Source organism: Marmota monax, unplaced genomic scaffold (assembly GCF_021218885.2).
Source record: "Marmota monax isolate L192 unplaced genomic scaffold, Marmota_monax_Labrador192_F-V1.1 WCK01_AAM20220418_F8-fsc00014, whole genome shotgun sequence".
In the NCBI taxonomy this organism is placed as follows: Eukaryota; Metazoa; Chordata; class Mammalia; order Rodentia; family Sciuridae; genus Marmota; species Marmota monax.
Window position 1 is genome coordinate 15,629,271 of NW_026695222.1, and position 144,179 is coordinate 15,773,449.

General features: G+C 39.6%; 3 protein-coding genes across 15 annotated transcripts in view; 1 reads left to right on the forward strand and 2 right to left on the reverse strand.

Moving 5' to 3' along the window:
- Window positions 1-11,332: 11,332 nt before the first annotated feature.
- Tp53inp2 (tumor protein p53 inducible nuclear protein 2) lies at window positions 11,333-19,678 on the forward strand. 2 transcript variants are annotated; one of them, XM_046433921.1, is made up of 4 exons: window positions 11,333-11,561; window positions 15,019-15,192; window positions 15,610-15,898; window positions 16,268-19,678. In XM_046433921.1, exons 2-4 carry the CDS (start codon window positions 15,069-15,071, stop codon window positions 16,518-16,520), a joined length of 666 nt encoding a protein of 221 aa, XP_046289877.1. In that variant the 5' UTR covers window positions 11,333-11,561; window positions 15,019-15,068; the 3' UTR covers window positions 16,521-19,678. The 2 variants fall into 2 exon arrangements, with proteins under 2 accessions (XP_046289877.1, XP_046289878.1); XM_046433922.1 differs by having other exon boundaries at window positions 15,730-15,898.
- Window positions 19,679-20,987: 1,309 nt separating this feature from the next.
- Window positions 20,988-111,593, reverse strand: Ncoa6 (nuclear receptor coactivator 6). Of its 10 annotated transcripts, none has more exons than XM_058575586.1 (18): window positions 111,426-111,593; window positions 93,022-93,091; window positions 92,236-92,401; window positions 84,959-85,064; window positions 81,901-81,976; window positions 79,835-80,116; window positions 76,797-76,952; window positions 66,283-66,405; window positions 58,050-58,178; window positions 56,151-57,029; window positions 53,933-54,043; window positions 49,648-50,761; window positions 45,843-45,964; window positions 39,368-42,355; window positions 35,844-35,912; window positions 32,803-32,839; window positions 28,750-28,898; window positions 20,988-21,525 (listed from the first exon to the last, which is right to left on the reverse strand). In XM_058575586.1, the coding sequence occupies exons 4-18, from the start codon at window positions 84,983-84,985 to the stop codon at window positions 21,482-21,484; spliced, it is 6,306 nt and encodes a 2,101-aa protein (XP_058431569.1). In that variant the 5' UTR covers window positions 84,986-85,064; window positions 92,236-92,401; window positions 93,022-93,091; window positions 111,426-111,593; the 3' UTR covers window positions 20,988-21,481. The 10 variants fall into 10 exon arrangements, with proteins under 10 accessions (XP_058431569.1, XP_058431568.1, XP_058431567.1 ...); XM_058575585.1 differs by having other exon boundaries at window positions 53,933-54,046; XM_058575584.1 differs by having other exon boundaries at window positions 28,750-28,895; window positions 53,933-54,079.
- A 15,454-nt stretch (window positions 111,594-127,047) lies between these two features.
- Ggt7 (gamma-glutamyltransferase 7) overlaps window positions 127,048-144,179 on the reverse strand; it is a 24,336-nt gene continuing 7,204 nt past the window's right edge. The window contains exons 2-15 of one of the 3 annotated variants that reach the window (XM_046433743.2): window positions 144,127-144,179; window positions 143,462-143,613; window positions 141,916-142,033; window positions 140,758-140,825; window positions 140,473-140,546; window positions 139,994-140,190; window positions 137,421-137,508; window positions 135,517-135,644; window positions 135,256-135,344; window positions 133,774-133,923; window positions 133,536-133,653; window positions 132,629-132,766; window positions 131,334-131,433; window positions 127,049-127,681 (exon numbers count right to left, since the gene is read on the reverse strand). The exon at window positions 144,127-144,179 is cut by the window's right edge and continues 183 nt beyond it. In XM_046433743.2, coding sequence (XP_046289699.1) covers window positions 127,518-127,681; window positions 131,334-131,433; window positions 132,629-132,766; window positions 133,536-133,653; window positions 133,774-133,923; window positions 135,256-135,344; window positions 135,517-135,644; window positions 137,421-137,508; window positions 139,994-140,190; window positions 140,473-140,546; window positions 140,758-140,825; window positions 141,916-142,033; window positions 143,462-143,613; window positions 144,127-144,179 — 1,637 coding nt within the window. In that variant the 3' untranslated portion in view covers window positions 127,049-127,517. Of the gene's footprint in view, window positions 127,682-131,333; window positions 131,434-132,628; window positions 132,767-133,535; window positions 133,654-133,773; window positions 133,924-135,255; window positions 135,345-135,516; window positions 135,645-137,420; window positions 137,509-139,993; window positions 140,191-140,472; window positions 140,547-140,757; window positions 140,826-141,915; window positions 142,034-143,461; window positions 143,614-144,126 lie in introns of all 3 variants that reach the window. The other 2 variants (XM_058575501.1, XM_046433744.2) reach the window with 2 other exon arrangements.

The window sequence follows — 144,179 nt, forward strand, 5'->3', positions numbered from 1 at the left end:
CAATGGCGAACCTATAATCCTAATTACTCAGGAGATTGAGGCAGGAGGATCACTTGAATCCAGGAGTTTGGCCATTCTGGGCAACATAGTCAGATCCCATCTCAAAAGAAAGAGGGAGGGAAGAAAGAGAGAGTTAAGAGAGGAAGGGAGAGAGACAGATAGGGAGGAAGGAGGGAGAGAGAGAGGAAGTGAAACAAAGTCAGTGTTGCTATAAAGGCAAAAAGGAGGATTAAAGACACAGCAATGGCTTGATCTATGGTAACTGCAGATTTTTTCACTAGCAAACAAACTATAATAAAAATTTAAAACAAACAGAAACTCAGATTGGTGTGTGTGTAGAAGATAGTAGAATGTAAGAAAAGATCATTAAAAGATCCTTGAGATGGAAAAAGTAGGAAGGGCCTGATCTAGTCAAATGTTCAGTCCCTTCCTACTGGTGAGGCCCGCTGGGAGACCCACAACCAGCTCCCGCCTCAACCCTCCACCTAGGTATTATAAGGGCCCAAAAGGAACCAGGAATCAGGACTTGCATAATGTCCTGAGGACAGGTTTGTGAGACCCAGTGTCCCCGGCTCTATCAATTTCCTTCCTGTCCCCTACCCACAAATGCCCACAATTGCAAAAGCCATCCTGTTAGGAAAACCAGACCAAGACCTAAGCTAGGCCTAAAACCCAAAGACTGTAAAATTGGCACCCCAACCCCCAAACTCTTTTCTCTGAGCCCCTCTCCCTTCCCAGGAACTATACTCCCCATAAGTATGCATCTAAGCCCCTCATGACCTAACCTCAAATATATATACACTCCTCTGGGAAAAAGACAGGTATAGTGGACTTTGTTGATTCCTTGTATTCATTCTCCTTTCTCCTTTCCAAACAAAATCCTAGCCACATGATTTGAGTGGGGTTGACCTCAACCTCATTCCAGGAATGGGCCTTAAATAACTGAAACTAACCAAATGTATACCAAACCCCTGTGATCGTGCTTGATTGAGGGATGAGCATATAACTCAAATTGGGTCCATCGGGGACGACAAAATTCAATTGCAGGATTTTGGACTAAGCCATTTGGAGAAATGGGCTTAATTCTCTTCTGCTGGTTTTGAGCTTGGAAGCACCTCTCCCCAGGAGCAGCTAGCAGCCATTCCTCAAGCTTATGCATAAAAGACAAGGCTAAGCTTGACTGGTTTGTGTTAAAAAGATGCAATAAGCCACCTTTCAATGTAAACAGTTTGTTATGTCCTTGTGATCCTGTCCACACACCAAAAAGAATGGCAGAAACCCCAAAGCACCTTACAATTGCAATACAGGTTGCCGGGCTACCAAAGAGTTAATTCTAGACTGCAGCTAAAACTTGCATGTTCTCCAGCTGCATCCTGAATAGGGTGGAGCAGAAAAACCTGTGCCTCATCATAACCTGGGAAGCACTAAAACTCTGTCATGTCAGCCTCCCAGGGGAGATGGGAGGCAAATGGGAGATGCCCTCCCTGCCTGACAAGCCTCCTGTCCTCTCCTGTTCTGGGAGGGTCGCAAGGCATTCTGCCAAGATCTCAAATCTTAAAAGCTCCTAGACTCACCAAAGATCTTAGTTCCAACTCTTAAACTTTATGTAAGCCCAAGATTTTGTTCCCCAAATGTCTGTTAAAGTCCAAGTAGTTGCAGATGGCGTTGTGCATTTAAAAAGATTTGTTTTTATTTCCAGCATTTCCATGTGTTACATAGCAGGAAATTCAGATATTTTCAGAAAAGGAAGTCCAACTCAATACTTGGTAGACTCAATTGTCATTGTTTACTTGTCTATTTTCTCTGTGAGTATCAAGTTCTAAGAGGGCAGGGACGGAGGCTGACTCATTTCTGGGACAAGACACCAAGCCCAAGACCTGGCGCAGAATGAATTTTTAGTGTATTTGTTGATACTTAACCCCCACTTGGATACTTCTGGTGATAGGAAACCCACTCTCTCCTGGGTAGCCTTTTGCTTTACTGAGGGTTGTTACCTTAATGATTGCCTGGCTGGTGGGGACAGCATGCTCTTCCTGTGTGAGCATCCTTCCCAACTCAGCTTCTCCACCCAGGTCTGGACATACACCTAAGGCTCTGATATTTCACTGATGAAGCCTAAAGTGGAACAATATTTTGGAAGAGTGATATGGCAGCATCTGCTAAATTTGAAATCTGTATTTTCAATCTTATAATTCACTCCTCTGAACCTATTCAATACAAAGATAGTCACTGTGGCAGCAAGATATTGTAAACCACCAAAATTTTCATCGATAAAGAATTAAAATCTAAAGTCATTCAGTGGAAATCTGTGAGGCAGTTTGTTGTTGTTGTTGTTATTGTTTTTACTTTGATTTTTTTTAATGAGGTGATCTATGTGTATTGACATAGGTTGAGCTCCAATACAAATTGCTGACTGAAAAGTATGAGTTTATAGTACAGAGTATATAATATGATGTATTTAGGTAAAAACAAACAAACAAACCTGTAAGCAATATAAATTGGCACATCATAAAGGCTGTTAAAATCTTCAACAATTAAAATGCGTTTAAAAACTTTTAAATACCTCAACTGACTAATCCCCACTAATAGATATTTATTTTACAAATACATATGTAAGATAGTAAATACAAATGTGAATCAAACTATTAGTAATAACAAACTATTAGAAGCAACCTTTCTTTCCATGGAGGATTGGATAAATATAATATATCCATATGATGGAATACTATGCATGCATAAAATAAAACTGTTTCTCCATACTGATAAGGAAGCATCTAAAAAATTGTGTGAAGTGAAAAAAAGTAAGATATAAAACATAATCTCTGTTTGTATGAAACAAACATATGTGTATATATGCATTGGCTTTTTTTTTTTTTTTTTGTACTGGGATTGAGCTACACCCCCAGCCCTTTTATTTTATATTTTGAGACAGGGTCTTACTTAGCCAGCCAAGTTGTTGTGATTATGGGCCACACACCACTGTGCCTGGCTGCATTGGTTTTTTGTTTTTATTTTTTAGAACACCCCTGGGATCGAACCCAGGGGTGTTTAACATCCCCAGCCCATTTTGAGATGTGGTCTCACTAAATTGCTTAGGGGCTCACTAAATTGCTAAAGTTGGCCTTAAAGTTGTGTGCCACCAAGCCTGGCATATATATATTAGTTTTTTTAACGTGGACACAATATCTCTATTTTTTAATTTTATTTTTATGTGGTGCTGAAGATCAAACCTAGTGCTAGGTGAGCACTCAGCACTACTGAGCCACACCTCCAGCTTCTGCATTGGCTTTTAAATGCATGGAATTCCTCTGAAAGGACTTACAGGAAACTGGCATTGGTGTTTGCCCCCATGAAGGAGACCCCTGATGGGGAACAGGGGAAGAATGGACACCTGCTTTTCACTGAATTCCCTATTGAAATTTTGAACCATGTCCTTTTAATTAAATGAATAATTTTAAGCCATAATTCTAAAACTAGAAGCAATACAAGCCCTACAAAAAATACTTTATATATATATACACACACACACATGTTGTGCAGTGAAGGGAAAGAAGGATACACTTCAAACTGTTGGCAGTAGCAGAAGGTCTCTGGGATTAAACAAGGGTAGTCAAGGGTGATCTTGACTTTATCTCGATTGTTTGAATTTTATATTTCTAATTTTAGAAAGTCATAGTGTGTTTGGCATGATGATTTGCACCTATAATCTCAGCTACTCAGGAGCCTGAGACAGGAGGATCAAGACTTTGAGGCCAGCCTGAGCAATATATCAAGACCCTTTCTCAAAAAACAAAGCAAAAGGGCTGGGATTGTGGCTCAGTGGTAGAGTGCTCCCCTAGCGCGGGTGGGACCTGGGTTCGATCCTCAGCACCACATAAAAAATAAAGGCAGGACTGGGGATGTGGTTTAAGCGGTAGCATGCTTGCCTGGCATGCGTGCAGCCCGGGTTCGATCCTCAGCACCACATACAAACAAAGATGTTGTGTCCGCCAAAAACTAAAAAATAAATGTTAAAATTCTCTCTCAAAAAATAAAATAAAATAAAATAATAAATAAAGGCATTGTGTTGTGTCCATCTACACCTAAAAAAATAAATATTAAAAAAAGCAAAAATAGGGGCTGGGGTTGTGGCTTAGTGGTAAGAGCACTTGCCTAGCATGTGTGAGGCCCTGGGTTCGATTCTCAGCACCACATACAAATACATGAATAAAATAAAGGTCCATAACATCTATAAAAAAATTTTAAAAAAAGCAAAAATAAATAAATATAAAGTTTGCATTTTTTATAATATTTATGTAATTTGTTACATTGTTTAAAACCCATTTTAATTTTTAAAAATAGATCTCAGGTGTCCTTATGATTTGGATATAAGGTATCCCCCAAAAGTGCCTGCATTAATGCAGTACTATTCAGAGGTAAAGTGACTGGATTGTGAGAGCCATAACCTAATCCACTCCTTCTAGTTTAAATGACTGGGTTGTAACTGTAGACAGGTGAGGCATGATTGAAGAGGTGGGTCACTGGGGGCATGCCCTGGATGGGTGCATCTTCTCTGTGGCTCCTTCTCTCCTCTCTCTCTTTCTGCTTCTTGACCCTCTGTCTTGAGCTGAGTAGCTTTCCTCTTCTGGGCCCTTCTCTAATGATGTGCTGCCTCATCAAGGGCCCAGAATAAGGGCATCAGCGATCCATAGACTGAGATCTCTGACACCTTGAGCCTTAAATAAACATTTCCTACTCTAAGTTTCCTTGTCAAATATTTTGGTCACAGCAATGCAAAAGCAGTCTGAAACAGGTGGAGGAATGAGGCTGATTCTCCTTCTGAGGAAAGGTTTCATGTTGTGCCTTTGTCACATCTGCCTTCCCCATGGACAGCCTGACCAAGGTACCTGGACTATTATACTACCAGCATCATTCCAAACAGCCTCTCCTGTCACCTCTCACCCACTTGGCTCCCTGTCATCAGGGTTCTGGGCTGAGAACCAGAGCCAACCGAATATATGGTGGTATTTCTAGAGGGTCCTATCAATGGAAGATTGGGCAAAGCCAGCCTAGGAAAAAGGGGCCATCTGGCTCTGACCTCTTTAGTTTTTTTTCCTTTGATGTCCTACCATCTCACCCCCTCCCCAATGTATATTTCTTCCTGAGTCCATTTAGGGGAGAAGGCATCAAGAAAGACCATTTGACTATATGTGTAGGAATTTAGAATTGTCCTCTTTGACTAGTTGTATTTTGGAGGAATCTAAAGAGGACAGTGCAGGCCAGGGGTATAGTTCAGTGCTCTAGAGTACTTGCCTAGCATGTGTGGGCATCTGAATTCCATCCCCAGCACCTCAAAAAACAAACAGAGAGAGCAATGTTCAATTATGAAATTATTTGAGAGGACATTCCCAGTGGCTCAGGAGGCTGAGATAGGAGGATAGGGAGTTCAAAGCCAGCCTCAGGGGATTGGCACAATGATAGAGTGCTTGCCTAGTACATGTGAGGCAATGGGTTCAATCCTCAGCACCACATAAAAATAAATAAATAAAAATAAAATATTTCATCTACACTAAAAATATATTTTTTTAAAAAAAAGCCAGCCTCAGCAATGGTGAAGTGCTAAGCAACTCAGTGAGACCCTGTCTCACAAAAAAGGGCTGGGGATGTGGCTCAGTGGCCCAGTGCCCCTGGGTTCAATCCCTGGTACCCCCTAAAAGAATTATGAAAGAGGACATAATAGTGGTGGCAGGATTTCTAACACCTGTGAATAAGGGATCTGGAGGCAAAAAAGGTTTTGCTATCACTCCTAAGTCACACTGATAGGCAATGTCACAGAGATTGTGGATTCTGGAGCTAGATTGGCTGGATTCATGTGTCAGTCTGTCACTTAGCAGTTGTTGGAAAACTTGAGCAAATTCCTTACCCTCTGTGTCTCAGTTTCCAAATCTGCATCAAAGTGGCTTCCTCACAGGATTATTGTGAGGCTGTAATAGAATATTACATGAAAGTCTTTAGAACACCTCCTGAACCAGAGAAAACAAATTATTGAGACCCCTATCTCAAAATGGAATTTTTAAAGAAAGGGCTGGGTATGGTAGCTCAGCTGTAGAATGCTTGCTTAGAATACATGAAGGTTTTGGGTTTGATTCCCAACACCATAAAAGAAAAAAAAAAAAAAAGGTCTTAAAAACAGTAGAGAGAACTTTCCCCAAGGTGTCTTCTCCCCTACTCTACTTCTTTCCTGTCCTGTTTCCATTCTCTGTCACCCTGTTATCTTAGTGCTATCTCAAAAGTCTAGAAAGACAAATTTCTCCTTAGAAAGTTCTGGGCAGAAAGAAAAAATGAGTAAGCAAAGGAATTCTCATCATGTCTCCATTGTATAGCTAGAAAAATGGAGACCCAGGGAGGGACAAAGTCCCTCAAGGTCATGGAGCAAATTAGAAGCAGAGCCAAGTCAAACAAGGGTGTAGGGCTCCTGATTTGAAATTTTATTCCAGGACTTTCAACCCATTTGCCCCAAAGCAAGCTCCTTCTGACCGTCAAAGCCTGGCTGATATCTTCTCTTCCATGGGAGTCTTCTTTGAATACCCTTTTGTTGGATTCTCTTAGCACCTTGTCCTACCCACTGTCCTAGCTCTTATCTCCCTGAATTATAATGTTTCTGTTTATGTTTCTATTTATACTGAATGGGAATCTTAAATATAGAAAAAGCATCTGTCTCCCAGAAAGGAACTCAGCATTCCTGGGTGTGTGGTGAATTCAAAGTGTGCAGTGCTGGAAGAGACAGGCCATAGGTTTTAGGAGCTCTAAGGAGAAAGGGCACTTCCTTCCTCCCAGAGAGATTCTGGAGAGCTTCCTGGAAGAAGTACCAGTTTGCTTATATCTACCCTGGAGTCAGTGGTATCCTACACATTCAAATTACTCAATTTCAACTATATGACTTTGGCAAAAGAAAAAGAAAAAAAAATTTTTCTCCCAGTTGCAACTCTATTTATTAGGAATATCACAAAAATATTTTCACTAAAACAAAATGTACTAGAGTAAGATTAGTAAGTCTTGGGGCTGGGGATGTGGCTCAAGCGGTAGGTGCTTGTCCACACTCACTCTGTCCCAGAAACCACCCCACCCTCATACCCCAGGGATAGATGGATAAAACTAAGCTACTTCCCCCACCCCCCCGCTTCCCCTCTCTGAAAAATGAATGCTGTCCTGACCAGAAAAACCTCTTTTTGAGTAAAAGTTCTTGGGATATAGCCCCTTGTTAAAGTATTGGCCATTTGTTGGAGGAAATGTGGGGACTATGTCTGCCCTGGCTGAATTTACACATTAATAGTTTCTCTCCTGCCAGGCATGGGTGGAGGTATGCACCCATAGTTCTGGCTACTCTGAAACAGATTACTGAGCCCAGGAGTTTGGGGCCAGCCAGGGTAATATGAGACTTGTCTTTAAAAAAAAAATCTATCTAAAAAATTTTCAGTTTATTCACCAGTAACATGGGAGGAATGTATGATCTACATCTGAAGGCTTCCTCTCAACCTCACCCTCTGTCTTAAGGAAAGGTGGATAAGGCAAGGAGGGAGGGGAGTGGCAAGCAGTTTCTCCAGCCAAGCATACAGACTGGTTCATACCTGTGAGTACACACAAGGTCCCATGAGCATCACACCCAGGCTGACACATCTCCTGCCCTTTGAAGTGAGGTGGGGGAAGCCAACAGGGAATCCCCAGGGCATGGTGAGGGCAGGCCCATGGCCTAGACAGGAATAGAAGGGTGGCCTCTTGACCTCCAATTCTGGAGTTCATAAAATTGGGCAGGTGCTCACATCTGGGCATGGATTAGATGGGCGTGGGCAACTTTTATCCCCATGGGTGTGAGCTCATGTGCACATAGGTGTTTATTTCTACATGGAGGCCTTCATGTGTATGCATGGATGGCCACGTGTGTGTACACAGGAATGGTACCTCATATCCAATTGGAAATGAAACTTCAGGATTACTTTCATTGTGATGCCTATTCTCTCTCTCTCTCTCTCTCTCTCTCTCTCTCTCTCTCTCTCTCTCTCTCTTCTTGTTTATTTCCATTGCATCTTTTTATGGCCCCTGGCCCAAGTTAGGGTCCTCAGCTACCATATGATTCTAAGAAGTTTTTTTTTTTCCCTCTCTCTCTGGGCTTCAGTTTCCCCACCTATAAAATGAGGGGTTTGGGTAAGTTGAGATCTGAAGTCTCTTTCATCTCTGAAAGAGATGAAAGAGACTCCTCTCTCCTTTTTTCTTTTTCTGATAATCTCTTCAGTGGAGAGGAGGGATGGGTGCCAAGGGTTTTAAGAGGCAAATCCACTGGGCTCCAGCCCCCCGACTTTTCATGAATACTCCTGACTCTACAGAGAAATGAAAGACTGGAATCTGCCTAGCTGACTGTACATGGGGTTCATTTAATACTGGAAATAGAATCCAGGTCATTTAGGGCACCAGAGTGTATGCCAAGAGCCCTCTTCTCTGGGCTTGTGGAACAGGAACCTGGTGCTGAACCGAACGCTGCCTGTAACAGCATAGAGGGTCCAGGTATAGAATCCTATGCCAACCATCCTTCATGAGCTTCAGTCTGCAACACTGAGCCTTGAATTCAAGTCCACTCTGTGCCAGACCCATCGCAGACTGAGTGGGGAAGTGAACGGAAAATGATTCTGCCCTTGGGATCCCATCATCCCCTCAGGAAGACACATACACATTCAGGTATCATCACTTGCATATTTATCTTTTATTAAATTTTTATTTATTTATTTTTCTTCCATATTCTCATCTTATTATTATTTTTTTATTTTATTATTAGTTGTTCAAAACATTACAAAGCTCTTGACATATCATATTTCATACATTTGATTCAAGCAGATAATGAACTCCCATTTTTACCCCGTATACATATTGCAGATTCACATTTAGGGCACCAGAGTGTATGACAAGAGCCCTCTTCTCTGGGCTTGTGGAACAGGAACCTGGTGCTGAACCGAACTCTGCCTGTAACAGCATAGAGGGTCCATGTATAGAATCCTATGCCAACCATCCTTCATGAGCTTCAGTCTGCAACACTGAGCCTTACAAATTAAGGGACAGGGTCTTGGTATGCTGCCCAGGTTGGCCCGAAACTCTTGGGCTCAAACAATTCTTCTGCCTCTGCTGGGTCTATAGTATGTCAGCACTCCTGGTTACTTACTGTTTTTACTGAATAAACAAATGCCTGTGCATCAAGGTGGCCATTGACACATGAGTAGATCAAGGAAGACTACCTAGAAAAAGGAATGAGTAGAATCTGGAAGACAAGACAGATATGGATTTCAGAAAGGCATGCCAGGAGGTGAGAATGCTAAAGAGACAATGAGGAGTTTAACCTCAGCACAAAGTACATGGATGAGAATAAGGGGGGAATGAAGCAGGAGAGAACTAGGTCTGGGTCATAGAGGGCCATGAAGGCTGTATTAGGAGTGTGGGGCTTATGAACCACATAAGGTTCTATATAGATTAAACAAGTGTGATATGAAAGAACAGGTGTGTTAGGGATTATTTAGTTTGCCAGCAAAGAGGTCAACGTAGGGTATAAAGTTAGCAGGAAGTGGGTGTGACAGGTAGAGGTTCAGCACTGCAGGAATGTGGACACTTTAGGGACATCATTCTAAAAAATAGGATGCTACTTCCTCCCCCACCGAAAGTCTCCTGGTATTATATCCTGGATCCTCTGAGTTACTAGGGCTGAGTCCTCACTTGGGGGTTGCATATTAGGTTGAGTCAGGGTTTTATTAGCAGAACATGAACCCCTGGACTAGCTCCTACTGGCCAGGTGAGTATTTCCCAGTCTCACGCACCAGTTCTGCTCTCTACTGAGAGAAGACAGAACCTTTGGCTCTGGAGATTCTGAGAATATGTATTTGTGGTCTCTACCTACAGGATATTGGGAGAACTGGGGCCTAGAGTTTGAGATTGGCAGAATCCTGAGGGTAGAGAATTAGAGAGAATTTTACAATGTCAGCTCAGAAAATTTGAATATGTTAAGTATGACAGATAAAGCAATTGAGGTCCAAGAGGTAACATGACTTGTTTTAGGTTACACAGCAAGTTTGGGGCATAGACAGGACTGAAGCCAGGTTTCCCTTGGGAGGCTGAAGCACCCTGAGGTGCAGATGAAGAGTGGAGAGCATCAGGGCTAGAAGCTAAAGGATTAACTCCTGGCTCTGCCATTGACCTTAGCTTAACTGCCTCAGGAAGTTACTTGGGCTCTCTGGGTCTGTCTTTTTTTTTTTTTTGAGAGAGAGAGAGAGAGAGAGAGAGAGAGAGAGAGAGAGAGAGAGAGAGAGAGAGAGAGAGAGAGAGAGGAGCGAGGAGAGAGAATGAATTTCTTTTTTTAATATTTATTTTTTAGTTTTCGGTGGACACAACATCTTTATTTTTATGTGGTGCTGAGGATGGAACGCAGCGCCCCGCGCATGCCAGGCGAGCGCGCTACCGCTTAAGCCACATCCCCAGCCCTGGGTCTGACTCCTTAACTAAAATAATATATTTGGTGTTGTGAAGATCAAAAAACGATACCACAGTGACTGGCACACAATTAAGTGCTCTATAAATATCAACTATTTGTCTGGCAGTGGCAATAGTGCCTATTTTTTTTAAATGTGTGTGTTTAGTGCATTAGTGGATATGAATTCATACACTAACAATGATATTTGTGAGCCTCAATTTCTCCATACCTAAATCGGGATTTATAATCCCTGTCCCTGTCACTCTTGTGTCCAGTTCCGGTAGCAACCGTGGATTCAACTGGGCGTGTAAACTTTCCAGGACAGAGCGGTACTAGCTCAATGTTTATTCAGCCCAGAGCAATTCCTCTCCAAGTCCGACTCTTTGCACAAGTTCACGTCAGCTTCACCAACTTCCCCTCACTTGCTGGTGCCCCCCCCCCCCTTAACCTGGGAGAGAGCTGAGGAAAAATGGGGTGGGAAAACAGACAAGGTGTCCGGAACGAGATACACACAGATCAGGGAAATTGGGCATAGTATGCAGGAGAAAGGATACAGGAGCAGTGGGAGGGGTAAGTGCGCTGGGAGAAAGCCGGGAGAGGAGGATTCCCCAGGAAGGAATGGGGATCGCCTTCATTGAGAGGTCTGCAAGTGGCAGGGAGTAGAGATTTAACCCTCTGGCATTCGCCTCTCCAGGCGGCACCCGGAGGCTCTAAGTGCGGCTTCTGAACTGGAGTCACTAGCCAACAAACCGTGGAGGGGCGGGGAGTGGGGAATCCGCAGCCTGGGATTGGATACCTCTTCGGCGGCCAGTGACGCGCGGCGGGCGGGCCCCTTTGTGATGTCACAATCAGCTGTTTGGACGTTCCAATTTGTGCCGTGAGCCCCGCCGCAGCGGCTGCACAGACTCAAAGCCCCGCGGGTGAGTGCAGCAGCTCCGAGCACCCCACCGCTATCCCCGCGCCTCCCCATCCAGTCCCCGCGATGCGGCCGGGTCTGTGAACAGCCTGCTACCCTGGGACGCCCCGCTGTACAACTACCTCAGCATCACCCCGCCTACCGCGTCGCTCCGGGTCCCAGGTGAGTCCCCGCCAGCTTGGGCCCCGGAGCTCCCTGAGCCCGGGGACACGCCCTGCGCCCCCTGTGCCGGGGCCTTTGTCTATCTCCGCGGCCGGCCGCTGGGGCTGCGTTCCGGGCTTCCTATTGGTTGCCGCGCGCCGGTAGACCTTGACGTCGCACTATTTGCATATGACATTGAGACGTCACCAAGGCCAGCACCGCCCCCCAGGCTCGGGTCGCTTGTCCTCCCGTGACCCGGTGGGAGCCGTGTTGGGCGGGACCAAGGGTGAGAGACGCTGAAAGGCTAGCGGGGCCCTAGAGGGCTCTGCGGTTTCCTGGGCTAATCTCGGGGTTGGGGTCAAGGCTCTGATACCCTTTCTCCTTGCGACTTGAGGGTCTGACGACACAACCATGTCCAGGTCTGGAGATCAAGGAGGCCTTCCTATTCCAGGTCTTTTGGAGTAGCACCAGATGGTGGAGGAATCCCCTCTCTTGCTACAGGCTCCGCCCCCCGGGGACTAACACAATAACATCCTCCTAATCCCTGACATGTGTGCAGCGCCTTAGTTGATGTCATTCCTAGCCTCCACATGAGGTGTCTTAGACCCCATTTCAGAGAAGGAAGCACTGAGACCCAGAGAAGGGAGGTAGCTTACTCGAGGACACAGTCAACTAACTAGTCATGTTAATTGAGTGACAGATGAATGGCATTAGTGCCAGGCATGTACAGAGTTAGGAGTTCAATAAAAGTTACACATCCTTCTCCCCTGAGGACCGTGTCTTGGACTCAGCACCATCCCAATTAGATCTCTTCATTCTTTGCCCTTATTCTAGGAGATCTTTGGGGATCTAGGTCCCCTTTGGTTGCCCTGACCCCTCTGCTCTCTTCCTTCCAATCCAATAAAATCTCTGCCAACTTTTGATCACAGAAAAGTGAGCTATCAACTGCCTCATGGTATCTCCAGGGCTGATTTGGTTAAGATAGATGGTGAGATGAGAGTTCCCTCTATGATTGCTCACCACCTCCCCAACTCTGGCTTGTCAGCTAGGAGGGTATGTGACCTGGCCTAGTACTAGTGATTATAGAGGGTTGTACTGCCCCCTCTCCTTGCTCAGATAAGGGTAGGGGAAAGGGGATGAGAGATTCTGGACTTTCCAAGTGCATGGGTCTAGAGGCTGGACCTGGAGCCCCATCCCAGGCTGGAGTTTGCTCAGGGATGGGCTGGACTAGAGGTGGCTTAGGTCTCGAATGCTATTCTGGGCACAGCTGCTGTAGTTATTAAAGGGAATGCTCTTCCTGGAGCAGAGCTGGGAATTTGAGAACCAGGAAGTTGGCAGGGCTGGGAAAGAAATTCAAGAGGCTCCCCCGGTGATCAAGAGAGGGGGCGGGCACTGGCTGTCTAGTGCTGCTTGTCACACTTTGTGACCTCTGAGCCTCTCTTACCTCAATCTGTAACTGAGGAGGTCTGCTGCAGGTTCTGGTACATAGTGAATGCTCTGGTAAAGGCATGCTGAATCCTGATGCCGGGAACTCCGGTCTTTCTGTGGCTGGACAGAGGGGCAGTGACTGGATCAAGGTCCCTGTCTGACCTCCCTGCCTCCTATGCATCTTTATATTCTTGGAGATTATCTGTTGAGACTTCCTGACTTTGGACTGAATGCTCCACCACTATCTAGCTGTGTGTTTTGGATGCATTTATAGTCTCCCTCTGAACCCCAGATTGTAAAATGAGCCAAGAGCAGATCTATAGTCACTACTTTGTTGTCTCTATTTCTGCAAGAGGGGATTTCTTTCACATCTTCACCCAGGCTAAGAGCTTGGGTCCTGGTCCAACTTTCAGTGTTCATCCTAAGGGGTCCTGGGATTTGATAGGTCCCACCCTCTGTCATCACCTTCTACAAACCTGCTGCCTCATTGGAGCAAGCAACCTGATCTTCCTCCTAGTCAAGGATGCTGCCCTTGAGCAGGAGCCTGGGAAAAGGAGGTTAGAGTGGGTAGGGCCTGTGGGCATAGAATCTTCACACCTCATCTGACAGACACATCTGAGGCTTGCCCAATAACATGGCAAGATAGTAGCAGTTCTGTGGCATTTCTGCTAGCTAGAACTTTTCAAATTACACAGTCTCCTTAGTCTCTAGGATCAAAGATGCTGTTGAGGAAATGATGAAAACCAAGACCCCCCCTTTTTTTTTTCCTCAGAAAAATACCCAGAGACCATGACCCCAGTCACCAAGTTAAAAATACTTAATCCAGAAAGACACCCAGCAAAGGCAGTGGGCTCTAATGATCATGGGTACTGCACGGATTCAAATCCCACCTTTTACTAGCTATAATACTTTGGGCAAGTTGAGTTACTTCTCTAAGCCTCACCTTACTTCTATTTTCTTTACATGTAAAATAAGAGTAATTATGCCCACTTTCCACATTTTGGTATAAGGATTGCAAGAGGTAATATAGATGAAGCTGTTTAGTATTGTGCCTGGTACATGAATGTTATATAATTATGATGATAATAAACAATCACAATATGGGGAATTTGTTCCATGCCTGGAGAATTTCTGTTTACTCTTCAAGGACCAGATTGGATGTGTGATCCTCTGGAGAATTTCCCTGACAGAGCCTGTAATACATATCATATCACTCCATATCCCTAAAGCACCTTGTGATAACGATGAGTTTGTTACTTTATTGAGTGCTTACTATGTGCCCAGAATTGTTTTAAGTACTTTATAAATGTTTAGCTCTTTGTATGTGTGTATGTGTGTGTGGGGTTATTGGGGACTGAACCAGAACCAATAAGCTACATCGTCAGCCTTTAAAAAAAAAACTTTTTTTTTTCAGTTGTAGATGGACACAATACCTTTATTTTGTTTATTTTTATGTGGTGCTGAGGATTGACCCCGGTGCCTCACATGCTAGCACTCTACCATTGAGCTACAAGCCCAGCCCTCATCTCCAGCGTTTTTATTTTTTTGTTTTGAGACAGGATCTTGCTAAGTTGCTGAGGCTGACCTAGAACTTGCAATCTTCCTGCCTTATCTTCTCAAATTGCTGGATACAGGTGTGGGCCATTATGCTGCATTTAGCTTATTTAATTCTCATTAAAGTCCAGAGGAGGGTACAATGATGTTCTTTTTTTTTTTTTTTTTTTTTTGGTGGAGACTGAACCTAGGACTTCAAGCATATTAAGCTTATTTCTGCCACTGAGCTACACCTCAGCCCAGTTCATTTAATTTTTATAAAGGCTAAGAAAAAAGGGATATCATTGTTATTTGATAAATCAGAATAAGGCACAAATAAATATCCTAAATTCCTAACAGAAGACTTTCAGAAAAGCCTGGACTTGAATGCAGAAAGCTCACACCTCAAAAGCTTCCCCACACATCTCACCTGTACTCTTATCTCTGCTCTGGGGAATAGGGGTGATACCAGGTGGTGGATTTCAGTCAGTGACTGACTTCTCTTTATGAACCCCAGGTTTTGCACTGCCATAGGGCGCCTCCTTGAGGCCGCTTCACTGCCCTACAATGTTCCAGCGCCTCACCAGCCTCTTCTTCAGTACTCCCTCCCCCCCAGAAGACTCCGACTGTCCCCACGCCTTTGTCTCGCAGGAAGATGAAGTGGATGGCTGGCTTATCATTGACCTGCCGGGTGAGACTTGAGTCGGGGGCCACAACTCAAACTCCTGAGCCTGTGAAGTCATTGGAAAGGGCCGACAGGACAGCAGTGGAGGGGAAAGGAGTTGTTTGGGGATTTGAGAGTTCCCCCAAACCTACTGGTCAAACGAGCTGAGGCAGTGGCCTTGGAGGTGGGGTAACATGGTCCCTTACCCTGCAAGCCTGAGCTGTCTCCAGGCGGCTCAGTGTTGGGGCCACACATCAGGGTAGCAGGGCGAGCCTCCTGGTCTGAGGGTGTTCCGTGGGCATGGCGGGCAGGGCTGCGGATCTGACTAACGTTGCCCTTTCTCTCCCCGCCCCTTGTGTCCGGTATGTGTGTGTGTGTGTGTGTGTGTCCCTTCTCCCCGCCGTTTTCCCTCCTCCGCATGGCTCCCTCTCCTGCGCCCCGTAGACAGCTACGAGTCTTCCCCCAGCCCTGGGGCCGCCTCTGCCCCCGCGGGTCGCCCTCCGCCCGCGCCCTCCTTGATGGACGAGAGCTGGTTTGTTACCCCTCCCGCCTGTTTTACTGCAGAGGGGCCCGGCCTCGGACCCACCCGCCTCCAGAGCAGCCCCCTGGAGGACCTCCTCATCGAGCACCCCAGTATGTCCGTTTACGTCACCGGCAGCACCATAGTGCTGGAGCCTGGGCCCCCTTCCCCGCACCCAGACGCTGCCCTGCCGGATGGCGACCTCGGAGAAGGGTGAGTGAGCAGAAGGCGGGGCCTGGAGCCTAGGAGTCTTGTAGGAGCCTTCGGAAGTGAGGCGTGTATGGAGACAAGGGGCGGGGCCTATGGGCTGGGCTTTCAGATGGGAGGTGTGGCTTCGTGGCCAGGCGGAGCTTAGGAGCGACGTGGCTGAGATTCTTGGGCTGGGTTGAGAGGCTTGGGCCGGGTTTGAATCCTTGAGGAGGGAGGCCTTGGGGCCGAGGGGGTGGGGCTGCTGGGGGCAATACAGATTGGGGCAGACACCACAGTGCGCCAAGAAAAGGGAACTGGGGACAGCGGAGCGAGATGCCAGTCCCCCAACCCCTCCATGTGCCACTCTGACCGAGACCCGCTTTGTCCCTGCAGGGAGTTGGCAACCGCCCGCCTCGAGCCCCGGGTCCTGCACCACGCCGCGGCTCCTCTGCCCGCGCGGGCGGTGCTGCTGGAGAAGGCTGGCCAGGTACGACGACTGCAGCGGGCCCGGCAGCGGGCTGAGCGCCATGCGCTGAGCGCCAAGGCGGTGCAACGGCAGAACCGCGCCCGTGAGAGCCGTCCGCGCCGGCCTAAGCACCAGGGTAGCTTCATCTACCAGCCTTGCCAGCGCCAGTTCAACTACTGAGTGTCCGCCAGCTGCGCCACTAATCCCTCGCGGTTCCCGGATCCCCGTCAGTCCCCTCCGTGGCAGCCTGTATGTTGCTGGAGGGGCGGAGGGCGCCGCTTCAGGCTGCACCACAACTCCCTTCCTCTTTAGAGTATGTGAGGTGGGGTGATGGCCCTTCCTTCCCCATCTCTGATCCTCTAATCCACTTCTGAATCCTTTTAGCCCCTTTCACCCTCCCCAGCATCTTATCCTCCATCCTCCCCACTCTGGACCTTTCATGCTTCGGAATTCTCTGGCCCTCCATCCCTGTCCCTCCCTTTCACTTTTGCCCTCTTGGCCCACCCCCTATTTCTGAGAGACTCTTCCACCCTGATCTGGCTCATTCCCCATCTTCAACTTGCACCTTACACTACTCACCCTTTCATGTTTGGCATTACACTTACTCCTGGCTCCCTTATTATTCATTCCCTCACAATATGGATAAAGGGAGGGAACTCTGAGCCCAACTCTGACCAGGTACAACTGGTGGGGCCTGGGCCACTATTCTTTCCCTCCAGTAAGGGGTCAGGCTCAGGGTTTTGCTTTTAGTTTCTCCCTTCTCTCTGCCTGGGGAAGGAGGGAGTGGAGGGCTGGGCTCCTTGAAGCTGTTTAGACCTGGAAAGGTAATGTATGTGAAAGAGGACAGTGAGGTGTGAGTTAGAGGGAGGAGGTGGAGGGAATCAAGGGAAAGAAACAGCCTATTGGAGAAGTACAGAGGACAGACAAGTTGAGAAGTTATAGGGAGCAGGGTACCATGGGAGCTGGCACTGTGCTTGCTCAGAGAGGCCATGCCCTGCTCTCTTGCTGTAGCTTGGAGTCTGCCCCCACTTTCTCTTTCCTATAATCTCACTTCCAAATCTTTTTCTGAAATCTACCCTCTGCAGGCCCCTGAGTCTGAGGGGCTTAGTACCTTGCCACCCTACCTTGATATGCTCCCCCAGGAGTAGAAGCTGGGCAAGGCCTGCCATCCTGGTCAACTATTCACATGCCCAAGGTGCTAGAACTAGCTTAGGAGAGACACAGGCCAGAGGGGTTCTAGGCAGGGAAAGGGCACACACACCCCAAAGTAAGAATGCTAAAGAGGACAAGCCTTGGGGTGAAGCCAGCTCAGCCTTTCATCTTGCCTCTGGCCTTGTATTTCACACCCTGCTCACTATGGCTAATAAACACTCCTGGGTTGGAGGTCAGCAGCCCACTGTCCAATTCCCCAAAATTCCCTATCCAGGTTCAGGGCCTTCAGGGGCCTCTTTCTTTCCCACAGGGCTCTTCCTTTCTAGGCTGCTGGGGAGAAATGGGTGCCCTACGGTCCCCCTCCCCTTCTTCTCCAGTACTACCTGGAGGAAAGAACCTGAATCCCTGAGTGAGACACAGGGGACAGGGGCAGCCAGCTTTCCCTTTCTTGTGGTGGGATTGAATTTTGGGCTCAGACACCAGCAACAGCCTCTTGGGATGCCCTGAGTTGCTTCCCATTCTCTTTCTAGCTGTCTTTTTCTAGTGTGTGCTCTTTTTTCCTTGAAACTTTTAAGATTTCCTGTTACATACTAACATAGGTCTTCCCCTTCACCCCAATTTCAGGTTTCCAGGCCTCACAGCCAAGCTGGGGTTGGAGAAAACTCTGCATTCCCATGAGGGCAAAGGCAGCTGCTCTCCCTGACCCTACAGCCCCAGACCTCCCATGGCACATGTAGAGTTGGAAGGGAGTATCCCCGTGGATGCTGGGATGGGGATAGAGGAAGCCCTGTTGGGGTCTCCTATCCCAAGGTATAACAGACACTACAAGCAGATCAAAGTCCCTATGCCAGCCCACTAGGGCTCTCACATTTGACAACCTTGCTCCTTTCCCAAAGTTCTTCAGTTACAACCTATCGACTTTTATTCTTCCAGTTTATCCCTTGGTCACTTCACAGCCAGCTTAGGGTCTTCAGCACTTCAAGAGCTGAATCCCTCCAACCTTCTTGCCTACATGACACCAGCTGGGGCCAAGGCTCAGTTCTGGGCAGCGCCCATGATCTTGCTGGTGGGGGAAGAGTTTGAGTGATAGAACATTAGGCCTAAATTTCAAAAGGCCCTGCCCTTTACCTATATTTATGGAGGCTCCTGTAGTTCTAGAACCATCCAATCTATCACCTAGCTGGTTGCAAGGCTCATTATAAATTTTTGTTTGTACTTTCCTATAGATTCTGTAGCATTTGAGTGTGGCAATATTTTAATCATGTATAGATTTCTAAGAACCAACACTACTCAGTCTCCTACTAGTCTGACTCCTGAAGCATCAGACCTTGTCATACTGTATTGACTGTGTATGTGCCTTTCACCTTGAGCATGCTTCAGGATTTTTTTTCTTAAACTACAGAACTTGAACACATGAGGGAACCAGAATTCACAAAGTCCTATGCAACCTTAGATAGGAGAGTGGGTAGAGAGTCTGTCTTGACTGATGTTTTCATTGATCCTGGAGAAGTTTGTACCAGTTTGTAAGTATTAATGTTGATATTACCAGCACTTTGCCAAAACTAAGGATGTCAGAGGGACCCATTTCTAGAGTGAGTCCCAATTACATCAAAGGGTGACTTCCAGTTTTTCCCGATAAGTCTTGAGTGGTTCCCTTGAGCTGGGTGTCAATTTTTAACCTTTGTCAGTCTAGCCCCAGCAGGGCACCATGTGTGTATGAGTGCAGTTTGGTGCTGTTTTGGAGTATGCCTGCCCCTCAGCCCCTTGAGTGGAACCCTGTGATGAATCTGCTGTGACCCATAATGTCTTAGGTGTAACAAGCACCCCACAAAGTTCTTGGATGCCTCTCCAGATCCATGCAGCTTTGTGTGAAGAGAGTGAATGCAGACACACCATAACCCACTTTTAATATCTTCCCTTTTACCCTGCCACCTAATCCCAGATGGAACCAACATATTAAGTACATCCCTGTTGGGTGTTTTGTGTTGAGACTGGCTGAAACAAGGAGACTTTGGTTGACTGTGTTGTGATGTGTCGACAGACTCAAGGACACAACCACCTCGACCTGGTCATGTGGCATGCCTGTGTATGTGTGTAACAGGATTCTGTTAGACTGTAATGCTATTCCTCTAAGGGAGAAAAAAAATAATATAAAGAAAAACAAATAAAAAAATTTATTTAAAGCACATTATGCTTTCTGCCTGAGTTGAGCTAAAGAATGAGAAGCACTCTCTATTCTCAAGCACAGCTGAGGCATAGGGTATTATTATTAAGCTGGCTGTGTGTGTGTTATATAGGAGATGAAAAGGGTGGATAAACTTGCTGGGAATGGAGGCACATAATGTGGGGTCTGACTCATAAAAACTATTTTAGAGGATCCCTATAATAAAAGACACACATATATTAAGAGTTGAAACAGAGATGAAAATAAGTGCAAGACAGAGTAGAGTCACCGACTCTTTTGGTCTTGGGCACTCAATTATGGCAAGGGCCAGGAGCCACTGGAGGGAAAGTCTGTTCCTAGGAGGAAAAAGCAAAAAGGCTGAAGGCCACACGAGACATGGACAGGGCCCCAAGTCCTGGAGTTCCCTGAAGGCTGGGAGGAGGGCTGGAGCAAAAGCAGATGGCTTTAGAGAATATGCAAATTTTAAAGAATTCAGTCAAAAAGGGAAAAATTGGGTATGTTGATGACAAGTCATTCTTAGGCTTCATACAGATAAGATATAGGGTAACTAAAGAGTGGGGTGTGGTAGACATCTCTAATAAAATATACAACAGAAAATGACCCCTTTAACTTAGGAGTTGCTCAAGTAACTACAGAATTGGACTAAAGGTGGAAACCTGACCTAAAGTGGGATAATTTCCTTAAAATTTTTTTTTTTTTTTTAGTTGTAGATGGACACAATACCTTTGTTTTATTTATTTATTTTTATGTGGTGCTGAGGATCAAACTCAGTGCCTCACAGGTGCTAAATAGGTGCTCTACCACTGAGCCACAACCCCAGCCCCTAGTGGGATAAATTCTTGATGCTGGTACAAAGAATGTTGGTGATCAGACTAGGCTTACCCTCCGAATGGAGGAGATGTGAACATAGTTGTTTGGGGCAATCTGTCACACGCATGGAGGAGAAGCAGATATATGAGGTGGAGAGAAAGTGCCATTTGAATTGCTAAGTTTCCTATCTCTAGAAAATTTTGGGTGGCCTTTGATCCTAAGCTGATTGTTATTTTACAACACAAAGAAATTTGACCAATATATATCAAAGTACCTGGTATAGGGCTGAACAGGGCTGGTTTCTTTAAAGCCAAGGAATTGAGTGAGCAAGCATATGCATTTCCTAAACTTGCCAGGTGGGCATTTCATGTGGATGTTTTAATTTTAATTCACAAAGAAGGCTATGTCTACTCATTTATGATCCAAGGAAAGCTTGCTCTCCCAATGATCCCTTTACCTTTATGTTCTATGACAATGACATTTATTTAGCACATTCAATATTTCACATTGTACAAACCCTTAGATTCTCTTTATTCACTGGTCCATTTCTACAACAAATACATCCAAAACACTATATAATAAAATTATTTACAACATTTCCAAATGACAAGATTGCTTTTGCCCCTGCTACGGCTATTCACACACAGTACTTCCACAGCACAATACATCATTAGAGGACCTAAAAATGCTCACCCTGTACTCTAGGCTGCTTAGGAAATGTGAAAACTAATAACATTTATAATGGCATTAGCTCCTCTCAATACATGGCAACATTTTAAAAATCTTGAACTTCATCTTGCAACACCAAAAGGGCTCAACAACCCTGCTTTTTCCCCATTGCACTTTACAAAAACAGGTTGCAGGGACTAGGAAAAGGGCCACATTATTAAAATGACTAACTGTACAGAAATAGATTTAAAAAAGTCACAGCTCAAAATTGCTCTTTGTAAAATTCACACACATTTACAAGTATCAAGTCACCGTCCAGCTTGTTTTACTTGGATTTTCTTCGCTTCGATTGCACTGCACTGGTTATGTCTGTGGGGAAAAGGAAGGACACATTCAGCTGAGACAGCTCTTCACCACTCAGCCCGTTAGGCAGTCCACAACAACCAGGGCTGACCAAAGTGCAGCTCCAAAGTGCGGTCTAGTGTACCTGAGTACAAATCAGTCAAAGGGGCATTCAGTATGGAGAAAGTCATGGCTTTACCTGATGACTTATGTGGAAAGAACATGTGGACCTCATACCAGGGCCTGGCAACTGGGGAAATGTGATACAGGTGGTGGGAAATGAAATACTCACCCTGCTGGAAAAAGTGGCAGGGCGAGGAGAGAGCCCTTTTAACTGGGCAATTACCCCACAATCTCCCTAACCAGTTGCCACCACTCAATAAAGTATGGATAGACTGACAGTGCTTTTGGTACAGAGTCAATAAGTGATGCCACAGCAAGTAAATAAATTGTGCTAGAAATCAGACTTTGGATCCCTTTTGGAACCAAGCTACTATTTTGCAGTAAGGGACTCTTCAGAATAAGCAACAGCCTTCTCTGAGCCCATGTAAGCTTGAAGGCTATATGGAAGAGATGGGAACTTAGTAACATATACAGGTTAACAGTGACATAAAAGGGAATGACTTATGTTTTAATTCCTTTAACTTCTCTTGTATCAGTGTCTTAAATCAATTAAAAAATTTTAAAATTATAGATGGACACAATGCTTTTATTTATTTTTATGTGGTGCTGAGGATTGAACTCAGTGCCTCACAAGTGCTTGGCAAATGCTCTCCTACTGAGCCACAACCCCAGCTCTCTTAGATCAATCTTATCTCAGATTTTAACCATTTTCTCAAAAACTTATCCATACAAAGTTCTTCTATGGCAGAGTATGATGACTAGCTTAAAGCTCTCCAAATATAAACATTATTTAAAAAAAATTTTTTTAGTTATAGATGGACATAATATCTTTATTTTGTTTATTTTTATATAGCAATGAGGATCCAACCCAGTGCCTCACATGTGTGAGGCAAGTGCTTTGCCACTGAGCCACTCCAGCCCTCCAAATTTTTAAAAAATCTTGTTAATTGACTAAAAAAGTCACTTATTTTTCATGCTGCTCCATTGTAGATATTTTTGTTTTAATATAAAAATATTTTAAATGCTTCTCATCAAAGGGAACAAATGCTTCTAACAGATAAATATTTAAAAAAAATTTTTTTTTTGTATGTGTGTGGTACTGCAGATTGAACCCAGGGGCACTCTACCACTGATCTATACTCCAGACCTTTTTATTTTTTGAGACAGGGTCTCACCAAGTGGTTCAGGCTGGCCTTGAACTTGTGATCCTCCTGTCTCAGCCTTCTGAGTAGCTGATGAATCAGATTTATCCATTTCTGGAAACTAGGCTAAATTTTCTGATGTTGCATGTTAGGTTTGGTGTTCCTAAGCAATTTTTCTCTTGTCTTTTGTAACATAATTTTTAAAAAAATATTTTTTGTTGGAGATGGACATAATAATTTTATTTTTTAAATTTTTATGTGGTGCTGAGGCTTGAACCCAGTGCCTCACACGTGCTAGGCAAGCACTCTACCACTGAGCCCCAGCCCCAGCCCTGTATCATAGTATTTTGAGAACACAGACTCCCATATATATGTAAACACATTTTTTTTTTCTGCTGTTAGCTATGGTAATTGCTAAGAAATGAGACCTACATAACTTTCCAAGAGGTGCCTGTGCAATATTTTCATTCTTCCATTGGTGAATATTTCCATATGTAAGCCATGTGCCAGGTGGTACACACCTGTAATCCTAGGGACTCCGCAGGCTGAGGCAGGAGAATGGCAAAAACATAAAATGGCCAGCCTCAGCAACTTAGTGAGATACTGTTTCAAAATAAAAAACAAAAAGGGCTGGGTTATGGGGCTGGGGATGTGGCTCAAGTGGTAGCGCTCTTGCCTGGCATGCAAGCGGCCCGGGTTCGATCCTCAGCACCACATACAAACAAAGATGTTATGTCCGCTGAGAACTAAAAAATAAATATTAAAAAATTCCCTCTCTCTCTCTCTCCAAAAAAAAAAAGGGCTGGGTTAATTACTCCTGGATTCTATCCCCACTGCCCCAACCCTCATTTTTTTTTTTCCCCAATATGATGAGTATTTTCTTACTTGGGAGATCATGTTGCTTGTCTCATGTGGTAGAATCAGTCTCTCTGATTTACTTATTAGTCTTTACTAATCAGAGGACAATTCATCTGACAGGATATTGATAATGTTGTTTTGTTGTTGTTGCAGTACTGGGGATTAAATCCAGGGCCCTAGGAAAGCTAGGCAAGCACTTTACCACAGAGGTACATGCCCATCCCTTTTTATTTTCTATTTTGAAATAGGGTCTCACACTAAGTTGCTTTGAACTTGAGATTCTCCTGTCTCAGTCTCCTGAATCACTGGGATTACAACCATGAGCCACCTAACATGGCTCAAGGCTGTTTTTTAAATGATGCTACAAAAGAGACCAGTTTTAGGCAGTCATTCAGGGTTTTCTCCCACAAGATGTATCTATTATGCTCATTGCATTTTGGCAATAAACGTCTGCTTTAATTAATCAAATCTGTATATTTGAAAAGTTTCTTATTTATTTATTTATTTTTTAAGATGTTGCTTCTCAAGTTACTGGCTGTGGGAGGATTAGGGTAATCACCTACTGTGTTGTCACAGGCACCTTAGGTTGTCTCAGGAACATCACAGCTGCTGCTATTTATAGATTGCTCTTAATTTCCATAACATTAACATATTTTCCCTGTTTCAAACTTATGTTTTGATTTCATGTTTTTACTGATCCATTTTCTGAATATAACACAAATTATCATAAATAGAAGAGTAAATAAATAATGAGAAAGGAAACTAGAAAAACCATTTCTGTGTTCATATGAATTGATGTAAGTAAAACTATTCATTTGCATGTTTGTGAACATTATACAATTTTAAAAGAAAGTTCACTGATTTGTGGAAGCCAATTTTTGTGTTTGTAATTAAAAGTGGAAAAGAAAATTCAACAACCAAAACCAAAAACAACAGATCAGAGAGTGACAAGCCAACCATGTGGACCTCCTTGGACTTGTTCAGAAATCATCCATCCCACCTGCTCATGCCTGGCAGTCTATCAGGCCTTGGCCAGCATATCAACATAAGCAAACTCTGCTCTCACAGCAAGAGCAGGACCAATGTTACTGGTTCCTCACAAAATTAACACTTTTTATTAGAAACTGTTCACTATATTTTTCAGCCTTTAAGATTTTCTTAAGAAACAGAATGAGGCCAGGCGTGGTGGCTCACACCTGTAATCCTGGTGGCTCAGGAGGCTGAGGTAGGATTGCAAGTTCAAGGCCAGCCTCAGCAACATAGCGAGGCACTGCCTCTAAATAAAATTTTAAGGGCTGGAGATGTGGCTCAGTTGTTAAGCGCCCTGGGTTCCATCTCCATAATAAACAAACAAACAAATAAACAAAGAACCCCAAAGAAACACAGAATGTTTATGATTTTGTGTGTGCATATATGACCAAAATCATTTAAGTGCAAAAAGGACAAATCTTTTTTTCCCCTCTCTAAAATTGGGAAAAATCACAGATTCTGCAGGAAGATAATTTGTATTTCAGATAGGCAACATTATATGTGTCTCCAAATTTGAGATGTGTACATTTTAGAAAACAGCTTGATATTTTGTGATCAATTTCTGGGTATGGGTTGAAATTCAATCATAGGAAGTTATCTTATGGCTTGGTTCACATTTTTGGACACAACACAGCAGGCCAAAAATATGCATATTATTAAATTAAACAATCCTTTAATTTGGATTCAGGACCTATTTTTTTTCTCTTAAAAACCCCAAAGAATTATGGTACTCATATCTAATTTAAAAGGTAATTCTGGGACAGTGAAAGAGTAAAGCCTCGGGGCTTGAGGCTGATGTGGAGATCTATACACGGTCGTGACTCTTGGGGCTAGCTGGAATTCTGCCATCCTCTAGAGAGACACTTACTCATACCCCTCCAAAAAGATCACAAAGCCTGGGAGGGTCATTATGGCTTCTTCTAGGCCAGTTGTTAAGCCTCAATGTTTAGGCACTTGAAAATAACTATGACCACCCTGGAACCATAACCAGTTTAAGTATATAGGCCTACTTCCTACCTCCCAACCCCCCAACCAGCAGAAAAGCTGGAAAGATGGTTCTAGCTTTCCAGCTCTTCTTGGCTGGCAGTTCTCTGCAGAGTGGTTCTAATTTGAGCATCTGTCCAGCTGTTTCTGAGATTAATTCTTTCTGGTGCACTGTAAATTACTTTATTAGTACCTTGAGGCTCTGGGCTCAGGCCAAGTTTTCAAAACTCTGGTGTGTGACATCTTTTATTTTATTTTTATTTTGAGACAGTCTTTCACTAAATTGCTTATTTAGGGCCTTGCTAAATTGCTGAGGCTGGCTTTGAACTTGCAATCCTCCTGCTTTGGTATCCCGAGCTGCTGAGATTATAGGTGTGCACACCATGCCTGGCTGCTTGTTTAAAAGTAATTAAATATAGACCATACTCAATTGCTTAGAAGATGTTAATTCTTTAGGAAAGTGAAAGGCTATAAGGACATGCAGAACTGAGGGGAGGTGGATTTTCCTATGGAACTCCATACACCTTTCCTTTCATGTTTCAAGTTCAATGCTTTGTTATGTCAAAAGGCATGCTCTTTCCAAAGAAGTTTCTGATTAGGAGGAGAAAGAAAGTTTTTGGCTTCATTTCTGTATCTAAAGTGAGGATATGTAAGAGGACCCTGCCTGTGGTGTACATAGTATGACTGGAAGGAAAGAAGGCTCTGTAACTTCTCCCCTTACTCTCCAGCAGGCCGAAGTGAGGTGGTATTATTATTTTAAATATCTTTGTTTTACCTATATATGACCTGTAGACTTGTGGCTTACTTCCAGGGGCACTTTTGAGGCATTACAACATTCTTGCCCATAAACATGACCTGCCAACAACAGCTGAGTCCTCAGGTCAGTTTTTGATGTCTAGTGTTGGTATGCTAGGATCTGTATGTACCAAATGGTACTTGGCCATTTCTCAGCAGTCCTGCTGATAGCAGGTACTCGGCCAGGATTCCAGCTCTTCTACAAACTAGTCAAGCTCAGCACATTTCCTGAGAGCATGAAGTAGCAGACCCTCTCTCAGATCTGGGCCTTTGCACCTGCTAGATCTTTTGCCTAGAATACTCCACTGAATACACACAGATTTTCAGTCTTTAGGTTTCAGCTAAACATTCGTTTCTCCAAAAAAGTCTTCTCTCACCTTGTAGAGAAGCAAGGATCCTACCCATGTGCTCTTATAGTACCATGTGATTTTGCCATCATAGTATCTAACACTTAACACCCTGTATTAAAATTTATCTTTCAATGTGGTGAAATACAAAAAATGTCTTTTCACTATTATACCCCTGGGTCTGGAATCTAGTAAATTCTTTTTTTTTTATACTTTATTAGTTGTTGTTGGACCTTTAGTTATTTATATGTGGTGCTGAGAATCGAACCCAGTGCCTCACACATGCTAGGCAAGCGCTCAACCACTGAGCCACAACCCCAGCCCTAGTAAATTCTTAATATATATTTGATAGATAATTATTCATTTAATAATTACTGATTGACACTTTTCTGATTAGGCACTAGACATGCAGTGGTGAACAAACAGTGGTGATCATCAGCAGACATGATCTCCTGCTCTAATAATAATTACCTATTACACAAACAGGTATAAAATTATATCTGTGTTGTCACAACAGTAACAACTGAGCTAAGGTAAGTGGGAAGAGTGGGACATTAAGGAAAAGAAGAGAGGTAGGAAGAGCACTTCCTGCAACAGCTATAACATATGCACAGGCCTTGTGATGAGAGGGATGAGGACAGCATGTCCTAGTTGCTGAGGAGGTGAGATAACACTGAGGGGGTATGACAGGGGCTAGACTGCCCAGGACCTTTGTGAATCATGATGAGGCTTTTAGACTTTAATCCTAATTACAATGGTGAATCATTGAAAGGTTTTATGATAGTGGGCAGCAATGGAGTTGGAAAAAAGTATCTGGATTTGGGTCACCCGAGATAAAATTTTTTTTTGGATTGAATCTGATGTGAGGGTGAGAGAGAGAGGGCTCTCAGGGAAGTCTTGCTTAATGGATACTCATTGGTTGCATTCACTGAGATGGGGAATAGTATAAGAGGACCTGACATCAGAGGTAAAAATCACAAGTGTCTAAGATCTCTAGGAGATCTTAGAAATACATTTACATGTACTAGAAATACATTTTTTTCTTTTTTGTGATACTGGGGATTGAATCCAGCAGTGTTCTACCACTGAGCTATATCCCCAGTCCTTCTTATTTTTATTTTGAGATAGGATCTCACTAAGTTGCCAAGGCTAGCCTTGAACTTGAGCTCCTCCTGTCTCAGCCTCCTGAGTTGCTGGGATTAGAGGTGGGTACAACCATGCCCAGCTAGCAACATAAATTTTAGACTCATCTGTAAAAGGTTGTAACTAAAGGAGGAAGGTATAAAGACCAATTGGGGGAAAATATTCATTAAAGAGAAAAGGAGACTTAGGATCAAAGTTTGAGGTAAGTCAACATCTACTAGCTGGATATGGAGAAAGATAAGGAGCAGCCAGAGAAGAAGCAGAAGTGATTGAGAGTTCTGGGTCACAGAAGCGAAAAGAAGAGTTAATTAAAAAATTAGACAGTAGTCAATGGAGAAGAGGATGTTGTTAGTGTAAGTTTCCTGAGGTCACAAAAGATAGGATCAATGGCACAGGTGGAGGAATTGGCCTTGGCCAGCTACTCTATCGTGGTAGGAACAAAGAAGGCTGCTAGTAAATTAATGTCTTAGTAGTGGGAAGTTGAAAGTTCCATTTTCTCAGTGAAGTAATTAATAAGAGAACTGATCACAGAATTGTAGAAAGATGGCTGGGCCATATGTAAGACCTATCTGAAGTGAGTGACCATGAATTTAAAGTGAGGTCAAACTGCCCTGTTTGTTTTTCTAGCAGTGTTTGTTGCTCTTGTGCACACACACACAAAACATTTAGTTAAATGAATAAACAAAGAAAGGATCAAACAAGTAGTAGAAATCAAAATAACCTGACAAATTTAAGGGATAAGAGTGAAGAAGGACAAAGTCCTCTGCTGCTGTGATAGAGACCCTCCTCCTCTATGTGACCCATGCATCGTACCACAGTCCACTGCTAACCTTTAGTCGAGCTGGAGGCTGAAGCAGGTCGGGAGGATCGCTTACGATGTCCATTTTCCACATTTTCAGAAGCCACAGTTGGCTCTTCAGTTCGGGAGTTTCTTCGGCTTGGGGTTTTGGACTTTTCAACAATCTCTTTTGGCTCACTGCTGACAAAGGGAAGCACAAAGTTTCCAAGGAGGTGAAGGAAACAAGTCACACTAAAAGTGACTCTTCAGAGTGTTTCATTCATAAGGTAGGAGATTATCTCGTTCTGGAGAGAAAATATTCTGCCACTGGGACAATAAGCATGAACTTCTCTACTATTGAGAATTTAGTTGGTCTAGCTTGCTACATTAGAGAAAATAAATACTAAAGCACATGCTGGTGAAATTCTTCAAAAACAGGTAACAGACTTAAGAATTAAGGACAAACCTCCCCCAAAACTTCCTCATCCCTCTTCCTAAAGTAATAATACTTCCCTTTACAAACTAAGATTTTGGATTTTGTGATTTTTTTTGAGTCATTAAACAATTTTTGTGTTTAATAAGTTGTTTGAAAACTGCTAATAACTTAAACAGCATCCAAAATCTAGGACACTGCAAACTATATTGGCATTTACTATGAGTCTGTTATAGTCAGACAATGGTACAAGTCACATTATGGAAATATATTCACAATACATTGCTACCTAGGTAGTATTAATTGTCCCAATCTCAAGCCTCCTTTTTTAGTATGTGAAGATCTATTATTATTGAGGATAGAGGGAAAAAATATTTTCATACATTCCTGATGGAGTATAAACTCAATAGTTCTCAACTTTGCCTCTTAGGGGACATTTCACAATGTCTAGAGACATATATATATATTTTTTCTTAATAGAACTGGATACTCAACCCAGGTCTTTATGCATGGTAGGTGAGTGCTCTACCACTGAGCTACATGTACAGACCTCTGGAAATATTTGATTGACATGACTTGGGAGAAGTGCTACTAACATCATTTGCATGGGGGCCAGGGATACTGCTATAACCCTACATGCATAAGACAGTCCCCTACAAGAAAGAGTTATCTGGTCCAGAATGTAAATTATGTTGAGGTTGAGAAAAACGGACATAAATCCTTTGTCTCAGAAATTACGTTTCGATTTTGCCTTAGGAAACAAATCTTTTTTTTAAAGCATTTTTAACTGTAGATAGACACAATACCTTTATTTAATTTATTTTTATGTGATGCTGGGGATTGAACCCAGTGCCTCACACATGCTAGGCAAGCGCTCTACCACTGAGCCACAACCCCAGCCCAGGAAACAAATCTTTTTACAGAGCTCTAATTACACACAAAGATATTAAAATGCTTTATTTGTACTAGTGGAAACAGAATACCTAAATGCCTAACAATAATAGATTAACTAAATCATGGCACATCCATATGCAATCATGAAAAATCATGTTGTGTAAGATGATTTTATGATAAACTTAAATCATTATTTGTGTCTGTGAGCATTCATATTGGGGACTGAACCCAGTGATGCTCTACCATTGAGCTACATCACCAGCCCTTTTTAATTTTTATTTTGAGACAGGGTCTCATGATACATTATTATGTGGGGGAAAAAGTTACCAATATTATGAATAATAAAATTCTATTTTCATTACTATATATTGAGTATATAGGTGTCTACATATGAATGAATGAATAAGAAATATATATATATATATACACACACACACACACACACACATATATTTGGCATAATATATCTGTATGTATGGTCTGTGAAGAGGACTAGAAAACGGTGAACTTAAATACATACAGTGAATATTATTGAATTATAGGAACACTGGTTTCCTGGTAAGTTATTTTCTTTGTAATTCTATGATCTGAATTTGATGTCTTTTTTTTTTTTTTTCTTAATTTTATTTATTTATTTTTATGTGGTGCTGAGAATCGAACCTAGGGCTCATACGTGCTAGGCAAGTGCTCTACCACTGAGCTACAACCCCACCCTATGATTTGAATTTGAAACTTTCTTAATAAACTATTACTATTTCATAGTTCAAAAAATGCATACTAAAACCAGAAAACAAAAAAGAAGTTAATTAAATATTATTGGAACTGAAAAGGCATAGAATTGGAGAAAAAATAATATAACAAAAGTGGTCAAAGACTACCTCTTCTGGGAAATCTTTTATGCTTCACTTCCCAAGCGGAGTTATCTCCGAGTTCACAGTCTGTATCTGGTATTCTTTAGCTCCCATCAGATTATATAGCACATATTTTAATGTCTTGGGTGCTCTATTAGATTTTGGGATACTTAAGGGCACAAACTGGTGATTACCAGTTATCTATTCCCCTTCACTGTTCACTCCTACCAGAAGACCCTTCATAGTAGCACCACAGGTAGGAACTAGGCTACACTGTTTACTACCCTGCTTTAAGTACAAGAACCACTTCACACCCAAACACAAGCTGAAGCAAGTCAAAGACAGGCTAGACTGGAGCTGGGGTGGAATTACAAGTCAAGAGGATTAACACCTCCTTTTAGAGGTTGTAAGGATGCCTTTCTGGCTGGGATTCCAAAAGACAAACATTCTGAGGAAGGAAGATTCTATATGGGGGGGCCTCTTTCTGCTGGTAAAACAAAAGCCAAAGTAATAATGCCCTTATGTTTATATGGTTAATGCTCAGACAGCTCTGAAACAAATACCCATAAGGTATTTTTTGTCTGATTAGTTTCTTTCTCTAGACAAATAGTTGGTGTATGTTTGAGAAATGCAAATGAATTCAAACACTGGCTCAGTCCAAATGAAACCTGACAAGGCAGAGTGATAAAGCCGGAATAGCATTGAATTTGGAATCAGATGACCAGGGGTCAAGTTGGAAAGATACTTTTATCAGCTATGATATTTAATTCTCTCTATGCATCAGACTCTAGATCTGTAAATCCATATTTTTTTTTCCTGCTATAATACAGAGATTAAAGGCGAGGGCTCTGGAGTCAGAAAGACTGTATTTGAATCTTAGCTTCATCCTTTACTAAATCCGTGAATTGGACAATTCAGTTAACCTCTCTGAGCTTTAGATTCCTCTTCTATTAGAATTTATTTTTCCTAATAGACACTGTAAAAATCAAGTGAGATAATACATTTAGGGAGCTTGTAGCCCAGAGTATGACAAGAAATAAAATTCAAATAAATGTTGGCTATTATTGCCTCCTTATGTGGCTGATATGAAGATTAAATGAGAAAATGACTGTAAAGGAGTTTTATAAACTAAGTTGCTGTATAAATATGAGATATTCTTTAAAATTTATCTAGTTCCTTCCCAGATGAAAAAGGGATGACTAGCCAGGCATGGTGGTGCACACTTGTAATCCCAGTTACTCGGGAGGCTGAAGTAGGAGGAACAAAGTATAAGGCTAGCAACTTAGTAAGACTGTATCAAAATGAAAAATAAAAAGGGCTGGGGATATAGCTCAGTGGTAGAGTGCTTTTCTAACATGCATGAGGTCCCAGGTTTAATCCCCAGTACCATACTTTTACACACAGAAAAAAGAATGATATTTGGAAGACATTTCTCTCCATGGGGCTAATGAGGTTGAAGACACAAATGTGCTTCATTTTGTTAAATTATGTGGGGCTGAATAATTAACAGAACAAACCATGTATGGGGTCAGACCCTACCTGGCTTTCTCTCTCTTTTCCTTGAGGATCCAACAGATATACTTCATATGGTAGAATGCAAGAATTCTTAGTGACACTTAGGACAACAGCTCCCATACATTGAACACTTACTATTTATTTTCCATGTTGAATGCTAAACATGTTATTCAGTTTTCAGAACAACCACAAATGGTAGAGAGACTGACTCTGCCACCTAATTTTATCAAGAAAAATGTTACCTCTGAAGGGTTAGGACTCATAGCAGCTCTCTACATGAGCAGTAAAACAGACTGCTACAAGAGTGCAGGAAAAGGACAAGGTGAAAATAGGTTTAAAGACTACAAAAGCTGACACCCTTCAAAGAGGCTTACGCTATGGTCATGCTAATCTGCAGAAATGATCATCTTACCTTTGTCCAGAGACTATGGCAGCATTTGCCTCGAGTTCTGTCAAAAATACAAAGGACAGACATGAGACGTGTAAGATGCTGGTCTAAATGTCCACAGGGAGATGCTAGGTGTCTATGACAATTCTGAATGTCCTAATTAGGCTAATGGGTCTCTATGCCCAGGGTTTCACCCTAAATGGTACGGAGACAAAAGCTGGCATGAACCCAATTTGGTTTGTTGGGAATATAAGATACTTACTTGGTCTATTTTTATTTCTACTTCATACTGTGAAATAATCCTGTTTGGATCAACAGAACTAAATTTCACAGTGCCTAGTTCATATTTCACCCAGCTACAACTAAGTTAGTAAAATAAGTCTCTTCCTTTCATATAGAAAAGACTGTTTTCATTCTTAAAATATCATCACCCTCATGCACTTTTTAAAAAAAGATAGCAATCTTCAAACATGTCTTGAACATCTATTATGGATGCATTTTTCTCCAAACAACTTCCTCATTGAGCTGTGGAGGGCAGAGTGCCTTGCTTTGAGATACCACCCACAGACTCCATCACATCCCTTTTTTTCAACCTTCCAGCAATGCCCTCCAAGAAAAGACAGTCTCAATGATTTGTCTAGCAGAGTTTTATGTCAATGAGTACCCCGAGTTTATTAAACACTTCTCAACAGCAGAAGAAAACGTCTGCTTCCTTTAGTATATGAGTTTAGGTAGCTTCATCTTCCACAAAAGCCCCTCCCTGATGGCACCAGATGGCAGTGATCTGTACTGCCTCTGGCCTGCCATGGCCCTGCACCTGTTTTTCCATTTAGGAAATTCAAGTACCTCATACTTGGTGTACGTATCTAAGTTGCTTTACTGAGTACATGGTAACCTTCTTGAAGGCAGTGAAGTCAGAGTGCCTGGTTTGAAGCCAATCCTAAAAAACCAAAGGCCAAATGCTCTCTCTGATATGTGGAAGCTAACACACAATGATGTGGCTGGGGAGAACAGAAGTTCATTGGATTAGACAAAGGGAAAATAAAGGAAAGGGAAGGGGGATGGGAGTAGGAAAGACAGCAGAATGAACCAGACATAACTTTCCTATGTTCATATATGAATACATGATCAGTGTAACTCCACATCATGTAGAGCCACTAGAATGGGAAGTTATACTCCATGTATGTATACTATGCCAAAATACATTATATTGTTATGTATAACTAAAAAGAATAAAAATAAATATTTATATAACTGATAACTGATATAACTAGAGGGCTCTGAGGATATTTTAAGGAGATTTATATTTTATTTTTAGTACTGGGAATTGACCTCAAAGGTTCTTTACCATTGAGCTACGTTCCCCAGCTCTTTTAATTTTTTTATTTTGAGACAGGATCTCATTAAGTTGCTGAGGCTGTCCTTGAACTTTAGGTCTTCCTGTTTTAGCCTCCTGGTTGCTGGGATTATAGGTGTGTGCCACCACATCTGGCTTAAGGAGATTCATTTAAGACAAACTTTAAAAAGGAACAGAGTTTTTCAGCTAATTATTCTGAGAGAAAGAAAAAAATGATAATAGCAAAGCTCATTTTCTGGAGTAAAGAGGTGGGGCAAGAAATGGAATTCCCTTTCCTTTTTTAATGTCTTATTCTTTTTTTTAAATATTTTTTTTAGTTGTAGGTGAACACAATACCTTTATTTATTTCTTTATTTTTATGTGGTGCTGAGGATCAAACCTGGTGCCTCACATGTTCAAGGCAAGCTCTCTGCCACTGGGCCACAGCCCCAGCCCCAATCTCTTATTCTTATGAAAAAAAGTTTTACCATTTAATCCCTTTTCTGAATAAATTATTATTTTTTTAGTTGTTGACGGACCTTTCATTTATTTATTTTTATGTGGTGCTGAGGATTGAACCCAGTGCCTCACATGTGCTAGGCAAGCGCTTTACCATTGAGTAACAACCCCAGCCAGTCCTTTTCTGAATAATTTGTTCTGTTTCTACTCTTTTCAAAATTTTCACCATAATGCCAGTTATCATGTAGGCAGCTGGCAGCACAGAAAAGAATCTGAGTAAATGAAATGTTTTTTGCTCATACATTCTGTCCAGAGGTCTGATTCTTTCTAGTGTGTGCGGGTGGAAGTCCTATCCATCATACAGGTTATAGCACCCTGAAGCAAGTTTTAAAATAACTTTCTATTTCTATTGGCTACTACTCATAGAATTGAATATGGTTATGATGCCTTTTCTTACTAATTTTGTTAAGTGTATACCTTCCATGATATTCTAATCTCTTTGTGGGAACCACACATTTTTTCCCCTCCTCCTATCCCTCAGCCAACCTCCAGTGACAGAGGCAAGACTAAACTGTACCACCTATGATACTCATCTGCTTCTGCAGTCTAACCCATGAATGCAGAACAAGTGCTACTATTGTCAATCAAGATCCTCATGTCTTCAGAGCTGACCCAGCATCCCATAGCAATCATCTGTCAGATTACCATGGACTCTTCCTTTCAGAAACATCATCCCTAGGGCTATTTACAATATCTTGGTCATGGGGAGAAACTAAGCCATCTAGAGATGATTGAAATGACTGCCTCCCCAGAGGAATGACTACCTCACTGCGGCAGAGGCTCTTTGAATAGGCCTCCACTGATTTCAGGATGATGCAATCATTATTTTGGTGTATTATTTGGTGCTTGCCACCCCAGTAAATCACTTTATGCCATATAGTCAGATGTCAGCTGTAGGTGCCTGGGTCAGGGAACAGGGCCAACTCTGCAGTGGGAACCACTCATGACTGGGTGGGAGACTGACAATGAGCACAGAGATGCCCTTCTTGATGTTGATATTACAAATGTGTAAGAGAGCAAGCTGTTGGGAAAAATAACCTCAAAATATACTGCAGAAGTTCTGCCATTAAATGGAAGTCTGCCTGAAAGCAAACAAATAAGACATGTCCAGCCATTTTCTGGTATAAGAACATGTGACACTGAGGACAAAAGTAGTTCCTTCATATGTGACCCATTCCATTCCAAGAAGTTTTTCCTACATATGTCTTACCTGATCTGGCAACAGGCCCCTGCAGTGCTGTGGCTGGAGTATCCTTTGGAACTAAATTCTGTGAAGGGGCTAGGGCAAGAAAAAAAAATTACAGACCTTTCACTTTTTTTTTTTTTTTTTAAATAAAACAAAAAGCATTAACTGAATCAAGGACCTATTTGCTTAAACACTGTACTCTTAGAGTGAGTACTTGACAATGACCTTGAAATTACAAGTAAAATTTATTTAACAAATCAACTAGTATACCACTAAGTAACAAACAGTATCACTTAAGAATGTTTTTCCTCTTTATGTATGTAAAGATCAAGGAAGGAAATGGCCATGAAAAGATTTGCACTCACATTTTTTGCTTCCTTTTTTTTGTACTGAGGATTGAACCTAGGGGCGCTCAACCACTGAATCACATTCCCAGCCCTTTTTATTTTATATTTTAAGACAGGGTCTCACTAAATTGATCAGAGCCTCACTAAGTTGTTGAGGCTAGCTTTGAACTCGTGTTCCTCCTGCCTCAGGCTCCTGAGTGGCTGGGATTATAGGTGTGTTCCACCACGCTTGACATACTTTTTGCCTTTTGAGGGAAAGCATGTCTTACTAGAAAATCCAAGTCATTTTTAGATTATACCATTCACCTTAGCTTTTTAAAATTTCTGCCTTACCCTTCCTCAGACTATATTCCTTGAGAACTAAAACTATCATATAATTTTGTACTTTCATATAGCACCTAACAAGAGTGATGGGCATAAAGCAAGTATGCAATCCATACTTACTGAGTAAGTCAACCTGATATTATTTACCTGTGTAACAAATAGTTACAAAGAACTTTTGTCTAGGGCCCAGGTACTGTACCACAAACACTTAGAGACCAAATTACATCGTTCATATCAAGAACCCAGTTTGGTATTAATAATAAATACATGTGATACACTAGAGTGCACTGTGATGTCACATGACAATTATACATAAAGTGCCATGGGAGTCCAAAGTAATGGAGTTCAATTCTAGGTTGAGATATCTGAAGGCATATTAAGGGAAAAATGTCAGAATTAGCCTTTGAAGAACAGAAAGAGCTCAGGCCTTGAGGAATGGAATGGAATAAATGACACACTCTAGAACAGAAACTTTCTGGATCATATGGTAAAGATTAAAGGTACAGATATGCCATAGTCATTCAAGGGTGTGTCCTCCCATCTTGATACTTGAATCCTAAGTAAACACTACAACAGTAGGTTCCCTCTTATGGAAACTGAATTTTGTAGATTTCTTCTCCTGCTTAATCAAGCAGTCAATAATATACTTGGTTAAGAATTTATCATTGATGCTTATCTGATAAAGCTTAAAACTATACCTTAACTTCTACTTTTAACTTCAGTATTGTTTTCTCACATTTTCAAGGTAAAAGCACAGAAGTCCCTTGAAAAAGAATAGAAACAATCACTATAAGCAAAGTGGGTGGCCATAACTAAAACTGAGAATTTTTTCCCACTGCTGGTTCATCTCCTCAAAATTTATGTATTTCTCTTATTTTTATATAACCCAAATAAAAATATTTTCTAATTACTTCTCATCATTCTTTTCGTACCAGAGGGAGAAGTTCCCTGAAAAAAGAAATAAAAATATTTAATAAAAGAGAATACTTAAGTCATACCAGGTTTCTTTTTAATTCTTATGGTCACCAACATCATCAAAACTTGAAAAAGAAACAAAAGAGTGCTCATCCTGTAAAATCTTTGTCTTCTACTGAGGCAGCAAAATCCAAAAAACCTTTGTTTCTCCCTGTACCTTTTAACACTGAGGTAAAGAGGCAGATGAGGGGAATTAGCTTTTCTAGAGTTCTACATGAGATAGCATTCTGGTCACAGGACGTTAAAAACTTTTATTGAATCTTTGTATAAATTCAGAGAGGTAGGAATTACAATCTCTGTTTTACAGATAAAGTACAAGGAACTTACCTGACTGTAACCAGTGGAACTAAAATTTGAACTCTGATTATACCCTGAAACTTGTGTTCTTTCTGCCCCTACTCCTGAGTGCTTATCATTGAGTGGTAGGCACTCAAAGCATTTTAGCTGCATAAATAAGACAGGTACTATTAGCTGGCTTTGGATATTGCAGAGGCCCTCCCAGCTCTTGAGAATGTGGGACTGATTAGTCTCTGGGGAAATGGAGCTTCTGCATCTTATGCCTCTAGGAAGGAAGAAGAGGAGGAAGCAAGGGTGGGAAACCAGACAGGAAGGAGAGGGGCTATAAGGATACCTATGCTTTCATTATTAGCTCATCTTAACACTACATAGGAAATATCCTGAACTAGATTATCTATGAATGGAATGGAAAAATTTACAAAGAGATTATATTAAAAGAAAACTGTGGGTCTGGGATTTGTGGCTCAGTGGTAGAGTACTTGCCTAGCATGTGTGAGGCATTCAGTTCAATTCTCAGCACTGCATATAAATGAATGAATAAAATAAAGATCCATTAACTAAAAAAAAAATTTTTAAAAAAACTGGAAATCACTTTTTTTTTTCACCATTTACTAATCAATCATTATATTGTTTTTGTGGGGATCAAACCCACGTGTGCTTTACCACTGAGCTACATCCTTGGCCTGTTTATTTTTAAATTGAGATGGGGTCTTGCTAAGTTGCTTAAGTATTCACTAGGTTGCTGGGGCTGGCCTTGAATTTGTGTTCTTCCTGTCTCTGGGATTACAGGCATGCAGCACCATACTTGGCCCAACTGTTATATTCTAAGCCTAGTATTCAGCTTGTTATATGAATTACTTCACTGAAATCTTACAACTACTATTTTCCCCATAATTCAAAGAAGGAAACTTATAGTTAGTAGTGGTCAAGTAACTTGCCCTACTCCATCTGGCTGTAAATGCTGGTGCTATGTTATCAACCCAAACCTATCTGACAATTTGCCACTTTGATCCTTCCACATCTGTTAACATGGAGCCCAATTTTCTCAAAAGCTCTTCTCTGGGGGTAGCCCAGACAGAAAGAGAATATTCCCTGAGGTGGAGTACAATGAGAACAGGGCTATAGAACCTGCTCTGATAAAGCTGCGAGCAAGTCTTCCTCATGGTAAGGGGAACCTGCAGAAGCTGTCATTTATGTTTAAGAGAAACTGCCAGGCTGGAGACTCACAGTATAGACAGAACAAATATTAATCTTCTTAGAGCTTCAATCTTCTCATCCATACAATTGGGTAAGACAACCTAACATGGTTGATATGAAAATGATGTGATAATGTATATAAAAACACTCCCTTGTAAACTGAGAAACTTTATATATATATATAAACAAAATGTGTTGTTTTAGGAGCTGAGAACCATATCCATGAGCGTAAACATAACATGTGATTTAAAAGCATATTTTCCAGTGTATTTTCAATAAATAAAATTATCACTATTGGCATTTAGCCCATTCTTCCTCCAAGTAGAAAAGGAATCATGCTTTTCCTCTTATGGGATAGGTCATCAAAAAACTCTGACATTATGAGTGATGCCAAGGCCAAGTACATACCTATGCTGGGTAGAAGCTCTGGATGGGATCCCACCTTCTCCTCCACTAGGCCACCCACAAGTGGCTCCGATGCTATGCCACCATGATTGCTTTTTGTGGTCGGAGTCGTGGAGATGAGCTCAGAGGATACCAGAGTGGGTACTATTGAGCGTATACTGGTGGGGAGAGCACCGCCAGGCAAGCTGGGTCCTGCTGAGGCAGAGCCCAGGCCCACTGGACTAGAGGTCATTTTTAGCAGAGTAGGTGCTGGGGGTGTTGGGGTTTTACTGTCCAGCTCTGTGGATAACTGCTCTGTTCCCACAAGTCCAGGAGCTGTGGTCTCCAGCCCTTGGCCTTCAGTCTCTCCATCTGCACCATATTGCTCTTCCCCTTTTTCAAGAGAGCCTGTAACTTTCTTACATGCCTTGGTCAACAAAATCTGGCCAATTTTGTCCACTTTTCCTTTGCCCTTACTAGATGAGACCGGGCTTCGTCGGTTGACAGAGGAGCCTGGACTATTGGTCAGAAGGGGAGAAACCATTGTGGTTGACTGTGACGAGGGGAGAGTGCTCTGATCTGCTGAGGTGCTCACCTGAGGACTGGCCTCATCTGGATTCAATTCTTTCACTTGCTGGATAGGGACATGAGGAGAGACAACTGGAGAAGATGTACAAGGAGGTGAAGGAAGCTGAACAGGAGTGGCTCGTGAGTTAAGAACCAAGGGTCGACTTGCCTGTATGTTGGAAGCAGGACTACTGGAGGGGACATTAGGTGGTACAGGAGCTGAAGAAAATTTTATGTTCTGAGGTATGTGTAAAGGACCAACAACTGCAACAGAGGGAGGCATCAGGCCAGAGTTGGTTGTCAGTGGGGCCGCAGGAATTGTGCTTGGCTGTGATCCTTTCATAACCTGAATTATTGAGGATGAATTGATAAAGACAGGTGTAATGAATTGAGGCCGGGCATTAGACTGAGCAGCTGACTGTCCCTCAGAAACCATAACCTTGCTACCCACATTGGGCATCGTGACAACTGTTGACATCAATGCAGACTGCAAATGAGTTGGCAGGGCTGCTGATGTGTTAGCTGAAGTGGTTATGGGATTGGAAGTGACAAAAACAGTTATTTGATTTGGGGGCAAGGGAGTGGAAATGGAGGAAGAACTGACAGGTCTTGACATTACTGGAGGGATGCTTGGTGCAACATTGGAACTGACCTCACTCATTTCTGGATGCACAAGGGTTGAACACGGCTCATTACTGTGAGGTAAGTTTAGGGAATTAGAGGGCTCTTTAGAAGACGGATCCTGCAGTGTGGGAATGACAGGTGCTTTTTTGAGGTCCTCCCCTGAAACTAATGGAGGTGTTACTTCCAGATCTGTAAGCCCAGGGGGTTTAATGGTCACATTAGGAGCTCCAGAGTTGTCAAGAAGTTGACTTAACGATGTTGGTGCTTCCCTCATGGCAGGAGACACCAAAGTTTTGTTCTCTTCAACACTGGAAAGTTTGTTAGGATCCGAAGGCTGCCCATCCTTTTTGGATTGATCTTCAGGGACAACCATTTTAACTTCTTGGGCAGGGACTACTTTTAGCTCAACATTTACCTGTTCCTTCCTACCCTGGGAATTCTGGCAATCACTGTCCTGAGGCATATTCAAGCTCTCCTTGTTATCCTCGAGAACAGCCCCCACTGCAGCCACAGGCACGGTGGGATTCTGAGGATTCAGCCCACTGTTGTTAGGAAAGCTCCCAGGTACAGGGGGATTGGCCAGAGGAGTGGGACTGACCAACACATTTCTTGGTAACTCCACATTTTGCAACAGGGCTGCATTTGTTTGAGATGCCAGAGTAAGTTTAGGGGCTTTTGAATTTTGCCTCCCAGGACTTGGGGTAGTTTTCCTACTGGACCCAGGACTAGACCTGCGACTGTTGCTTGGACTAGCTCGTTTTGTTGCTCCAGAATTAGACTGCTTTCCAGAATTCACCACCACAGAATCTAATTTGTGAGTTTGTGGGGCTGCAAAATTGGAAGGATTATTCATGGGAAGATTTGAAGGTGCTTGCCCAATGGCCTTCAGAGTTGTTGGATTTAGGCCCTGTTGATCAAAGCCCCTATTTAAATTTGGCCTAGGAGGTAAAGGAATATTAATCTGTGGAGGAAAGAGTCCTGCTATGGAGGCATTGAGTCTTTCTGGTGACAGACTGATTTCTGAAGGTTCTGTGCTAGGAGGGCGGTTGTTGGGTGTCTGAGGATAATAGGGTCTGGGGCTGGCTCTGTTTGGTGTTTTAGGCCTAGATGTCTGGGTTGGAGCAGCCACATTTGGAAAGTGGTGGCCATGGGAGCTGGGAAGGGAATTTACAGGGGGTTGCTGGGGAGTTGCACCTTGAGTTGCTGAAAGGGGTGATGGTCCAGGTTTGGGCCCTGTCATCAGTAACTGGTTCTGGGAAACTACTAAGTGCGAAGGCATGTTATTTGGGCCTCCTGAGACCGATGGAACTTCACTGCCACTTGATTCAGGAAGTGAAGACATCTCTCCCAGAGGTGAGCTAGAAGGATTCTGTGGGTTCTCCTGGTATACCATTTTCCTTGAATTACTTCCCAAAGGAGTATTTACAGGCATTGGCATTCTTTGTTTATCAGGTGATGGTGGCACAGAGGCAGGTCCTTGCAAACTGACCATGACAGGTACATTGCCACTCTGCTGCATGGGCATTCTCTGAGAGTCTGGGTTCAGAGGTCCCCTTGGGGGATGGACATTTTGGGAGACTGGAAGTCTAACGGATTTGGGATCTTGCTGCATCATGAGCATCATCATCATTTGTTGTTGTTGCTGCTGTTGCTGTTGCTGCTGAGACTGTGGCTGACTAGGAGGTGGAGGCTGCTGTTGCTGCTGAGGCATTTGTGGCTGTGGCTGCTGTTGTGGTGGCTGTGGTGGGGGTGCCACATGCTGCATGAGTTGAGGAGGCATCTGCTGCAGTGGCCTCTGTTCAACTGGTTGAGTAGGATAACCTAAAACAAGCCCCCAAAATCAGGGAAGTTAGACTTTCAGCAAGAGAACTTTGCACCTTTAGAGTATAGCCAAGCAATACTCATCTAGGTGGCAGGCAGAATGTGCACAAACAGCTCAGGCATCCCTGCTCCTGGGGCAGGGGACAGCCCCTCATTATTTGACATGAGTAAAGAGGCACACTGCTTAAGGAAGCAAAAAGCAAAGCATTAGGAATGTGGAGCTCCTCAGTGTGCAGGGTCTGAATGAGGCATTAGTGTACTAAGACTGAGAGTACTCCATACTACTATGGCAGATGGTCCAAATATGAAAGAAGAAAACTACATCAACAGCAAGTGGCTGGCCACCAGCTTTCGGGTCTCATGTAGACATAATCAGAATTTCACTGTCTACGTGAATGATGTAAAGCCTTTAGGGTTCCCTTTTTCTGTTAGCAGAGAATTGTTTGTTTGTTTTTTTTAATTTTTTTTTAAGTTGTAGTTGGATATAATATCTCTATTTCATATGAGGTTTTTATGTGGTGCTGAGGATCGAACCCAGGGACCCGCACGTGGGAGGCAAGTGTTCTACGACTGAGCTACAACCCCAGCCCCACCCCAGAATTGCTTTTTTTAAGCTTTGAATTTGTTGAAAACAACAGCATTGAAGATAGCCTTTTTATTCTTTCAATAGAAGTAAAATGTAAAATTCTAGGATTCGTTCCTTAAGAAAGAAGGATTTAAAATTATTCTAGTCCATTGGCTCCGTACACTATGCTGCATCCTTCAGGCTCATTCTTTGAGGAAAACGGGTTGAACTGAACTGCCCCTTGGTGCACATCAGCATCAATAAGAACAATAAGGGCTGATATACGTTGTAAATAAAATGAGGGCACCGAAGTTTTTTGCATATTAATTTCCATTTACTTTCTTACATGTAAACCTCTATTTGGAGAAATGTTTTCTATGAATCCACAACTGGAGAATAAATAAGCCAGAAGCAGAACTCTCAGAAATAAAAATAATTTTGGAATAAGAACTCTGAGGAACAATGCCTTCCAGACTTGAAGAAGACAACATTTCAAATGATTACATCTTTTGAAAATCTGGTATTTTAGAATAAAAACCTTAAAAATCAGCAAAGAGGATAGAAAGATAATCAAATTAAACCAAAAGTAAGGTCATTCAGTGGGAAAAAGTAGGCATACGGCTGGGATACAGTTCCACAAACTGGATCATTCGACTGTTGCATGAAAAATATATGTGGAAGGTTTAACAGGGTACAATAATGTGAATGGTTGGCTCTGGCAGTTGGAAGAAATGCTGGCTCAAAATTTTCACAGAACAGTACCAAATACTGTGGGTCAGATTTCATACTTAGGAGCTAATTAATTTCTTCTTGTCAAAGATTTCCATAGTACCAATGGGTGCAATGTGCAGAATCCAGTTTTGAAGATTTTCATAAAAATTCTTTTGGTTTTAGGCCCAACTAACTTCTTGACCTTATAAAGCCGAAAGCATATGAGATTTTTACAGGTTTTTACAATGGGATTTTATTTTTTACATCTAGTCTGGGGTTCTCACATTAAGAAAATTATAATTTCTTCAAAAGTCCATTCGTGTCAGTTTTATTACACAGATGCCTTTCATCTTTAAAATCAGCTTACCAGACAGCACAGCAAATACCAAAGAGGGCAGCATAGAGTGGCCTCTTTAAAGTAACAGCCAAAGACATGGCTGCTATAAAGGGTCCAGAAACTGGAGGCAGCAGTCCAAAGTGCACTACTAGGAAAACAGATTGGGGTTGATGTGATAGAATGGTGGAGAGGGAAAGCCATGACACACACAGTGCCCATACACAATCAAAAAACAAATTTATTAGTCAAGGATGCAAACTCATCTGTCTTTAAGGGGCCAGGCATGTGGTAAAGAAAAGAAGTAGGCTAATATAAGACAGCAGGAGTCCTGTGGACACTGCCAAACTGCGGAGCAGATACCCTTTCTTAACAGCATTTAAATTCAGGTTTTTGCTTAAGACACAGCATGACAATTCAAACCCATTATAGGCCAAATTCAGCCTGCAGGCCCCTTTTGCAGAAAAAAGAAAATGATGTGTGTGAAGATCCTTGGAATGCATACAAGAGTTCAGATGTGCTTGGGGGAAGAGGGTACTTTAGGCTCACCATGCCTTCCGGACATATTTGCCAAAGACTGGCAATCCTCCTCCTTAACTGTGCTGCTGAGAACTGTATATTCCCCAGCAATTTGAAATAAATAACACAAAGTATTGACATCATAATACGTTTACTTAGTTTATCTCTAAAATAATACCTTTTTTTTTTTTAGGTATTTTTGTTATTATTGTTGTTTATGTGTTGGAGTTAGATCACAGGGTCTCATGCATTCTAGGCAAGCCTGCACTGAGTCACACCCCAAACCCTTAACATTACTTCCACTTATATGTCAAAAAGGAGGTAGAGTTACTAATGAGGAAGAAACAAAACAGCTCTTTATAATACACAGTAGACAGAACCCTGAGTATGAAGGGCTTGTGTATCTTCAATTGTGTCATAGGGGAATAAAGCTACAAATCACTGTTCAGACCAGGAGTAACAAGGTATAGAGATACTGTGGCAGCTGGCCTTGGTTCTATAATACCTGGGTTGGAATGAATGAATGAATTCTAGAAGCTTTTTTCCTTTCAGCATAATTTATCAACATTTAAAGGACAATATTTTATAATCAGAGTAAGGAATTTCAACAATATCATACTATTTGTTATAAATCATTAAGCTGGTGTTAGGCACATGGGTATGTTTTTTCTTTATATATTTTTGATGTTTTAAAGATTCAAAATAAAACTTCTATTAAAAAACATCACTTTCTTTTAATTCCCTGCTTTGAAAAAGCTCCAGGAAGAAAGGCTGCAGGAAAAGCAGGCAAGCAAGATCAGGTAAAAATATCTCTCCATTTAATCTTATTTGATTCTGATGCCAACTAGAACCTTACACTGATAAGAATAAAGAGGCATTTCACATCTCAGTTCTAATTTTTATAAAGACTTTAAGTAATAAAGACGATTGGAGTAGAATGTATGTGTTTGTGCCTTCAGAAGTTATATTTGAAATATTTACTTAACATCAAGGCAAAGCTTCCAAATACTAGACACATTAAAATGCTAAAGCAGACTAGTTAGTAGACAAAATACTTTTTTTTTTTTTTTTTTTTGGTACCAGGGATTGAACCCAGGGGCACTTGACCACTGAGCCACATCCCCAGCCCTTTTTTATATTTTATTTAGAAACAGGGTCTCACTAAGTTGTTTAAGGGCCTCACTAAGTTGCTGAGGCCGGCTTTGAACTTGTGATCCTCCTCCCTCAGCCTCCCCAGCTGCTGGGATTACAGGAGTGCACCACCGTGCTCGGCAACACTGTTTCCTTGAAGAAAAGGAAGCCTTGTAATTTTGCATATATGATGACAAGTATATAACCCTTAGCTAACATTTTATTACCTGGTGGCCGATTTGAAAATTCTGGCAGTTTAGGGCCCGTGCTGTCCAAGTTAATTCCTTGTTCTCCAGGCAATGATTGCTGATCGGCCTCCTCCAGACCAGCTGGACGAGCATCTGGGGTGCTAAAAAATAAGTAAGACATTTGAGAGTAAGATATCTAGAAAATACATGAAACTACCTCAACCTGTCCCCTATTACTAAAGAACTACAATCTATTTACATTATCATTCTTACTGTTATTTACAACTCTCTAGTCTGGATAAAATAGTCAATACTGGCATAAAAATAACCTGGCAAATTCATTAAATGTTAAAATCCACTTACTCTAATAGCACCGTATTTACTCAAAGTGCTTTTTCATGCAATCACCCATTCTCAGAAGGCCTGGACTTGGTTTGGGACTATCAATATTATTAGTCACTGTTCATGTGAAACCACAGTATCTTTAGTGTAGCTGAAGAATCTAGCTCCAGTAACTCATAACACCTTGCAACAACTTCTAAGTTAGCTGATGGAAATGGTATTTGGGGAACAAAGAAAGGTAGAGACTACAAGAAAGTTAACTGAATTTTGCTATAGATAAACACTGGCTTTAAGATATATTCATTTTTACAAACCTTAGCATTTTTAGTGGGGTGAGGAAAAATGTGAAGAAACTTAGTTACTAATACCCACATTTCCAAGGAATCAGAGTGCCCACATCCCTCATTTGGTTTATAATCTGACTCCCAGCTGTACCTTTCTTTCCTACTTTTAGTTTAGAAACAGGGTCTCATTAAGTTGTATATATAGACAACAGAGTTTTATTCAATTCAGTTTTATTTATGTCTTGATTGTGGTCACCCACTTTTAGATAGTATTTTGTCTCATACTCTGGATAGTTTAATAAGCCACCATAAATCTATCTTAAAAGCACCAGCATATGAAAATTTAGAACCTGAAGCAGATTTTTAGCACATCCAGATCCCTAGATCAGTTTGTTCCTTATATGACTTTCCTTTCACTTAAAGTTATGAGCAAGGATTCTATGATATCCTTTACTTTCAAAGAATTCTATAACTAAAACAAACAAACAAACTCAGATATTTTCTTCAGTTCCCTTATGTTACAGATGAAAAAACAAAGTTCCAGAGAGGTACAAGAGATAGGAAAAGGTTCCATGGTAAGCGGGTGATCTTCCTACCTAGGAGCCCTCATGCTGTATAAGGTCCTTTTCATAAAGTATAGAACCAAAAAGTAAGCCATCTTCTTCAGGGCTGTTGAGGACAGTAAAAATGCAAACTAACTAGCCTACTGGGAGAAATAAAACAATCATCCCCATAAAAATGTTATTCCAAAAGGCTAATAGATGAATTTAACTGAAGAGAATGGTGGTAACCAAGAATACAAACAATAATAAATTCTGGAGAAGATATAGAGAAAAAGGAACAGTTTAACATTGTTGGTGGGATTGTAAATTAGTACAATCACTATGGAAATCAGTATGGAATTCCCCCAAAAGAAGAGGCATGGAATCACCATATGACTCAGTAATACAACTCCTCAGCATTTATCCTAAAGAATTAAATTCAGCATACTACAGTGATACATGCATACTCATGTTTATAGCAGCACAACTCATAACAGCCAAACTATGAAATCAGCCTACGTGTCCATCAATAGATGAATTGATAAAGCAAATGTTGTATATATAGACAACAGAGTTTTATTCAACCAAAAAGAATAAATTTATATTATGTGAAGGAAAATGAATGGAACTTGAGAACATTATGTTGAATAAAACAAGTCAAACTCAGAAAGTCAAGGTTTGGATGTTTTTTGCTCCTTTGTTGAAGTTACAGAGGAAAAAGGAAAAGAAAGGTAGGAGATCTCATGAAAATCAAAGAGAGATCAGCAGAGTAGAGGAAAGGGAGGGGAGAGGGAAGAGATGGAAAGGGAAAATAATGGGGAATGATACTGGCCAAAGTATATTGTTATATTGTATATATACAAACATTTAACAATGAATCCCATCATCATATGTCACTATAAATCACCAATAAAAATATGAGAAAAGAATTTAACTGAGGAGGAGCTACTAGAAAAATCAGATAATTAAAGGCTTTAAGTTTGAATTCAGGAAAACATACTGATAATATACAGTGATTGGCTTTTAATGTATAAAATTCAAGAAACAGTATGATATAATTAGACTATGAAGAATGTTGTGGGAAGGCTGGGGTAAAGGTAGCTACTTTTGGTTTGAATATTTAAATAAACCTTATTTTTTTCTATAGTTCTACCAGTTTATTTCAATTAATCTGTTTTACATTCATTGGTTACTATTCCCTACTAGTAAATGTCTCTAAATTCCAGTTTTATAACTAAAGGCTGAAAATCTAGCTTAATTAATATTTATTCTAAAACTTTTTTTTAATCAAAATCAGAAACATTATTTAAATTAATACTTAGCTTCAGGAAATGAAGTATAAATTTTTAGTTGCCCTTTCTACTGTGATTTTGCAAAAGAGCTCACCTGGAGAAAGTTTACTGAAAGGGTAACTAATTAAAAGTTATAATCATCTTAGTATGGGGTTTAAGCTTCTAGGGATGATTGGGCCTTTAAAGAAAAGGTATCAGTGCGAAAGAACATTATTTTTTTGGTACCAGGGAATGAACCCGGGGGTGCTTTACCACTGAGTCACATCCCAGTCCTTATTTTTTATTTTGAGACAGGGTCTTGCTAAGTTGCTTAAAGCCTTGCTAAATTGCTAAGTTGGCATCAAACTTTTTAAATTTTTTTTTTCCTTTTTTAAATATTTTTTTTAGTTGTCAATAAACCTTATTTTACTTATTTATATGCAGTGCTGAGAATCGAACCCAAGGCCTCAGATATGTCAAGTGAGCACTCTACCACTGAGCCACAACCCCAACTTGGCATCGAATCTTTGATCCTCTGCCTCAGCCTCCAGAGCTGCTGGGATTACAGGGGGCACCAACATGCCCAGCTAGAAGAACATTTTTATTTTTGAGACAGAAGGGAGTCTCCATAAGCAGTTTTTATTCCCAGAACATATTTGGCCTCCCTGGCTCCCCAACATCCATAAGCCTAAAGCCAGTGGTTTGTGGAGCTGAAGTATGGTAGCACCAATTACTTTTCAGGTTCTGGGTACGACAACCCCCTGGGAAAGGGCAGAATTAAGACACATATCAGCCTACTGCAACATATCAACATCATTTGAACCCTTAAACAAGTGAACTGTAAGAAAAAAAACCTGAGATAATCAGAGATATGTGAGCACAGTTTGGATATGTGAGACTATTAAGGATGTATTAGCTTTCTAGATGTACTATGGTATTATTGTGTAGTCATATAAAATAACTGTCCTGCTAGGGACATAGTGGCACATGCCTTCAATCCCAGCTACTTGGAGGCCTGAGGCAGGAATATCACAAGTTCCAGGTCAGCCTCAACAACTTAGTAAGACCCTGTCTCAAAATAAAAAGGGATGGGAGCATAGCTCAGAGGTAGAGCACTTACCTAGCATGTGTGAGGCTCAGGGTTCAATCCTCTCAGTACCACCCAAAAAAGGAAAACTTTCCTTATTTTTGAGAGGTAGGCATTAAAATAGAGTATAATTGCTTCAAAAGAATCAAGAGAATAATGAAAGAAAATACAGATGAAGGCAAGATAGGCTACGATAACTGTTGAAGCAGAAAGATCTCATACTATTCTAATTTTATATATTCTAAAAAATTTTCACCAATGAAAGTGTCCACATAAAAACAAACAAATAAAATTTGAGGCAAAATTATCACAACCTACTTTAGATCTTGCTGACTATTTTTCTTCTTCCGAGGGGGTTTCTTCTTCTTAGGTTTATTTGCGTTGGTATTATTTTGCTTATTGTTTACCCCAAAATGACCTGCAGAGATGTCACTCTGCAATAAGTTGACCAACAATGGGCTTGTTAGCGTTACATCCTTATTGACAGGAAAGCCTGGATTCTGACCACAGGATATCTGATTTCCATTGGGTGCTCCACTGAAAGGTGCATTGAAAGGCATCCCATGGCCTGAGAAGTGGTTTCCCGAGGCACTGTTTCCCTGCATGGCCTGCACGTGGGGGGGGACCATGTTGGTTTGTTGCATGCTAACATCAGGCATCATCTGAGACAAGCTGACATCATTATTTGCTGTAGTTGCAGGATCACCATGCTGCTGAGCCATGTGTGGGTTGGGCCCTGGTGGCCTTAGGACCTGTCCCTGAATCCCCATAACCTGAGATGGACTGTTGTTCACAGGCCCTTGTTGGGGCAGCATCTGTCCTGACATCTGTCCCGTAAACTGTACCATGTTTCCTTGCATGTTCGGAGTTGGTCCCCTCATTATCTGTGCTGGTCCCGGCATGACACTGGATTGGTTCTGCGTGTTAAACTGCTGCTTATTCCCCTGCATCTGATTGGTCATGATCTGTTCTATCATTGGGTTCTGTTGGAGCAAAACTTGTCCCTGAGGCCCCATCATCTGGTTATGTGGTGCCATCATTTGTGGGCCCTGCTGGGACAGCATCTGCTTGGGTGGGGTCATCCTTTGAGGTGAAGGCCCAAGATTTTGGTTCTGAGGGTTCACCATCATCTGGCCCTGTGGCATAAGCTGGGCCCTTGAAAGGATCATAGGGTTCTGAGGGTTCAGAGTTCCTTGTTGCTGGACCATCTGGCCCTGGGAGGGCACAATCTGCTGGTGCATGCCCATCAGCTGAGAAGGTGGGCCCTGTTGGGGCTGGACTTGCATGTTGCCCAGGTTCACCTGTGGAACCCCAGAACTACCAGCCTGCTGGTTGTTCATGTTGCCATGAATTCCCATGAGGCTGGGCTGCATCATATTTGGTGGCCCGTGAGACACCTGCATCTGGTTTTGAGGACCAGCTCCTTGACCACCTTAAAGTAAAAAAAAGAAAAAAAATGCATAGTTTCAGAAAAATATTATTATCTTATTGGTATTGATACTCAAAACCTTACTTAGAAAAATACCCATCATCCATATATACACTGACCAACATAAATGAGCTGTTTGATATACTTTTTTTTTTTTGGTACCGGGGTGGAACCCAGGGGTGCTTAACCACTGAGCCATATCCCCAGCCTTTTTTTGTATTTTATTTTGAGACAGAGTCTCTCTGAGTTGCTTAGGGCCTCAGTAAATTCCTGAGGCTGGGCTGGGGATGCAGTTCAGTTGGTAGAGTGCTTGCCTCACTAAATTGCTGAGGCTGGCTTTGAACTTGCAATGCTCCTGCTTCAGCCTCCTCCCAAGTTGCTGGGATTACAGGTGTGAGCCACCACGCCTGGCTTAACATACTTTTTGTGAGTTTTTTAAACTACGGAGATGCAATATGGGATAATCGTTTACAATTTCCATGACTATGCAACAGAATTAAGAAAGAAGGAGATAGTTTCTTTATTCCTGAGTTCTGACTTAAAGTTAATATTTCAAAAATCAGAAAACTTTTCTTTTAGATTAAATAAAGAGGAAGGCAATATTTCACTGTTTTCAATGACTTGTGGCTACCTTATTATGAAGAAAACTAAACAACAACAACAACAAAACAACATTGTATATACTGAAGTAAACTCTGTTATAAGTGAGCCAGGGAAACCAAGAATGTGCCATGTTCTCTTAGGAAAACCCCAACAATGTTTCTTGGAAAACTATTACTCTCAAAGGCTAGTCATGCTATTTGCTGCACTTTAAAGAAGAGAATACCCAATACTTCCTAAGACAGGTCTCCTTTGCCCTGGTGTGGTAAAAATTGTTTAATCCTGACATAATGAGAGCCAACTGACCAGATGACCCATCTGGAAGTTGCAGTCAAAGGGATGCTAAAAAGTTCAGTGATTGTATATATACTTCTTGAGAGTCCCTAGTGAAAAACAAGGGACATGTTCTATTCTTCTAAGTTAGAGAAAAGGTGCTGCCTGGCCTACTGCAGTGTTTGTTTACTGTTGGGTCCTTGAGATTTTTCTGTAGCTACTTGAATTACCTACCCTCCCTTACCCTCCACCCCCTCCCCTTTTTTTAAGTCCTAGAAATGGAACCCAGAGCCTCATGCATGCTAGGCAAGTGCTTACCACTGAGCCTTATCTCCAGCCCTACTTATAGCTTATTTTATCTCTTTTATTTTTCACTTTTAAATGGGGACTAAAAAGTGGCTATAATGACGTTATGAAGCCAGTTCATGTTCCAGTCAGAGAGGCAGGGGACAAACTGTCCCTGGTTCACACTCTCCAGACTTTTCCTGAATCTCAAGGAAGACTCACTTCCTTGTCTCTGTGGAGTTTGGCTGGCAAGAGAGATAATACAAACAGTTGAGTATTTTTTCAGGAAGCAGTAAAAGCTAAATAAAATAGGACAACAGAAAATGACAGACAAAAGTAGAGCTACTTTAGAAAGGCTAAATGGGGAAATCAAAACAATAGGGGCATATGAGAAATACCATATAATGATGACCATCACATTCCACCATCCTTGCTAATCCCCTTCCCCCTCTCTCTTTCCCACCCCTCTTCCCTATCTAGAAATAATCTTCCTCCCATGTTCTCCCTCCCTACCCCACTTTATACAAAATACACGTATGAAGATTTGAATTTGATGTCAACATACCTTATATACGAACAGAGATATAAAAAATTATGGTACATAGTACATTAATAATTGTAATGCAAAAAAAAGAGTACATGTATAATTTGGTGTGAACATACTTTATATACAGAGTTACGAAAAATTGTGCTGTATATGTGTAATAAGGAGTATAATGCATTCCACTATTGTTGTGTATTTAAAAATAGGAAACCCCGATAAGCAGGACTAAGAATTATTGCACTTAAAAATTATTGATTTAAAAATAAAAAATGCATCTTAAAAAAAACAAGAAAAAAACCTACCATATAAAAATATGATAGCTGTTCTAGGGTGGAAAATTATGTTTAATTATGCTTTAAATAAAACTTCCTCTAAGCTTGTAATCCTAGTGGCTCAGAAAGTTGAGGCAGGAGTAACCTAGGCAACTAAGCAAGACCCTGTCTCAAAAAAGAGCTGGGGATGTGGCCCCCGTGTTCTAGTATAAATAAATAAGTAAATAGCTTCCTATAAAAACATTAATTAACATAAATCATGAACATAGTTTTGCACTGGCAGACAGGTAAAGTCCAGTAATTTGCTATCCCTTCAAGAGACAGTCTGAAATTTTTTTTATTAAGTTAGAATTTTTCCTCATTCCTCAGCAATTTACAATTAAAGTTGGAATCACATAATTAAATTAACTCTGGAATGGGCATGGCAGTTCTGAAAATATTTGATCTATGTCAATCCAAACTGTTTGAAAGGATAAATGGATTAGGCATGTTCCCTAAGTAACCAGAAACTCAGAAAAATGAATTTTGGGGCTTATAAAATACTGATTACAAATACTACTTTTTAGTCATTCCACTGTATCTTATTTCCTCTCCAAAATTTCTTCCTATATACACTTCACTTTTGGCATTAAATTGGTACGATTGTTTTTGAAAAATAACACAGTGTACATCAGAATTCAGACTTTGGCATAAACAAAGCTAACATGTATTACATATAGATTTTAAAAGTTGCAATCATCCCAACATGCCATATGCCTACATGCCTTTTTATCTTCAGTTTCCTCTGCCAGAAATGCCTTTTTCCTTTTACTACTTGAGCAAGCCCTAACTCAGAAGTCAGCAAACTCCTCCTGAGTGGGCCAAATTAGGCCCACTGCTGGTTTGTCAAGGTGAATTGAGTAGCTGCAAAAAACCCCCAAATAACCTAAAATATTTACTTTCTGGCTCTTTCCATGAAAAAAACAAAAAGCCTGACTCCTGCTCTAACTCAAGTTTCACTCCTTTTCTTAGATGTTTCTAGGCTCCTGAGACATTTTTGCCTATTTTCCACATATCAATTACTATTCTGAATGATTAATATGCATTTGAAATTAAGGGGAGAGACCAAGAATTATTAATCTATATATTCCTGTTGCCTACCAAGGCATCTCCCACATGATGCTCAATAAATGCTAGTTGAATAAATTATAGAAAACAAACCTGCATGCTGGACACTTTGATTTGCTTGCAGCTGAGGGGCTCCTGAATTCCCAGGGGTGGTTGCTGTGGTAGAAGGCACCTGACCTTGCATAAAGTTCGGATTGGCCTGTCCTGCTGAGAAGCCAGGTGGGAGGCGTTTAGGCATTCCTTAATAGAAAACAATGAGTAAGGCAGTTACCTAGCAAATTTATACTCTTGCTTAGATATGGAATGAATAAGGAAGGATGAGCTGCATGAAGTTTCCACTGGCTTAGCTCTCTCTGTCACACTGGTAGGATCTTTAATAATAAGGTTGGGAAAGATGGTTAAAAAAATCAACACAATCTCTTACATGAGCATTGTCAAAATGGAAAAGAAATACTAAAAAATTTACACTTAGAACATGCCAAGGAAAAGATGGCAATCTGCTCCCTAAATGTGATCTGAGGCCACGCCACAGCAAGGTTTGAGGGTTCACTTTTCTCTGTAATACAATGGACCCCAAAACTTCACATACTTTAACAAAGGCACCAAAGGAATATGTTAACTTCTCTCATATTCAAATAAATTGATATGAAATACTATAAAACAGAGAGCTGGGTCCCGATATTAAAGATAGATAGATGATTTTTTTCCTTTAAGGGAAATGGATGACAATCTCCTTTGCAGTAAATTTCCCCCTAATGTTGTGCCTGTCTCTTTGGAAGAGATCAGATATTAGAAACAGTTCACAGGAGCTCCAAAATGAGGCTATGTTAAACTTATCATTATGCCTTTCTCTCATAAGGTCTGCTGTGATTCTGACAGCTATGGCACCAAAAACCATGCTCTAATGGAATCTTACTCAAGTATTACTTCCTTTTACAAAGGCCTAATTTCAAAAAACAAATTTGTAACAAGGAGAATCTCAGACCCACTCATTGTTTATAACACAGGCCTTGATGTGGCCAGATCACCTAGGTGAGCATATCATCTGTTCTATGAAAGCATCAAGACCTAAAGCTTGCTTAAAATTTTCTTGCATTTCTCCATTTATTTTATTTTAAGGGCCAAATTTTCAATGCCCTGAAAAACTCTTTGTAGACAAATATGCACTTGTCCTTTCTTTAGCAGTGACAAGTCCCCACTTGCATGCTTCCATTGTAATTAAATCAGTAATCACATTTGCAGGAGGGACTACCCAGCTTCCACTGATCCAGGGCTAGATGCCCAGAACAGTGAAGTATGGAGTTGAAACATTCTTGCATTTTCTAAAAACGTCTTAGGATTCAAATATTAGAACCTGCATGTCAGCAAAATTAATTACAAGAGAGTGAGAAGACTGATGAGCAACTTAATTTCACCAGAAACCATGGGAACATGCCTTTGCTATATTGCACTAAAGATGTAAGGGTTTTTTTCTGGGTAGGCAATGGGTGTCTTTTGGTGGGGGATATGTTTATCAGATGACAGTATTACTGACACTCTCTATAACTTACTGAAAAGCTCCAAGCACATTCATGTGCACTAGATCAATGATTAATAAGAATAAATAATAAACATGGAGATGGATAAGTTTTACTGTAATCGTTTTACCTCTCACACATTAAGCTCCATTGCTTTTTCTTCATACAAGAGGCACCTTACAAAATAAATAAATAAATCTCCTTTAGGTATAACTAGTGGAATTCCCTCTCTGAGGAGCAGGCATTGGCATTATAAAACTATAAAAGTCAATGATTTCTGAACTTATTCCCCTTTAATACTTTAATCAAAGTTAACAAATACCATGCTTACTATTTTACTAACTAGGATTATCAAAATTGGTAACTAGAAGGGCATTTTCCCCAATAAGACCCTGTATTTATCTTTTCATTTTTGCTCTACTGCATAATCTTAATTTTTTCAGTAGCCAAGAAGTTTAAGTTGTTAATAAAATGCATGTTTCTTCTGGAAATTTTAATTTACTAGTATAAGATCAAGCAAAAAAAAAAAAATCTGAAAAACAAAATGAAATCTCTATATTGAATTTTACCTGCATTTTATCCAGAGATCTAGCTTATATTTAATCAATAAAATGCTGAACAACGTATCAAAATAATAATGCATCAAGTTAACTAAGTTATATTGTCACCACCATTTCACAAAAGCAAATAATTACATCCTTATTTCACTCCCTCCATTAACTCTAAAAACTTAAGTTCTATTCAGATCTATCTCCAGCAAATTTACCAACATAAATAGCTTCAGTATTCCTCACCTCCTAGGCCTGGATGTAAACTCTGTGGCCCCTGGTTTGGTGGTTGCTGCTGCATCACCATGAAGTTAGGTGGCACATTTCCCTGTTGAACCATAGGATTCCGACCCGGAGAGCTGACGGGCTGCTGAAATCCCTGGGGAAGTGGGTTATTTTGAGGTGGCCTTGGTCCCATCTGCTGCTGAGTTTGGTTAACCGTTGGGGAGGATGCAGGGGATCCCTGCTGGAAGGAGGAGGGTGAGGAGGCAGGAGACTTGTTGGTGAGGTGGGGCTGCTGCAGGGGGGTTGGGACCCTGGAGGGCCCCCCCTGTAAGCTCTTCATCTGAGGAGCTGTGAACTGGCCTGGGTTGCTCATCTGAGGAAAGTTTGCATGGGCTTGTGAGGCTTGCTGGCTGCCAAAGGGATATGGAGGGGGAGGGTGGGAAGGTGTCTGTACCGTGGCTAAGGATGGTCTTGCCTGGAGTTGCTGTTGCATTGGGCCAGGCAAGGGAGACTTCTTCCACCCTTGGTTTGCAGTCATTGTGCCCAGAGAACCCTGGGCTGGAGGAGGCTGAAGGGCTCCAGAAGGCAGCTGGTTCCAGCCTGGAGGAACAGGCACCTGAGTTGGGGCAGTAAACTGGGGTCGAATCCCCTGTGGCTGCTGCTGCTGCTGATGTTGCTGTGGGGGTCTTGCCTGCAATTGTTGCTGCTGCTGCTGCTGCTGCTGCTGCTGCTGCTGTTGTTGCTGTTGTTGTTGCTGTTGCTGCAGCTGGGGAAAATTAGCTGGGTTCATTTGTCTGTTCACAGGGACAGGCTGCATTGGGTGATGAGGAGGAGCTAAAGATCCTGAGGGATGACTCTGCTGTTGCATATGGAGCCCAGAGAGGAGTGGATCCATTGCATCTGTTAAAGACAGTCAACAAAACAATAATCAACCTACTGCAACCTAGATGCTTAATGCAGCCTGGTACCATTCATGTTACCATGTTTGCAAGCACCTTCTTTATACAAAGCAACATACCAACATTCAAGAAAGTGAAAGGTATAAAGAATTTCTATGGTATCTACCTTTTATTTATTTTTATTTATTTATTTATTTATTTATTTTGAGAGAGAGAGAGAGAGAGAGAGAGAGAGAGAGAGAGAGAGAGAGAGAATTTTTTTTAGTATTTTATTTTTTTTTAGTTTTCAGTGGAATACAACACCTTTGTATGTGGTGCTGAGGATTGAACCCGGAACGCATGCATGCCAGGTGAGCGCGCCACCGCTTGAGACACATCCCCAGCCCCCAGTATCTACCTTTTAAAAATGTAAAACCTTTGCTCCCTCTCCTCCCAGTACATATATAGATATGTCAGAAAACCTTCACTACTTCTTGCTTTAAAGAGTTTATGGTTCAACAGTGGATATAAGAGCCACTGTTGAATATATATAAATGCGGATAGCAGTAATTTCCAAATCACATACTAGGGAACTGTGTTAATCACTGTTATAAGAAAACAAAACAAAATTGTCAATCAGGTTTGGGAAATATTGAATCTAACATCGTTAGACAAGTTTGTTTTTTTATAGTAGGATGTAAGCATCTCCAATATGTTAATACTGAATTTCAAATAGGCAGTGTAAAGTAGGATGCATTTACCAAATTTACTTGACTACAGAATTCTGTCATGAAATATCTTGCAATACTAAGTAGGCCCAGGCATGCTTTTTAGAAATGATGGGGTATTATTAATTGATAACAATGAGAAATTCTGAGAAGGAAATGATGACGTTTAGCTTGAAGATATCAGAGCAAAATTGGTAAAGAAGGTAACATTTAAGCTGGACAGTTAGGAATACAGTATAAGAAATAGGTGGAATTTTATAATCATCTCTATAGAAGTTCCAGGTTCTTCAATCCTCAAAGATTGGTATCATTACCTGACTGAGAAGCAGGGCGAGGGGTCCTGGGCTGCAGCTCTGGATTGGGGCCTGGTGCCATCATGGAAGATGACACATTTCCACTCTGGGGTATCATAACAGTGGCAGGACTGGCCATTCTCATTAATCCTAGGGGGAAAAAATAAAGATCCCTAAAACAGAGTATTGGAATAGGCACAATTTTTGTTTTTGATGATATATTTCAAGAAAGAGAAAAGGTATAAAGAATTTCTATGGTATCTACCTATTAAAAATGTAAAACCTTTGCTCCCTCTCCTCCCAGTACATATATAGATATGTCAGAAACCCTACACTACTTCTATTTCATTTCCTTCCTCTTACTATAATTGGTGTTAAAAGTTCCATGTGGGGCTGGGGCTGTAGCACAGTAGTAAAGTGCTTGCCTCACATGTGTGAGGCACTGGGTTTGATCCTCAGCACCACATAAAAATAAAGATACTGTGTGTTCATCTACAAATAAATAGTAAAAAAAAAAAAAAATTCCATGAATGTTTCTGCATTTGTAGGTAAGCTGCACAGCATTTTTGTATGCTTTTAATCTTTGTATAAGTGGTACCACACTATATATATTCTTCAGTTTCCATTTTCACTTAATATTATTTTTTGAGACTCATCCCTCTTGAAAGGGATGTATATAGAGCCATATATCTGCCCTCTGCTAATAAACACTAAGGTTTAATTTTTTCTAACCCTTTATTCTTTTTTTTTTTCTAAAAATGTTTTTTTTCACTGTAGTTTTTTTTATTAGTTGTTCAAAACATTACAAAGCTCTTGACATATTATATTTCATACATTTGATTCAAGTGGGTCATGAACTCCCATTTTTACCCAGTATACAGATTGCAGAATCACATCAGTTATACATCCACATTTATACATAATGCCATACTAGTGTCTGTTGTATTTTGCTACCTTTCCTATCCCCTACTATCCCCCCTCCCCTCCCCTCCCCTCCTCTCCCATCTTCTCTCTCTACCCCATCTAAAAATGTTTTTATTCATTCTCTTCAGATAAAGAAAATGTCAACTATCCATACCAAATAATAAGAAGAAGTACATGAAATCACTATGATAATTCAGGTTGACCTGCAGGAGCTGCAGTTTCAGGTCCCTCCCCAGATACTAAAGCTCTTGGACGTTTAAGTCCCTTTTATAAAGTGGCATAGTATTTGCACATAACCTATGCACATCGTCTCATATACTCAAAATAATCTCTAGATGACTTATAATACTAATACAATGTAAAATTTATGTAAATAGTTATTATACTGTTATTTAGGGAATAATAACAAAAAAGTCTGTACATATTCAGTTACAGATACAACACATAGGCCCAACTATGTATGTATGTATATATGTATGTATGTATGTATGTATGTGTGTGTATGTATCCATGCCTACTTCAGTAAATTCTCCCTGGCTAACATCAAGATAATCTCCATAAAGGTTGGCAAATCCAGTTTCAGAAGAGATAGGAACGGATATTCTAACCTTTAATTCTTATAATTCTGCAAAGTAATGTATTTGTTAAGAATTCTTTTTTTTTTTTTTAGTTGTTGAGGACCTTTATTTTTATTTATTTATATGTGGTGCTGAGACTTGAACTCAGTGCCGCACACATGCTAGGCAAGCACTCTACCACTTAGCCACAAGCCCAATCCTGTTATGAATTCTTATGGACATGTGGGAGTATATTTAGATTATTTTAAAAGACTTAGAATTACTAGGTTGCAAGTCTTAACATCTTCAGTTTTATTAATTATTGGCAAACTGCTCTTAAAAGTGTTTATAATACGGCTGGGATTGTAGCTTAGTGGTAGAGTGCCTGCCTAGCAAGTGTGAGGCACTGGGTTCGATCCTCAGTACAACATAAAAATTAATAAAATAAAGGTGATGTGTCCATCTACAACTAAAAATAACATTGTTTAAAAAAAGTGTTTATATCAACTCATTAAACAACAGTCTGAGAAATCCTCTTTTTCACATTTTTGTAATTTCAGACACTATTAGGTTTTTTAGGATTTAGTATTTATGGTCATCAGTGAGACTAGCTTATAATTATCTTCTTCTGTCCTTTGATTTTCAGCATCAAGATTATACTAATCTTAAAATTAGTTCAAAAACATCTTTCCTCTTTTTCTGTGCTCTGGGAAAATGTGGGTATTTGTCCTTTACCTGTAAAACCATCTGGGCCTAAACAGATTTTTAAATTATTTTCTTATATGGTTATGGATTTTTCAAGTTTTTTAATGTCCTACTAAGTTAGTTCAGCTAAATTACAATTTTGTTAATGCTTTGAAGTTTGCCAGTATGAAGTTATTTATGTGATAACCTTTTGTTCTACTCTTTTTAAAAAATTGAGATATAATTCACATACTATAAAAACCTACCCTTTTAAGGGTATATTTGCTCATTCTTTACATTGTTTGTGCCTTCTCTTTTTTTCTTTAGCAGTCTTAACCACAGTTATCAGTTTAAATTGTCCTTTCAAAGAAAGTTTTTTGGTTTTGCTGCTCTGTTTTATGATTTTTCCCAAGTCTTACTATATCTCTGCTTTCCTTTTTATTATTCCCTTTCTAACATATTACTCTGTTTTTTTTTTTTCCATTCTTAAGTCAGATACTTTGCTTTTCAACTTGTAGTTGATGTTCTTATATTGGAGGGCTTAAAAATTCTTCTATATGGGTAATGGCTACTTTCCAAAAATTCTGATATGTACATTCTTTTAAAAAATATTTTTTTAGTTTTACATGGATATAATATCTTTGTTTATTTTTATGTGGTGCTGAGGATTGAACCCTGGGCCCCACATGTGCAAGGCAAGTGCTCTGCCACTGAGCCACAACCCCAGTCCTTATATGTACTATTCTTATAAATCCATTCTGATCATAATTACCTTTTAAAATTATTAGGTATTTAGAATATATTTCTAAATTTCCAAAAATATGAGATTTTTGTCCAAGTTTTCTTTGGTTGGTTTTTGTTTGCTACTGACATTTGTTTGCTGTGGTCAGAAAACAGATCTATATGATATTAATATTTGGTATTTACTGAAACTTGTTTGGGAATAATCCATATTACTTTGTATAAATATTCCATTTATGCTTAAAAGATTAAGGACTCTTGATTTATTACTGCATGGTGTCTATATATGTCCATCATATAAAACTAATTTAATTACATTATTCAAGCTTTCTTTATCCTTATTGAGCTTTTAAAAATTTGATTCATCAATTACTAACAGACGTTTGTTAAACTCTCCTCTCAAAATTCCTCTCTTTGTAGAATTCTTACTTTTTTTGGTGGAGGGAGTGGAGCGGGTGGGGGTGGTTACCAGGGATTAAACTCAGGGGCACTTTACCACTGAGCCACATCTCCAGCCCTATTTTGTATTTTATTTAGAGACAGGGTGTCACTGAGTTGCTTAGCACCTCACTTTTTGCTGAGGCTGGCTTTGAACTCATAATCCTCCTGCCGCAGCCTCCCTTTTGAGGCTAGGTTAAGTACAGAAAAATTTAGCTATTTTCTTGGTGAAAGTTTTCCTTCTACATCATACATTAGCTCTATTCATTTATATGCTTTTCGTCTTAATGTCTATTTAATTTGGTAAGAATATTGTTATACCTCTTTTTCTTGGTTAATGTTCACCTGGTTTAATCTTTTTTTCTATCCTTCTAACTTTGAAACTTCTGAGTCCTTATATTTTATGTATTTCCTATAAGAACATGTAGGTCATCCTGAGATTACCATTCTTTTTATCAGTGTTCACAGTCCATTTACCTTTATTGCTAATTACTGATGATATTCTGATTTGTCATTCTATGATTTTTATTTACCTTCCTTTTTCTATGTTGTTTTCTTATTTCTCCTGAATTTTACTGGATTTTTTTCTATCATGTCCTTCTTCTCTTCCTCTCCACTACTAGTTTAGAAGTTGTACACTCTATTATTTTACTGATCTTTAAAATGTCAATAGACACATCTAAGTCTAATGTCAATGTGATATTCATTATTATTAAATGTCAATACTTATTTAAATTTACCCCATGTTTACCAATTATTTAGCTCACCATTCCTTCTTAGATCTTATTTCTTCCATCTTAGGTTCAATTTTCTTCTTCCTGAAGTACATCCTTGAGCAGTTCAATTAGCAAGGGTCTGTTAATGGTAAATTAGTCTCTTAAAAAGGTCTTTATTTCTACTACTCTTGATAGTATAGCTAGGGGTTTTTTTTAATATTTATTTTTTTTGTTGTACTTGGACACAATACCTTTATTCCATTCATTTATTTTTATGTGATGCTGAGGATCGAACCCAGGGCCCTGCGCGTGCTAGGCAAGCTTTCTACCGCTGAGCCACAATCCCAACCCCATATAGCTAGGTTTAAACCTTTAGACTGTAAATTATTCCCTCAGCACTTTGAAAATACTATTCTAATGTTTCCTGGTTTCCAACACTTCTGTTGATAAAATCAGCTGTCAATCTGAGAGGTTTTTCTTTGTAAATAATTGGTCTTTTTTGGGGGGGCGGTGCTTTTAATATTTTGTTTTGTTTTTCATATTCTGTAGTTTTACAATATTATGTTTAGATGTCGATTCATTTTTATTTGTAATGTTTATGATAAATTGGGTTCTGATACTGATTACTTATGTCTTTTAGCAGTTCTGGAAAATTTCAGGTATTCTTCTTTAACTTTTGCTCCTCCTCAATTTTTTTATTTTCTTTTAGAACTCTTTTAAAATATATTTTAAACCTTCTCATCTTACCCTTTATGTCTCTTGATGCCTTTAATATTTCCATCATTTTATTTCTCTGTTGCATTCTGGGTGATTTCTTTAAGTTCACTTTCATGTTCAGCTAATTTTAATTTGCTGAATAATTTATTCATTTTGATGTTTTTTTTTTGAGTACCAGGGATTAAACTCAGGGACCCTCAACCACTGAGTCACATCTCCAGCCCTATTTTGTATTTTATTTAGAGACAGGGTCTCATTGAGTTGCTTAGTGCCTTGCTTTTGCTGAGGCTAGCTTTGATCTTCTTGCTGCAGCCTCCCAAGCTGCAGGGATTACAGGTGTGTGCCACTGCACCTGGCTCATTTTGATGATTTTTAAGTTTCTACAAGTTTTTGTCACAAATCTCTTTATGCCCTGATCATATCTTGTTTTCTTTTTGTGATTTCTATAATTTAGAACAGCCTGAAAATTCTGGAAGAAGGAAGTTCAATCCTAAATTTTACAAATTTGTGAGTGAAAGCTTATTTACAGTAAGGCTTTAACTAAGAGAAGTATGTAAGGGCTTGGTTGAGAATGTGCCCCTCCACTGCATCAGCAGTTATGACCAGTCAAGAACAACTAAATGTTAATGACTTTAGTTGGCTGTTTCTGGGTCATTTCACTAACATATTAAACCCACCATGCAAGAAGGTAGAGAAGATAATTCCATACTCACTCTCACTGCCAAGACAGACAAGTTTCTCATTTGTCTCTCTGTGTCAGAGGGTAACATTTTTCTAAGCTATCTTTCACTGAAAATTCTGGCAAATCATGAAGGATACTGAATTCTATCTTCATTCTTCATGTAGATCCAAGGCAAGGTCTTATCTTTTATTCCTTCCTGGCCATTAAAACTAAAATCTTTTCATCCCCATAAAATCTCCTTTGTTTACTGCTGTTTAAATTTTCATATTTGACTTTTTTTTTTTTTTTGGCCCTGTGGCATTCCTCTGTTTTCTTAAAGGCTCAATTATGCATTAAAAGTAGTGTTTTGTCCAGTGTCTTTCAGTGTTTTGTAACTGGAGAGGGAGCTGGCTAACCACCTATTATCTGTTAATACTGGATTTGTTTCTGATGAATCCCATCCTATTTTTCAAAGATGATAATTAGTAAGCAAGTTTTCACAAAGTGAGAAAAAGGTTTTTTTTAGTTCACAATTATCTTAAAGTACCTGCTGACTACATGCTCAATAATGACAATTAACGTGCAGTTTTAGTACTTATTGGAAATCTGCACTAGATCCATGGTTCTCACCTACAGGCAATTTTGTTCCCCAGGGAACATTTAGCAATGTTAGAGACATTTTTAGTTGGCACAACTGCAGGAAGGGATAGTGAAGCTATCACATCTGGTGGGTAAAGGCTAAGGAGGTTATTAAACATCCCACAATGGCAGCTATCCACAGAAAGATTTATTGGCGCAAAACAATGTATTAAGGTAAAAACCCTTGATGAAATGATTACTATAATATCCTTACAAATTTGAGAATGCTATAAGGCCATGAAAAAAAATAGGTCCAGGATTTAGTTTTAGTTGCAAATTGCTTTTGCTTATCAGCTAACTCTATTCCCAATGCTAAGAAGAAAGAACCAAGAATAATTAATGGTATTGTGATATTCCAGATACAGTTACAAAGTCATTTATTATTATTTTAGAGAGAATTTAAAAATCTCTTCCCTTAGAAAATTTTGTTTAGTTTAACCTAATATTAAATTTTGTTTGCACCTTTAAGTTTCACTCACTAAATAAGTGAGAAAAGGAATCCTAAGCTATGCTTGGCATTAAAGAAAGACAAGTAGAGGTTAAAAAGTTACTATGACTGCAGATCATTACTGATTATTCCCAGAACTTTATATTATCACAGTTAGCATCCTTCATTTCAATCTAAAGCTTCTAAATTTCCTATGTTGGTAATAAACTTGGGACTATAATTTGTACTTATTTCCTAAAGATGATTAATAAATATGCTTACTATTTGCCAGATAGTTGCTGAAAAGAGTTTGCAATTAGTGTGGTGACATCAGTTTATTAGAGTCTTAACTCTGTAAGCCTGGAGGGGATCTTTAGCATTGTTTCCAGGACATGATCAAAGATGTTTACAGGCAACTAACGCCAGAAAATATTAATTCCTTTGTCCAGGAGTTGAGACTAGAACCCATATTTCCTGACTGTCATGCCAGGTCTATTCATTCTTTCATTATCTACATATAACTTAGCTAGGCTTTTCCAATTCTGCTTCAGTCCCTGGTTCTTCTAGTAGTGGCAACAGTGTCACCTATAATTTCTCATTAAACTGCCTTAGTACCAAATGCTTGGTCTTCTGTGAGGAACTTCATCAATATATAAAGCACCAGGCTGGGTATTCCATCTACTAGATGGTATCCACATCAGCCTCACAGCAGAGGTCTTCACATATACATAAAAGAGGAACTCAGGGTATGTTTGCTCTGTGGGAGATCTCATCTACTTTCAAGGATGAGTTCAGAGAACAGGAGCCATCATCATCTTATTTTAAAGGTAAGGAAACTATTACTCAGGAAAATGCAGTTAGTAGCTTAAGGTAATCAGTAAATGCAGTGTCCAGATAAAAACCTAGTTGCAAGTCCTCCACTACAATTCAGAACAGCAACTTGAAAATCACTTCCTGTCTTATTTGTTCCATAGCTTCCTAAGCTTTAAATGTCAAAGCCAATTCAATTCTTCTTCTTTTTTTTTTTTTTGGTATTGGGGATTTAACCCAGGGACACTTTACCACTGAACCACATCTTCAGCCCTTTGTATTTTTTAGTTTGAGAGAGTCTCACTAAGTTGCTTAGGCTGGCTTCAAACTTGTGATCTTCCAGTCTCATCCTCCCAAGTCACTCAGACTACCGGTGTGCGCCACCAAACCAGGAAAGAGCCAACTCAACTGCAATATTCTGTGATCCATAGAATATTAGGTTCAATCTCTGAAGAAAAAATTTTAGGTTTACTAGAAAAGGAACCAAACAATTTATAACACTTTCAAATTCTAAATACATAAAAACACATATTCTATATAAGCACGCAAGAACTCTGATTACAGATTCTCAGCCTCAGTGATAGTAGAAGTTGGAAAACTACATTCTCCACTATACTATAAACATCCTAAGGGTGGAAAATGTTTTATTCATTTCTATTTTGAATACCCAGTATAGGTCCCGTCATACAACAGGAACTCAATAAATGTTTGCTACACAGTTCAGTATTTATCAGATTTTAAGCAAATGATTACAAAGATCAAATGTTTCATGCTCTGATCCTAGCCTCCTAAGAATGATTCATGTCTCCCTTTCCTAATGCAGCAAACAGAGATGTGGGTGTGTCATGAGCCCCTGCCTATCCTGCAGGACTCAAATGATCTTACCTTAGCAAAAAATGGAAAATAGTAAAACATGATTCGATTGAATGGGAGATCTCACCTGGACCACTGGCCATGGGAAATCCTGGTTCCATCCTAACGGAATTTCCAGCTCCCATAGGTCCATTCATTCTCACATCTTGGCTTCGGTTTTGAGCCAAAGCCAGGTTGATAGCACCTTCCCCTGAAAATGACAGTCAATTTATAAAAAGGAAATCATAATGAGAAGCAAGTATTGTTTAAAGACAGGTACACAAGAACTTTTAGTTTTCTGTGTTTTTGAAGAATTATGATATGTTTACCACCACAAACAGGGTGTGTCAATACTACATAGGTCTTTCTTCAACCTATTTAAGCAGGTTTACTTACAAGCACAAGGAGATCATAACCAATTCTCACTTGCAAAAAGGGTAAATGGGCAATCATTAATGATGCATAGTGTCAACAGAGAGCTTAGAACTCTGAATAATTATTTTTAGTCAGATCACTGTATGTTTGTGTGTGTGCGCGCACGCGCGTAAGGCAGAAAATATTCTCATAAACTCTCAAAATCCTAGATTTCCTTTTGGGAATTTAAAATCAGAAGGTAGAAATAAGAGAAAGTTTAATGGTCAAAGAAAATACGATGGTGTAGGGACACTGTAATACTTGTGAGCAAAATACCAATTTCCTTTCAATAATTGCAATATAAAAAGATTTCCAGCAGAGAAATTCATGCAATGAAGAGCAGATAGCCTGGTATTAACCTACCTCCATAACATCTAATGATAAAATCAGCATTTTCATTTTGCGGGGTAGGGGTGGGGGACAGTGCTGATGATCGAATCCAGGGCCTTGTATATGCTAAGCATGTGTTCTACAAATGAGTTACATCCCTAGCCCCTGTATAGATAATCACTAGAAGTGTTCCAATTAAGTAGACCCTAAACTTAAATCTTACTTGGTCCAATGATTAAAAAGGTCTCTGGAAACAAGTTTCAGAATATTTCTTGCACTTTATCCACAATTTTGACTATGATTACCTTGGAAGACAATACCACCTACAGACAGTTAAAATAAGTTAGCCAGTAGCTGAGGAGTTGAAAGTCTGCATTCCCCAAGTTCTTCCATACCCTGGGGTCTTGTTTTATAGTTGGATGATAAGGCAGAAAGCTAATGAGGACACAACAGTTTCTGCTGTCCCACAGATGTAAGTTACCTTTCCATGTGTACTTTTTTTTTTTTTTAATTGTAGTTGGACACAATACCTTTATTTTTATATTTTTATGTAGTGCTGAGGATCGAAGGGCCTCACACATGCTAGGCAAGCATTCTACTGCTGAGCCACGACACAGCTCCTCCATGTGTACTTTAATCAGCGAGATTGGCTGGTCATCGGAAACAACATCCTACCACTGGGGGTTACAAGATGCTCTGACTTGCCTATACTGTCTACAGTAAGAGAAAGAGAATACAGGTCTTAAAGGTTTTCACCAATGAGAAGGGACTATATCAAACTTGCTAAGATAGTCTGAGCAGAGAGCTCTTAAAATGATATAAGATCATGTCACGGGGTTAGGGATGTGGCTCAAGTGGTAGCGCGCTCCCCTGGCATGCGTGCGGCCCAGGTTCGATCCTCAGTACCACATACAAACAAAGATGTTGTGTCCACTGATAACTAAAAAATAAATATTAAAAAGAAAATAAGATCAGGTCACTTCTTAAAACCGCTCTACTATTTCCCACTGTTGTAAAAATAAAAGCCATACATCTTAATAAGATATACAAAACTTCAACTTATCTAGCCTAATGCTGTTCAAAAGAAATACTAGCTATACAAGTAATTCAAAAATTTTTAGAAGCCACAGTAAGAAGCAGCAGATGAAAATAACTATAGCATTTTATTTAATCTAATATAGCCAAGAGATTATTATTTCAACATATGATAGAATAAAAATTACTGAAATAGGGCTGTGGTCGTACCTCAGTGGTAGAGGGCTTGCCTCGCACACAAGGCCTTGGGTTATATCCTCAGCACCACATAAAAAATAAATAGATACTGTGTCTACCTACAACTAAGAAGAAAAATTACTGAAATATTTTACATTGAGGGGCATTAAGTCTTCAAAAGAAATATGAATTTTGAACTTATAGCCCATGTCAGTTTGGACAAGCCACATTTTTAGTGCTCAACAGCCACAGATGGCTTGTGCCACATGTTACACAGCCAAATTCAACCCTCCTCTGCCTCTCTAACCTCACTTTACACTATTTTCTCCTTCAGTAATAAGGATTCAGACCTGGTCAATTTTTAGCTTTTTAAAGGCACACAAATCTGCTTCTCACCTCAAGGGCCCTTGTACACAAATATTGTTTCCTCTGCTCAGAACATTTCTCTGAACTTTTTTATTTTTTAATTTATTCTAATTTTGTTATATATGACAACAGAATGCATTATAATTCATATTACACATATAGAGAGCAATTTTTCATATCTCTGGTTGTACACAAAGTAGAGTTACACCATTCATGTCTTCATATGTGTACTTAGAGTAATGATGTGCATCTCATTCCACAGTCTTTCCTACATCCATGCCCCTTCCCTTCCCCTCTCACCCCTTTGCTCTATCTAATGTTTGTCTAATCTCCAATGCTCCCCGCCAACCCCATCATGAATCAACATCGTTATATCAGAGGAAAACATTTGGCATTTGGTTTTTTGGGATTGGCTAACTTCACTTAGCATTACCTTCTCCAATGCCATCCATTTATCTGCAAACGCCACAATTTTATTCTCTTTAAATGCTGAATAATATTCCATTGTGTATATATATATGACATTTTCTTTATCCATTCATCTACTGAAGGGCATCTAGGTTGCTTCCATAGTTTAGCTATTGTGAATTGTGCTGCTATAAACATTGATGTGGCTGTGTCCTTGTAGCTGTTTTTAAGTCCTTTGGGTATAGACCAAGGAGTGGGATAGCTGGGTCAAATGGTGGTTCCATTCCCAGCTTTCCAGGAATTTCCACACAGCTTTCCATATTGGCTGCACCAATTTACAATCCCCCCAGCAATGTATGAGTGTGCCTTTTTCTCCACATCCTCACGAACACTTGTTGTTGTTTATACTCTTAATAGCTGCCATTCTGACTTGAGATGAAATCTTAAGAGTAGTTTTGATTTGTAATTCTCTAATTCCTACAGATGTTGAACATTTTTTCATATATTTGTTGACTGATTGTATATCATCTTCTGGAATGTGTCTGTTCAGTTCCTCGGCCCACTTATTGATTATTAGTTTTTTTGGTGTCAAGATTTTGAGTCCTTTATATATCCTAGAGATTAGTCCTCTATCTGATGTGTGTGTGGTAAAACTTTGCTCCCAAAATGTAGGTCTCTATTCACCCCACTGATTGTTTCTTTTGCTGATAAGAAGCTTTTTAGTTTGAATCCATCCCATTTATTGTTTCTTGATTTTAATTCTTGTGCTGTAGGAGTCATATTAAGGAAGTCGGGGCCTAATCCAACGTGATGGAGATTTGGACCTACTTTTTCTTCTATTAGTCGCAGTGTCTCTGGTTTAATTCCTAGGTCCTTGCTGCACTTGGAGCTGAGTTTGTGCATGGTGAGAGACAGGGGATTAATTTCATTTTGTTGCATATGGATTTACAGTTTTCCCAGCATCATTTGTTGAAGAGGCTATCTTTTCTCCAATGTATGTTTTTGGCACCATTGTCTCTAATATAAGATAAGTGTAATTATGTGGGTTTGTCTCTGGGTCCTCTATTCTGTACCACTAATCTACAAGTCTATTTTGGTGCCAATACCATGCTGTTTTTGTTACTATTGCTCTGTAGTACAGTTTAAGGTCTGGTATAGTGATGCCACCTGCTTTTCTCTTCTTGCTAAAGACTGCTTTAGCTATTCTGGGTCTCTTATTTTTGCAGATGAATTTCATGACTGCTTTTTCTATTTCTATGAGGAATGCCATTGGAATTTTGGTTAGAATTATATTAACTCGCATAGTGCTTTTGGTAGTATGGTCATTTTGACAATATTAATTCTGCCTATCTAAGAGCAAGGTAGATCTTTCCATCTTCTAATGTCTTCTTTGATTTCTTTCTTTAGCGGTTTGTAGTTTTTGTTGTAGAGGTCTTTTACCTCTTTTATTGATTCCCAAGTATTTTATTTTTTTAAGACTATTGTAAATGGGGTAGTTTTCCTCGTTTCCTTCTCAGAGGATTTGTCACTGATATACAGAAATGCCTTTGATTTTTGGGTGTTGATTTTATATCCTGCTCCTTTGCTGAATTCATTTACTAGTTCTAGAAGTTTTCTGGTGGAATTTTTGGGTCTTCTAGGTATAGAATCATATTGTCAGCAAATAGTGCTGTATTTGAGTTCTTCCTTTCCTATCCATATCCCTTTAATTTCTTTCGTCTAATTGCTCTGGCCAGTGTTTCAAGAACTATGTTAAACAGAAGTAGTGAAAGAGGGCATCCCTGTCTTGTTCTAGTTTTTAGAGGGAATGCTTTCAATTTTTCTCCATTTAGAATGATGTTGGCCTCGGGCTTAGCATATAGCTTTACAATGTTGAGATATGTTCCTGTTATCCCTAGTTTTTCTAGCGTTTTGAACATAAAGGGGTGCTGTATTTTGTCAAATGCTTTATTTACATCTATTGTGATGATCATTCTTATCTTTAAGTCTATTGATGTTGATTTCCATATGTTGAACCAACCTTGCAGCCCTGGGATAAATCTCACTTGATCATAGTGCACTATCTTTTTGATAGGTTTTTGTATTCGATTTGCTGAGATTTTTTTATTGAGAATTCTCTGAATTCTTCATATAGCCAGTTTTTCAATTTTCATGTGATCTTAAGTGTCACAGATCCAAAAAGGCCTCCTCTACTCATCTCACTCAAGGTTAGATCATCCATATCAGAACATTTTGTTATTTCTTCAGATATCCCTTGAAATTACTAATTTATTTATTTGGTTTCTAGTCAACTTCCCCGATACTATACAACAATAATATGTCTGCTCTAGTTCTTTAAATCTGTTGTTTCAGTATAATTCCATCATCCACTTTCACTCTCAGAAGTGGCCTAATTTAGCCAGGTATGGTGGTACATGCCTGTAATTCCAGGAACTTGGGAGGCTGAGGCAGGAGAATTGCAAGTTTGAGGTGAGCCATAGCAACTCAGCAAGACCCTGGCTCAAAATAAAAAATAAACAGGGTTTGGTATGTAGCTCAGTGGTACAGCACTCTTGGGTTAAACCTCTAGTATAAAAAACAAAAAACAAGACAAAAGTATCCTAATATAGATGAATTATATATTCACTTTAATGATATCCTTTAAACATAGAACAGTGCTGGGTACCTGCTAGATGCTCATTAACTATTATCATGTTGAGTAATCAGCTTATCATAACCTGGCAAGATGCATAGATACCTTTCCATTTGAAAAATGCATTTCTGGAATTTTATGAAATTTCATGTTGATAGTAACAGGTTTTATGTGAAAAACAGAGTTGGGGCAAACTCAAAACCTATAATAACGTTTTGTAACCAAAGTGCTTTTATTAAACAATAATTGGAGAGAGCAAAATCCTCAAAAACAATGGAACGGAAATGCCTGATAAGAGGTGCTGGATAATATAGATACAGGGATTCTCTGAGCCACTGAGACTACCATTAAGGTCGGCATAAAAGGAAGTATAACCTGTCATAAACTAAAAACCATGCAAGGCTGGAGATGCATGTCTGGAGAAGGTACCTGAACATAAATTCTCATTCTTAATTTTCTTAAATCACATATGAATAAACACAATTTCTACATTATACTGCTATCATTCCCCCATTTGTTAACTACACATAAATAACTGATGTAAAAGAAACAGACGTAGAAACAACTACTGGCTCCCCAAAACTTGCCAATTTGTGGTTCACAAATTATATCCAATGGGCAAATCCAGCTTACTTCCTGTTTATTTAAATGAAGTGTTACTGAAACACAATCAGGTTCATTCATTTACCCATTACCTATGGCTGTGCTTGCTCAACAATGGCAGAGTTGAATACTCGTGACAGAAAGCTTATGGCCTGCAAAATCAAAAATATTTACTCCTGGATCTTTACAGAAAAAATCTGCAGACTCTTGCTTTAGATCACCATGAATTTACAGGAAGAGTCACAAAATGTTCTCAGAAAAAACATATCTCCTCAACACCCTGGCCAATTCTCAAAAAAGGAAGGGAAGAAGGAATATTCTTCAATGAGAATGGAATGTCAAAGAAACAACTTCTCTCTCCATCCTTGCAGCAGACACCAAGAAAGTATCAACACTTCCCCTTAAAACTCACAAAGTTATCACCCCATTACCAGGTTCATAAAAGCAACTGCTTCTGTCACAACCTTCATACCTGTCTCAATTCCCAGGAGTATAGAAAGAGAAAAAGAGACCACATGGGCAGCCTAAAAGTTAAGAACTCTAGCTGCATGTGGTGGTGCACACTTGTGATCCCAGCAACTTGGGAGGCTTAGGCAGGAGGACTGCAAGGCCAGCCTCAGCAATAATGAGACCTTGTCTCAAATTTAAAAAAAAGGCGAGTGGGGTGGGGCAGTGGGGATTAGGAACTTAGCTCAGTGGTATAGTGCCCCTGGGTTCAATCCCCAGTAGCAAAAAACAAAACAAAGCAAAAAAAAACCCAAAAAAACCCAAAACTCTTTCTATATTATGATAATTGTTATTATTTATAAATTTTATAATTTCTTAAATATATATTATCTATTTTGATTCCTTTTTAGCACTTATGTTTTAATTTATGGCTAAAATATTAAAAGGGAACTGGCATTTTATCTTTGTAGGAAGTATATCTTATTAAGAAAAGAAACTAGAGGCTGGGGTTGTGGCTCAGCGGTAGAGGACTCTCCTGGCACGTGCAGGGCTCTGGGTTCAATCCTCAGCACCACATAAAAATAAAAAATAAAGATATTGTATCCAACTACAGCTAAAAACCCAAAATATTAAAAAAAAGAAAAAGAAAAAAAAACAGGCATTTCAAGATACATAGGTAATAGACTTTAGGATTTTGGGGGTTTTGTTTCATTATTTTTCTCAGTAGTAAGAATTGAACCCAGGGGCACTTTACCACTGAGCTATATCCCAGTCCTTTTTATTTTGAGGCAAGGTTTCGCTAAGCTGCTGAGGCTGGCCTCAAACTTGTGATCCTCTTGCCTCAGCCTCCCAAGTTGCTAGGATAACAGGTATGCACCACCATGAAGGTTTTCTTTTCTTTCTTTTTTTTTTTATTATTTTTTAAGTTGTTGATAGACCTTTATTTTATTTATTTATATGCGATGCTGAGAATCGAACCCAGTGCCTCACACATACTAAGCAAGTGCGTTATCGCTGAGCCACAGCCCCAGCTCTCCATGAAGGTTTTCTAAAAATCACTTATATATTCCTTAAAGTATAAATAGCCTAATACTGTCATTTTATCCAATCATTATTTGACATCTACTTTATTCAACACTTTATCCTAAAGACTATTGTAAATTGATTTTATTTTTCTGGATCCTTTCAGATAATTCAAAATCATCTTTCATAATAAAATGGTTATTGCTTAATCCACTATTTCCTCATTTATCATATAATGAAATTGATCTCATTTCTCAATTTACAAATAACCATCTCTAAATAATCTTGGTTGGTATTATCCCTCTAGGAGCACAGCATCCTAGACTGTACAAAATATGTCTTTCTCCTACTGACGATGTTTTCAGCTGCTGAGATTCCAATGAGCATTTAGGTTCTAAGTGAACCACAGGGTCAGTGAGGCTTGGCCCACAAGTGAAAGACTGGAATCACCGGTTGCCATCTTGTTTGCATCAACACAGGAAGAGAAGAAAGGGTTCTAGCTTATTTGGCTCCCAAAAGAAAAGAAACCTGTGTGCTCTCAACATATATTTATCACAGGTTTGTCTCCCTTACTAAAATCATAAGCTGCTTTGAGCACACCTGTAATCCCAGCAGCTTGGGAGGCTGAGGCAGGAGGATTTTGAGTTCAAAGTCAGACTCAGCAAATTAGCGAGGCCCTAAGCAACTTAGAGATATCCTGTCTCTAAATAAAATATAAAAAAAGGCTGGGGACGTGACTGAGTGGGTAAATGCCCCTGGGTTCAATCCCCAGTACCAAAAAAATTTTTAAAAAGAAACAGAACAAGAAAGTGTTAACCAAGATAAAACTAGAGGAGAAAGGTAGAGGCCAGACCATGTAGGAGATCACGGTAAAGAGTTTGGTCTTCCCAATGGTACAGAATAGAGGACACAGAGACAAATCCACAAAATTAAAACTACCTTATATTAGACAAAGGTGCTAAAAGCATGCAATGGAGAAAGGATAGCATCTTCAACAAATGGTGCTGGGAGAACTGGAAATCCATATGCAACAAAATGAAATTGAATCCCTTTCTCTCACCATGCACAAAAGTCAACTCAAAATGGATCAAGGAGCTAGGAATCAAATCAGAGAATCTGCGTCTAATAGAAGATAAAGTTGGCCCTAATCTTCATCACATGGGGGCAGGCCCCAAATTCCTTAATAAGACACCTATAGCACAAGAGTTAAAACCAAGAATCAACAAATGGGACGAATTCAAACTAAAAAGTTTTTTCTCAGCAAGAGAAATAATATGTGAGGTGAGCCTACATCCTGGGAACAAATTTTTACCCCTCAAACATCAGATAGAGCTCTAATCTCTAGAATATACAAAGAACTCAAAAAGTTAAACAAACAAATAACCCAATCAACAAATGGGCCAAGGACCTGAACAGACACTTCTCAGAAGAGGATATACAATCAATCAACCAATACATGAAAAAATGCTCACCATCTCTAGCAATCAGAGAAATGCAAATTAAAATTACTCTAAGATACTATCTCACTCCAATAAGAATGGCAGCCATTATGAAGTCAAACAACAATAAGTGCTGGCGAGGATGCGGGGGAAAAAGGTACACTCATACATTGCTGGTGGGACTGCAAATTGGTGCAGCCAATTTTTGGAAAGCAGTATGGAGATTCCTTGGAAAGCTGGGAATGGAACCACCATTTGACCCAGCTATTCCCTTTCTCGGACTATACCCAAAAGACCTAAAAAGAGCATACTACAGGGACACAGCCACATCAATGTTTATAGCAACACAATTCACAATAGCTAGACTGTGGAACCAACCTAGATGCCCTTCAATAGATGAATGGATTAAAAAAATGTGGCATTTATACACAATGGAATATTACTCAGCACTAAAAAATAACAAGATCATAGCATTTGCAGGGAAATGGATGGCATTAGAGCAGATTATGCTAAATGAAGTTAGCCAATCCCTAAAAAACAAATGCCAGAATGTCTTCTCTGATATAAGGGGGGTGACTCAAAATGGGATAGGGAGGAAGAGCATGAGAAAATTACCACTAAATAGGGAAGAGAGGTGGGAGGGAAAAGGAGGGAGAAGGGGAATTGCACGGAAGATGGAAGGAGACCCTCATCGTTATACAGAATACATGTATGATGTTGTAAGGAGAAAAAGAAAAAAAAGTGTGTCACATTAGATCGGATAGAGAGAAGTGATGGGAGGGGATGGGAGGGGAAGGGGGCATAGGAAGGGCAGCAGAATAAAACAGACATTATGATTGCTGTATGTATATAGGTGACTCTATGACCAGTGTGATTCTGCAATCTGTACAATCAGAAAAATGAGAAATTATACCCCATTTGATTCAAATGTATGAATTAATCAAGTCATGTGTAGCTAATAAAAAAAAAAAGAGTTTGGTCTTCATTCTTTGAACAACAGCAAGCAATAGTAGGGTTTTAAGCTGGGTGAATAAGCAGGTGTTTGTGTTGAGCATATTTTTATTTTGAAAAGGGTCATTCCAGTAAAAATATCTGAAAAATAGATATTGCTACAAAAGGACTGTTTAGGACCTCCTAATCTGTTAGATGAATAAAGAAAGCATTAAAGTTTTGGCAGAAGGAAGCAAATTAAAATAGATATTCTTTAAAAGACAAATCAGTTCCTAGTTAGGGTACCAGCAATACCAAAAGCTGAATGCCAGACATGGTAGTAATTGCCTGTAATACCAGTGATAGGGAGGCTAAAGCAGGAGGATTGCAAGTTCAAAGCCAGCCTCACCAATTAAGCAAGACCCTAAGCAACTTAGTGAAACCCTATGTCAAAATACAAAATTTAAAATAGGGTTGGGGATGTAGCGCAATGGTAAAGTGCCCCTGGGTTCAATCTTCAATACCGAAAAACAAAGACCCCAAAACAAAAACAAAAAACCCAAAGTCTGAGACTGATGGCCAAAATTAAATAAATGGAAGTCTGAGGGCACAGATGCTGAAGAACATTGGGTCCAAGAAATAACCTTGGTGTCTCTTATACTAAGGTGCTGCCATGAGCTGCTACTTGGCATTCTGAAACATAAGAGCAGGGGAATAGAAAAAGCAGCACTAGAAATCATGCTATATTCTACTATTGTTATGTTTTGGTCCAGATGGGCACATGACAAAGTAAGAGACCTTCAATCTGAACGGAGAGAATCCCCAGATCCCGAAGCTGCTGGTTGTTGCTCTGTGCCAGGATCCGTAGTCGCTCCGCTGCTTCCCGGGGGATGTTGAATGTCACACGCACACTGTTCCATGGTTCCACCTTCTGTACCTTTAGCTTGCTGGATTCTTTATCATAAAGAAAAAAAAATAATAATATTAGTGATTTTTCAGGCAATAGAAGATGTGGAACTAAAAAGCAAGCAAGCAAAAAAAAAAGAAAGAAAGAAAGAAGAGAGAAAAAAACGCAGGGTACCAGCTTGGAACATCTGAGATTAAATCATCTAATGCTTTGGCATTAAGTGGACTTCAAATCTAATTCCAACTTTGCCATTTGGCACCTGGGTGACCAGTAACAGGCTATTTAACCTTTCTGAAATGTAATTTTCTCTTTTCTAAATCTAGGAAAAAAACTAATTCATACGATTGTATCATATGAGATAATAAATACAAAAAACCCAGTACAATACCTGACATACTATAAGTACTGAATAAATAGAAAGGAATAAGATAAAGTAAAGAACATAGGAGAGGAGAGAGAGATAAGTTTAAAATAATCAAGTAAAAAAAAAAATCAAGTAATGTCTACTTCTGGACTCATCCTAACGCATATGAACTTAAAACCTGAGAACATGGAAGCCTCAAATTTCAAGTGAAATTTTCTAAAAATATTGGGTGCCATACATGCTAACAACAGAATATTAAGGAATCTGCAACTATAATCTACTAAATTTATATAAAGAAATACACTAAAAAGGAAAAAGAGTAGATTTAACATTTTTCAAAATGTTAAGCAATTTTATCTCTCCAAATTAAATACTGAAATTTTAATATAAAACTTAAAATATTCATTGAGCACCTACATGCAAGGTATTCATAGATGCCAGACAAAGAATTCTTCCAATGTCCTATAAATGCTTTAATTTAAGGAGAGCTTAAGTCTTGATTCTTTATGTCTTTGATGTTTAAATTTTTTTGTACTTAAAACTAAAGAGTAGAGTTTCTATATTGAAGCACACAAAATTGAGTGTGGGGGGAAAAGCAACACAAATTTGACAACTAAGCTTCAATTAAGATAGAAAAGCATTACATTTCAGAATAACAGTATTTCTAAAAAGTCAATGTAAACTTCAGGACATATTCTCAAAAGAAGATACAAAAGCTGACTATTGGGAAAACTAGGGTTATCTACATGCAAAACAGTGAAGTTGTACCTACAGTACATGTAAAAATAAACTCAAAATGGAAAAAAGACCTAAATCCCTTAAAAGAAAATATACATGGCAATAGCTTCACAACACTAGACTGTAGTGATTTTTTAGATATGACACTAAAGGCAAAAGAAAAAAAGAGAGAAAAAAATTGAACTTCACAAAAATTTTGAGTATTAAATTAGTAAAAAGGCAATAACAGATGGGAAGAATTATAAATCATATAATAAAAGACTGAGTCCAGAATACACAGAAAAAGCCTAAAACTCAACAACAACAAAAAGTAAGCAAAGAAAAAAAAGATGAGAGGCCTGGGATTGTAGCTTGGTGGTCAAGTGCTTGCCTCACAAGTGGAAGGCACTGGGTTCAATCCTCAACACCACATAAAACTAAAATAAAACTATTGTGACCATCTACAATAAAAAAAAATTTAAAAAGTGGGGGGCTTAAGGATTTGAATAGACATTTCTCCAAAGAAAACATACAAATGGTATACTGAGTATACTGCCCAAAGAACTGAATGAAAGCAGGGTCTTGAAAAGACATATTACACCCATGTTCACTGCAGCATTATTCACAATAACTAAAACCCAATAATAATGCCTAATTTGCTGAGGATGGCCTTGAACTTGTGATCCTCCTGCCTCAGTCTCTGGAGCTGCTAGAGTCACAGGCGTGCACCACCACACCCGGCCTTAAAATATTTTTTAAGCCAAGAATATAATCTGGCAGAACTGTAAATTTAGATTTGATAATAACTGATTGAGCAATTTATAAACAACCAAAAATGGTAATTAAGAGCAATGAACAATTTTAGGTCTAGGTAGGCCTTTATAATATCATACAGTATGACTATGATTATGATTATGCTTATAATGATGATAATAATGGCAATTTCAATACATGAAATTCTCTTATATGTGCTAAGTAATCCTTAACTATCAAGAGCCTTGTACAAGACAGTAAAAAAGCCCCCGAAAAAACTAGGGCTTTCCTCCAAACATCAAATCTCAAAGAAAAACACCCCAAACCTGAAAAATCTAATTAGCACATGACCAAATTAGGATTTGTGAGAAAAGGCTTTCCACTCTGGTGGGATTAGATAATGGTGCTGACTAGAAAAGATGGTGAACATATAAACAAAGTTTCAAAAACACAATGCCCACTAGACCCAAAATGTGTGAAGAGGCCAGATGGGAACTGTGGAGAGGCAAAGTGCCCTTGGCAGCAGCTGCTACTTAACACCATCTGGGAAATGGGAAGACCTCAATGTTACCTGACCTTCTCATTTTTAATGATAAATTGGTTCCAACGTAATGTATCTCAATTTCTAAAGCACTGGTAATAAACTCAAACACTAAAAACAAAATTTAAAAAACAAAGCAAACAAACAAACAAACAAAAAAACTAAAGTGGGCTATATAACACATGTCTGAAGGCTGGATCCAACAGGCTGTCAGTGATCTCTAATCTAAAATATAAGTATGTTTTAAGTACTTAAAGTAGATTCAGAGAATACTGGATCTTTTTAAGCTTTAAAGGACCTTAAAGATCCAGTTTAAACCTGTCAACTTATAGTAAAGAAACAGATCAAAGCATTAAAAACAATAAATAAATTTGGGTCTTGAAAGTTAGTGCTATCACTAAAAGAAACACAACAGCATTTCTGCTTTTAAAAACTCCTAAATTCCTAATTTTGTACTTAAAATTAGCCTTTCAACTTAGTTTAGCAAAACTTTCTTTGTAAAACTCAAAACACCATGGAAGGAAAAGAAGGAAACAATCATTAAAACAAATTACCCATGTGTAACAAATTGGGCACATTCTTCAATATTGCATCTAATTTCCATTGGAAATCTTTATCATCTATATTTCCTTTGAAGGCCATAAAAATTGTGGAATCCTCCAAAATACTGTCACTTTTTGTGTCATCATCTTCTAGTCCAGAGTCAAACTCCATCTCTGAGTCTTCCACTGTTGATGAACACAAGGAAGTATAGATGTCTTCTAAGTTAGGAAGGTCGTCCAAAACCATGGTGAATATTATTCCTGAAGCATATGCCAAGTAGACAATAAGAAAACCTTGGAAAAAGGGAAAGGATAAGAGAAGAGTATTACATAGCATAATTATATACTCTACAATGTACAATTCATAGTTTAGTGAAAACTGCAATTTATTTGATAAATGATAAGGACAGTATTATAGTATAATAAAATTAAGAAATTAAAGAAAAGCTTAAACTATTTAATTAAGATATCCTAAAATTATTCATTATTTTTCTTTTTTTCCCCCAGTATTGGGAATTGAACCCAGGAGGACTATACATATCTACCTCTACATTTCCAGTGCTTTTTATTTTTAATTGAGACAGGGTCTTACTAAGTTGCCCAGACTAGCCTTGATCATCCTGCTTCAGCCTCCCAAGTAAATAGAATTATAGGTGTGTGCACTAAACCTGGCTAAAACAATTCGTTCTTTGAAGTAACAGAAATAAAAAAAAATAAACAAGTCTTTAAATTTCCCTTTTATAATGCTGCATTGCTACCTTTTTTGTAAACCTGGAACATTAGGAGGAGTGTACAAAGGATTAAATAAAAACTTTCTGAGAATCAAGATTTATAAGCCTTTGGTTGAACACATAGAACAAGTGGCCCCAAAGACTCCCGTTGCTCCTATGCCAAAGAACAGCCTTAGAGGAGCCAAGGTTTCTTTCTAAAGCCCTCTTCTTTCTCCAACCTGCAAAGTACAACTAGACCCAACTGAAAGCATATGGGTGATTACTGAAACTCCTGAATTCTTTTACAAAGACTGTTTTTTAAAGTACCAAGTGCTAACAGATTGCACCACTGGAGTTCCTAAAAAAAATGTTTTAAACAACTCTTAAAGGGTTATTAATAGTGATTTGGCTGAAAGTAATAATTCAGAAACAACAAAATAAATCTTTAAATGCTTTTATTAAAGGAGCACAAGTGGTTAGTACATGTTTATAGAAGCAATGAATTATGCCCTGGACAGACCTAAATTACCTTTTAACTTTTAGATTTAAAGAAGTTACATTTTTTGCTATTTTCAGTTTTGTTGCTGACCAGTATGCATATTAAAAATCACATATGGCAATTTCCTCTATTAGCTTTGGGATTGAAGATCCCATTTTTAACCAAAGTGAATGAATACATATTAATCATCAGCATTTGCGTTATGCAAGAAGAGCATGGGTATATAAGAATCTCACACCAATTTTCTAGTTAAAAAATTCCTTACTAAAATATAACTTTTAAATAAAGTAAATAAGAAAAAAGAACTGAAAATACCCTAAAATGTAAACAGTGATTGTATTAAATTGGTAGGATCACAGATAAATTTCCTATTTCCCAAGTATGCTGAAAGTCATTAAGAAATGCAAATTGAGGTGGTGTATGCCTATAGATATCTATAATCTCAACTACTTAGTAGGCTGAGGCAGGAGGATTGAAAGCTTGATGCCAGCCTGAGTAACTTAGTGAGATGAGGTGTCAACAACAAAAAAAAAAATTAAAGGGGTAGGGTTATAGCTCAGTGGTAGAGTGCTCAAGGTTTAATTTCTAGTCCTGCAAAAAAAAAAAAGCAAAATGTTTAAAAATTAAACTTAGAACAATTTTTTGAAAATAAATAAATAAGGACTGGGGGGCTGGGCATATAACTCAGTAGCAAAGTGCTTGCCCAGCCTGCATGAGGCCCTGGGTTCAATCCCTAGCACCCACATAAAAGCGGGAGGGGACTGGTGATGTAGCTTAGTAGCAGGGCATCCAGCATTTAACCCCAGTAACACCAAAAAACCAAAATAATAACAATAACAAAAGAAAACCTTGAAGTCAATAGCACATACCTGTACTCCCAGCTACTGGGGAAGCTGAGGGAGGAGAATGTAAAGTCAAGGCCAATCTAGGCAACTTAGCAAGACCCTGTATCAAAATAAAAAATAAAAAGGGCTGGGAATATAGCTCAGTGGTAGAGCACTCATGAATTTGATGCCCATTACTGAAAATAAAAAAGAAAGAAATGTCAAACTATGTTGTTATTTGTATACTACATGTATTAAAGAGGATAAAGTATTTAAAAAACCTTGCTTAACTCTTCTTTATTAAACAGTGATTAAACTTCAAAAGCAAAAGCTTTTTAAAAACCAACCTAGGGGCTGTAGCTGTAGCTCAGTGGTAAAGCATCTGCCTTGCATGTGTGGGGCACTGGGTTCCATCCTCAGCACCACATAAAAATAAATAAAGATATTGTGTATCCATCTACAACTAAAAAAAATATTTAAAAAAAAAAAAAGCCAACCTAAGGACAGCTAGGGTTATAGTTCAGTGGTAGAGCACTTGCCCAGCATGTGTGAAGCACTGGGTTCAATTCTCAGCACCACATATATATAAATAAAATAAAGGTCCATCGACAACTTAAAAAAAAATTAAAACAAAAACCTAAGCAATATTTGGGGAAAAACTTTTCTGTTGTTTAAGCAAATAGGCAAAAAATACTTGTACATTTGAGCAAAGCACCTTATAATCTAGTAATTATATCCTTTTCTTGTATTGTTACTGTCAGAACAGAACCGTGTGGTGTGGTTAAGAAATAACAGCATTCAGAAAATACCTATATAAAAACTACCACTCTTTATTTAACTGCACTTTACAAATTCTAACAAATTTTAGATTAAAGGTAAATAAATGAAAGCTAATGAAGGAAGTTTTTTTTTTTTTGAGAGAGAGAGAAATTTTTAATATTTCTTTTCTTTTTTTTAGTTTTTGGTGGACACAACATCTTTGTTTGTATGTGGTGCTGAGGATCGAACTCGGGCCGCACACATGCCAGGCAAGCGCGCTACCACTTGAGCCACTTCCCCAGCCCCGCTAATGAAGATTTTTAGGGCTTAAAAACGCGGCTTGGCAGGAAAAAGACTGATGGCTGAAACTGTCTAAAAAGTTAGTTTCTTAGCAGTTGTTCCAAAGTTGGAATTGCCAAGCAAATAACTAAAAATTTAAGAAAATTTTCGAAAAGAATCTTTAGCTGGAAAGAGGGAGACCAATTAAAAAATCTGACTGATAGTCATCTAATGAGGCTGCTGATTGTTCCATGAAGGCTGTGTATCCCAACTTGGAAAACCCTTGACTGGCAGACACAGATACACCAATTCAGGAATAACCAGTTCAACAATACCAAAACAGTATACAGGTAATTACAAAATAAGAAAACTGAAACAATCTATGAAAAACTGTTGACTTCCCCTTCAATTTTTAAGGAAACTTCTAGATAATGTGGTCACTGAGATAATATCCACTTAAAATCCGACCCTCGATGAAGGATTTACTATCAAAATAACTGAACAACTTTTCAGTGAAATGTAATTCAGTTAACTGCTCTTGGAAAGAGAAAACAATCTGTAGGTGACTGCTTCATGAGAATCATTTGCTCACTTTTGACATCTGTCACAAGAAGGCATATGTTATTGTCTGGGTTTGCTAAGAATGACCACCAGCTTTCATCCACATAATAAATTTTCAGATTACCTAATAATTTCACTTTTTACTCAGGCTCTTTTAATCTTTCATAAAGAATTTAAGAACAAATGTGATATTTAGGAAAAATTTAAAAGGCAATCATAATATTTATTTTAACTTAGCAGTAAAAACAATTTTAGAGCTACCTAATAGCTCCAGTTGATGAAGGAATCGCCAGGGAATCAATTATGTTTATACAAGAATGGATCATGAATAAGGATAACACATTACATGAAAAACTGAAAGAGAACTAAACATTCACATGCTGCTGGCAAAGGGAAAACTCTAACTCCACAATGTAAAGACATGACTGTTACCATCTGAATGCAATGATCAACCTTAGCATGACTTACAGAGAAACAACAAGAAATTATGTACAGTATTAAGTGCACTGAATTATCTACAAAGTATTCTTGCCAAAAGTGTTTAATCTTAATCTAACAAGTCTTTAATAGGAGATAAAGAAAGAACTTAAAAAGCACCATGAGGGAATAATCAGATAAATCGAGAGTATAGGATTTCTACAGAACATCTGATTTAGTCTCTTATAGGAAAAAGTGGATAACAACTCTTCTAAATTAATAGACTTAAGAGACTTATTAAATGAATAAATGGTCATTTGTCAAGTCTCCACAAGCATTTCTGAAGAGTCTCCCATGTCAGTTAAACCGACTATGACATAGCATCCAGATGAAGACTCAAAGAATTTATTATGAATGCTGTACTTGAAACCATAAGTTTCAAGATAAAAATGGTCTAATTTCTGCTGGGCTTTAGCTTAACTCCAATCTAAACAGCATTAAAACATAGGTTGTGTTTAGTCTGCAACTTTCCACGTACATATATTTATTTTCTTTTTTTGAAACAGGGGTCTCACTGTTTTCCAGGCTGGTCTTGAACTCCTGGGTTAAACTGATCCTCCCAGCTCAGTCTCCCAAATAAGAATTAAAAATATATCCTATTTTTAATCAGAGATATTTGTTTGAAATCTATTACAGTTTTAATCAAGATAGATTTTAATCATCAGTTATTATTTACTGTGAAATCTGAGGTGATTCTTTATAAAAGGGTGAGAAACTACATTAAAAAAGATTATTGTAGAAACCCTACTTAAAAACAGAAAATGAAGGCTGGGGATATGGCTCAGTGGTAGAATGCTTGCCTAGCATGCTGTAGGTTCTGGGTTTAATCCCCAGACCAGAAAAAATTAAATTAATTAAAAAATAAATACAAACAGAAGAATGGCATTTGCATTTTATTCAGTGGTTCTAAAAATAAAAATTGCATTTTAGACAGTTTCTCTAAAAAGAAAGGCAATACCTGAAAAACCAAAAGAATAAACATTACTTTGGGCCTTTTATCTACTATCCTATATAACATTTTACTCACCAAAATGTCTTTCTTAATTTTTATCATTTATTCAGGTCATCTTCTAAGTCCGAACAAGTTGGCATTTTTAGGGCTTATATTTCAAGATAACAGCCAAATCAGAATTCTAAAAAAAAAAAAGAGAGAGAGAGGAAGAAAGAGAAAGAAAAGAAAAATAAAAAATAACAGTATTTTGGCATCTTTAGAGAATGGTACAATACTTTTCATTGAGTCTCCAATAAATATCTTTTTCTGAGATCTTAAAACACTCATAAGTAAGCATTCAGAATGTGGAAGCAAAACTCAGGAATTTAATACCGGCTTCATTTAAGAATCAAGAGGCCTTAGAGCCCACCCTGTATCTTCTTTCCTAAATCTGTCAAACTAAAATGAATTAACACCATACCACATTGTTTGCAGTTACTGGGAGCCAAAACAAAAACAGTTATATATATATACACTAGATAAAAAACCCATATCTTTGAACAAAACTTCAAAGTTAGTTTTTAAACTTCATGAATACAGATGTAATTTTTTCCCATGTATATCCATAATATTTAAACATTGTATTTTTCATTAAATCTTCAGTTTAAGTTGTAAAGTATTTTTTGTAGTAGCATAGAAATTCTGCACAGAAAATGTATTATTTTGGGGGCTGGGGTTGTGGCTCAGTGGTAGAGCGTTTGCCTAGCACATGCGACGGCCTGGGTTCAATTCTCAGCACCATATATAAAAAAATAAAGCTATTGTGCCCAACTACAACTAAAAATTAAATATTTTAAAAAATGTATTATTTTGGCACACTTCATATTTGGCACACTTTATCTATTTTAATAAGATAGCATCAGTCTATAACATCTTTAATTTGGGTGTTATGATTTTACATTCCTGCATGTACTGACTTTCTTTTTTAAATTTTATTTATTTATTTAGTTGTAAATAAACAAATACCTTTATTTTATTTATCTATTTTTATGTGGTGCCAAGGATAGAACCCAGTGCCTCACAAGTACCAGGCAAGTGCTCTATCACTAAGCTACAACCCCAGCCCAAGCACTGGCTTTAAAATCTAGATGGATATATGTACTAGTAGTTAATAATTAGAGGAAAAAATCCTGTAATTATTTTTTAGTTCAAGAAAAAGGAATTTTAAAAGTAAGACCATAAAGAAAATCTTAACCTAAAAACCAACAATAGGACAATCAAATACTCTGATGACAATGCACTGAAATTATAAATTCAAAATAAAATCAAGAAATAAAGGTCTTTTCCATTGTAAAACAACAGCAAAACTTTGGACTGAGGTTTTAAAAATTACAAATCAGAACTGCCAATTTCTAGAACCATAAGGAAATACTATACATAGAAACCTAAGAATATAGCCAGTTCAGTGAAGAAAATTCATAGCCATAAAACACCTTTACTGGGGGGCTGTAACTCAGTGATGGAGCATTTGCCTAGCATGTGTGAGGCACTGGGTTCAATCCCCTGCATCACATAAAAATAAATAAATAAAATAAAGGCATTTGTCCATCTACAACTAAAAACATTTAAAAAAAATACCTTTATTGGAGAACAAAAAGAAGGAAAATAAGTGACTTAAATACCTGACTCAAAGTTATAAAAAAAGCAATAAAGTGAACTGAAAGAAAGCACAGACAAATTTATTGTCATATGATCTGCCCAGATTGAGTCAGGAAGATACCCAACTTAAACAGACCAATATCAAGTGAGGAAATAGAAGCCATCAAAAGATTACCAACCAAGAAGAGCCCAGGACCGGATGGATACACAGCCGAATTCTACAAGACCTTTAAAGAAGAACTAATACCAATACTCTTCAATTTATTTCAGGAAACAGAAAAAGAGGAAGCACTTCCAAACCCATTCTATGAGGCCAATATAACCCTGATTGCAAAACCAGACAAAGATACTTCAAAGAAAGAAAACTTCAGACTAATATCTCTAATGAACATAGATGCAAAAATTTTCAATAAATTAATTCTGGCAAATCGAATACAAAAACATATCAAAAAGATTGTACACTATGATCAAGTGGGATTCATCCCAGGGACACAAGGTTGGTTCAACATATGGAAATCAATAAATGTAATTCATCACATCAATAGACTTAAAGAATCATATGATCATCTCAATAGATGCAGAAAAAGCATTTGACAAGATACAGCATCCCTTTATGTTCAAAACACTAGAAAAACTAGGGATAACAGGAACATATCTCAACATCGTAAAGGCTATCTACGCTAAGCCTCAGGCCAACATCATTCTAAATGGAGAAATATTGAAGGCATTCCCTCTAAAATCTGGAACAAGACAGGGATGCCCTCTTTCACCTATTCAACAGAGTTCTTGAAACACTGGCCAGAGCAATTTGACAGATGAAAGAAATTAAAGGGATTCGTATAGGAAAAGAAGAACTTAAATTAGCTCTATTTGCTGACGATATGATTCTATACCTAGAAGACCCAAAAAACTCCACCAGAAAACTCACAGAACTAGTAAGTGAATTCAGCAAAGTAGCAGGATATAAAATCAATACCCATAAATCAAAGGCATTTCTTATATCAGTGACAAATCCTCTAAGAAGGAAATGAGAAAAACTATCCCATTCACAATATCCTCAAAAAAAATAAGATACTTGGGACTCAACTTAATAAAAGAGTTGAAAGATCTATACAATGAAACTACAGAACCCTAAAGAAAGAAATCAAAGAAGACCTTAGAAGAAAGATCTACCTTGCTCTTAGATAGGCAGAATTAATATTATCAAAATGACCATACTACCAAAAGCACTATACAGATTTAATGCAATTCCAATCAAAATCCCAATGGCATTCCTCATAGAAATAGAAAAAACAGTCATGAAATAAGAGACCCAGAATAGCTAAAGCAATCCTAAGAAGGAAGAGTGAAGCAGGTGGTATCACTATACCAGACCTTAAACTATACTATAGAGCAATAGTAACAAAAAGAGCATGATACTGGCACCAAAACAGGCTGGTAGACCAATGGTACAGAACAGAGGACATAGAGACTAACCCACAAAATTACAATTATCTTATATTAGACAAAGGTGTCAAAAACATGCACTGGAGAAAAGATAGCATCTTCAACAAATGGTGCTGAGAAAACAGGAAATCCATATGCAACAAAATGAAATTAAACCCCTCTCTCTCACCATGCACAAAACTTAACTTAAAATGGATCAAGGACCCAGGTATTAAACCAGAGACTCTGCATCTAATAGAAGAAAAAGTAGGCCCTAATCTTCAACATGAGGGATTAGGCTCCAACTTCCTTAATAAGACTCCTATAGCGTAAAAATTAAAACCAAGAATCAATAAATGGGATGGAATCAAACTAAAAAGTTTATTCTCAGCAAAAGAAACAATCTGTGATGTGAACTGAGAGCCTACATCCCGGGAGCAAATTTTTACCCCTCACACATCAGATAGAGCACTAATCTCTAGGGTTTATAAAGAAGTCAAAAGCTAAACACCAAAAAAATAAATAACCAAATCAACAAATGGGCCAAGGACCTGAACAGACACTTTTCAAGAAGAGGATATACAATCAATCAACAAATATATGAAAAAATGCTCATCATCTCTAGCAATCAGAGAAATGCAAATCAAAACTACTCTAAGATATCATCTCACTCTAGTCAGAATGGCAGCTATTATGAAGACAAACAACAAGTGTTGGCAAGGATGTGGGGAAAAAGGTACACTCATACATTGCTGGTGGGACTGCAAATTGGTACAGCCAATTTGGAAAGCAGTATGGAGATTCCTTGGAAATCTGGGAATGGAACCACCATTTGACCCAGCTATTCCTCTCCTCGGACTATACCCAAACTACTTAAAAACAGCATACTACAGGGACACAGCCACATCAATGTTTACAGCAACACAGTTCACAACAGCTAAACTGTGGAACCAACCTAGATATCCTTCAGTGGATGAATGGATAAAAAAAAAAAGTATATGCATATACACACACACACACACACACACACACACACAATGGCATATATACACAATAGAATTTTACTCATCATTAAAAAAGAACAAAATCATGGCATTTACAGGTAAATGGGTGGTGTTGGAGAAGATAATGCTAAGTGAAGTTAGCCAATCTCAAAAAAAAATGCAGAAATGTTTTCTATGATATAAGGAGGTTGACTCATAGTGAGGTAGGGAGGGAGAGCATGGGAGGAGTCAATGAATTGGGGTGGGAGGGAAAGGGAGGGGGCAGGGGATTAGCAAGGATGGTGGAATGTGATGGACATCATTATACAAAGTACATGTATGAAGGCTTGAATTGGGTGTCAACATACTTTACATACAAAACAAAGATATGAAAAATTGTGGTATATATGTGTATTAAGAATTGTAATGCAAAAAACCCAAAATACATGTATAAAGGCATAAATTGGGGTGAATATACTTTATATACAGAGATATGAAAAACTGTACTCTTCATGTGTAATCAGAATTGTAATGCATTCCACGCTGTCGTGTATTTAAAAAAAATAAAATCAATAAAAGAAAAAAAAGACCTTTATTGGGAACAAAAAGAAGGAAAATAAATGATTTAAATTCCTGATTCAAAGTTATAAAAAAAAGCAATAAAGTGAAATGAAAGAAAGCAAAATTTAAAAAATCAATATAGATAAAATAGAAATCAATCACTGGAAGAAAAAATTTAAAAAAGTTAAACATCTAGTTAACTTAATTAAGTAAAAAGGGAGAAAATTCAAATACGTAAAATGGCAAGAAACAGAAACGAGGAAATAAAAGGGATCACTGAGATAACTTTGCTCAAACTTTTATTGATATGTAAATATGCTAAACCCCCATGAACCACATACAAATTTAATACAAAATACAATTAACCCTTTGAAGAACATATAAGTCTAATGATCTGACACTGTTCCAGAGATATATATATATATATATATATATATATATATATATATATACGTGTGTGTGTGTGTTTGTGTACTGGAAATTGAAGCAGCTAGGGGTGCTTAAATACTGAGCCATGTCCCCAGTCCTTTTTATTTTTTATTTTGAGACAGGAGCTGGCTAAGTTGCTTAGGATCTCACTAAATTGGTCAGGCTGGTCTCTTACTTGCAATCCTTATGACTCAGCCTCCCAAGTCACTGGGATTACTTACAGGCATGAGCCACCATGTCCAGACCAGAGCAATTTTAAAAAAAATAAATTCAAAGGCAGAGAGCTACAAACCAACCCTTTTTACAGTGATACAAGATTCTAAATCAAATTTTAAATAGATCCTGACAGTACATTAAAATATAATGTATCATGAAGGCTGGAGTTGTGGCTCTGTGGTAGAACACTTGCCTGGCATGCATGAGGTCCTGGTTCAATCCTCAGCGCCACATATAAATAAATAAATAATAAAAAAAGATTCAATGACAACTAAAAAATATTTTTTAAAAAAGATAATGCACCATAATAAAGTGAAGACTGTTCTACAAGTTTAAGGAAGACTTGTTATTAGGAAATTAAGGGGAGAAGTTATATGATCCTCTCCATAGATACTGTAATTTGAAAAAATTCAAGAAACATTCCTGATATTTTTGTGTGTGTGTGTGGTGTTGGGGATTAGAACCCAGGGTCTTCTGCATGTGAGAGGCACACACTCTAAAACAACAGAGCTATATCCCCACTCTAATAATCATATTTTTAAAACGTCAAATAAATTAGTATATAAGTGCTTCCTTAACATAATAAAATGTAGCTCTCAGCACAGGGCTAGGGGGTATAGCTCAATGGCAAAGTACTTGCATGCATGATGCCCTGAGTTCATTCCCTAGCACCACCATCAGTCCAGAACCCGCCCCCCCCCCAAAAAAAAAACACTTTTCATTCATCAAATTAGCAAAAATCCAAAAATTTGATAATGTATTGTCTTGGCAAGGTTATGGAGAAAACAGGCACTCTCGTTTAATTGTTGGTGGTAGTGCAAATCGGTGTTAATGCCAGCAATTAGGTAATATATATCAAAACATCAATTACAGGGGCTTGGGTTGTGGCTCAGCGATAGAGCACTTGCCTCGCATGTTCGAGACCCTGGGTTCGATCCTCAGCACCACATAAAAATAAATGAATAAAATAAGGGATTTGTGTCCAACTACAACTAAAAAAATTAAAAAATAAAAATAAAAAATAAAGATATTGTGTCCAACTATAACTAAAAAACATTTTTTAAAAATATCAATTACATATATTACTAACAAAATGATTCCACTGTTAGATAGTGATCTGACAGATACACCTGTCAAAAACAAAAGGACAGGTCTGGGGTTGTGGCTCAGTGGTAGAGCGCTCTGCCTAGCGAGGCCCTAGGTTCTATCCTCAGCACCACATATAAATAAATAAATAAATAGATAGATAGATAGATAAAATAAAGCTACTTATTGTGTCCAACTACAACTAAAAAATAAATATTAAAAAAATGGTACAAGGTATTCACTCCATACTGTTTTCATCCAGATGCCCACCAATAGGTACTGATCAAATCCATAAAAATGAAATGTAATAAACAGAAAAGAAAAAAAAAAAGAAATGCAGTGAGCAAGAATAAGGATGCTGTCTGTGCTGCTATGTGGAAAGATCTCCAAGGTATATTGTTGGGAGAAAAAAAAAACAAGGAGTAAATCATTAAATACAATACGCTATTTTTTGTGAGAAAATAATATTCTACAGGTTAATTACTGAAACTAAAGAGAATTTGGAGCTTCCTGAATTCTGCAGTAGCTAAAACTTGCAGAAATATTGTTATATACCAGGCACTGTTCTAAGCACTTTGCATTATTAATTCAATTAATCCCCTAAAAACGACCATGAAATAGGTTCTATTACCTCCATTTACAAAAGAGGAACTAAAGCACAGAGATGTTACGTAACTTGCTTAAGACTATACATACAGCCAGAGTGTGCCCAGGCAATCAGATTCTAAAAGCAGGGCTCTTCACTACCACACCACACTATATAACCTACTTGAATATTTGGTAAAAGCATACTCTTAGCTCCTGAGAGACTGATGATTTCATTCATTCATTCAACAAACATTTAAGTATGCAAAACATGCCAGGTACCATTCTCAATGCTAAACATACAATGATGATAAAAATACAGACACAGTCCCACCTTTTATGGAGTATAGTAAGAACTTGGGCTTAAAGCACACGATTCTTAAATTGAAGTATTTATCCCCTTATTTATATATTTATCCAAATACTTACATGGGGACAGGGTGGTGGGGAGTCACCAGTTGCAAAGTGACCAGTTCTGTTTTAACTAGCTAGAGCAGTGGTTCCCAACTTTTTGGCACTTGAGAATCACCAAGGATCCTTTTAAAATTCCAATGCCCACGTCAATTCCATACATCTAGGGCAATTAAATCACAATCTGGGCAGTGGGGACAGAGACAAAGACATCAGTAGTTTTCCAAGAACCCTGTGGATGACTGCAATATGAAGAAAAGTTTGAGAAATCACTGAGCTATAGTTTTTAATCTGTCTGAATAATGGTAAAGGTCATTCATGATAACACAGAAAGAGATAGCTGAATATAAACAAAAAGTATATCCACTTGTCCTTCTGAGATCTGCTAAGTAGCTACCCCTCCACCTCATGTTATAAATTCTGAGAACATCAGAAAGGGCCAAATAATTATTTTCTTTTCTGGTTTTATCTATACCTCTACTCCATTCCTTCCAAAATCATGGACAACTGAGAAATTTACCTTTTTGTCTTTTTCTGGTTCTTTCTATGGAACCAATGAAGAATTCTGCCATGTTATACCTATTCAACACAAGTGACTGCTTTTCTATTAAGCAGATCTCATTTAGTTGGTTTGGATCCAACCCGCATGCCACCTATATATAGCTTGGCAAAGTAAAGTACCTTATGAATGCTGAGATCAAAATAAATTCTTTTTAAAAAGTCTATTTCTAATTCAAAACTTTAAGTTGAAACAAAGTCTTTTTAAAATAATACATTTGTTTGTATTCTAGAGAAGCAACAGACCTGTTTAAGAACTCTCTGACCACTCTCAGAAAAGATAGTCAGTAGGACCCCTCTCCATTCCTCCCAGGACCTAGACAAAAAGGAAAAAGGGCAAAGAGGAAGAAGAGAAACATCAGAAGAAAAGACCAAACATAAACCCAATAAATCTATTTAAAGTAAATTTTTGTAACTGGCCAAATTCCATCTGTCACTGTTTCTTATAATTTTATTCTAGAAAGTGTTGTAAAAGACCCAAGATGATCTCTAGTCCAGTGGTTTTTAACAAAGAAAGCTTATTATAATCCAAAATAAAACTCAAGATATTTTCAAAATACTTCTGTATTGGTTACAAAGTATGTTCATTTTGTAATTCATTATCCTTATGATTTGTGCACTTGTCTTTATGTGTGTTATACTTTACAATTAATACTTTAAAAAAAAAAAACAAACAGATACAGCACATGTGTCTTGGGCAGAAACCCCTACAGATTCTAATTAAGTAGGTACAGAAACAGAGTCCCATGGAAGTTTTGTGATTTGGCCTAGCTCACAGATGTTTAGCTACAGATCTGTACTTCTTGTCACTGTCCTTCTGCTTCAAAACTGTAAATATGCTGACATCATATTTTTAATTTAACATTTTTTCTCCTACTTATCTGAAAAATTATATTACAAGTGACAACTGCAAAAACAGGGAAGTAAATTAATGAAAAACACAGATTTCCCAAGTTATCGCAGCTGTTTCACCATACACTTAAGAGAATTAAACATCTAATGCAATGCAACTATCTCCTAACCTGGGTGCCCTTTTTTTTTTTTTTGATGCTCTCAATAATCTGTTGAGTATTATGTCAAATTATTAGTAGTAAAATCAACTAGGTACATATGCAAAATATACTAGCATTATTCATGATAATGGAACATAAGGTGAATTAGAAAGAGGGCTAGGCTGAACATGGCAAGGTAGGTGTGCCCTGGGATCTAACTGTGGCCTTCCTTAAAGTTGTATTATTTGGTCGTACAATCACTATGGAAAGCAATATGGAGATTTCTCAGAAAACTCGGAATGGAACCAGCATTTGACCCAGTCATCCCACTTGTAGGTTTATACCCAAAGGACTTAAAATCAGCATACTACAGTGACAAAGCCACATCAAGGTTTATAGCAGTTCAAATTCACATTAGCTAAACTATGGAAACAACCTAGGTGTCCTTGAATAGATGAAGAAAATGTAGTATGTATACACAATGGAATATAACTCAGCCTTAAAGAAGGATGAAATTATGCATTTGCAGATAAATGGATGGAACTGGAGAATATTATGCTAAGAGAAGCCAATCCCAAAGAACCAAAGGCTGAATGTTTTCTCTGATATGTGGATGCTAATTCACAATAAGGGAGGGGGAAAAACAGAGGTATTTTGGACTAGACAGAGGGGAGTGAAGGGAAGGGAGGGGACATGAGGGTAGGAATGATAGCAGAATGAACCAGACGTTATTACCTTAAGTGCACGTATGATTACATGATCTGTGTAACTCTACATCATGTACAACCAGATGAATAAGAAGTTATATTTCATTATGTATGCTGTATCAAAAAACATTCTACTGTCATGTGCAACTAATTAGAACAAATTAAAAATATTTTAAAATTTTAAAAATAAAACAAAAAAAGTTGAATAATTTGGGGCAGGACACAATCTGAGTCTAGGAATCTTAAATTTGAAAATGAAAAGATAGTTCACTAGAGCTAGAGCTAAATAGAATCTCTCCATTTAGATATAAAAAAGCTTAAGGATTATTTATCAAGTAATTTAATTATTCTTCAGTCCCAGTGGGAATAAGAACTGTGACAACCTTTGAGAAAATCAAACTGGAAATTCATAATAAAACTAAAATAAACTGAACTTTTAACCTATATTTGGGGCTTATCCTACAGAAGTAAAAGCTCCATTTCATAAAACTATATGCACAGAATGGCTACTGGGGCCTAGTGTGGTAGCCCATGTCCATGACTTCAGCTATTCGAGAGACTAAGGCAGGAGGATCACAAGTTTGAGAACAGCCTGGGAAACTTAGCATGACCCTATCTCAAAATAAAGTTTAAGGGCTGGGGGTGTGGCTCAAGCCATAGTGCGCCGCCTGGCATGTGCAGGGTGCTGGGGTCGATCCTCAGCACCACATACAAATAAAATAAAGATGTTGTGTCCACCAATAACTAAAAAATAAATAATAAACATTAAAAAAAATAAAAAAATAAAGTTTAAAAAAGGGCTGGGGGCATGACTCATTGCTTGCCCAGTATGTGGAGGTTTTAGTCCTCCAGTACTAAAAAAAAATCTGAAAACACACTGAGCAAAAAAACAATATAAATGGAATATTATGTAGCTAGTAAAAAGGGGGAACTAGATATTTCCTTAATGATTTAGAAGGAAATGTATAATTCAGCTTGTTGCAATAAACATATACTGTGTTTGTGGTTTGAAAGGAAAATCCTATTGAATTCATAACAGAAAAGAAATAATAAGAAAAAATTGACTACAGGAATAACAGAAAAAATAGTTATATAAAATTGATAAAGAATTGTTATATAAAGGACAGCTAAATGAAATATTCAGAGATTAAGGAATAAAACCAAAATCTAGCTGGGCGTGGTGGTACATGTCTGTAATTCCAGCAGCTCAGGAGGCTGAGGCAAGAGGGTCGAAAATTCAGAGCCAACCTCAGCAACAGTGAGGCACTAAGCAACTCAGTGAGACCTTGTCTCTAAATTAAAAACAAAATAGGGTTGGGGATGTGATCAGTGGTTGAGTGCCCCTTAGTTCAATCCCTGTTCCCCCACTTCCAAAACAAACAACAACATCAAAAAACCCCCAAAGTCTAAGTACTTTTTGGGTGAGGGTATAAAGCAATTTTTATCAACTCAAAATTTTTCCCCTATTTCACAAAGAAAAATAAGTGTTTTACTCAAGAGTTCTGTATTTTTTAGGTTTGTCTTCTTAAAATGCTCTTTTAAAAAAGCAAACACAAATCACCACAAAATCCTGTCAAATAAATGTCTGTTATTTTATTGTTGCAATCTGTAATTCTTTCTTTTTCTTGGTTAAGTTTTATTTGTTTTTAGCTATATCCTAACACTTCAAATTTATCTTTTATAACAATGTACCATTCTTTTTATTATTTATTTATTTTTTTTAGTTGTAGACGGACACAATACCTTTATTTACTTATTTTTACGTGGTGCTTAGGATCAAATCCAGTGCCTCACATGTGCCAGACAGCCCCAACAACACTCCATTCTTTGTTACATCAAATAAAATTTTACATGCATAGTACAAACATAAAAGGAAAACAGATTTATACTGAATAAGTAGTCAAATGATATGAAAAATAAGTGCTAGTAGATGAGCTATACTGAACATTTTTACTTGAAAATTAATCACCACTGATAAAAATTTCTAAAAACATATTTGCTAGTAACAACAACAACAACAAAAAAGCAACTTTACAATGATTACCACCTTAACCCTGTGATCAAACTTATCAATAACAATGAAACAGATGGGTTGGGATTGTGACTTAGTGGTAGAGCACTTGCCTGGCACATATGCACTGGGTTCAATCCTCAGCACTGTATAAAATATAAATCAATTATAATTTTAAAAGTAAACAGATTAAACTCATCTTTTTAAAATAAAAAACAGTGGGATATTTATATACTTCATGATATGATGCAAAGTAAAGAATATTTGTCAAAATATGTAAGCAAAATCTAAATCAAGTCTTTAGAATTTAATGCATAAGCTTCTAACCTTCCAGTTTAGGAAAATACAAGGAATAAAGGAACAAGTTAAAGGTCACAAAGAAAAAAAAATCAGGTAAATCCAGAGTATGGGACATAAACAAGAAAACTACTGCTCCGATGTCAACAATGCCATGGAAAAAAGTGGGAGTAGACACAGACAGGATATAGGAAGCATTCTATGTAAAATAATAATTTTTTAAAAGATTATAGATATGGGCTGGAGATGTAGCTCAGTGGTACAGTGCTTAACCTAGCATGTACAAGGTGCTGGGTTTGATCCCCAGCCCAAAAACAATAACAAAAGACTACGGGTATAACAACAGACAAATGCAATGCATGGGCCCTTAATTTTATTCCATTTTAAACAAGTCTCCAAAATAGCTTTTTTGGAGAAACTTAAACATAGATTTAATGTTAGATAGTATCAAGGAATTACTTAATTACAGACTTTTTAAAAAATTTTTTAATATTTAATTTTTTTTTAGTTTTCAGCGGACCCAACATCTTTGTATGTGGTGCTAAGGCTCAAACCAGGCCGAACGCATGCCAGGTGAGCACGCTACCACTTGAGCCACATCCCCAGCCCTTAATTACAGACTTAATGTTAGATAATATTAAGAAATTATACCTAATTTCATTAGGTGTAAAATTGCATTGTGATCATGTAGGAGAATGTTCTTATTTGTAAGATATGTGAGGCTAAAGTATTTAAAGGCTTGGTATCACGATGTCTTTATTTTTATAAGGTTTAACATAATATATTATTAAGCATATGGCAACATGTTGGATATAGGTGGTAGGTATTATTTCTGGTGGTTTTTTATATGTTTGATTTTTTTTATGATAAAACATTTAAATATTTTTTTAAAACCCACAAAACTGTGAGGTATCACTAGAACACTAGAAGAAAAAAATTTACAAAATACAACATTAACTAGTAGCTAGTGGTGAGAAAAATTGGTGGCCATTCTAAAGAATAATCTGGCAATATGGTTGGTTAAAAAATTATATCCTTGGGCTGGGGCTGTAGCTCAGTGGCAGAGTGCTTGCTTATTTGTGTGAGGCACTGGGTTTGATCCTCAGCACCACATAAAAATAAATAAAATAAAATAAAGGTATAGTGTCCATCTACAACTACAAAAAAAATTTTTTTTTTAAATGATATCCTCAGGCTGGGGATATGGCTCAAGTAGTAGCGCGCTTGCCTGGCATGCATGAGGCACTGGGTTCGATCCTCAGCACCACATAAAAATAAAATAAAGATATTGTGTCCACCTAAAGCTAAAAAAAAAAAAATAATAATAATTAAAAAAAAAAAGATATCCTTAACCCTGATTAAATAAATCACTTCAGGGAATATATTCTAAGAAAAAATAGGGGGGAAGTTTTATAAAAAGATGTTATAACGGTATAATTGATAATTACAAAACAAAAACAAACTGAAAATCATTCAAATGCCAAATTATCAAGTTTGGTTATTATGTATCCACTAAAAATGATACAGAGACATGTAGAAAACTGCATCACCCTATTGCCAAATAAAAAAACACTATCATGAGGCCATGGATTAAATCTCCAGCAGCATACACACACAGACTACAAAATCTCTGTATGAATTAAACATGTAAAGACTGTATAAGTATGAAAATGACTGGGCTGGGAATTTAGCTCAGTTGGTAGAGTGCTTGCCTCCCATGCACAAGGCCCTGGTTCAATTCCCAGCACCACACACACACAAAAAAAATACTGTTATGTGCTTGTAATTTTTAAACACAGTTTTAAAAATTTCATGGGCACACATGTCCTTAAAGAAAATATGAACAATGCAAATACAAAATGAGGAAAAACTGCCCAGGCACAAATAAGGAAAAGCACCTGAGGGCTATTACTGCCCACAATTTGAATGAGTATTCGAAATCTGAGTACAGTCCTATTGTGAACAAAGCCAAAATAACCACCATTAAAAAGAAACAGAAAGATAGCCAGGTGTGATGGTGCCTGGGGAGACTGAGACAGGACTATGAGTTCAAAGCCAGCCTCAGCAATTTATCGAGGCCCTAAGCCAACTCAGCAAGACCTGTCTCTAAATAAAATATAAAAAAGGGCTAGGGATGGGGCTCAGTGGTTAAGCACTCCTGGGTTCAATCCCTGATATCAAAAAAAAAAAAAAAAGAAGGAAGGAAGGAAAAAAGAAAGAAAAAGAATATATCACTGGCAGTACATAGTCTGCATCATAATCTGTATCAATAGACAGTATCTCAATTCTCTCCACTAGTCAGATATTTTTAAAACTATGGAAAAACTAAACAAAGTTCAGACAAAAATCAAGAGGTAAAGGATAGAATGAAAAGGAGGTGAGTTTGAAGAAAAGTTTGAAAGAAAATGAAGGGGCTGAGGTTTTGGCTCAGAGGTAGACTGCTCGCCCAGCATGTGTGAGGCGCTGGGTTCGATCCTTAGCCCCACATAAAAATAAAACAAATAAAAATAAAGGTATTGTGTCCAACTTCAACTAAAAAAATTTTTAATTAAAAAAAAAAAAGAAAAGGAAAGGAAAGCATAATTAAACTGAAACCCACGGAGAGGCTTTTGAACAGACCCTGAAAAGCTGATGTCTGTCTTAATGTCCACAGATGACTGACCAAGAGAAGAGTCTAATAAAATACCCTAAGTTTGTTGGGTTTATTTATTATTTATTTATTTTTAGTAATAGTTGAACACAATACCTTTATTTTATTTATTTATTTTTATGTGGTGCTGAGGCTCAAACCCAGGACCTTGCAGAAGCTAGGTGAGCACTCTACCACTGAGCCACAATCCCAGTCCCTGGGTTGATTTTTTTATAAGAGGATTTCTTGACCATCCTGATGAAGTTATTGGCATAAGTAAATAAGGACGGCTGGGTGTGTTTAATCATGAACCATCTGCTTTTCTTAGGGTATTTACTTAACTATGATCACCTGGTCATAAAATCACTCTAAAGCTTCAATTATCCAAAGCTGGAATCAGTCATCCAGCATTTTAAAATTCTACGGTGACATCTCTCCCCAGCTCCACTCCTACCCGTCATGCCTCAGCAACATTCAATTGTCCTAGACCTGTCCAGAGCCCCAAACTACCCAGGCTTCATCTCTCTACAACTCCTCAACACACCAGCAAATCAGACTTATATTTAATTATCTAATTATTCTTTATCCTTTTCCATATCTGTTATTTCCCTTGTTCATTTCTCCTTCACTACACTTGTTGCAATCTTACCCTTCCATTTGTAAATTTTAATTTAAGGCCGCTTTGTCATCTCAAATGCTACCTGTTATGGACTGAATTATGTCCCTGGCAAAAAGATATGCTGAAGTCCTATCCTTTAGTATCTCGAATGTGACTTGATTTGGAAATAGGATTACTGCAGATGCAATTAGTTAAGGCAAGGTTATACCAGAGTATAAATATTAAGAGCTCTTAATTCATTTTTTCCTTATAAGAAGGAAATTTGGACACAGAGACAAAGATAAACAGAGAACTTGGTGGACAACAGACACTAGAGTAATGCACTAGCAAGTAATGTACTTCCACCAAGAATTGATGGAAGCTAGGAAGAGACAAGGAAGAATTCCACTCAAAGTCTCAGAGGGAGCATGACCCTGCTGATACCCTGAATAGAGGTTCCAGCCTCCAGAACTGTGAGAGAATAAACTTGTTATCTGTTTGTTTATTGCAGTACTGGGGATTGAAGACAGGGTGTCACCCTGTCTCAAAATAAAAAAAAGAAAGGGCTATGGGTATAGCTCAGTGATAGAACACCCCTGGGTTCAATCTCTAGTACCATTTTAAAAAACAGAATAAGAGTCTTTCACTGGGCTGGGGATGTGGCTCAAGGGGTAGCGCTAGCCTCAAATTTTCAATCCTCCTGCCTCAGCTTCCCATGTCACTGGGTCTACAGGTGTGCATCACTGAACCCAGCAAGACTCATACTCTATAAGAAACATTCCTAGATTTAAATTTCCTTATTATATTAATATATAATCATATTGCACTCTTAGCTAATGTACACAATGGGAAAGGATATTTATTTAAAAGACAAATCAGGATCTACTGATTGATGCATTGTTATGTCTATAAGATGCCTATTTATCTAAAATCTTCCCACATTTACTGGTATTTGGTGGTTAACCACAGTGCCTTTGAATTTTTCTAAGTGAAAAAAAAATTTTTTTGAGAGAGAGAGAAAAAAAATTTTTTTAAATATTTATTTTTAGTTTTCGGCGGACACAACATCTTTGTATGTGGTGCTGAGGATCGAACCCGGGCCGCACGCATGCCAGGTGAGCGCGCTACCCCTTGAGCCACATCCCCAGCCCAGTGAAAATTTTAAGTCTGAATTTTTTTATAAGAGCCACAGCCTTAGGGCTGGGGTTGTGGCTCACCGGTAGAGCGCTCACCTAGCATATGCGAGTCAAGGCACTGGATTCGATCCTTAGCACCACATAAAAATAAATAAAGGCATTGTGTCCAACTACAACTACAAAAATTTTAAAAAAAAAAAAAAGAGCCACAGCCTTTCTTCTATACAACAATTAAAATTACGGAAAGGGAGTCAGGCATAGTGGCACACCTGTAAATCCAGTTACCCAAGAGACTGATGCAGGAGGATACAAGTTTGAGGCTAGCCTGGGCAATTTAGTGAAACCCTGTTTCAAAATAAAAAGGACTGGGATGTATTTCCGTGGTAAAGCACTTGTCTTATATGTGCAAGCCCTGGGTTCAATCCCTAGTACTATAAATAAATAAACACATAAATAAAATGGAAAGGGACTTAACATAATGAACAGAAACTTGATTCACAAATACGTAACTATTTCTTCCTGTGAGATATTGCTGTCTGGGCTTTAGAAAATGTATATAAATGGGTACCATGGAACTAATATTCAACAGTTTCAATATCAGTAAAGAAATCGGTTAATGGGAACTTTTGTTGCTTCTCTGTGTGTATGTTGGGGATGTTGCTGCTGGCTAGTGAGAATTACAAATCTAAATGCCTGTTTATAGCATGAGTACCCTGTGAATTTGGTGATCATTAATATTATTAACTGACATAGTTAATATTATTAACTAAACATACTATTTTCACTAACAGAATATATAAACCACATCTTCAAGTTAAAGAGTGAGCAGGGAGGGAGTAAACTGGTTCCATCTTTATCATATCAGTTTCTCCCCATGCTGATCCTGTACTTCACAATCAGGATTCTTTTTCTAATGGGCAGATTTCATTATATCACTGTATGGCTAAAAACTTTTTATGGCTTCCTACTATTTAGCAATCAAATCCAAACTTCTCAGTTTCCTACAAAAAAGAATATTCAAAGCCTTCCAGGATTTGGGAGCATAGTATGTAGAGATCAGGAAGACAGGCTTTGCAATTAGACTGCCTGGACTCAAATTCTTCATCAATTGTTAGCTCTATTCCTCAGTTTCTTTTTCTGTAAAAAGGGAAGAAAAAACAGTGCCTATCTCACTAGGTTGTTGTGATAATTAAATAAAATACCACTGGTGAAATGTTCAGCAGATTATCTAGCAAAAGCAAGCCAGCAAAAATTGTGCCCTACAGGCCAGGGCACGGTGGTGCATCTCTGTAATCCCAGCAGCTCAGGAAGCTGAGATATGAGGGCGAATTTAAAGCCAGTCTCAACAAAAGTGAGGTGCTAAGCAACTTAGTGAGACCCTGTCTCTAAATAAAATACAAAAAAATAGGGCTGGGGATGTGGCTCAGTGGTTGAGTGCCCCTGAGTTCAATCCCTGATACCCCTGCTCAAAAAATAACAACAACAACAACAAAATTGTGCACTACAATTTTTCAAAGTTTTATTTTTTTATTTTTAATTTTTTAGGTACCAGGGATTGAACTTAGGGATACTCGATCTCTGAGCCACATCCCCAGCCCTATTTTGTATTTTATTTAGAGACAGGGTCTCACTGAATTGCTAGCACCTCACCATTGCTGAGGCTGGTTTTGAATTCCTGATCCTCCTGTGTCAGCCTCCCACACTGCCAGGATTGCCACTGTGCCCAGACTCCAAGTTTTATTTTATCTACTACTATTGTTGCTGCTGATCAATTTCTGTTTCCAGCTAAAAACAACTTCACAACCATCCTAGGTGATGACCCTGTTCTCCAGGTGAACTGGTTTCTCTTAAGAACCAATCACTATACTCAAGTTTTCACTCAGCCTGGAAAATACTGTTTCATTTGCAAGTATTAAGATCCTAATCATTCTTGAGAGCTCTGCTCATGGCCCACATCGTTCAAGGACCATACTCTGATATCTAAGCTCCATAACAAGTTACAGACACTTCTCTTTACACAAACCGTGGCTAGATTCATCTTGGTATCCTGTAGAGTTCTAGTCAATTTGCAGTGTACATGATAGGGCTCAATAAATGTTTGACAAGTGAATTTCTGTTTCCTCTCTCTCATGCAACCACTCTCTTGGACAATAGCTCCACATAAGAAATAAAAAGACCTCTTCTGCACTATTTCATAATTTGGACAGAGTATTCTTTTCTATCACAATGTGGTGATTTCTTTTTTTGGGGGTGGGGGTTACCAGGGATTGAATTCAGGGGCACTCAACCACTCAGTCACATCCCCAGCCCTATTTTGTACTTTATTTAGAAACAAGGTCTCACTGAGTTGCTTAGTACCTTGCCATTGCTAAGGCTGGCTTTGAACTTGCAACACTCCTGCCTCAGCCTCCTGAGCCACTGGGATTATGGGCATGTGCCACCACACCAAGCTACCAATTTGGTAACTTCAGGAAGTTGAACTGAATCTTTTAATTTCAAGCATCATTTATTCATTATGATCAAGTATGTTTCAGCCTTAGAAATAAATTTTAGTATTTACCTGCCCACAAACTCATATGCTTTTTTAGCCATCCTGTCCCTACCCAATGTCATTTGTTGGTTTATAGGAGGCAAGGTTTAAATTCTCAGTAAAGTAGAATTAGAAAATCAAATGTCTACAAAGTCACAGTAAATCAGCAAAGCAAGAGAATAATACAAAGAACTAGAAAAATACATTTTATCTAAAAGTTTTATCTGACTATTGCTATACATATGGGCTTGAAAAATCTTCCAGTTTTTCAAGATAAGCCAGAAACTCTGGAGGTTTTTTTTTTTTTTTTGGGGGGTGGGTGGGTGGGCAGTTCTGGGAATTGAATCCAGGGCCTCAAGCACACTAGGCAAGTACTCTACCATGGGCTACACTCCTAACCCCACATTTAAATTTTTAAGATGTTAGTGATACCAAATGTGTGCAGGTCAAATTCAGTCACAGGTTGCCAGTTTGTATCCTCTGAAACAGAAATTCACTGCGAAACAAGTAATGGTATGGAAGGTGTTCTATGCCAGAGACAGTCTAAGGCAGCCCTAAAACTAAACAGCTCTTTGAAAACATCTCAGCCTAGCTCTCAACCATTCTGATTTAACTTGAAAGTCAAATTAACTTGAGTGTCTCCTCTTTACCAGGAGCTGGTAAAATGAACAGTAGAGGTAAACAACAGTTGACATTTATTGAGCATTTTGTAGGCATCAGGCCCTGTTCTATATATTATATGAATTAACCCATTTACCATAATCCTCACAACAACTCTATGAGGCAAGTGTTGTTATCCTTATTTTAAAGATGTGAAAACTGAGGCACAAAGATATTACATAATTTGTCCATGGTCACACAGCAAGCAGCAGAGGTGAAATTAGGACCTCAAACAGGCTCTACCAAAAAGCTCACATTTGAAACCAAGCCCCATTCAATAAATGGTGCTGGGAAAACTGCTTAAAGGGGGAAAAATGAAACTAGATCCTACCTTGTACCATACTCAAAAATCAATTCTAGATTGATTAGAGTTCTAAACATTAAAGGCAAAACGGCAGTCTAAAAAACAATATAAAGAATAACTTCAGCCAGGCGCCATGGTATGGGCCTGTAATCCTAGTGGCTTGAGAAGCTGAGGCAAGAGGATCGCGAATTCAAAGCCAGCTTTAGCAAGGGCAAGGCGCTAAGCAACTCAGTGAGATCCTGTCTCTAAATAAAATACAAAATAGGGCTGGGGGGCTGGGGTTATAGCTCAGTGGTAGAGTGCTTGCCTAACATGTGTGAGGCACTGAATTCGATTCTCAGCACTGCATATAAATAAGTAAAATAAAAGTCCATTGACAACTAAAAAAATATTAAAAAAAAAAATAGGACTGGGGATATGGCTCAATGGTTGAGTGCCCCTGAGTTCAATCCCTGGTAGCAAAAGAAAGAAAGAAAGAAAGAATTTAAAATCTTGGGGGAGTGCAAGGTTGATAAATTTGATATTAAAATTTAGAACTTTTAAACCAGACACATAAAACATTTTTTTTTTAAAAAACGAGCAAGAAACTGGGAAATGACATCTGTAATACTGATAAACTACAAAAGATTAGTAATCAAAAAACATAAAAAAATCTTTTGAAAAAGACAACAAAACAGAAAAATGGTAGAACAGCTGGGCGTGATGGCATAAACCTGTAATCCCAGTGGCTTAGGAGGTTTTGGCAGGAGGATCCCAAGTTCAAAGCCAGCCTCAGCAAAAGCAAGGTGTTCAGCAACTTAGTAAGACTCTGTCTCCAAATAAAATACAAAATAGGGCTGGGAATGTGGCTGAGTGGTCAAGTGCCTCTGAGTTCAATCCCTGGCAGGAAGGAAGGAAGGAAGGAAGGAAGGAAGGAAGGGAGGGAGGGAGGGAGGAAGGAAGAAAAGAAAGATGGATGGTTGAACAAGCCTCAGGGTTGTCTAAACTGTGTAAATCCAGCACTATCACAGTTGCCACAAAGCACACACCAGAACATCAGACCTTGCTATGTTAAATATCCAGGGGTCTGTCATGCTGCAGGAACACAGAGCATGGAGGATCAGCCAGAAGGGAAAAGTCAAGATGGTTATTCTCTATGATTTGGAAATTGGATGGAAAAACAGAACTAAAACATCCAACAAATCAGACATGAAGATCAGGGTTGGCAAACATTTTGTAAAGGATATTCTTTGTGAGCTGACACAACTTTTCTGTCACAACTACTCAACTCTTGTCATTGGCAGTGCAAAAGCAGCCACAGATAATATGTAAACGAATAAGTGTGGTTGTGTTCCAAAGAAACTTTATTTACAAAAACAGGTGATAGGACCAGATTTGACCTATGGCCCAGGGTTTGCTGAACCCACAAATTTCTTACACTCTTGGTATACTTTCCCCATCTTAACCCTGCCTTTTATGTCTGCTGCCACTTACCTCTGATTTCATTAACTAAAAACTACACCAAACTTGACAGCTTTGCAAGTCTATTAACCTGCCGGATGTGGTAATGCATGCCTGTAATCCCAGTGTCTAGGAAAGAGGATCATAAATTCAAGGCCGGCCTCAGCAATTTAGTGAGATCCTCAGCAACTTAGCAAGACCCTGTCTCAAAATAAAAAATAAGGGCTGGGGTTGTGACTCATCAGTAGAGCACCCACCTAACATGTGCAAAGCCCTGGGTTCAATCCTCAGCACCACATTTAAATACATAAAATAAAGGTATTGTATCCAAATACAACTAAAAAATAATTTTTTAAATACTTATTTTTTAGTTGTAGGTAGACACAATATCTTTATTTCATTTTTATGTGGTGCTGAGAATAGAACCCAATGCCTCACGTGTGCTAGGCAAGTACTCTACCACTGAGCCACCACCCCAGCCCTAAATATTCTTAAAAAATAAAAAAGCCTGGGGATGTGGCTCGGTGGTAAAGCAACCCTGGGTTCAATCTCCAGTACACCTCAAAAAGTGTTATCCTCAGGGCTGGGATTGTGGCTCAGTGGATAGAGTGCTTGCCTAGCGCGGGCGGGACCCTGGCTCGGTCCTTAGCACCACATAAAAATAAAGGCATTGTGTTGTACCCATCTACACCTAAAAAATAAATAAATATTTTTTTTTTAAAAAAAGTGTTATCCTACCAAAAATATTTTTCTCCCTTAATATCCGTGCCAATTTTCATCTCTTTTCTTTTCTTTTAGTGTGTGTGTGTGTATGGTGCTGGGAATTGAAGGCAGGGCCTCCTGCATGCTAGATAGGTGCTTTACCATTGAGCTACATCCCTAACCCTTTTTAAAAAACTGTCATTGACAGCTTCTACCCCAAATGAGAAGTATAACCCCCACCTCCACTCACTCATGATATCAATCACCAACACTTAAAAATTCTAACTCGGCTCAATGCCCACGGCCTCTACCATAGTTCAGGCCCTCATTACTTCTTCCCTGCTCTTCACTCTATCTACAGAGAAAAAGCATCCATTCATCTCTGAAAAAATTAAACCTCATCATATACTCCCCTTCTCAAAAATCTTGAATGCTCACCTCTGAGCTGAGGATTTAGTCCAAACTCCCTAGCAAGGTTCTTCATAACCAGGTTCCAAACAGTATTTCTAGTCTAATCTCTGACCACACCTTTGCATTCATTTTGCTTCAACTATATTCAATTACATCCTTAAAAATTTGTCTTCAGGGGCTGGGGTTGTGGCTCAGTGGCAGAGCACTTGCCTTGTATATGTGAGGCACTAGATTCAATCCTCAGCACCACATAAAAATAAATACACAAAATAAAGATATTGTGTCCATCTATAACTAAAACTTTTTTTTTTTTTAATTATCTTTACCTGAAAAACACGTCTCTCCAACTCTCACTTGCAAACTTTTTTACCTTTCAGGACATATATCAAATGTCACTCTTTCACAAAAGTTCCTAGAGCAAAGACATAGCCACCTCTGTATCCTTAGACTCTTTAATAGTTGACATCCTGAACTGTCATTATTTACATGTCTACTGCTCTCTTGGGACTGAGTACCCAAAATGAAATGACTCTGCCTTAAAGACCTTTGACTCCTCAGAGCCTACCTAACATAATTCTTGACACACACCATAATGTTTATTGAATCAGACATGCCTGGTGGTAGAAGAGAAATGACATCTAAAAGAATGTCCAGAGGGCAATACACCATGTGTAATTCGGGGGGAAGGGAATCTATGAATTTGGATGGAAAAAATAAACCATTTTATTTCACTAATCTCTAACTAAAAGTTACCATTTTACTCAAATATAAATATAGGTAACAAACCTAATAGGATCATAATCTAATCTGTAACCAAAAAACCCCACAGATTTCTTTTTATCATACTATAGCTGCTACAGATATCTTGACGTATTATCTAGGCTCATGATGTCTTTGAAACTATAATGATTAGACCCATCACTAGATCTGATTGTTGTTGGGGATCAAACCCAGGGCCTCACACATGCTAGACAACTACTCTACCACTGAACCCCTCCCAATCCTAGATTTGATTTTCTTTCTTTTTCTTTTTCCTTTTTTTTTTTGGGGGGGGGGAATCAGGGATCAAATCCAGAGACATTTAACCACTGAGCCACATCCTTAATCCTCAGCCCTTTTAATTTTTAAAAATTATTTATTTATTGGGTGCCAGGGATTGAACTTGAGGGGCACTCAACCACTGAGCTACATCCCCAGCCCTATTTTGTATATTATTTAGAGACAGGGTCTCACTGAGTTGCTTAGCACCTTGCTGTTGCTGAGGCTGGCTTTGAACTTGCAATCCTCCTGCCTCAGTTTCCTGAGCCATTGGGATTAGAGGTGTGCACCACTGTACCCAGCTTTATTTTTAATTTTGAAACAGCCTCACTAAATTGCTAAGGCTGGCCTTGAACTTGCAATCCTCCTGCCTCAGCCTGCCCAGTTACTGGGATTACGCGTGCAGCCTAGATCTGATTTTTTTAATGTGTTAATAAAGAAACACGTGTGTGTTTGTGTGTATATGTATGTCATGCTTTGTGTATTTTGTTAATATGATCTCAGCTACTCAAAAGAGGCTGAGGCAGGAGGATCACAAGCTTGAGTACAACCTGGGCAATTTATCAAGACCCTGTCTTAAAAATTAAATTAAATTAAAGGGATGGGGATGTAACTCAGTGGAAGAGTGCTTACCTAGCATGTGCAAAGCCGTGGGTTCAATCCCTAATACCTCAAAAAAAAAAAAAAAAAAAAAAAAGGTATTCTCAGAGGGATCCATATGTTCCCACTAGATGGTAAAAGGGCCCATGGCAGAGATAAGGTCAGGCCTCCCTGAATTAAAAGATCCAGAACAGAACCAGGGTGTATAGTTCAGTGGTAGAGTATATGTTTAACATACACAAGGCCTTGGGTTTGATCCCTAGCACAACAACAACAACAAAAAAAGAAAAGCAAAAACAGAACAGAACAAATGAATTGTGCTGCTGTGTATGGTATTGAAAATCTCATTTTATAAATACATTCATAACTTTTTTGTTGAGCCTGGTGCAGTGGAGCATGCCTGTAATCCCAGTAGCTCAGGAGGCTGAGGTAGGAGGATAGCAAGTTCAAACCCAGCCTCAGCAACTTAGTGAGGGCCTAAGCAACTCAGCAAGACCCTGTCTCAAAATAAAATATAAAAAAGGGGCGGGGATGTGGCTCAGTGGCAAAGCACCCTTGGGTTCAATTCCCAGCACTCCCCAGAAAATAAATAAATAAATGGACTTTTTGTTGAAAGTCTTAAATTTTTGATTATTTAGGGTCCTAGATCTATTATAGTCATCCCTAAGTATCCATGGAATATTGATTCCAGGATTCCCAGAATATCAAAATTTGTGGAAGCTCAATTCCCTTATATAAAATGGTGTAGTATTTGTATATTCTGTATATAAATATAAAATATAAATCTTCTCTAGATTACTTATTATACTTAATACAATGTAAACACCATGTAAGTAGTTGTTTTTACTATATGATTTAGTTAATAATAACAATTTTTAAAAGAATATTTTCACCTGGGATTGGTTGAAGCCACAGATGCAAAACTCAGGGATATAGAGGGCTAACTGTATATGATGACTAATTTACACTTTCCCTCAGAACTTTCCCATAGTTCATGGGAACTCTGAATAATTATTTATCACGATAGAACTTCAATTAAAGTTTGAGAACAATGCAGATTCTAGGTCTCTAGCACTGTTCACTTGTCCCCCCCCCTTTTTTTTAGTTTTTTTTTTTGTGTGTGTCCCTTTGCTATATAGAAAACATCTAAAAGAGAAAGAACACCTCTTTCAAAACTTCAGAAAATTAGAGGTTCTTAAAGATAACTTCTTTGTCAATGGAGGTGAGCTGGGACATATCCTATAGCCGGTTACCTAGACTTTTTTGATTCCCTTTCAGCCTTTGAACTCACAAAACTTGTTACAAATATACAAAATGCAATAAATTAATTAATGATTCTCTAATATATGCTGTCATGTTTGACTCTAACACTTTTCTTCCAAATAGCAAAGTCCTTTAAGGCAATGTGTTGAACAAGGAGCTAGCAAACCACTTCCAGGAAACCCCCTCAGTCACCAAGGTGTAAGACATTTAAAAGTCAACTTTACCATTCTGTGTCTTAGCTATAAAATCAGTACTTGATCTGAAATCCTTACGTGATCTCTAAGGCACTTATCGTTTTTAACACATTCACTCTTCTTCACCATTCTAACTGGCTTCAATAACGACTTTCTGATGACCTCCCCAGGTGACCCTGCTCTTAAGCAGTGGGCTGTCCCCTTCCTGGGAAGACACCTTGGGTCACCGCCCCCAAACAGCCCAGTCCCTCCTTTTAAAGACACACACAAAACCATAAGTTGAAGGAGGTTCTCCCTTCTTGCCAACCACTTCCACTCTCTGTACCCCTTTTGCTGGCCAGCTCCTACATCTAAGCCTCAGCACCCCCACCTACGCCTACTCTTTTCTTCAAGCTCTTTTCTTTTCCTGTTGCTCCCCACAATCGTGGGTGAAGGCTCCAGGGATCTCAAAAGTCCTCAGTCCTTTGAGAGTCATAAGGACTTGCAATTCAGCCCCGGGACCGCCCCAATTTGATACCTTCGTTTGTACCCCCATTTCTAACCAATCACCTCCTCCCCTCTCTGCAAAGAACTGCTCCAGCTCTGACAGCCTGAGGATGGCCCCCAGGTCACCTCCCCTCACCCTAGGACGTATCTGCCATAGGGTTTGGAACACTACTCTTGGCCTAAGCCAGCTCCAAAACCTGCCATCCCCTCAGTCCATGGCCCCAACCCCGGTTCCGTTCCGATTTGGTGTCTCTTCTCCGCGACCCTGGCCACGACCCTATGTCGGCTCCCGCCAGTTCCCCAGGCCTGGAGCGCCACCCCGTGCAGACCCCGGCCGGCCCTGCACTCCCTCTTCGCCTGGGACCCCGCGTCCCGCACCCTCCCCAACCCGGGTCCAGCCGCCGCTCCCTCCAGCGCCCCCGCCCCGCAGGCCCCGGGCCCGCTCCCCAACATGGCGACGGGGACACGAGCGCGGCGGGCGGGCAGGGCGGCTCCGGGCCGGGCCCGCACTCGGGTCGAGCTGCACGGTCGCCCGGCGCCATTTTCCCGCGCCAGGCCCGGGCGGCGCCTCCTCCCGGCGAAGCCAGCTAGGCTGGGACCGCGGACGCCCGGCAGGCCCACCCCTTACGGGCCCGCGTCGCCGTCGCCTCACCTGAGCGCGGCCCCGGCCCTCCCGGGCGGGCCTCGGAGCGCCGGCCCGGGCCGTGCGTGCCCGCCGCAGTCCGTGCGTTCGTCTGCCCGTCCTCGCTTGCGCCCGTCTGTCCGGCCGTCGGCGCCCGGCCGCCAGCAGCCCGACCCGGCAGGGCCTCAGGGAGCCGGTGGGGAGGGGGGATGGGCCGGACCGGGCCGGGGAGGGAGGGGGAGGGAGGGAGAGAGGGAGGGAGCGCGGGCGGGGGCGGGGCGGGGCGGACCGGAGGGGCGGGGTCATGCTCACGTGACCAAGCGTCTCCGCGAGCGCGAAGTGGCGCGCGCGCTGGCTGGTTTGGGTGTTGGAGACTAGTAGTGGAGACTAGATTTCCTGTGCTTGGCGTTGCTGTATTCTCACCAGTGGTCAGCTTTATGCCAGCACCCTGGCTGAGTAAACTTGAACAGGCCAACTCCCTAAGTCTCAGTTTGTCCATCTGAAATATGGGGATAGTACAATTTTCTTGCAAAGAGGAAATGAGGAAAGGCACGGAAAGCACTTGGGACAGTGCTTGACACATAGTGTCTAGTAACGTCGTTATTAGGCATAGTGTCTAATAATAATGACGATGAAAAAGATAACAGGATAACAGCTTTTATTGTTTGTCTATAAGTCTCTTTTTCCCATCATCACCTCTACCCTTAGCAAACTCATTAAGCTCTTAAAAAATATAATTCTGGAGTGAATAAGTGATTATAACCTCTCTGTTCTCCCCAAATGTAAGGAGGTCTCCCCAGCACTGGACTTAGTGTCTGTTTTATTGGCCTTAGTTCAGATCTAGATATCACTTGACAAATTCTTTATTTTCTTTGCTTCTCTGAATCTCAGGTTTCTCATCTGTAAAGTAGGAGTTAGGAGTCTGTTACCAGCATCACAGAAGATAGGTGAGCAGGTGGACTGTAAACTGAATAAATCAGTTGTTTTAGTTCCATCTGGAAAAGGGAGTGAGGAAATATTTCATTCCATAAATATTTATTAAGTACATACTGTGCATTTAGACAGTACAAGAGGGACTCCTGACATTTTCATATCCACTCTGAGTGCCCCTCTAGTATATTCTGTGCTCTGTTGTCAGAGTAAGTTTTTAGTCACAAATCTGATCATGTCACTAAAACTATGTAATGGCTTCTCATTGCTCACAAGACAAAGGCCAAATATCTTTCTGTTGCCTTCACATCTCCCAGACTTATCTCAGGCCCCTCTTCCTTCTCCTGGGTTTTAGCCAACAATGACCTTTTCTACACATTGTATTTCCTTCTCTGGACTCTTGCACATACTGATCCCTCTGTCCGAAATTCTTTCTCTATATAGTAACTCATCAGTCTTCAGATCCCAGGTCAAACATGGCTGCCCTAAGGGTACCTTCCCTGATCTCTCTCCAGACAGAATCTCTTAGCATCTCTTAGCAGCATGTATTTGTCCTCAGTAGAGTGTACTAGGTTGTTGGCCACTATACTGCACTACTCAAGGAAGGAAACCTCATCCATCTTGTTTACTGATGTTTCCACAGTATATAGCACAATGCCTGACAAAGAGTCAGTGTTAAATAAATATTTGTCATGTATATGAATCCTAAGTGCCATGCTAAATACTAGGCTTAAGAGTATAGAAAGAAACAAAGAACCACAAGGGGGAATGTTAGACTTTGAATCTATGAAATTGACACCAAAAGGGTTTAAAACAGCTTGAGAAATTTTTTGAAGCTTTTTTCCTTAACTTTTAAAAACTGAGTTATAAGTTATATACAGTAGGGCTGGGATTGTGGCTCAGCGGTAGAGTGCTTGCCTTGCTCGGGCAGGACCCAGGTTCGATCCTCAGCACCACATAAAAATAAAGGCATTGTGTCCATCTACACCTAAAAAATAAATATAAAAAAAAGTTATATACACTAAAATGCAAAAACATAACATGAGTACCTAATAAAATTTTTATGTAGATAAAAATTTTTATCTATGTAGATAGCACCACCCAGATCAAGTTAAGATCTATTAACCCCCAAAATTCCCTTCCAGTAACTACTTGCTACCCCAGAACTAAACATTATTTTGATTTCTAGCCACCATAAGTCAGTTTTGACAGTTCTTGTACTTCATGTAAACAGAATGTACAGCATGTATTTTGTGTGTGTGTGTGTAAGCCTTGAAATCTGACACAGCAAAAGAGTAACTATTTTGATTATGATATAATTAATGAACTATTTGATTAATTAATTAGTCTGAAAAAACATATTAAAAAATTCTGGTTATTTCACCCTGCAAAAGCAAGGATCCTACCAACAACCAACCGAGGGACTGAAATTGCATCATCCATGTAAATGCAAGCCCCACAGAAACTTCTAGAAGTAAGAAAGCTCTGAAAGTTTCTAATAATAACAGTTTCAACAGTATTAACAACAATCCAATTTTCATACAAAAAAAGTGAAAATGGGCAAAGTAATTGAATAGATATTTCTCAAAAGAAAACATACAAATGTCTGATAAGCACATGAAAAGATGCTCAACCTTGGGCTGTGATTTTTTTTTTTCAAAGAGAGAATTTTAATATTTACTGTGGCCCCGGGCAGAACGCATGCCAGGCCAGCGCACTACCGCTTGAGCCACATCCCCAGGCCCATTGGGCTGGGATTGTGGCTCAGCAGTAGAGCGCTCCCCTAGCACGGGTGGGACCACATAAAAATAAAGGCATTGTGTTGTGTCCATCTACACAAAAGATATTCTCTCTCTCTCTCTCTCTCTCTCTCTTAAAAACAAAAAGATGCTCAACCTCACTAGTCATTAGGGAAATGCAAATCAAAACCACAATGAGATACCACTTTTCACCTATTATGATAGCAATTATTTTTTTTAAAGGCAGAAAATAACAAGTGTTGGGAAGTATGCAGAGAAATTGGAATCCTTATGCAGTGGGAATGCAAATTGGAAAACAATTTGTGATAGTTCCTCAAAACGTCAAACATAGGTTAACATATGAGTCAGTTAAGATATTCCAGCCACTTCAAGATATTTATCCAAAGGAAGTGAAAGCATAGGCTTAAAAAGATGTTTGTGCACCCATGATCATAGCAGCATTTTTCGCAGTAAGTAGAAGGCAGAAGCAACCCAAATGTCCACAGACAAATGAAGGATAAGTTAAATGTGGTTTATATGTTGGAATATTATTCAGCCTTCAAAAAGAAAGGAGACACCTGGTTCAGTGTCAGACACCCATAATCCCAGCAATTCAGGAGGCTGAGACAGGAGGATTGCAAATTCAAGATTAGTCTAAGTAACTTAGCAAAGCCCTAAGTAATTTGGACCCTCCTATCTCAAAAAAGTAAAAAGGGTGGAGAAGTAGCTCCATGGTAAAGGACTTTTGAGTTCAATTTCCAGTGGGAAGTAAGGAAAGAAATTCTAACAGATGCTACAACATGGATGAACTTTGAAGACATTGCACTAAGTGAAATAAGCACAAAAGGATGGAGATTGTATGATTCCTCTTATAAGAGGTTCCTAGAGTAGTCAGTTTCATAAAGACAAAATGTAAAATAGTGATTGCCAAGGCTGGAGAAAGGGAATTGCAAAGTGTTTAATGGATAGAGAGTTTTAGTTGCAGAAGATGAAAAAGTTCTGGAAATGGATGGTGGGGATGGTTGCATAACATTCTAAATGTACTTAAATGCCACTTGAGCAGTACACTTAAGAATGGTTACAATGGCAAATTGATGTGATTTTAACACACACACACACACACACACACTCACACACATATACACATACACAAAGATTCTAGAACCTAAGCCATTATTCTCATATTTTTGCCTTATTGTCTATGTTCTTAAATGAAGATTCATGGTTTTCCTGGGATCTTTGAGGATATAGGGAGTAGAAGAGACAGAGACTAAGTTGAGACTAACTTGTCTAGGTTGCTCATTGGGCACTGATATATTTTGTAGATGAAAACAGCAGGTACCTAGTTCACATAAATACTTGTTGGGAACAGGAAGGTAGCACTGGAACAAAATCAGGACATGAACTGGCAGGTACTGTAGTATAATTATAAGATTGAGTTCTGAAGTCAGAACAGCCAAGTTTAGATTCCAGCTCTGTCATTTTAAAAAATGTTTTAAGTTATAGTTGGACACAATACCTTTATTTTATTTATTTTATGTGGTGCTGAGGATCAAACCCAGAGCCTCACACCTGCTAGGTGAGTGCTCTACCATTATGAGTCACAACCCCCAGCCCTGCCCCAGCTCTGTCATTTATAAGCTATGCAATCTTGGGCAAATCCAAGCTCCTTTTTATACATATGAGGAAACTGGAATCCAAAAGAGATAAGTTACTTGTCTTATAGTGTCCAATTTTCCCTTTATTTTGTTTGATTTTTAATCTTTCCATAGATTTTGTTTTATTTTGTATCTGTAATGGACTATAAACTCCCCAAGGAAGCTAACGGTAATAACTTGTAATGTAATTTAACTTTTTTGTTTCAGTCGCCACATCTATAAGATGCAGATAATAAGGGCTCCTACCTCATAATATTGTCAAGAGGATTAAATTGATTAGTACATATAAATGTTCAGAAAAGTACCTAGTGCACATGATAGCCTCAACAAGCAACAGATTCATGGAGGCTGAGAAGAGGCTGTTTCACAGAATATTTTAACTAAGAAAAGCAGTCTAAAACATCCAGGATTGTTTCAGATTCAGAGTAGGGTAAAGAAAAGGCAAATCAATTTGACTTTTATATGAACAGTTCAATTAGCATTTATTAAACTTCTGCTTGCATATCTATGTTCAAATGGGCTTAAGCTTTGCAGTGAGAAGGTTGATAAATTGAATGATACTTGAATGATGTCTTTAAAGAAAAACAACAAAGCCAGAAGTGGTGGCACATGCAGGTAATCCCAGCTACCATGAAGGCTAAAGCAGGAGGATCGAAAGTTCAAGGCCAGCTAGACAACTTAGTCTCAAAATAAAATAAAAGGGGCCAGAGATGTCTGGCCTAGCATGTGTGAGGCCCTGAGTTCAATCCCCAATACCCTTAAAAAAAACAAATGAGGCCAGGCACAGTGGCACACCCCTGTCATCCCAGCAGCTTAAGGGGCTGAGGAAGGAGGATGGTGAGTTCAAAGCCAGCCTCAGCAAAAAACAAGGTGCCAAGCAACTCAGTAAGACCCTGTTTCTAATTAAAATATAAAATAGGATGTGACTCAGTGGTTGAGTGTGTTCAATCCCAAGTACCACTCCCCCCACCAGAGGGAAAAAAAAATAGAAGAAAAATGATGACATGGGAGAAAAGAAAAAACTAACCCACCCGGAGAGCATTTACTTTCTACTATCGGCAGCATTTCTCACAACTCCACCAAATGGCAAGGTTACTGCATTTAGTTGGCTGAGTTGTGCCCTACTGGAAGAAATCACCTCCAAGTAGACTCCATTCATTACCATATTACAATGTGAGGATTTACCAGTAGATGGCAATAAAGTGCCTTGTTATTATAATATGGCCATTTCACAATTTTCAGACAAATGGAAAGACCCTTGAGGGGGGGGTCACTTCTATTTTGCATAAAGGCCTAAAATGGGCAACAATGACTTTCTCTTTAGGAAGAAATGATTGAAAAATAGAAGAAATAGAGTGATAACTTTGTGACTTAAAAAAATCAGACTGTATCAGGAAGTGACTAAAAAATGGTGGGGCCATTCTTAGTACTTAAAAACCTGTTTTCAAAAATATTCCAAAAATTTAAAACTTTTAATAAGTGTAATATAAAGACATTAAAGTATGCAAATCCTAACAGTAAAGCCTGATGAATTTTTTTTAATATTTACTTTTTTAGTTTTAGGTGGGCACAATATCTTTATTTTACATTTATGTGGTGCTGAGGATCAAACCCAGTACCCCATGCATGATAGGCGAGCACTCTATCACTGAGCCACAACAGAATTTTCATAAAGTGAATACACATGTCTAATCAGCACCCAAATCAAGAAACAAAAAACAAGGATTGAGCTGTAGCTCAGGGGTGGAGGGCTTGCCCTAGTATGTAAGACCCTAGGTTCTATCCCCAACACTGCAAAGAAAGAGAACAGAAGAGGAAGAGGAAGAAGAAATAGAACATTATTTATTATTAAAAGGGCTCCAAGAAAGCCCTTTTGTGTCTCTTTCCAGTCATTACCAGCATGCCCCTAAGGGTAAATAGTAGTCTGACTTCTAACTCCATAGGTTAAGCCTTATTAAATGGAAACATACAGAATGTATTCTTCTGAGTTTGGTTTCTTTTGCTCAATTTTATGTTTTTGAGATTCATCTTGGCCAGGCTCGGTGGCTCATGTCTATAGTCCCAGTGGCTCAGGAGACTGAGGCAGAAGAATGGTGAGTTCAAAGCCAGTCTCAGCAACAGCGAGGCACTAAGCAACTCAGTGAGACCCCGTCTCTAAATAAAATACAACATAGGGCTGGGGATGTGGCTTAGCGGCCAAGTGCCCCTGAGTTCAATCCCCGGTACCCCCCGCCCCCCCAAAAAAAGAGATTCATCTATGTTGTTGCATGTAGTTGCAATTCATTCATTTTCATTGTTGGGTAGGATTTCCTTATTCAGATCTACCACATTTTAGCCATTCTACTTCTAGTATTTAGATTTCCACTTTAGGGATTATTTATTCATTTATGTATCTTTGTGGTATTAGGGATTGAACCCAAGCCCTTGTCCATGCTAGACAAGCACTCTGTTACTGAGCTACAGCCCAAGTCCTTTTAAATTTTTATTTTGAGACAGAGTCTCACTAAGTTGCCCAGGATGGCCTTGAACTTTCGTTCCTCCTGCTTTAGGATCCAAAGTAGCTGGGATTGCAGGTGTGCACCACCACACCCAGCAAGGGCTATTTAAAATTATACATGTATGAGCTTTTTTTGTACATACCTTTGGAGGAACATGTGTACAGTTTCCTTGGACTAGTATTGCTGGAGTTTGCATATATTCAGCTCTAGTTTATTTTTTTATTTTTTTTGCCAAATACTATGGCCTTTTAAACAGTTTTATTGAGATAATTTACACACCATACAATTTACTCAAAGTATACCTTTCAGTGGTTTTTAGTATATTAACATTTTTTTAAAGAGAGAGAGAGAGAGAATTTTTTTTAATATTTATTTTTTAGTTTTCGGCGGACATAACATCTTTGTTTGTATGTGGTGCTGAGGATCGAACCCGGGCCGCTGCATGCCAGGTGAGCGCACTACTGCTTGAGCCACATCCCCAGCCCAAAGTATATTAACATTTTTATAAAATAAGCTACACCCTTTGGATATCATCATCTGCACAAACCCTCATTCTCCCAGGCCCAAAGAATCATCAGTTTATTTTCTGTCTTTTTATATGCCTATTCTGGATATTTTAGACATTTTACATAAATGGGATCATATAGTATATGACCTTTTGTGTCTGGTTTCTTTCACTTACCATAATGTTTCAAGTTTCATCCATGTTGTATCATGTGTTAGTACTTCATTCCTTTCTATAGTTGAATAATATCCCCTTATATGTTTATTTGTTTGCTGATGGACATTTGGGTTGTTTTCACCTTTTGGCTATTGTAAATAATGCTGCTATGAACATTCATGTTTTTTTTGTTTGAGCATCTGTCTTCAATTCTTTGAGGTACAGATCTGGGAATGGAGTTGCTAGGTAGTATGGCAATTTTATGTTGAGCTTATTTAAAAAATGCCAGCTGTATCCACAGACACTGTATCATTTCTATTCCCACCCAATGTATGAGAGCTACATTTTCTCAGATCCTCACCAACACTTGTTATTTTCTTTTGTTTTTGCTGTTTTTGAAATGGGGTCTTGCTATGTTGCCCAGGCTGGTCTGGAACTCCTGGAATCAAGCAGTCCTCCCACCTCAGCCTCGCAAGTAGCTGGGCATACTGTCATGTGCCACTGTGCCTAGCTTATTATTTTCTTTTAAAATTTATAATTATTATAGGGGCTGGGGTTGTAGCTCAGTGGTAGAGCACTTGCCTCGCATGCGTGAGGCCCTGGGTTTGGTCCCTAGTACCACATAAAAATAAAAACAAATAAAAAAAAATTATAATTATTATAGCCAACCTTGTGAGTATGAAGTGGTATATTATTGTGTCTTTGATCTGCATTTTCCTAGTGATTTATGATATTCAACATCTTATCATAGACTTGTTGAGCATTCGCATATTTTCTTTGGACAAAAGTGCATTGAAGTTCTTTGTCCATTTTTAAGTTGGCTTGGTTGTCTTTATGTTGTTGAACTATAAATGTTCTTTATTATATTCTAGGTACTCTATAAAGTACCCAGAGATAAGATTGCAGTTATTTTTCTCCTGTTTTGAAAGGAGGGGTCTTTTTACTCTTTTGATAGTGTCCTTTGATGCATACTTTTTTTTTAAATTTTGATGAAGTCTAATTTATCTCTTTTTGCTTTTGTTGTTTGCACTTTTGGTGCCACATCTAAGATATCACTGCCAAAATTAAGGTTATGAAGTTTTGTTTTGTTTTGTTTGTTTGTTTGTTTTTAATGCTGGGCATTGAATTCAGAGCCTCATGCATGCTGGGCAAGCATTCTACCACTAAACTACACTTTTATTTAGGTTTTTTATCTAGTTTTTTTTTTTTTTTTTGAGGATTTTGTTTTTGTTTTAGAAGTGTTGGGGACCAAACCAGGAGCTTCATGCATCCTAGGCAACCACTCTACCATTGAGCTACATCCCTAGCCCTAAGTTATTTTTTGAATGTGGTGTCCAGTAAGGGTCAAACTCCATTCTTTTGTATGTGGATATATTAATAAGCCTATTATTTCTCCATTGAATGATCTTGACATTCTTGTAAAAAATCAACTGATCATAGATATATGAATTTATCTTTGGAGTCTCCATTCTATTCCATTATTATATTTATCTTTATGCCTACTATACGTTTTCATTACTGGAACTTTGTATTAAGTTTTTTGATTGAAATGTATGCGTTCCCCAACATACTTCTTTTTTGATATTGTTCTGGCTGTTCTGGATCCCTTGCAATTTTCATATGAATTTTAGGATTGTCTTATCTATTTCTGAAAAAAAGTCACTGGGATTTTAATAGGAATTATACTGAATCTGTAAATAAATAAATTGGGAAGTATTTCCCTCTTAACAAAATTAAGTCTAATCCAAAAATACAGAATTTAGGGCTGGGGATGTGGCTCAAGCGGTAGTGCGCTCACCTGGCATGCGTGCGGCCCGGGTTCTATCCTCAGCACCATATATAACAGATGTTGTGTCCGCCAAAAACTGAAAAATAAATATTAAAAAAAATCTCTCTCTCTCTCTTTAAAAAAATTTTGAAAAAAAATACAGAATTTATTTACATTTATTGAGGTCTTCTTTAACTTCTTTGAACAATGTTTTGTAGTTTTAAATGTTTATTTTTTTCTTCTTCTTCTTCAGTACTGAGGATTGAACCCAGGGCCTCAAACATTCTAGGCAGGTACTCTGCTTTAGAACTATGCACCCCACCCATTTTTATTTTAAGACAGGGTCTCCCTAAGTTGTTCAGACCAGCCTTGAACTTGAAATTATTCTACCTTGGGCCTCTGGTAAGTTTTATACTTCTTTTATAAAATTTATTTCTAAATATCTTATTCTTTTTTTCTTTAAGTGCGGGGGGATTGAGCTCAATGCTTCGTGTGTGCTAAGCATACCCTCTACCACTGAGGTCCCCAGTATTTTATTATTTTGATTCTACAGTAAATGGAATTTTTAAAAATTTTCTTTTGACGGAGTCTTGCTATGTTTTCCAAGGTGATCTTGACTTCCTGGGTTCAAGGGATCCTCCTGATTCAGCCTCCTGAGTATCTGGGACTACAGACACATCCCACCATGCCTGGCTCTGGAATTGTTTTCTCAATTTTATGTTCAGATTGTTCATTGCAAGTGTATAGATATGCAAATGATTTTATATTGATCTTGCTGAAATTCTTTATTAGCTCTCATACTTTTTGTGGCTTTCTTAGGAATTTCTGTATACCAGATCATGCTACTTGCAAATAATGTTTTACTTTTTCTTTCTGACCTGAATCCCTTTTATTTCTCTATCTTGCCTAATTGCCTTGGCTATGATAACATCCAGCACAATCCAGAATAGAAGTAGCACAAGGGATATCCTCTGATCTTAGTGGGAAAGCATTTGATATTTCAGCATTAAGTATGATGCTAGTTGTAAGGTTTAATTAATTAATTATTTATTTGGTATAGATATCTTTTATCAGATTGAGGAAATTCCCTCCTATTCCAAGTTTGTTGAATGGGTTTTTTAAAAATTTAATCACGATGGGGTATTGGATTTTGTTAAGTTCTTTTTCCACAGCTATTGAGATGATCTGTGGTTTTTGCTTTATTCGACCAAAATGGTACAATACAATAATTGATTTTTAGATGTTAATCAAGTTCCATTCCTGGAATATACCCCCATTTGTCAGTGTATAATTCTTTTTATATGTTGTTAGCTTCTGTTTGCTAGTATTTTATTGATGATTTTTGCATCCATGTTGATAAGAGGATATTGGTCTTTGGTTTTAATTTCAGGGTGAAACTAGCTTCGTAGGAAATATTTCTCCCTTTTCTATTTTTTTTTGGAAGATTCTGTCAAGAATTGATATTAATTCTGTAAATGTTTTGTAGAGTGCACCAGTGAAACAATCCGGGACCTAAGTTTTTCTTTGTAAGTAACTTGCTTATTTGTTTTATAGTATACATTGTTAATTTAATCTGTTATAAATTTATTCAGATTGCTATTTCTTTTTGAGTCAGTTTTGGTATGTGCCTTTCTAGGAAATTTTCATTTCATCTAAGTGATCTGATTTATTAACATATGATAGTTCGTAGTATTCTTTTACAATCGTTTTCATTTCTACAGTGTTGATAGTATATACCCTCTCATTTCTGACTCTAGATTTTTGAGTCTTTTTTCCTTTATTGATTAATCAGATTTGTCAGGATTGTTTTTTAACCAAAGAATCAGGATTTGATATAATTGGTTTTATCTATATTGTTTTTCACACTTCTATTTCAAAATATCTGCTCTAATCTTTATTATTTCCTTGCTTTTAGTTTGCTCTTCCTTTACTAGTGTCTTAAGGTGGAAGGTTAGGTTATTTTCTTTTAAACAATGCTTTACCTGTATCCTACAATTTTTTTTTTTTTTGAGAGAGAGAGAGAGAGAGAATTTTTTACTATTTATTTTTTAGTATTTTCGGCGGACACAACATCTTTGTGTGTGGTGCTGAGGATCCAACCCGGGCGGCACACATGCCAGGCAAGCGCGCTACCGCTTGAGCCACATCCCCAGCCCCTCCCACAAATTTTTGATGTTTTATTTTCATCGTAAATTATTGCAAAGTATTTTCTAGTTTCCCTCTATTTCTTCTTTGGCCCATTGTTTATTTATAAGGGTGTTGTTTATTTTCCACATATTTATGGGTTTCCCCATTTTTTATATCAATTTCTAATTTAATTTCATGGTGGTAGGAAAACACACTGTAATTTCTACTCATACATTTTATATATATATGTGTGTGTGTGTGTGTGTGTGTGTGTTAGTACTTTAGCATATTATCTAAGCTGGAGAATGTTCTGTGTACTTAAGAAGAATCTATATTCTGTTATTTTTTAGTGGCATGTTGGTAGATGTCTGTTAGGTCTAGCTGGTTTATAGTTTTGTTCAAATCTTCAATTTCCTTGATGATCTTCAGCCTGGTTGTCTATCTACTATTGAGAATGGAACACTGAAGTCTCCAACTGTTATTGTTGAATTGTCTATTTCTCCCATCATTTCTTTCAGTTTATGCGTCATATTTTTTAGCTGTGTTGTTAGGTGAATATATTTTTATATCTTTCTAATGGATTGTTACAAAATATCCTTAAGTGACTTGTTACTTTTAAGGTCTATTTTTTTCTGATATTAGTATAGACACTCCAGTTTTCTTATGTTCTATTTGTATGGTATATCTTTGCCCATTCATTAATTTAATCTATTTGTATCTTTGAATTTTTTTTTTATTTTTTATTTTTTTAAATATTTATTTATTTATTTTTGTTTTCGGCGGACACAACATCTTTGTTTGTATGTGGTGCTGAGGATCGAACCCGGGCCGCACACATGCCAGGCGAGCGCGCTACCTCTTGAGCCACATCCCCAGCCCCAGTATCTTTGAATTTAAATGTGTCTTCTTGTAGACATCATATTGCTAGATCTTTATTTTTATATTCAGTCTAAGAATCTCTGTTTCTTGATAATCACTTAATCCATTTACATTTAATTTTATTATTGACTTTTTTTTTGTACCAGGGATTAAACCAGGGGCACTTAACACTGAACCACATTCCCACCCTTTTTATTTTATTTTATTTTTTATTTTGAGACAGGGTCTCACTAAATTGTGTAGGGCCTCACTAAGCTTCTGAGTCTAGCCTTGAACTTGCAATCCTCCTGCCCCAGCCTTCAAGTCACTGGGATTACAGGCATGTGTCACTGTGCCCAGTTATAATTGACTTCTTGTGTCTTTTGATGATATGATTGATTCAGATTATTTTCCTCCTATTATGAAAAATATCTTTTATGTTTCAAGAAACAGATTTGAAGAATAAGGCTAATAATACTGACCATTGCAGTATTGTTAGCAATGGTCAGTATTGCTAATACTTTTATTATTAATAAAAGTAATAATATATGAATCTACCTCATTATTTATAATGATGTCATTCATTGACTGAAGGGACATTTAAAATGATCACACCAGTGATCATTTTTAAAGTTTTTGAATATTAACCAAAAGGGTGAAGGAAGTACCAAAAATTAATAAGCAAGTAGTTATATCTTAGAGTTATTTGAGGCCTGAGAGAATATTGGGAAAATTCTTTCAGTTTCTGAGAAACTTCTTATCTCTTCATTCCATAGCTGATAAAAGTTAGGTTCTTAATATGAGGTGAATTTTACATTCTCTATGATATCTCAAGATAGTACAACCTAAATAAAGTAAAAGTGATTAAGAACATAAGATCCAGGAAAGCAAAGACCTTGTCTGTCTTGCTCTCTGTGATCTCCAGTGCCGTGGGCCATATGTGGTACAGAGTAGACACTTAATAAAATATTCATGGAATAAAATATGGTATTTTATACTAAGTGTTGACAGATTTTTTCCTAGCATCAGAATTTTAATATGTAAGAATCTTTCCACTGAATGAATTCTTTATTCAAAGCTATTCTTATTTCTGAATTTAACAAAGAAATGACTCCAACAAACCCATGTGACACACACCCCCGCCAATGCTGAGTGAAAGGTTCTGAAACTATGCTGTGGTCTAAATGTTTGTCTCCCCATCCACCCAAATTTCATAAGTTGAAACCTAATCAACAATGTGATGGTATTAGGAAGCTGGACCTTTAAAGGTGATTAGGTCACTAGGACAGAACCCTCATGAGTGAGATTAGTATCCGTATAAAAGAAGGGCTGCCTTGTCCCTTCAACCATGGGAGGACACAGAAGGCACTGTTTAGAACGAAGTAGCCCCTCACCAGGCGCCAAATCTACTGATGCCTTGATCTTGGATTTCCCAGTCTCCAAAACTGTGAGAAATAAACTTCTGTTGCTTATAAGCTATCCAGTTTAGGTTATTTTGCTATAGCAGCCCGACTGGACAGACACTCCATCACTTGAAAGATAGTCTAGGAGAGTTGGTATGACAACAAACATGACTCAAGCACCTACAGATATCAGGGCAAAGATATTCAAAACTATACTGGAGCTGGGCGCAGCGGTACACACCTGTAATCCCAAAGGCTCAGGAGGCTGACACAGGAGGTTCGTGAGTTCAAAGCCAGTCTCAGCAATAGCAAGGCACTAAGCAACTCAGTGAGACCCTGTCTCTAAATAAATAGGGCTGGGGATGTGGCTCAGTGATTGAGTGCTCCTGAGTTCAATCCCTGGTACCCACCCCATAAACAACAACAACAACAACATTGAAGCTGAGCACAGTGACACACACCTGTAATCTCAGAGGCCAAGGTAGGGGGATCATAAGTTTGAGGCCAGCCTCGGCAATTTAGTGAGATCCTGTCTCAAAATAAAATTAACAATGGCTGGGGATGTAGCTTAGTGGTAGAGTGCCCCTAAATTCAATCCCTGGGACTGGGGCAGTGAGGGTGGGGAACTATATTGGAAACCACCTAAATGTCCATCAATAGAAAACTGGATAAACCCGCCAATGAATGACATCATTATAAATAATGAGGTAGATTCATATATATTGATATGAAAAAATGCCCATCCTGTATTGGCAAATGTTTTAAAAAAGGAATTTGCAAACTATAAAAATATAATTCCCTTTTCATGTTTTAAATGATAATATATGTACTGTACAGGAAAAGGAAATTGGAGAAATATGTACTAAATTATTGATAGTGAGATTGTTGAAAGTTAGGGTTTTGAGGGGTGGATCATCTATATATTATATTTATGAAACATTTGATACTTGAATAATTGGTGCATCTGTGACATCTATTATGTTCTCTTGGTTTTTTTTTTGTTTTGTTTTGATGGTACTGGAGATTGAACCCAGGGCCTTACACATGCTAGGCAAGCACTCTACCAACTGAGTTATATCCCCAGCTGCAATTTTTTTTTTTTTTTGGTTGTGATGCTGATTATGTTCCCTATGAGGGATACTATAGAGATTATTGTGATGGCGATTTCCTTGGGTTTTTTTTTTTTTGTCTGTTTTGCAGTGCTAGGGATTGAAACCAGGGCCTTGCATTCACTAGGCAGGTGCCCTGCCAATGAGTTTTATCCCCAGCCCAACGTGTCCTTATTTCTTTAATGTTTGCTTCCTCTTATAGACTGAAAACCTGTAAAAAAATGGCCTATTTGTTTTGTTCAGTGCTGAATTCTAGTGCCTACTAGTTCCTGGAACATAACTGAAGGATGCAGGCATGCATGAGTGAATGACATAATCTATGAGAGATACTTATTGTCTGATATATACTATATGAAATATACTTTGTAACAAATAGTTCACATGCTAGATGTGGAATTGATTAAGAGTACAGATCATGGAGTTGGACATCCTGTGATTGAACCTCAATTTTTCCATTTAATAGATGAAAAACCCTGGACAAATCCCTTAACCTCTTTTTACTCATTTCCCATCTGTAAAATGAGAATAATATTACTACCTATTTCATTAGATTTTTGAGGAAAATTAAATAAGATTACTCGCATAAAGTGCTTAGCATAGAGCCTGGCACACATTAAGTGCTCTAGGGATGCAATAAAAAATAATAACAAAAACAGATTATTATTAGTAGTGTAAGTTCGGATATAGAACCCCTACAAAGGGGCTCCAGTTAGCCATAGAGGCAGAGATTCTGGGATAGGATACCAAGTTCTGCTCTCCCACTCCCACCTCCAACCTAGTTAAACATAAATCAGGCTAGAGTCATGGGTAAGCAATATTCTTTCTTTAATTTCCCTTTGCAAATGGAAGCCCCTGAGCTGGTCCCCACCCCCACCCCTACCCCACACCCCGGGGACCCCCAGATGAAAGGTCCCCACCTCAACCTGGTAGGAGGAGAGGATTACTCTCTTCCCACGATGGTCCATTAAAAAAAAATCCTAATCACTTAAGAAATGAGGCTGGGAACAGGATAAGGGAGCTGGAAGACAAGGCCCAGGTCAGGATAGTCTGTAGATGTTAGGGTTATAACACCCTTGAGAAGGGTTTGCAAGCATATCCCTAAGCTCAGAGCCAGCATGGCTAAAAGAAGAGAGGAGAAAGACCCCTCAAGGTCCCCTGCCTAGTCGTGGACACTGACATTAACTACCACCACCACCGCAGGCCTCATGATGGAGAATTTTTCAATTACTCTGGGATAGGGTTTGCTAAGCATTCCCTCTGGCCCCTAATCTAGGGCATCCCTGGGGTCCCCCTGAGACCAAACTTGGGAGAAGGAAGGACTCTGGGAACATGCAAAGGTGGGGAGCAGAGACCCCGCCCCACCCCGCTGCTCTACAGGATGGTGGCTCCAGCTGCATCTGGGCTCCGTGGGTCCTTTACACCGATGATGAAGTTGTTGGTTCTCCGGCTGCCATGGACCCAGGATAAGACATCTACCTTCTCCACGTGGTGACCCCTGGCTTCCAGGAATTCTATCTCTTCCTCTGTGAACTCACCTGAAAACCATCCCCAACATACACACATTTAGAGTGTTCAGAGCACAGGCTAAGGAGATCTACAGTGGATTTGAGTCTTGGTCTTGGGTGTTCCTGCATGACGTTGGGCAAACTGTTTCACCTCTTTGAGCCTCAGTATCCTCATGTACAGAATGGGGGATAATAAAAGAGCCAGCACATGAAATTGTTTCAGGGATTAAAGGAGAGAATGCACAGGAAGCTCAGAGCCTTGCTTACAGCAAGTGATTGAAAATGTAGTCATTCTCAATATTGGAAAAAGGACTTTGAGGGTCTTCGTCTCCACCTGCATAGTCCAAGCTGCCATCACTATTTGCCAGGATTACAGCACAGTCTTCTAACTGCCTCCCACCCCCCCAGCTTCCAGTCCTGTCTTCCATTCAGTCTCTTCACACAGTACCCAAAGGGATCCTTTAGAACACTGGTCCGACCTTGTTAATCCCCTAAAACACTCCACCATCCAGGCTTAGTGGGACATGCCCATAATCCCAGTGATTTGGGAGGCTGAGGCAGAAGGATCATAAATTCAAGGCAAGCCTTAGCAACTTAGTTAAGTCCTTAGCAACTTAGAGAAACCCTGTCTCAAAAAATACAAAAGGCTTGGGATATAACTCAGCAGTAAAGCACCCCTGGGGTCAATACCAAGTGCCACAAAAACAAAATATTCTACCAGGTTTGATGGACCTAGAATAAAATCCAAAGTCCTTATCAAGGCCTCTAAGGCACAACATTATCTAGGACCTTGCTACCTCTCTAAATTATTCTTATTTATTCCTTCTATTCTCTACCTTACTTTATTCCAAACACACTGGCTTCCTTGCTGTCCCTAAAGTAGATCAAACATGCTCCTACCTGAGGAATTTTGCACTTCTTGTTCTTTCTGCCTGGTCTGCTTTCCTTTTAGATGGTTTCAAAGCTGGCTTCCTTTCTTTATTCTAGTCTTTGGTCAAAAGGCACTTCTTTGAGAAGCATTTAATGTGTGTCAGACTTTATGCTGACCATTAACTAGAATAGCAGTCCCTGCCATCTTTACCTTGCTTTGTTTTCTTTCAAAGTATATAATATCACTTGTATTTGCTTATTTATTGGCTTTGTCTCCCCCCACTAGATTAAAGTTTTTTGAAGATGGGGTCGTTATCTTGTTTGCTATTGCTCCCCATTGCCTGGACAGTCAGTACCTAGTAAAAAGTTAAGCAGGTATTTACCAGATAGGGGTGTTTACCCCTATCCTCTTGCATAAGTTCAGGTTCTCATCATCTCTCACCTGAGCCATACCCAAGCTCCTTCTTGTATTTCCTCAACTTACCTTCTCTTCCCTTCAATCCATCTGCCCTATTCAATTGGATAGTCGTGCCCTCCTCCTCATCTTCCTCTTCTTCTTTTTTACAGTACTAAGGGTTGAATCCAAGGACACTCTATCACTGAGCTACAGTCCCAATCTCCCCCACCTTTTTTCTTAAATTTTGAGACAAAGTCTTGCTAAGTTGCTGAGACTGGCCTTGAACTTTCAATCCTCCTGCCTCAGCCTCCCAAATTGCTGTGATTATAGGTGGGCACCACAGTGCCCAGCAAATCTGTGCTTCTTAACATTGTCCTCCATGATAAGCTTTGTTAACTTCACCTCCCATTGCTCTTCTATAAAGATCTGGTCTGCTTATTTCTCCAGACAGAATGAGTTTAGGTAGTTCTTAAGATAAAAGACACATTATTGAATAATATTAAATCATCTAGTCAGAAATCACTTCATGGTTCACTTTCAATCTTTTTGATTATGGCAAGGACCAAGTTTCAGTCTGGCCTCTGAACAGTCTAATTTCCCTTTTAACATAAAAAGCAGGTCTGAGAGCCTTCTGCAGGTAATAATATCTACCTAAAACCTAAAAATATTTGATTTTTAAAATAGCTATCTATCATCTATTTGTGACAAATGATTCTATTTTTCTAATTTTGATTGACTTTTTTAAAAAGAATCTCTCTGTGTTAATAAGTTTTACTTAAAACACATTTGGGTAAAAAACAAGTCCATTTATACATATGTATTATGTAAATAACGGTTTAGACCACATATAAATGTGGCCAAAGTCGTGAAAGTGCTAAGTAAATTCAAGAGTTTGGGAAATGACTGGCCTCCTGGCTGCACTCTAAACTATTCTTTCTGTTTCCCCCCCCCCCCCCCGGGTTATTTCTTCTTTCCAGAATCCCTTCATCTCCACATGCCAATTTCCTGCTCATACTTCAGGGCTCAGCCAGTTGTTACCTCCTCCATAAAGCCTTCCTGGGGTCTCAGGTGGATAAATGTTTCTTTTGCCAGAACCCCACACTTGATATCCCCTTCTAAGACTGTGCAAGGGATGAGCTACCATAAGTAACTTAGCATGCCACCTTATACTTAGTAGAGACTAGCAGAATAAAGTTGAATAAAGTTTAGTTTCAAGAGTCTGCTTCATGCATCAGTTGCGGTTTGATATCACTGACCAACTATAGGGTCTGACTGCAGATGACCTAGGACTGTGCTTTTAACATGCTTCAAGTGCAGGAGATATCAAGGGCCAGGCAGTAAAGAAGCAGAGTCTTTGGTATCAGCCAGCGGTTTGTTCTAATATCACTTCTGCCACTTGCTGGTTGATCTTTGACTAGTTTATAACTTCTGTAAGCCTCAGTTTCTTTATCTGCAAAATGGAGATAATACTGAACAAACACAAATTATATCTTGATCAATTCTTTATCCCTTTTGGACTAGCATAGTACATGGTTGGTTATAATAAAACTCCTCAAAGATGCACATATTTTCCTATTTACAAAATTAAGCTGCATCCAAAATTAAGCCCCTGTTCTTAGAGGCAAGTCAATCTCCTCACCATAAATCTAGAAGGTCCCCTGCCTGCCTCTCTGAACTCATTTCATTCTCACTGAGGTTGGGGTTTGTTTTTGTTTGTTTGTTTGTTTTTTAGTTGTTGATGGACCTGTATTTTTTTTTTTATTTATTTATACGTGGTGCTGAGAATGGAACCCATTGCCTCACACGTGCAAGGCAAGTGCTCTATACTTAATCACAACCCCAGCCCAGGTTGGTCTTCTTTTTATTCCTCAAACACACCAAGCCCATTTCTGCTGAGTTCTCTGCACTTGTCCTCTTGGCCTACAAAGCTTTGCCTCAGTTCTTTGCCTGGTGGGCTCTTTCTCACTCTTCAGATCTCAGCTTAGATATCACCTGGTCACTGAGTCAGCCCTGCTATATCATTCTGTTTTAATGCTCAGCTGGGTATTTATTTTACTCTCCCTTATCTCTTTGATTATTTCCCCATCTGCTTACAAATGCACTATCTCTAGAACCTAGAATGATGTCTGGCACACAGCAGGTGTTCAATACAAACTAAGGTATGAACGAAGGTTTGCAGAATGAACAACTGTACCTTATTTTACAAATGAGAACACCAAGGCTCAGAGATGAAAAATGGACCTCTCAAGGACACAAAGGAAATAGCAAGATGGTTCCAGTCCCCAGATCTTTCATTACTTTAACAGGAAGTTGTGGAAAGAAACCAAACTTTGGCAAGAAGGAAACTGGTGCTGATCAAGGTAGGGGAAACCTGTCTCTGTGGCCACCCCACGGGAGTGTCTGCTCTGCACTCACTGTCCACCTGCAGGAGGTTGGACTGCAGGTCTGGGTGAAGGCGGCCTCGGGCCAGGCTGTCACTCAGGTTCCGGTTCAAGGTCAGGACATTCAGCAGTACCTGTAGGTAGCCAAGAGGCAGAAAAATCAGGGCTGTCCCAGGGGTGATGAACCAGGCAGGGCTCCCCAGCTCTCACCCTTGGTCCAGACTCTTTAGTCTTTAGAACCCTCACACCAGGTGTGTCATCTGGGCTTCTCAACAACCCTGAAACCAGACAGGCAGGCCTGTGATAACTATCCCTGCTTCATAGAGGAGGAAACTGAAGGCCAGAGAAGGAGAGTTATTCACTGAAGAGTTTAGAAGAAGCCAGGGAAGAGGGACCCTCCCCTTTAAATCTAGCTCAGAGCTTCCCTCCCTTCTCTCTGGATAGGGCAGGATTAACAGCTAGAGGTGATTTAAGGTACACATTTGTACTTTCAGTTTAGTGGTTAGGAGCGTGAGTAGACTCTGGATCTGAACTACCTGTCAACCCTTGCTAGTTGAAGGAACTTGACCTAACTTCTTAACCTTTCCAGTTCCAATTTCTTAATCTATAAAATAGAAATAAGCCTTCTTTCCAGAGTTGGGAAGGTTAAAAGTACTCAGCACTTTGTAAGAACTCTATAAATATTAACTATTTTATTATTTCTACTTTATAGAGGATGATATTGAAGTTCAGAGAGGTTAAGTGAATTTCCTAGCATCACACAGTTGGCAATTGGCAACACTTGGACTAGAACCCACAGAAGTCTGGTTCTAAAATTAACTTGTCATTTGCCAAAACATATGCCTGGCACATATAACAGGAGCTCAAGACATTCAAGGAACTGTCCTGAGGTATTCTGGAGAGTAGTGGCCCTTCCATCTAAAATCAGACTCTAAAAATTTTTTAAAATAAATAAATAAATAATAAAAACAGATTTTAAAAAAACAACCCAGACTCTAAAGAGGGCTGGTTATCTATTTAGATGCAGGGTAGAGAAATGATGGGAATTGAGGTTCACAGAACACAGGTAGCCCAGATGCTATATCACTTTTCAATTCTATTGGCCCTGCGATTTCCCTTGCAACCTGGAAAGACAGGGGCTGCTGTGCCCATTTTCACTAAGAAACTCAGCACAGTCCATTTGTGCCCATGATGGGCCTGGCACAAAGCAATTCAGTTCATGTTTGCTGTATAAGGGATGGAGAAACAAGTCAGAGATAGAAAGGGCATCACAGCCCAGGCCACAGCTGGTTCCTGACTGCAAAAGGCCCATAAGGAAAGAAACCTCACCTGGGTCAGACCACTGAGGCCCCGGGCAGCTCCGTTGGCCCCCAGGGCAAGGTAGGTCCCACAGAGCCCCTCTGCCGGTCGGACCACAGTAGGCAGCAGGAAAGAGAGTGGCCGCTTCCCTGGCTGCACCGAGTTCTCCTGTTGTTGGAGGGCAGAGACCGCAAAGGAGGTGTGGGGTGGGGCAAGACAGGGAAAGGGCCACTCCACCACTCTTCCCACTCCTCTCCTTCTTTGCATCATCTACAAGAAAGGGGGACTATTTCCCTCCAAGCAACAGTGTGCTGTCTGCGAAAGGGAAGGGGTCCCTGGATGGCTAGGGTGGATGAGGTGGAATAATAAGAGGACCCATTGAGCTGTGAGGCTGCTATGGATGGCAGGGAAAAGAACCAAGACAAAAAGATGGCGACAGGAAAGCATAGTAGAATCCCCACTGGATCACCTCTATGTGTCTTTGCCCTGCCAGGCATCTTATACAGTGTAAGAGTGCTGGTCTCCAGCTAGAACAATAACTTCTAATTCCTTCCTCCTTGGGTTCTTTTTTGGTTCTCAGTCATTGGGCTGAGCTCCCCCAGCTCAGCATCATGGTGTTACAGACCACTAGTGCTGGAAAGAACCCAAATCATTAAATTAGACCTAATATCCTCATTGTACAGGTGAATAAAATGAGGTCCAGAGATGGGCAAGACTTTCCCTGCGTTGCAGAGTAAGAGAGTGGCAGAATGAGATAAGGGTTCTTCTGACCCACCAGAATCTATGCTTCAGAATGAGCAGGACTAGGGATGAAGTGGGTATCTTATTTCCTTATAATAGAATTTCCTAGGGGAAATAGGGAGGAAGAAGCAACCATACAGCTGTACTTCCTACCTAGCCCGAGGGTCCCCATGAGAGGAGAGAAGCAAGACCCTACCAGGTTGGGTGCAGAATGGTTAGCAGTTCTGTTGGGCCAGGAGAAGTCCAGCATCTGACTGTTGAGCAGAATCCCCGAGGGGGTGATGAGACCACTGCCAAAGGGCCGGTTCAGGGAGCTGGGGGCAGAGATGGGGTCAGATGAGCTCTGCGACTACCTTCATTTCTTCCCAGACCCCACCAGCACCACCTGGTCCAAATGATCTTTTGTTACAGGTTCTAAGTCTGAGCTGGCATACCTGACCATTGCCACGATGAAGTCATCAGGGCCCATAATTAGCACCTGGGCAGCGGTGGGAGCCCCATCCAGCTCATAGACAGGCAGGAGAGGGGCAGGGGCTGCCTGAGAATCATTGATGTGGCCCCTGAAGTATGCAGCCTCCACCTTGCTAAAAACACAAGGAGTGGGGGATGAGCATACAACAAGCTTTCAATACACCCCAACTATCTGTGATGTTTATGTGATTATTTGATTAAATTTCCTTCCCTCACTGGACTACTAGGCCTATGAGGGTAGAAGCTCACTGCTGAGTAATTGAACTGAATAGATTTATTTAGGTATTATTCAGATTCTTTTCTAAAATTAATATTTTTTTTCCTTTTTTTGGTACTGGGGATAGAACCCAGGGATGTTTTTACACTGGGGATGTTTTACATCCCCAGATATTTTTATTTTTTATTTTGAGACACGGTCACACCAAGTTGCTTAAAATCTCAGTAAGTTGCTGAGGCTGGCTTTGAACTTGTGATCCTCCTGCTCCAACATCCGGAGTTGCTGGAACTACAGGCATGGGCCACCATGCCCCCCAGGACTCCAAACTTTTTAAAGTTCAAGTGATGGTTTCTTAGATTACTATTATTAACTGTGTGTTGGGTTATTCATAATGATTAGAGAATAATAAGTTACCAAGGATTATTGAAGACATTCGTTCAGTTTTCAACCAAGAAGGATGGTGACCACGCAGTATAGGAACCTGGGGCTTGGTTTCAGATGGCTGGGAGGGGGAACCTTGGTTTTCATGCTTTTATCCCAGTGGCCATGATGTGGTTATAGTTCTTTTTGCCTTTTTTTTTTCCTGGATAAGTGATGTTAACTTTTTAATTTGACAGATAAAATTGTATGCATTTGTCATGTCTGATGATTTTTTTAATGGGTGCATCATAGATTTACATAATAATGGGATTCATTGTAATATGTTCATACATACACAACCCATAATTTAACGTGATGGTTTTTTTTTTGTGTGTGTGTGTGTGGTGGGTACTGGGGATAGTACCACATGCTAAGCAAATGCCCAACACTGAACTATATCCTCAGTCTTTTTTAAACTTTTGTTGGTTGGTTTTTTTTTTTCTTTCTTTCTTTTTTTTTTTTTTTATACCAATGATGGAATCCAGGGGCTTTACCACTGAGCTACATAGATCCCCAGCCCTTTTTACTTTTTATTTTGAGACAGAATCTCACTAAATTACTTAGGGTCTTGCTAATTTGCTTAGGATGGTCTCAAACTTTCGATCCTTCTGCCTGGGCCTCCACAGTAGCTGAGTCTACTGGTGTGTGCTACCATGCCCAGCTCACTGGACACCTTTGCCTCAGGCAAAGGTGTCCAGTGTCAGATTGTGAGTTGGGGTTCAGCTGAAACTGACCTGGAACTTCACTGGATCCTTTCCCCAAACCCACTACCACCTCACACCCTTTGGAATCCTGCCCCAAGACCTACCTGAGCATGTCATCCATGCTCTCAGTGATGGTAGAATCATAGATGGGATCTCCCAGTCTGCTGGCCAGGGCTAATGCAATCTTCAAGGTCTGAAAACACAGCAAGGATATGGAAGAGGCTGCCAGGACCCTTTATGCAGCCCCATCTAGGGATCCTCATGTGAAAGAAAACTAAGGTGATTTAGTCCTGCCTCAAAGCAGTAATTCCTCTCGCCATCCCTAGTGTCCCCAAATCCAGGTGAGATGGAGGGGCTGGCTTTACCTCTGCCACCCAGTGAAGAGCCTGTTCCCGGGATACCAGGCTGGTGAGATTGAAGCCCTCAAGGATGTTCAGAGCACTGATGATGGCAGGGCCTGTGTGTGGGGGTGGGGGACTCAGAACCAGGTGGCCTGAAAGGACAAGAGATAACCAGAGAGCAAGGGAGGGGTCAAGTCACCTTCACATTCCACATTCCAGCTGCACATCCCATTATCACATGCTCTGAGACCACTGCACTGAGCCCCCTCATCAGATAAGGAAACAGAAGCATTAAGACGAGAAGGGACCCACTCAAGTTCACATGCCAAGTTGAAGGCAGAGCCAGGACTTGAACTGAGAATACTGGTCTTCAGTTTCCTCTGCTATATGAGATAACTAAGGCTTAAGAGACTGTGACTTGCCCAGAGTCACACTGTAGGCGATTTTCAGGGCAGGGACAGATAGTGAGATGTCCAGATTCCTAGCCACAGTGTGTTTCCTTTCTGCTCCTCCCACAGGCCAGAATAGTATCCAGGGCTCTTAATGGTCCAACTCAACCTGAAACTCCTTGGAGCAGGAGCCTCCTCTTCCTCCTGTTATTAAATGTTTGGACATCAAAGGAATAAAGGAATAATAATACCTGACAAATAATACCAACATTAACTAATTGACCCATTTAATCCTTACAATAGGTACTGTTATCACCCCAATTTTATAGGTACAGAAACTGTGACACAGAGAGGCAACTGGCCCAAGGTTATAGGAGATAAGGGAAATCCAGAGCACTCAAGGCATTGGCATTGCTGAGACAACTCAGGCTGGGGAGGGAAAATAGAAAATCCAGTGCACTCCATGCTCACTCTGATCAAGGCACCTTCCTGCACCATCTCATCAAATCCTCACAGGCACCCTGAGATCATCCCCATTTTAAGGAGTGAACAAAGGCTGGAAAGTGGAAAGTGACAAGTTTGAGGCAAATGGTACGCAAACCCAGGTCTTTCTGTTCCAGAGCTACACTCTTTCCTCTACTTCATAGAACATTGTTTCCAGCAGAGGAATCAGATAAGAGACTGAGACCTGAAACTTGAATTCAGAAGTAGCCTCTTCTGAGGCTTGAAGTGATCTTGCCCTCCCAGAAGGGAAAGAACCCGAGAACTTCTGAAGGACCCAAAACCTACCACTGTGGGCTCAGAAAACATCACCCATGTCATAATTCAGCTTTCTGGATTTCTTATTGGTTTTCTTGAATTTGCAGGTTGAGTTCCTTTCCCTTCCTAGGACTGTTTTCTTTTGGTACATGAGGGACCAGGTTTGTGACTCTCATGAAGGGTTCATTCGACCTGAAGCCTAGATGGACTTCCGTCTTATGAATTCTTTTATTTTTTAATTTATATTTTTTGGCACCAGGGATTGAACCCAAGAGCCACATAGACAGCCCTTTTTTATTTTTTTATTTTGAGACAGAGTCTCACTAGGTTGCTTAGAGCCTTGCTAAGTTGCTGAGGCTGGCTTTGAATCTACGATCCGCCTGCCTCAGACTCCTATGCCACTGGGATTACAGGTGTGTGCCACCACGCCAGGCAAATTCTTCTTAGGAAGAACAGGGCAGTAAGAATGGGGCTGGGGCTAGGGTTGAGGCAACATAGCGCCCAAATCCAGAAAACAGATATTTAGAACCCCAACTTTCAGATCTGAGCCTTTGGCTAGATGAATCCCCCCCATTGTTAAAATAATTCGGTTAAATGATGCCATGATTATTTCAGAAGATGAGCTGGCTCTGGTTTGCTTCAACAGCTGGCTGCCCAGGCAGTTCACTGACTCAGTTTCTCTCCTGTAGAATGGAGAGAAATCTTCAGGCCAAAAGGATATGGCCTTGGACTGGGATGCTTCTCTTGAGTGGGGACCCTGAAAGTTGGGGGAGAAGTCACCTCTGTACACCCCACACACAGGCTTCTCCACAAGGGCACTGTAGTTGCTGAAGTCCTCTTCAGTTATGATGCCCCCTGCATGCTGAGCCTGGAGGAGAGAAAATGACCACCCACCACTGTGAGCACATGGCTTGGCCTATAACACACATCTGAATCACAAACAAATTGACTGTTCACAACTTTTATGCCTCATGGCCTTGAAGAACCCCATAAGTCCTAAGTACCATAGGAAGAAGGAGAAAAGCATGAACACCAAGCACCTCCTATGTGCCAGTCATTGTGCTAGGTATATTCCATGAGGGACCTCTTTAGCTTGGTATTCTAGTCCCTTCCTGCTTCTCCCACTTCATGTCCTGCTGTTCTTCAGTGAGCTCTACACAGCTGCAGAGTGACCTGAAGGTCCTGAACTCTACCCCCAAGTCTTTTCAAGTGCTGCCCTCTTAGACTCTGTAAAAGGAAGACTTACTCTTACAGCAGCACTAGGAGATATCACCTAGGAGATATCAAAATGAATTCTACATCTCATTACAACCAATTAAAGTCACTACAAAACCAAGAACTTTTTTGGAGGGGGAGGGGTGCCAGGGATTGAACCCAGGGGCACTTAACCACTGAGTTATATCCCCAGCCCTTTTTATTTTTTAAGATGCTTAGGGCCTCACTAAATTGTTAGAGGCTAGCTTTGAACTTGTGATCCTCCTGCCTCAGCCTCCCATGCCTGAGGGATTTTAGGCATGTGCCACTGTACCCAGCTAAAACCATAAACTGTGAATGACCCCAGTAGGTCTGACCCTGTGTGTCTCATTGTCAGGAAAACTCGTTCCTAACCAATGAACCAATCTGGTACAAACCAGCAGGCTCATTCCATCCTAACAGTGTGCTATTAATCTTAAATTAGTACTACTATGAATCTTCTCCTTTTTTTAAACTTTTTTTTAGTATCTGAAACCTTTGATTTCTCTATTTTCTGAGTGAACTACATATTGAATTTCTTGGTTAGCATGTGTTCCTTTGTCTGGCAAGATAATAAACTCAACTTGGGTTTTTTTCTTTTAAAACCATGATGGTCTTTATGTTAGAGACTCCTGCATGCCCTTCTCCACCTCTGGGTAAGGATGTGTGACCCAGATGTGGTCAATCAGAGCATTCCTTTATATGTCACAGTGATTAGTTTGGGAATTGTCATGTACCTGTAACAAGCCAATGAGACACAACCACGAGGCTTTTGCTGGAACTAAAAGGAAAGTAAAATACTGTTTCTCTGGGATGGTCTAAGATGGGCTGGTGAGCACAGAGTGTGGATCCAAACTGAGGAAAATACTAGGGAGAGAGAAAGAGCCAGAGGCAGATGGACAGACAGATCAAGTTCTGACAATGTGGATGGAGCCCTTGGATCCAGGAGGACCTAAAGCCAGTGTTCTCCTGGACTTTCTAGTTGAGTCCACTTGGGATGGGCTTCTGTCACCACTACCATATCTCCAGTGCCCAGCATAGGGCCTAGCACTGAGCAGACACTCTGTGAATGGTGAATGAATGATACACCTATGTAATTCCCACTGTAATATGGCAGAATTTTATATAAACATCTCCATTACACAGAGGAGATTACCACTGAGTTGCTCCATGCATCCTATTCTTGAACACAATTTTTCTAGGCGTTTTGGACTGTTGATGATAATTCTCAGAACACACTATTGCCTCAGACTAAATTACTTTGGGGTTGGGTGGTAACCTCCTGTGTCCATCTCCTAGTCCTGACAGTCACCAGTGGAGGAGATGTTTCCCTCAGTCCCTAGAAAAGCCAGAAAGCAAGGAGGATTATGGGCTTAGAGAAACTGAGGCTAATTCTGGGCCTCTACCAGACCTGTGGAAAGCAGGCTAGGCCCCTGAACAGTTAACAGCAGCCCTGATAAGCCCAAAGGTACCCTCTCAATCAAGACAGAACATTTATATTGCTACAGGTTTCTTATGCCCCATCCCAGACAGCCCCTCCAATCCTTAATAACCACTAGTCTGGTTTCTTGTCCTTTTTCATTTCTTTTTGGTTCTGAGAGATCAAACCCAGGGGCTTAACCACTAAGCCACATCCCCAGCCCTTTTGCAATATTTTATTTAGAGACAGGGTTTCAGTGAGTTGCTTAGGGTCTTGCTAAGTGGCTGAGGCTGACTTTTAACTTGCAGTCCTCCTACCTCAGTCTTCTGAACTGCTGGGATTACAGGTGTGTGTCACCATCCTTGGCCTGATTTCTTTTGGTACTGAGGATTTAACCCAGGGGCACTTTACCATTGAGCCATATCCCCAGCCCTTTTTATTTTTCATTTGAGACAGGGTCTCGCTAAGTTTCTGAGGCTAGTCTCAAACTTGTGATCCTCCTGTCTCAGCCTCTCAAGTTACTGGGATTACAGGTCTGGTTTCTATCAATGGAGGTTAGGTTTGTTTATTTTAGAATTTCAAATACATACAATCAGAATATATATGATGAAAGAAAGGCAGGGAGTGTAGAAAGGGGGAAGAGGGCTTCCCTGCAATAGGGTCCTTGGAGCATACCCCTACCTCCCACCCTCACACTCACCTCAGCCACCATCTCCAGTGTGAGGTTGCCACCGTTGTAGAAGGCAGCAGGGCCAGAAGTGCCAAGCGCATCCAGCACCTCTGCCAGGTCAGGACGACGCATCAGGGAGCCAGGCAGTGGTGGGTGGCCCAAGGGCAGGAATGTCTCCAGGAAGCGCTCAGATGCATTGGGAGGCAGCTGCTCAGCCAAGGCCCGGGCTGGGGGCAGGGATGGGAGGCTGGGCAGGGGGTGCCAAGACTGGGCCAGGTGATTGAAATGCATAATAGATGGGGTGCATGAGGGCTAAGTGGCTGGCCCTAAGTGCTCTGGTCCCCCAGGAGCCTATTATAGGGCACAATCTGCCCTTCCAATATTCCCTCATTTGAAGCCTCTCCCAGGTCAGAGTAAGATGGGAAATGGAAGACTGAGGAACAAACTGGAAGAGAGGTTCCCCCCCAATCAACTGTGTGCTTTTCCCCCAACCCCCAAACCCCACTGACCTAGATCATGGGTCACGTTGAAACCATCTTGGGCCACAGCTGCAGCGAAGGCCAGGACTTGGGACCATGGCAGCCTGGGGGGGCCGGAGAGCAGGGGGTGGAGGAGGTCCTGGGGGGAGGAGGAGGGGTCCTGGGGGGAGGGGGGTTCCTGGGAAGGAGAGTCCTGGCAAGGGAAGGGGATATTAGGAGGGGGAGTTGGGAAGGGAAGAATCAAGGAAGGCAGGACAAGGCCACCCAAGGAGAGATGCAGGCAGGGGCCCCTGGTCCCCAGGAGAGGGTCATTACCTGCCATAGAGTTGATGAGCTTCATGAAGCCCCTTCACCATTCCGGGGACCCCCACCAAGAGCCCAGGCTGGGCAAGGCGGGCAGGCGAGGGAGAGAGGAGACCAGGTCACTGGAAGGGGGGGGCTGGGCTGAACTCTGCAGAGCCCCAAGCCAGGGATGGCTGGCATAGGGGAGAGACACATGCCAAGTATCCCAGGAGAGGGACAAGCTTTCCCCTGCAGACATCCCTCCCATCTCCCTGAATTTCTATACGCAAATGCAGAAAGGCTTTTATTTATCATAGTTGAGGGATTTAATAAATTAAGCAAACCCCATCAAGAGCCAGGATAGAAACAAGTTAGATAGAAATCCATCCACACTGGATTATACCTACCCTTGCCTTTTAAAGTTGTGGACAATATAGCTTCACTTAACTCATTTTCATACTATTAGCGCTCTGAGTTGTGAGAACTCAGGAATGTGTTTGGCTTTTGCCACTGCACTAAATACCTACTTTTTCAAGTTATTCTATTTCCTCTTTTGCTCTCTGTGGACAGTGGATTGCCTCTACCTAGCAGTTCCTCTTACTCTTTCAACATATTGTAGGCTGGGAAAGTTATAGTTATTAGGCTCAGAGTGTGATATATGAGTTTTTTTGTTTGCTTGTTTTGCAATATTGGGGATTGAATCCAGGGCCTCTCACACTAAATAAGTGCTCTATCACTGAGCTACATCCCCAGCCCCTTTCTTATTTTTATTTTGATACAGGGTCTCACTAAATTTCCAAGGCTCATTTTGAACTTTTGATCCTCTTGCCCCGGCCTCCCTAGTAGCTGAGATTATAGGCATGCATCTTTATACCTAAGGTATAAGTTTTAACACAGCAACTCTGTGACATTTCAGGGTACTTGGTGGCCTTTTTTCCCTCTTCCTATGTTCCAGACGGTAAGATTATCAGAGAAGTAAGATGTTGCAGTATTACCTGCTAATCAACCATCCACAGTTTTTATTCATTATTTTATTTCATGGGAGTTGCCTGCCTCCCTATAGCCTAAGAAGATCCTGTTCAATTCTTTTTCCAACCCCAATGGTAAAACTCAGCAAATTAATGCTTGAGTTAGCAGAAGAGCAGTGAAGGAAGACCCCCTTGAGCCCTCGCTTCCCAACAGGGTCCCCACCTTGGTTTCCCAGGACCTCTGCAGGGCCTCTTCCCTGAGGGCCCCTGGTGCAGACTCCCGGAAATCAATTAGTTGGCTTTCGTTTCGACGGATGTCATGTACCAGCATTACGCCCCCACTGGAGAGACACAGAAGGGGGAAAGGGATTATAACATGCCGACTTTCGGAATCATTATACTGCCACCCTTCAATCCCTAGGAGTGAGGTTATAGGCTCAGTTTGTCATTCTGAGTCAGGAGTTTGAGTCCTCTCCCCAGCAGGGATTCAGCCACCTTAGAAGGGTAGGGAGTGAAATCAAGGGAGTGGGAGACCCAGAGTTCAAGGACTTCTTTTAGCCTGTTATTAGAGATTTTAATCCCTGCTTAGGGAAACCCAGAGACTGGGAGAGCAGATGTTTTGCCCCTGCCCCCACCCTAGACCAGAGTTGGACTTCTGCCAACTTCCTGCACCTGCCTACTTGGTATCCCTCCTCCAGGACTGGATTATGTAAGGATAGACTGCAAAGCCAAAAGGAGAATTTCTTTGGTAGACCCTGGAGGACTGGTCTTGCAGGAATCAAGATATGGACTTTGTTAGCTTATTCCTTTTCTGTGATTTTTTTTTTTTTTTTACAACTGAGACAGGGTTACAAACTTAAATGCCTGCAGCCAAGTAACAAAATAAGGAAAGCAGGACAGAGAAACAATAGAAAGTTGAAGGAACTCTGGCAAGGTGGACAGCACCTGCCCCATCATGGGGAACAGCTTCTACTAAGCTCTAGATAATTGTAGCCATGTGGAAAAATGAGCCCACTGTTACCAGATCTTCTGATTGCTCAAGAGATGTTGGAAATCTAGATTTTTAAAAAAAAAAAAATGAAAATTCTCAATCTTTTAACAACAGCAAACAAGTTTTTTAAAAATTTAAGTGTGCAAACAAGTCATTCTGTGTGCTTGGTGTGACCCATGGGTGACCAGTTTGTAACTTCGGTTTTAAGAGTTCTCAGCCTAGAGTATATTTTTGGAGGGTGGAGGGTCCATGGCTTTCATTAAACTTACAGGGATTTGTGACCCTAAAACATCACTGCCTTTACTGATGACAGTATACTTCACTGTACACCTCACCTTATAATTTACAAGTTTCCTTTCCCAATGTGTGTATGTGTGTGAGTGTGTGTGTGTGTGTGTATGTGTGTGTGAAGGGAAGCTCCAGAAACACCTCCAGATTCTCCATATGGTAGCTTTACCCTTCTGACTTCAGGGATAAAAGAGTGACATTTGATACAGAAAGAAAAAAAAATGCAGGGCTGGGGCTATAGTTCAGTAGTAGAGCATTTGCCTCCCAAGTGTGAGGCACTGGGTTCGATCCTCAGCACCACATAAAAATAAATAAATTAAATAAAGGTATTGTGTCCATCTACAACTAAATATTTTTAAAAGAAAGAAAAAAATGCAAGGAGTTGGGGCTCAGCCTTCCCTCTATTCAAACTGGGAGACCAACCACAAGAAGTCTACAGACCAAAAGACAAGAAGTAGGCCAGGGTGACCCAGGGCTGGGAGCTCCTTACCCGCCTAAGCCAGAACTGTGTGGAGCCACGATCCCTAAACACAAGGCTGCTGCTACAGCTGCATCCACGGAAGATCCCTGTTTACTGAGCACCTCCATGCCCAGTGATGTGCATTGAGCAGCATCAGTTACCACAGCACCCTGCTGGAAGATCTGGGAGGGGAGATAGGAAGGGGCAGTAGAAGCCATCCAGGAACCCTGGAACCTCTACAGGAGCTAAGGCATGCAAGCTTTGCCCTCTGCTGTCTGCGCCTCCTGTAGTTATAGAGATTGAACTCCAGGGGGCTCTACCACTGAGCTACAAAACCATCCCTTTTTATTTTTTGTCTGGGTCTCGCTTTGTTGCCCAGACAGGCCTTGACCAGCCGCAGCCTCCCGAGTGGCTAGGTTTAAAACCATTTGCTCCTCTTGTCACCTTGACTCTTCCTTATGATGCCCATCTCACTGCCCCCAAATGCCTCCTACGTGATGGAGTCTCTTCTTTGTTTTATCCCGCTCCCGTCCCACAATTCTTCCCTTTAGGACCGTCCTCTCTCATCACCCTCTCGCCTTCCTAGTTCCCGGCCCCGTTCCACCACTCAGTCATTCCCCAGTTCGAACAGCCCCCTCAAGCATTTCCTCACTCTCTCCTCCCCAGTGCCCTCTCTGCCCAAATGCCCCTCTCACCTGGGGGTCCCCGAAGTAGATTTGCATGACCAGCGCCACAGTGACGCCGGTAG

What these genes read in the sequence shown, in the direction of transcription:
- Tp53inp2 (XM_046433921.1), top strand. Translation starts at nt 15,069, where the DNA reads ATGTTCCAGCGCCTCACCAGCCTCTTCTTCAGTACTCCCTCCCCCCCA. An exon ending in GCTTATCATTGACCTGCCGG is followed by an intron (nt 15,193 to 15,609) that starts GTGAGACTTGAG and finishes TGCGCCCCGTAG; the next exon opens with ACAGCTACGAGTCTTCCCCC. An exon ending in GATGGCGACCTCGGAGAAGG is followed by an intron (nt 15,899 to 16,267) that starts GTGAGTGAGCAG and finishes TTGTCCCTGCAG; the next exon opens with GGAGTTGGCAACCGCCCGCC.
- Ncoa6 (XM_058575583.1), bottom strand. Translation starts at nt 84,985, where the DNA reads ATGATAAAAATTAAGAAAGACATTTTG. An exon ending in TCAAAGTGTCCAGCATGCAG is followed by an intron (nt 50,762 to 53,932) that starts GTTTGTTTTCTA and finishes TTTTACTTTAAG; the next exon opens with GTGGTCAAGGAGCTGGTCCT. An exon ending in ATTTTCAAATCGGCCACCAG is followed by an intron (nt 42,356 to 45,842) that starts GTAATAAAATGT and finishes GGCTTGTTTTAG; the next exon opens with GTTATCCTACTCAACCAGTT.